This window comes from Heterodontus francisci, chromosome 10 (assembly GCF_036365525.1).
Source record: "Heterodontus francisci isolate sHetFra1 chromosome 10, sHetFra1.hap1, whole genome shotgun sequence".
Classification (NCBI taxonomy): Eukaryota; Metazoa; Chordata; class Chondrichthyes; order Heterodontiformes; family Heterodontidae; genus Heterodontus; species Heterodontus francisci.
In genome coordinates this window covers 112,503,800-112,647,978 of record NC_090380.1, presented here as the reverse complement: position 1 = coordinate 112,647,978, position 144,179 = coordinate 112,503,800, and the positions used below count along the sequence as shown (strand labels likewise).

The window sequence follows — 144,179 nt, the reverse complement described above, 5'->3', positions numbered from 1 at the left end:
AGCATGATTGTGTGTGTGAGCGTGATTATGTGTTTTTGTGGTTGAGTGTGTGTGTGTGATTGTGTGTGTGAGTGTGATTGTGTGTTTTTGTGGTTGAATGTGTGTGTGATTGTAGGTGTCTGTGTGTGTGGACTGTGTGTGAGTGAATGTTTGTGTGAGCATGATTGTGTGTGTGGTTGAGTGTATGTGTGTGTGTGGTTGAGTGTGTGTGTGATTGTGTGTTTTTGTGGTTGAGTGTATATGTGTGTGATAGTGTGTGTGTGTGATAGTGTGTGTATGAGACTGTGGGCTGAATTTTACAGACCCCCGATGTCAGGGGTCATGGCGGGGTGGGGGAGAGGGCCTGGAAAATGCCTCCGGCACAGGACCACTATGGGCCTTGATGCCGGGAAGGCCTGTCCCGATATTGATGGTGGCGGCGAGGCCACGTACCGGTCCCCCCACTGCTCAGCGACTGGAACCAAATTTAAATATTTAAATTAACGAATAAATGACCTACCCGCTCCTGCTGTCCGTCCCAGAGCAATATTGGTGCCAGTGGCCGGCACTCCCGTGCTTTCGGGAGTCCAGGGATCCGAGGTGGAACACTGGTGGGGAGGGGGGAGCAGGTAAGTTTTTCAGTGCAGGGGGCAGGTGGGGGGAGCGGCATCAGAGTCATTTCATTGATGCAGGGGATAGTGGGAAGGGGTAAAGATTAAAGTTTTAGGGGGAGGCGGTGGCTTAGTGGTAATGTCACTGGACCAGTAACCCAGAGAACCAGGGTATTGCTCTGGGGACTTGGGTTCGAATCCCACCACAGCAAAAGGTGGAATTTGAATTCAGTTAATAAATCTGGAATTAAAAAGCTAGTCTAATGATGGCCATGAAACCATTGTCGATTGTTGTAAAAACCCAACTAGTTCACTAATGTCCTTTAGGGAAGGAAATCTGCTGTCCTTACCTGGTCTGGCCTACATGTGACTCCAGACCCACAGCAATGTGGTTGACTCTTAAATACCCTCTGAAATGGCCTAGCAAGCCACTCAGTTGTATCTAACCGCTATGAAGTCAATAAAGAATGAAACCAGATGGACCACCCGGCATTGACCTGGGCATCAGCAACGGCAACGGCAAACCCAGCCCTGTCGACCCTGCAAAGTCCACCTTACTAACATCTGGGGGCTTGTGCCAAAGTTGGGAGAGCTGTCCCACAGACTAGTCAAGCAACAGCCTGACATAATCATAAATACCGAATTACACCTTACAATGTCCCAGAAACCACCATCACCATACCTGTCCCACCGACAGGACAGACCCAACAGAGGTGGCAGCACAGTGGTATACAGGCGGGAGAGAGTTGCCCTGGAAGTCCTCAACATCGACTTCAGACCCCATGAAGTCTCATGGCATCAGGTCAAACATGTGCAAGGAAACCGCCTGCTGATTATCACCTACTGCCCTCCCTCAGCTGATGAATCAGTACTCCTCCATGTTGAACACCACTTGGAGGAAGCACTGAGGGTGGCAAGGGCACAGAATGTACTCTGGGTGGGGGACTTCAATGTCCATCACCGAGAGTGGATCCGTAGCACCACTACTGACCGAGCTGGCCAAGTCCTGAAGGATATAGCTGTTAGACTGGGTCTGCGGCAGATGGTGAGGGAACCAACAAGAGGGAAAAACATACAACCTCATCTTCAGAAATCTGCCTGCCACAGATACGTCTGTCCATGAAAGTATTGATAGGAGTGACCACCGCACAGTCCTTGTGGAGACGAAGTCCCGCCTTCACATTGAGGATACCATCCATCGTGTTGTGTGGCACTATCACCATGCTAAATAGGATAGATTTCGAACAGATCTAGCAATGCAAATCTGGGCATCCGTGAGGCACTGTGGGCCATCAGCAGCAGCAGAATTGTACTCAACCACAATCTGTGACCTCATGGCACGGCATATCCCCCACTCTACCATTACCATCAAGCCAGGAGGCCAACCATGAAGAGTGCAGGAGGGCATGCCAGGATCAGCACTAGGCATACCTCAAAATGAGGTGTCAACCTGGTGAAGCTACAATCCAGGACTACTTGCATGCCAAACTGCGTAAGCAGCATGCGATAGACAGAGCTAAACGATCCCACAAGCAACGGATCAGATCTACATTCTGCAGTCCTGCCATGTCCAGCTGTGAACGGTGGTGGACAATTAAACAACTAACTGGAGGAGGTGGCCCCACAAATATCCCCATCCTCAATGATGGGGAGCTGGGGAACCCAGCAACATCACTGTAGAAGATAAGGCCGAAGCATTTGCAACAATCTTCAGCCAGAAGTGCAGAGTTGATGATCCATCTCGGCCTCCTCCTGAAGTCCCCAGCATCACAGATGCCAGACTTCAGCCAATTCGATTCACTCCATGTGATATTAAGAAACGACTAAAGGCACTGGATACTGCAAAGGCTATGGGCCCTGACAATATTCCGGCAGTTGTACTGAAAACCCGCGTTCCAGAACTTGCCGCACCCCTAGCCAAGCTGTTCCAGTATAGCTACAACACTGGCATCCAGCTGGCAATGTGGAAAATTGCCCAGGTATGTCCTGTACACAAAAAGCAGGACAAGCCTCGGTGGGCCGAAGGGCCTGTTTCAGTGCTGTATCTCTAAATAAAAAAGTCCAACCTGGCCAAATACCGCCCCATCACTCTACTCTCAATCATCAGTAAAGTGATGAAAGGTGTCATTAACAGTACTATCAAGTGGCACTTCCTTTGCAATAACCTGCTCAGTGATGCACAGTTTGTGTTCCGCTAGGGCCATCAGCTCTTGGCCTCATTACAGCCTTGGTTCAAACATGGAAAAAAGAGCTGAACTCAAGAGGTGAGGTGAAAATGACTGCCCTTGACATCAAGGCAGCATTTGACCGAGTATGGCATCAAGGAGCCCTCACAAAACTGAGGTCAATGGGAATCAGGGGGAAAACCCTCCGCTGGCTGGAGTCATACCTAGCACAAAGGAAGATGGTTGTGGTTGTTGGAGGTCAATCATCTCAGCTCCAGGACATCACTGCAGGAGTCCCTTAGGGCAGTGTCCTCGGCCCAAACATCTTCAGCTGCTTCATCAATGACCTTCCTTCAGTCATAAGTTCAGAAGTGGGGTTGTTCACTGATGATTGCACGATGTTCAGCACCATTCATGACTCCTCAGATATTGAAGCAGTCCGTGTAGAAATGCAGCAAGACCTGGACAGTATCCAGGCTTGGACTGATAAGTGGCAAGTAGCATTCGCACCACACAAGTGTCAGGCAATGACCATCTCCAACAAGAGAGAATCTAACCATCTCCCCTTTGACATTCAATGGCATTACCATCTCTGAATCCCCCACTATCAACATTCTGGGGGTTACCATTGAACAGAAACTGAACTGGACCAGCCATATAAATACTGTGGCTACAAGAGCAGATCACAGGCTAGAAATCCTGCGACAGGTAACTCACCTCCTGACTCCCCAAAGCCTGTCCACCATCTGCAAGGCACAAGTCAGGAGTGTGATGGAATACTCTCCACTTGCCTGGATGGGTGCGGCTCCAACAACACTCAAGAAGCTCGATACCGTCCAGGATAAAGCAGCCCGCTTGATTGGCACCCCATCTACAAACATTCACTCCCTCCACCACCCACTCACAGTGTCAGCAATGTGTACTATCTACAAGATGCACTGCAGCAACACACCAAGGCTCCTTAGACAGCACCTTCCAAACCCGCGACCTCTACCAACTAGAAGGACAAGGGCAGCAAATGCATGGGAACACAGCCACCTGCAAGTTCCCCTCCAAGTCACACACCATCCTGACTTGGAACTATATAGCCGTTCCTTCACTGTCACCGTGTCAAAATCCTGGAACTCCCTTCCTAACAGCACTGTGGGTGTACCTACCCCACATGGACTGCAGAGGTTCAAGAGGGCAGCTCACCACTACCTTCTCAAGGGCAATTAGGGATGGGCAATAAATGCTGGCATCATTAGCGACGCCCACATCCCATGAATGAGTAATAAAAACTTTGGGGTGGGGATGGTCAGGTGCATAAGGTAAGTATTTTGCGGGGGAGGGGGCAAGGAATTAAATCTATGGTTGTTGGGGGGAAGAGTGGAAGAGGGGCAACATCAATTTATTTAGTTTTGTAACATCCATTCTCCTTTAAAAATTTAAATGTAACGATATGGCTCGAAGCCCAAAGGCAGCTGATGCCATTGCCGGTATTGGACCACCCGCCCCCTCCATGTCATATGTTGGGGAAGGTGCGCGGTCGGCCCATTCAAATGAGCCACCATGTTTAATATTGCAGCAGCTCCGCGACATGCAGCCCGCGCGGGCGGACCACCATTGTTTGCGTGCGGCAGAAATGTAAAATGCTGCCCTGTGTATGTGTAACTGTGATTGTGTATGTGTGTGGTTGAGTGTCTATGAGTGTGATTATGTGTGTGGGTGTGTGACTGTGTGCGTAAGTTTATATGTGCAAGGTTGAGTGTGTGTGTGAGTGTGATTGTGTGTGGTTGAGCATGTGTGAGTGTGATTGTGTGACTGTGTGTGTGTGTAAGTGTGATTATGTGTGTGTGGTTCAGTGTGTGTGAGTGTGGTTATGTGTCTGTGACACAGTGTGTGTGTAAGTGTGATTATGTGTGTGAGCGTGATTATGTGTCTGTGATACTGTGTGTGTGTAAGTGTGATTATGTGTGAGTTTGATTGTGTGTGTGAGTGTGATTGTGTGTCTGTGAGACTGTGTGTGTAAGTATGATTATGTATGTGTGATTGTGTGTCTGTGAGACTGTGTGTGTAAGTGTGATTGGATGTCTGTGAGACTGTGTGTGTGTGTGTGTAAGTATGATTATGTGCGAATGTGATTGTGCGTCTATGGGACTGCGTGTGTGTAAGTGTGACTATGTTTGTGTGTAAGTGTGATTGTGTGTCTGTGAGACTAAGTGTGTAAGTGTGATTATGTGTGAGTGTGATTGTGTGTCTGAGACTGTGTGTGTGTGTAAGTGTGATTGTGTGTGTGTGGTTGAGTATGTGTGAGTGTGATTGTGTGTCTCTGAGACAGTGTGTGTAAGTGTGATTATGTGTGTGTATGATTGTGCGTCTATGGGACTGCGTGTGTGTAAGTGTGATTATGTTTGTGTGTAAGTGTGATTGTGTGTCTGTGAGACTACGTGTGTAAGTGTGATTATGTGTGAGTGTGACTGTGTGTCTGAGACTGTATGTGTGTAAGTGTGATTGTGTGTGTGTGGTTGAGTATGTGTGAGTGTGATTGTGTGTCTGTGAGACAGTGAATGTGTAAGTGTGATTATGTGTGTGTAAGTGTGTGTGTGTAAGTGTGATTATGTGTGTGCAAGTGTGATTATGTGTGAGTGTGATTGTGTGTCGATGAGACTGTGTGTGTGCAAGTGTGATTATGTATGTGTAAGTGTGATTATGCGTGAGTTTGATTGTGTGTCTATGAGACTGTGTGTGTGTAAGTGTGATTATGTGTGTGTGTAAGTGTGATTGTGTGTGAGGGTGATTGTGTGTGAAGGTGATTGTGTGTGAAGGTGATTGTGTGTTGATGAGACTGTGTGTGTGTAAGTATGATTATGTGTGTGTGGTTGAGTATGTGTGAGTGTGATTGTGTGTCTGTGAGACAGTGAATGTGTAAGTGTGATTATGTGTGTGTAAGTGTGTGTGTGTAAGTGTGATTATGTGTGTGCAAGTGTGATTATGTGTGAGTGTGATTGTGTGTCGATGAGACTGTGTGTGTGCAAGTGTGATTATGTATGTGTAAGTGTGATTATGCGTGAGTTTGATTGTGTGTCTATGAGACTGTGTGTGTGTAAGTGTGATTATGTGTGTGTGTAAGTGTGATTGTGTGTGAGGGTGATTGTGTGTGAAGGTGATTGTGTGTGAAGGTGATTGTGTGTTGATGAGACTGTGTGTGTGTAAGTATGATTATGTGTGTGTGGTTGAGTATGTGTGAGTGATTGTGAGACAGTGTGTGTGTAAGTATGATTATGTGTGAGTGTGATTGTGTGTCGATGAGACTGTGTGTGTATAAGTGTGATTATGTGTGTGTAAGTGTGATTATGCGTGAGTTTGATTGTGTGTCTATGAGACTGTGTGTGTGTGTGTAAGTGTGATTATGTGTGTGTGGTTGAGTACGTGTGAGTGTGATTGTCCAGACTGGCCAAGAGAGTGTGGGAAAATGGCGCACTGACACAGAACACAATGGTCCGAGTGTATCAAGCCTGTGTCCTCAGTACCTTGCTCTACGGCAGCGAGGCCTGGACAACATATGTCAGCCAAGAGCGACGTCTCAATTCATTCCATCTTCGCTGCCTCCGGAGAATACTTGGCATCAGGTGGCAGGACCGTATCTCCAACACAGTAGTCCTCGAGGCGGCCAACATCCCCAGCTTATACACACTACTGAGTCAGCGGCGCCTGAGATGGCTTGGCCATGTGAGCTGCATGGAAGATGGCAGGATCCCCAAAGACACATTGTACAGCGAGCTGGCCACTGGTATCAGATCCACCGGCCGTCCATGTCTCCGCTTTAAAGACGTCTGCAAACGCGACATGAAGTCCTGTGACATTGATCACAAGTCGTGGGAGTCAGTTGCCAGCGATCGCCAGAGCTGGCGGGCAGCCATAAAGGCGGGGCTAAAGTGTGGCGAGTCGAAGAGACTTAGCAGTTGGCTGGAAAAAAGACAGAAGCTCAAGGGGAGAGCCAACTGTGTAACAGCCCCGACAAACAAATTTTTCTGCAGCACCTGTGGAAGAGTCTGTCACTCTAGAATTTGCCTTTATAGCCACTCCAGGCGCTGCTCCACAAACCACTGACCACCTCCAGGCGCTTACCCATTGTCTCTCGAGACAAGGAGGCCAAAGAAGGTTGAGTACGTGTGAGTGTGATTGTGTGTCTGTGAGACAGTGTGTGTGTGTAAGTATGATTATGTGTGAGTGTGATTGTGTGTCGATGAGACTGTGTGTGTATAAGTGTGATTATGTGTGTGTAAGTGTGATTGTGTGTCTGTGAAACAGTGTGTGTGTGTAAGTATGATTATGTGTGAGTGTGATTGTGTGTCGATGAGACTGTGTGTGTATAAGTGTGATTATGTGTATGTAAGTGTGATTGTGTGTCTGTGAGACTGTGTGTGTAAGTGTGATTATGTGTGAGTGTATTGTGTGTGTATGATTGTGTGTGTGTAAGTGTGATTGTGTGTGTGTGTGTGTGTGTGTGTGTGTGTGTGGTTGTGAGTATGATTGTGTGTATCATGTGTGCATAGACATGAAGTGACAACAGAATCAGGCTCAGCTCTGATGCCATCTACAGTTTAGGTTGCTGACACTCATTACCTTGGTTCCCATGCGAGGAACGGCCACTGGAGGGCAAACAGCACTGTTGACCCCCTGTACCCAAAACGTCATAGAATATAGGCCATTCGTCCCCTCAGTTAGGACATTGCTTAACTGTACCCCAATGCTACTTACCTGCATTTGCTCCATATCCCTGATACCTTTACCTTTATATTAGAATAAACTGTAGATCTGTCTTGAAAATTTCAATTATTCTCCACCATCCACAGCCTTTTGTAGGGAGAGAGTTCTACATTTTCATTTTCATTTTTATAAAAAGGTGCTTGTTGATTACGCTGCTAAATAGCTTCGCTGTAATTTTAATATTCAATCCCCTTATTCTGGACTCGTTTTATAATTTTAAATATCTCATTTAGACCATGATGTTGTCTACATGCATTTTAGTAAAGCATTTGACAGGGTCCCAAATGGCAGACTGGTCAGTAAAGTAAAAGCCCATGGGATACAGGGGAATGTGACGAGTTGGATTCAAAATTGTCTCAGTTACAGGAAACAAAGCATAGTGGTCAACAGATGTTTTTGCGAATGGAAAGCAGTTTCCAGTGGCGTTCCATAGGGCTCAGTGTTGAGTTCCTTGCTGTTTATGGTATATATTAATGATTTGGACTTATATGTGGGAAGCATGATTGGGAAATGTGCTGATTACACAACAATTGGCTGTGTCGTTGATAGAGAAGAGGATAGCTGTAGACTCCAGAATGATGGTTTGGTTGAGTGGGCGGAAAAGTGGTAAATGGAATTCAATCCAGAGAAGTGTGAGGTAATGCATTTGGGGAGAGCAAACAAAGCAAGGGAATACACAATAAACAGGAGGATACTGAGAGGGGTACAGGAAGTGAGAGACCTTGGAGTGCATGCCCACAGGTCCCTGAAGGTGGCAGGACAGGTAGAGTAGTGAAGAAGGCATATGGAATGCTTTCCTTTATTGGCCAAGGTATAGAACACAAAAGCAGGGATGTAATGCTGGAACTGTATAAAACACTGGTTAGGCCACAGCTGGAGTATTGCATACAGTTCTGGTCACCACATTACAGGAAGGACATAATTACTCTGGAGAGAGTACAGAGGAGATTTACAAGAATGTTGCCAGGGCTTGAAAGTTGCAGCAATGAGGAAAGATTGGATAGGCTAGGGTTGTTTTCCTTAGAACAGAGGAGCCTGGGGGGATGATTTAATTGCTGTGTGCAAAATTATGAGGGGCCTAGATAGAGTAGACAGGAAGGACCTGTTTCCCCTGGTGGAGAAGTCAATTACCAGGGGGGCACAGATTTAAGGTAATTGGTAGAAGGATCAGAGGGGACATGAGGAAAAATCTTTTCATCCAGAGGGTGGTGGGTGTCTGGAATTCACTGCCAGAAACGGTGGTGGAGGCAGAAATTCTCAACCCATTTAAAAGGTACCTGGACCTGGACCTGAAGTGCTGTAACCTGCAAGGCTATGGACCAGGTGCTGGAAGCTGGGATTAGACTGGGCGGCTAGTTTTTTCAGCCGGCGCAGACATAATAGCTCGAATGGCCTCTTTCTGTGCCGTAACTTTTCTCTGGTGCTATGGTCCTATTCCCCCAATCTCTAAACACAATGCCAAATCCATGCACCCTGTCCTCCTAATCTAACCCTTTTAACCCAGATATTGTTCAGGTGAATCTGGGCTGCTCCCCATCCAAGGCTAAAATATCTTTCCTGAGATGCAGTGCCCAGAACTGAACACAGTATTTCAGATGTGATCTGACCAAGGTTTTATACAGCTGAAGCACGGCTTCCTCACTTTTGCAACCCTATTGCAATGAGGGCTGTTTCTGATGCCTTTTTGTAGCTCAGCAGATGATGAGAGGAAAAATATGAATGGGAATTTCACTTCTCTCACACCTCCAGCAGGGGCAGCTGTACTCGGAGGCAGATTGTTATTGGAGACCTGGTGCTACAATGGGCTCGATTTTACCACAGGCTTCCGGACTCTGATGTCATGACCAAATAGAGGACCCGGGCCTGCACTTGCTGCGACGGGACCGGTTCGGCAATTTTACCAAAGTTGGCCTCCTAATTGGCCGCCCCCAGACCTTCCATCCAATTAAGGATGGTGGGTGGGCTGCCAATGCTGCCCACTCAATCAAAAGGCTGGCAACTCAGGGGAGATGGTGGCATAGTGGCAATGTCACTGATATGTAATTCAGAGACTGAGGCTAATGCCCTGGGGACAGGGAGTCAAATTCCACCATGGCAGCTGGTGGAAATTAAACTCAATTAATTAATTTATAAAAATTGGAATTTAAAAAAAAAGCTAGTCTCTGTAATGGTGCCATGAACGATCATCGATTATTGTAAAAACCCATCTGGCTCACTAATGTCCTTTAGGGAAGGAACTCTGCCATCCTTACCTGGTCTGGCCTACAGGTTACTCCAGACACACAGCAATGTGGTTGACTCTTAACTACCCTCTGAAATGGCTTAGCAAGCCACTCAGTTCAAGGGCAGTTAGGGATGGGCAACAAATGCTGGCCTTGCTAGCGACACCCACATCCCGCAAAAGAATTAAAAAGAGTTCTGAAGCCTCGGCAGCCGTGCCGGGAAAGGTGGGCGCCCATCAGGCAGCTAGGAGGCCTTGGGGATGCCTCAAAATGGTGGCACTTCAGTGATGTAAGGAAAAATTCAAATTCAGGGAGCCGAGGCGGTAGGCCTCGCTAGACGGAAGGGAGGCCGTTCCTGCCTGCGGCCCCCTCTTTGGGCCCTGTAATCTCCGGCTCCGACGACGTCCTGGCTGCCACAGGGACCATGCGTTGGGGTTGGGGTTGCGGGGAGTGGGGGGGGGCGGGGGGGGGTGGTTGCCGCCCACCGTCAGCAAAATGCTGGCAGCCCGATAAAATTGCCATTAATAGGGGTGACAATCAGTCTCACAGCCTGCCGCTGGGAAACTTCTCTGGCGACGGGACTGTATCAGGGAGCTGTCCCGACTGGGCCCCGTGCTATTTTACCATCTCCCAGCCCACCACCTAGGAGCTAGTAAAATTCTGCCCAATGAGTGAGAGCCCCACCCCTGACTGGTACTTTCTTCAAACAAGGTTCCTTACTATAAGTGCAGGAAATTAACTCTGCATTGCCACAAATTTCCTCCACAATTTCGGCATTTGGGAATGGTAATAAGCACTGACTGGGGCTGTTATAAATTCAGAAATAGGTTTCTCGTGATCGACTCGTGTCAATAGATGAGAATAGAGATGGAGTCCCAAAGGGTAGAAGCTATGTTACTGTTATAGCAAGCTCCAGTCAGACTGCCTCTGCAGTATTGTCTTCAGTTCTGGGCACTGCACTTTAGGAAGGATATATTGGCCTGGGAGAGGGTAGAGTGCAGTTTCTCCAGAATGATACCAGGACTAAAAGTGTTAAATTATGAGCACAGATTGAAAAAACTAGGCTTATATGCCCTTGAGTATAGAACATTAAGGGGTGATCTAATTGAGGTGTTTGCAATGATTGAAGGATTTGATAGGGTCGATAGAGAGAAGTGATTTCCTCTGACAGGGGAGCCCAGAACAATGGACCTTAAAATTCGAGCTAGGCGGCTTGGGGTGAGGTCAGGAAGCACTTCTTCACACAAACGGTAGTGGAAATCTGGAACTCTCTCCCCCTAAAAGCTGCTGAGGCTGGGGGGGGGGGTCAGTTGAAAATTTCAAAATGGGAGATTGACAAATTTTTGTTAGGTAAGGGTTTATGGAGCCAGGGCAGGTGGATGGAGTTAATATACAGATCAGGCATGATTTCCTTGAATGACCAAACGGGCTCAAGGGGCTGAATGGCCTACTCCTGTTCCTATGTTTCTAGAAGACAGCAATTCACTGAGGTTTGGTGTTCACCCATAGTCCACAGTAAAATTCACCTCACAACGGAAAACAGAAGCTGTTGTTAACCCCTCCTGTGTAGCGCTAGCTCATGCCTGTTTTATGATTATCGCAAATGCATCGCAGATCGTCTGCAACATCTAGCCGATTCCAGATGGACAATGCCTCTTTATGTTGTTTGTGGTTAGAGAGGCAACTGGGGGTGGGAGTGGAGGGGGTTGTGGGGGGTTGCTGTTTAAAATAGCATTCAGTGAGACTGCAATTATGGCAAGGGAGCAGCCAAGCGTTCAGCCCTGCACAAAGGGACAATTCATTGCGGTCACAGAATACCCGACTTTGTATCGCTCTTCATTAGCGAGGGGCTGAGCTGCTTACTGAAGCTCCTTTTATCAATGCTGGCACCATTAAAGTTCACCAGGAAAGAAAAACTCCCCCTTGTTTCTTTTTAAAGAGTTTTTTTTTTATCAAGTTTAGGAGAATGTTAAAGCTGCCAATTGGAACAGTTTTCTGCTCGATACATCTTCAGCAACAACTCCTCCCAAATGAGGTACAAAGTAGGTCATTTGCAAGAGTAATGCTTCTTCCACTCTCTGCTTCAGCTTAACTACCCCCTCCCCGACAAAGAGTGGTCTCTACTGCGCCAGCGTCCCACATCAGCTGACCTATGACCTCTTGGCCTCAGGATGTTCAATGCCTGCGGAAATTAGGGACAATTTTGCACCAAGAACCCCATACTTGGGATTGGATCAAGACTGCCCCAAACTCATTTCATGTAGAACCCTTATGGGCAAAAGGAGACTTTTTCTGCCATTAATCTGGGCTGATTGTGAATCTAGGCAGTAGGGGTGAGAGGTCAATGTCTAATCCATGGCACTGTCCAGTCCCTATTTTTGTTTTAATCTTAAAATATATATTTTTTAAAATTCTCTTAGTATTCTAGTCCAAGGCTCGGCCTAGTGACAACACTTGGCCTCTGAGAAAGTTGTGGGATCTCATCTCAATGCCGACATTTGTCCATAAAATCCAGGCCTAACATTTCAGCTCAATATTGAGGGAGTGCTGCACTGTCAGAGGTGACATCTTTCAAAAGCAACGTTAAACCAAGGGCCTGTTTGCCCTCTCAGGTGCAGATGAAAGAAACCTTGCCACTATTTCAAAGAGATCAGGGGAGGTCTCCCCAGTGTCCTGGTCAATGCTTATCTCTCAATCAACATCACTAAAAAACCAGATTATATGGTCATTATCACACTGCTGTTTGTGTGATCTTGCTGTGCACAAATTGGGGGCTGTATTTCCTACATTACAATAGTGACTATTCTTCAAAAGTTACTTCATTGGCTGTAAAGTGCTTTGGGACATCCTGAGGTTGTGAAAGGAGCAGTAAAACAAATTGTATTTAACTAATTGATCGAGTTCTTGGATGGAATAGCAGAGAGGTCTGATGAGGGTAGTGCGGTTGATATTGCATATATTGACTTTCAAAAGTTGTTTGACAATGTAACTCATAACAGACTTATTGACAAAATTAAAGCCCTTGGGGTTAAAAGGGACAATGGCAGCATAGATATGTAATTTGCTAAGAGACAGAAAGTAAAGAATAGTGTTGAATAGTTGTTTTTTTCAGACTGGAGGGAGATATACAGTGATGTCACCCAGGCTTCAGTGTTGGGACTACTGCTCATTTTGATATATAATAATGATATGGACTTGGGTATACAGAGAATAATTTCAGAGCTTGCAGATGATACAAAATTCAGAAATGTCGCAAACAATGAGGACGGTAGTAGCAGACTTCCAACAGGGCATAGACATGCTAGTAAAGTGGGAAGACACATGGGGCTGAATGTTATGGGCCCCCTATGGATAGGAACGGAGGCTGTTGGGGGAGGGACCCATAAAATTGCATGGTAAGATTGGGGGAGTGCCCATCACCTTCCCTTTGAATTTATTGCTCATTCCTAAATGCCCTTGAGAAGGTGGTGGGGAGCTGCCTTCTTGAACTGCTGCAGTCCTTAGGGTGTAGGTACAGCAACAGTGCTGTTATGAAGGGAGTTCCAGGATTTTGACCCAATGACAGTGAAGGGACGGCGATATAGTTCCATCAGGATGGTGTGTGGCTTGGAGGGGGACTTGCAGGTGGTGGTGTTCCCATGCATCTGCTGCCCTTGTCCTTCTAAGTGGTAGAGATTGTGGGTTTGGAAGGTGCTGTTGAAGGAGCCTTGGTGCATTGCTGCAGTGCATCTTGTAGATGGTACACACTGCTGCCACTGTGCGTCTATGATGGAGGGAATGAATGTTGAAGGTGGTGATGGGGTGCCAATCAAGTGGGCTGCTTTGTCCTAGATGGTGTCGAGCTTCTTGAGTGTTGTTGGAGCTGCACCCATCCAGGCATCACCCATCATTCCTGACTTGTATCCTGTAGATGATGGACAGGCATTGGGGAGACAGGAGGTGAGTTACTCACTGCAGAATTCATAGGCTTTGACCTGCTCTTGTAGCCACAGTATTTATGTGGCTGGTCCAGTTCAGTTTCTGGTCAATGGTGACCCCCAGGATGTTGATAGTGGGGGATTCAGTCATGGTAATGCCATTGAACATCAAGGGAGTTGGTTAGATTCTCTCTTGTTTGAGATGGTCATTGCGTGGCACTTGTGTCGTGCGAATATTACTTGCTACTTATCAGCCAAAGCCTGGATGTTGTCCTGGGACTGAAATGATTGACCTCCAACAAGCACAACCATCTTCCTTTGTGCTAGGTATAACTCCAACCAGTGGAGAGTTTTCCCCCTGATTCCCATTGACTCCATTTTTGCTAGGGCTTCTTGATGCCATACTCGGTCAAATGCTGCCTTGGTGTCACGGGGAGTCACTCTCACCTCACCTCTGGAGTTCAGCTCTTTTGTTCATGTTTGGACCAAGGCTGTAATGAGGCTGCCGAGAAAGAACAGGAGAGTAGGATTAATTGGATCATTCTACAAAAGGGCTGGCACAGACATGATGGGCCAAATGGCATCCTTCTGTGTTGTATCATTCTGTGATAGTGTATGAATGCAGTTTCTTTTTTCCTGATCACTTCCTGAAGCGCTTAACACACGATGAAAAACATTGACATTCATTGACTTGGGTTGTGTAGTGTAGTGGTTATAGTTCCCAAACTAACAAGCCAGAAGACAGGAGTTCATAATCCCACCATCTTGTAAAATTAATTCGATAAATGTGGTAATTTTTGGCTGGTAAAAATCTTGAGATGCAAGAGATCAGGTGTATGTGGAATTCATCCTGAACGGGAGCGATTGGATTATTATTGATTAAATTTTCACTTACTTGTTTTACTGTATTTTGAGTGTAAATTACTTTGATTAATGTGGCAGGTCAATAGTAGATGGTCTCAACACTTGGTTAGTTGATGACTTACCTGTGAGCTCAAATGAGTTGGTTACCTAAGTGTATGATTAGCTGTTCTCTGGTTGGCTAATGTTTGCTGAGGTAGATGAGCTATTGCCTAATTTAAGATAATCTGTACTCGAGTGGGCAAAGGAGAGATTAATCTTGAGTCACGATAGTCATAGCCAAGAGAGTATAATAGGGTGTGGAATCTAGAGCTGTGTATCATGGTGTAGAAGCATGTAGAATGCAGAGGTGCATAGTTTGGTGGAGTGCAGAGGGGTATAGAGCGGCAGATGGGGGAATGTAGAGGAGTGTAGCGGGCTTTAGAACGATGTAGAGGGGTCAAGAATGTAGAGAGCTGTAAAGGGATGTAGAAGAGTGTAGGGCCTGCAGTGGAGCACAGAATGGTGTAACAGAATGTAGAATGGTGTAGAGGAGTGTAGAATGGTGTAAAGGAAGGGAGAATGGTGTAGAGGAGTGTAGAATTGTGCGGAGTTTAGCCTTAGCAGGAATTCACCCTTAAAAGGAGCTGAGTTGTAAGGTGTAGCTGACCTAAAATTACACTTGATAAACAAATAAGTTGTTGTGTTTCATTAAACATTTTAAGAGAAAGCACCTTAGTATGGGTGGGGTGAAGTTGAAACCTGTGATATGTGGCTGTGTGGGAGGTCCCGGGCACTCCAGCTGTTTGAATGATCATGGGTGTGTCCAGATATTGGTGTTGGAGCTGATGTTTTGATGCTTGAGGATCATCTCATGGCACTCTGCTGCATTCGGGAAACTCAAGGGTTCTTGGAATGTATGTTCCAGGATGTGGTTGTTCTGCAGGCAGAAGGGTGTAATTGATGGGAGGAAGTGGCTGATCGTCAATCAGGTAAGGAAGAGAAGACAGGAGCTAGTTCAGGGAACTTCTGAGAGGGGTGAATTGGCAAAACAGTGCTGAATACTTATAACCAATGTCGACTCAAAGGAGGGAAACCATGAGCAAACCTACTGTAAGTGGCATCACCATCGTTTACCATTGCATGGGGTGCTTTCCCTGCTATGCTTCAACACAGTAACCATCATAGAATCATACAGCACAGAAGGAGGCCATTTGACCCATCATACCTGTGCCAGCTCTTTGATAGAGCTATCCAATTATTTCTAGTCACCAGCTTTTTCACCATTGCCCTGCACTTTTTTCCCCTTCAGGTATTTATCTAATTTCCTTTTGAAAGTTACATTGAATCTGCTTCCACCGCCCTTTCAGGCAGTGCATTCCAGATCATAACAACTCACTACATAAAAACATTTCTCCCCATATCCCCTCTGGCTCTTTTACCAATTATCTTAAATCTGTGTCCTCTGGTTACTGACCCTCAAGTCACTGCAAACAGTTTCTCCTTATCTACTCTATCAAAATCCTTCATAAAAGCCTCTAGTCTCTATCCCCTTAATTTTCTTTGCTCTAAGGGGAACAGTCACAACCACTCGGCTCCACACCTCATTACAGCCTTGTTCCGAACACAGACAAAAGAGCTGAACTCCGGAGGTGAGGTGAGAGTGACTGCCCTTGACATCAAGGCAGCATTTGACCGAGTATGGCATCAAGGAGCCCTAGTAAAACTGGAGTCAATGGCAATCAGGGGGAAAACTCTCCACTGGTTGGGGTCATACCGAGCACAAAGGAAGATGGTTGTGGTTGTTGGAGGTCAATCATCTGAGCCCCAGGACATCACTGCAGGAGTTCCTCAGGGTACTATCCTAGGCCCAACCATCTTCAGCTGCTTCATCAATGAAAAACAAAATATTTGTTCAATATCTGCCATTTCCTCATTCCCCATGATAATTTCTCCTGTCTCTGCCTCTGAGGGACTAGCATTTACTTTAGCTACTCCCTTTTTTATAAACTTGTAAAAGCTCTTACAATCTGTTTTTATATTCCTGGCGAATTTATTCTTGTTCTACTTTTTCCCTTTTATCAACTTTTTGGTGGCCCTTTATTGGTTTCTAAAACCGTCCGAATCTTCAGGCTTACTACTATTCTTTGCAGCATTATAAGTCTCTTATTTTAATTTAATACTATCCTTAACTTTCTTAGTAAGCAATGGATGGATCTTTCTTGTTGAGTTTTTGTTTTTTAATAGAATGTATTTTTGTTGAACAATTCAAATTGGTTCTTCAAATGTTCCCACGGTTTATTTACTACCACACTTTTAGCCTATTTACTTAATCAATCTTGGCCAGCTCTTCCCTCATACCTAAGTAATTGGCTTTGTTTAGGTTTAAGCTTCATATTTGGGACTGGAGTATGTCACTTTCAAACTTAATATGGAATTCAATTGTATTATGATCACTTTTTCCCAGTGGATATTTTAGTATGAGATTACTAATTAACAGAGCATCACTGGCAAGGCCAGTATTTATTTCCCATCGCTAATTGCACTTGAGAAGGCGACAGTGAGCCAGTGTCTTGAACTGCAGCAGTCCATGTGATGTAGGTACACCCACAATGCTATCAGGGAGGGAGTTCCAGGATTTTGACGCAGCGACAGTGAAGGATATATTCCAAGTCAGGATGGCGTGTGGCTTGGAGGGGGACTTTCAGGTGGTGGTGTTCCTATGGGTCTGCTGTCCTTGTTCTTCTAGGTGGTAGGGGTCATGGGTTTGGAAGGTGTTGTCTAAGGAGCCTTGGTGAGTTGCTGCAGTGAATCTTGTAGATGGTACACACTGCTGCCCACTGTGCGTTAATGGTGGAGGGAGTGAATGTTTGTGGATGGGGTGCCAATCAAGCGGGCTGCTTTATCCTGGATGGTGTTGAGCTTCTTGAGTGTTGTTGGAGCTGCACCCATCCAGGCAAGGGGAGGGTGTTCCATCTCCATATCCTTTGAGACCCTTACCTAATAAAAATATTACCAATCTCAGTCTTGAAAGCTCCGATTGACCTTTAGCATCCACAGCCTTTTTGGGGGAGAGAGCTCCCGGTTTCCACTCCCCTTTTTGCAAAAGTGTGGGAAAATCACCATAAAAACACCCTGCAAGGATTTGTGTGAATGAAATTTAAACCTGGTGAAAGTATACCATACAATACTGTACACTGCATCCTTTAAGCAAAGTTATTTCTATTTTGAAGGATTTCAGCAGTGAGATTCTGTCTTTTGATCAACCCTATTGAATGTCATTAGCCTTAGTGAGGCTGAGGTTTATTTTAAACTGAGACACCTAACACTGAGAGTCAATGCTCAAGGAACAGGACGTACCAAGACTGAGAGAGAATATGAAGTAAATCAGTATGTAAGAAAGAATTTAAATTTATATAGCACCTTTCACAATCTCAGAACATCTCAACATCACCGTCACTCAGGTACTTTTTTTGAATTGTAGACACTGCTTTAATGCAGGAAATGCGGCAGCCATTTTGTGCATGGCAATTTCCCATAGACAGCAAACGAGTTAGCGATCAAATAATCTATCTAATGCTGCTTGTTGAGAGACAAATATTGGTCTCCTCGGAATTGGAGATTGGACGAATTCCCCTGCTTTTCTGTAAATAGCGCTGTGGGATCTTCTCGCTGAGAGTGCAGATGGCATCTTATTTTAATGTTAAGAAGTGGTAAACACTGCTAAACTTTCAAAACCTGTTGTAAGAGGAAGGAAAGAATGATGGAGGAAAGCAAGATGGTTTCCAGAAACTGACTGAGTCTCCTGTGATCAAATGTGAGTCATTTTGACTTTGTGCAATCATGTAAAATAGGTAAATCGGCAGCTCGGTCTACTTCTCTCACAATACTATTAACATTGTGTGCATAGATTTAGATGGGCTGAATGGATTTTCACAGCCCTAATTATCTTGTGACTCTTATACATGCTGTGTACGGGTTTAACAAATCAATGACCACGCCCCCCCCACCCCCAACTCCAATCCATCACAATACATCATTCACTGGAGAGCTCCTAGAATGCCAACCATGTTCACTTGAAGAGTGGAAAATACCATACTGACAAATCAGTGTTTACAGGCTAAGATTACTAGTCAAATTTATTGATAGTTTAATTGATACACAGAAGCCAAATGATAAAATAAAATACTGAATCAGAACAATATCTACAAATGACATTGTAATTAATTCATAAAGGGTTAAAACATCATTTATAGAGCTTATTACTTATACGAGTCTGATAAGCTGCAAGACTTATGAATGAAATGCACAGGTTTAATTTCTTGGTAGATCTTGACGTCATGCATGGACAAGTACATTTCAGTTCCTCCCTGGAATTTCAATCTCAAGCCAGAGATAATGATTGTGAAAGAATTTTCCAGTCTAATTCCCGCACAAAGACCTTTGAAGTTAAAGTTGCCAGTCATCTTTAATTAAAGACACAGAGGTAGGAATAATTGGAAAGAACACTAATGAGCAGGTTCTCATATGTTATCCAGTTTCCACGATCCTGTTATTGCTTTGACCATGCACAATTTAATTTGTATCTGGAATAAAGCCTTTGTATCCAGAATAATTTTTGATCTGTTCCCTGTCACTCCCACCCTGTAACACTCCCTATCTGTTCTGTCTCTTCCCAGATTCAGACAGCCCTCCAGCCACACTGTGCTCTACTGCTTAGCCCCTTTAGACATTCCTCCCCCACATTGTACACGAGCTCTTGGCTCCTTCCTGCACTCCTTCCCCCTGCTCTGTTACTACCTGACACCACCCCCCCCACCCCCCTCCAGCCCGCCACTCTTCCCCACCTCCCCGGTGATCTACCCCTGGACCCTACCCGTGGTGTTCTCGGGACTGGAGTGAGGTTTAGCCAAATTTATTAAAAGACATTAGACAGAGACAGCATTCTCTCTCACATACGTTTACTTTCCAGTTCCTCTGCTGGCGTGTGTGTGTGTGTTTGTGTGTATGTGTGTTTGTGAGTTGTACAGCAGCCTCAAGAGTACAAAATGCACAATGCAATTTTCAAAACACTACACCACCTTGTGCATCTCCCCAGATGTACTGTGCTACCTGACCCTATTCACACTGTGCTGTGCTCCCTGGCCTCCTCCCACACCGTCCACCATCCCAAGCCATGTCTGTCCCCGTCTCCCACAGTTTGTGGTTTCCTACCTGAGGATGGGACTGTCCTAACCATCACAACTACACACTCAGCTCAATAGATTCGATTACAAAAAAATGTTTAAAGGGATTCTGAAAGATACTTTCCCTCCCCTTTACTGTCTTCAGTTCCTCTCATGACACATGATAACAGTGTAAACAAAGAACAAACAACAAAGAAAATTACAGCACAGGAACAGGCCCTTCGGCCCTCCAAGCCTGCGCCGATCCAGATCCTCTATCTAAACATGTCGCCTATTTTCTAAGGGTCTGTATCTCTTTGCTTCCTGCCCATTCATGTATCTGTCTAGATACATCTTAAAAGACGCCATCGTGCCGGCATCTACCACCTCCGCTGGCAACGCGTTCCAGGCACCCACCACCCTCTGCGTAAAGAACTTTCCACGCATATCCCCCCTAAACTTTTCCCCTTTCACTTTGAACTCGTGTCCTCTAGTAATTGAATCCCCCACTCTGGGAAAAAGCCTCTTGCTATCCACCCTGTCTATACCTCTCATGATTTTGTACACCTCAATCAGGTCCCCCCTCAACCTCCGTCTTTCTAATGAAAATAATCCTAATCTACTCATCTCTCTTCATAGCTAGCGCCCTCCATACCAGGCAACATCCTGGTGAACCTCCTCTGCACCCTCTCCAAAGCATCCACATCCTTTTGGTAATGTGGCGACCAGAACTGCACGTAGTATTCCAAATGTGGCCGAACCAAAGTCCTATACAACTGTAACATGACCTGCCAACTCTTGTACTCAATACCCCGTCCGATGAAGGAAAGCATGCCGTATGCCTTCTTGACTACTCTATTGACCTGCGTTGCCACCTTCAGGGAACAGTGGACCTGAACACCCAAATCTCTCTGGACATCAATTTTCCCCAGGACTTTTCCATTTACTGTATAGTTCACTCTTGAATTGGATCTTCCAAAATGCATCACCTCACATTTTCCCTGATTGAACTCCATCTGCCATTTCTCTGCCCAAATCTCCAATCTATCTATATTCTGCTGTATTCTCTGACAGTCCCCTTCACTATCTGCTACTCCACCAATCTTAGTGTCATCTGCAAACTTGCTAATCAGTCCACCTATACTTTCCTCCAAATCATTAATGTATATCACAAACAACAGTGGTCCCAGCACGGATCCTTGTGGAACACCACTGGTCACACGTCTCCATTTTGAGAAACTCCCTTCTACTGCTACTCTCTGTCTCCTGTTGCCCAGCCAGTTCTTTATCCATCTAGCTAGTACACCTTGGACCCCATGCGCCTTCACTTTCTCCATCAGCCTGCCATGGGGAACCTTATCAAACGCCTTACTGAAGTCCATGTATATGACATCGACAGCCCTTCCCTCATCAATCAACTTTGTCACTTCCTCAAAGAAGTGTAGGTTGATGAAACACTCCAATTTGACTCAATGACAATGCTGTTGCTCATTGAAGTCAATCCTAATTCTAGGACTTGAGCATTTCCGTGTAGTACTCAAGGAGCTGGAGCTGTTGCCTCTTCCCTGCCTGTTCTGATGGAAGTTAAGGATTCCATGTTACAACCTGAAGATTAGGGAATTCTCTATGTTTTGGTCAACATTTTTCTCTCAACCAAGACCACAGAATCACAGAACTGTTACAGTGCAGAAGGAGGCCATTCGGCCCATCGTGTCCGCACTGGCTCTCTGAAAGAGCAACTCTCTCAGTTCCATTCTCCTGCCTTCTCCCCATAACCCTGCATATTCTTCCTTTTCATATAACTGTCTAATTCCCTTTTGAATGCTTCAATTGAACCTGCCTCCACCACATTCTCAGGCAGCGCATTCCAAACCTGAACCACTCGCTGTGTGAAAAGTTTTCCCTCATGTCACTTTTGCTTCTCTTATCAAATACTTTGAATCTGTGTCCTCTCATTCTCGATCCTTTCACGAGTGGGAACAGTTTCTCTCTATCTACTCTGTCCAGACCCTTCATGATTTTGAATACCTCTATCAAATCACCTCTCAGCCTTCTCTTCTCGAGGGAAAACAGTCCTAACTGAAATTCCTCATCCCTGGAACCATTCTTGTGAATCTTTTTTATACTCTCCCCAATGCCTTCACGTCTTTCCTAAAGTGTGGTGCCCAGAACTGGACGCAGTACTCCAGCTGAGGCTGAACTAGTGTCTTATACAAGTTCAACATAACTTCCTTGCTCTTGTACTCTATTCCCCTATGAATAAAGCCCAGGATACTGTATGCTTTATTAACTACTCTCTCAACCTGTCCTGCCACCTTCAATGACTTATGCACATGTACACCCCCTTTAGAATTGTGCCCTTTATTTTATATTGTCTCTCCATGTTCTTCCTACCAAAATGCATAACTTCACATTTCTCTGCATTGACCTTCATTTGCCACCTGTCTGCCCATTCCACCAACTTGTCTATGTCCTTTTGAAGTTTTGCACTATCCACCTCACAGTTCACAATACTTCCAATTTTTGTAACATCTGCAAACTTTGAAATTGTGCCCTGTACACCACGGTCTAGGACATTAATATATATACCACCAGAAAAACTCAATCATTCCCGATGCATGTGGGACATTACTAACAAAAAATGGCTGCCATGTCTACATACAACAAAGTACGCTCCAAAATAATCTGCAGCAACTCGCCAAACCTCCTTTGACAGCACCTTCCAACCCACGACCTCTACCACCTAGAAGAACAAGGACAATGAGCGCATCGGAATACCACCACCTGCAAGTTCCCCTCCAAGACACACATCATCCTGACTTGGAACTATATCGCCGTTCCTTCGTTGTCACTCGGTCAAAATCCTGGAACTCCCTTCCTAACGGCACTATGGGTGTACCTACACCACATGGACTGCAGAGTTTCAAGAAGGCGGCTCACAACCACCTTCTCAAGGGCAATTAGGGATCAGCAATAAATGCTGGCCTCACCAGCGACGCCCACATCCCATGAACGAGATTTAAAGAAAAATCAGTGACACAAGCACTAACATGATAAGATGATATATAAATGCAAGCCATTCTGTTTCTCCAATTCTTGCATCTTCATCCCTTTGGTGAATCATGTGAGTTTTGTTTAAATCATTTGTTAACTGATGCACAGTGGGATGGCTGAGATCAGAACCTCTCCCTGTGCACAGTGGTGCACTGCAGCACGTCACACTTAGAGCGCAGTGCGAAAGATTTGCACTGAGCTGGTCACATGGAGTTCACAAGGGGCAACATCACCACCCTCTGGCCAACACTTGGTACTGCTACATGGCCAAAACAATCAGGGATTCGTTAGCAACCACCTTGGTTTCCAAACAGAGAAATCGCAAACCCTGTTAATTTGCCTATTTCTTAGCTACTCTTGAAAGGGATGCTGTGATCCTCTTGATTTGTTATTTTCTCAGATTATCTATCACTACAGCAGACCTTACAACCTGATGAAAATTCCGTGCAGGAGAAGAAGATACAACCAAGACTCGGTACCATGAGGCATTTCTCAATTTTTAGGCATTCAGAGATTACTTTAGGTACAGAAGCTTTTGAGTTAACATCAACCTTTCATTAATTCTGTTGGTGAAAATTAAGTATCCGCCTTTCAGTTGAGACGTGAAATCTGTTTGCCCTCTCAGGATGGTGTAAAATACCCCATGGTGCTATTTTGAAGAAGAGCAGCGGAGATCCCCCCACCCCCACAGTGTCCTGGGTCAATATTTATCCCTCAACCAACATCACTAAAACAGATGATCTGGTCATGGTATCTTTGCTGTGTGTGGGATCTTGCTGTGTGTACATTGGCTGCCACATTTGCCACATTGCAACAATGTCTTCAAAAGTACTTCATTGGCTGTAAAGTGCTTTGGGACATCCTGAGGTTGTATACATCTCCAACAAGAGACAATCTTGTAGGCTATTGCAGAAAATACGGAAGTATGGGGTTGAAGGTGATTTAGAGCTTTGGATCAGAAATTGGCTAGCTGAAAGAAGACAGAGGGTGGTGGTTGATGGCAAATGTTCATCCTGGAGTTTAGTTACTAGTGGTGTACCGCAAGGATCTGTTTTGGGGCCACTGCTGTTTGTCATTTTTATAAATGACCTGGAAGAGGGTGTAGAAGGGTGGGTTAGTAAATTTGCAGATGACACTAAGGTCGGTGGAGTTGTGGATAGTGCCGAAGGATGTTGTAGGGTACAGAGGGACATAGATAGGCTGCAGAGCTGGGCTGAGAGATGGCAAATGGAGTTTAATGCGGAAAAGTGTGAGGTGATTCACTTTGGAAGGAGTAACAGGAATGCAGAGTACTGGGCTAATGGGAAGATTCTTGGTAGTGTAGATGAACAGAGAGATCTTGGTGTCCAGGTGCATAAATCCCTGAAGGTTGCTAACCAGGTTAATAGGGCTGTTAAGAAGGCATATGGTGTGTTAGCTTTTATTAGTAGGGGGATCGAGTTTCGGAGCCAAGAGGTCATGCTGCAGCTGTACAAAACTCTGGTGAGACCGCACCTGGAGTATTGCGTGCAGTTCTGGTCACCGCATTATAGGAAGGATGTGGAAGCTATGGAAAGGGTGCAGAGGAGATTTACTAGGATGTTGCCTGGTATGGAGGGAAGGTCTTACGAGGAAAGGCTGAGGGACTTGAGGTTGTTTTCGTTGGAGAGAAGGAGGAGGAGAGGTGACTTAATAGAGACATATAAGATAATCAGAGGGTTAGATAGGGTGGATAGTGAGAGTCTTTTTCCTCGGATGGTGATGGCAAACACGAGGGGACATAGCTTCAAGTTGAGGGGTGATAGATATAGGACAGATGTGAGAGGTAGTTTCTTTACTCAGAGAGTAGTAAGGGCGTGGAACGCCCTGCCTGCAGCAGTAGTAGATTCGCCAACTTTAAGGGCATTTAAGTGGTCATTGGATAGATATATGGATGAAAATGGAATAGTGTAGGTCAGATGGTTTCACAGGTCGGCGCAACATCGAGGGCCGAAGGGCCTGTACTGCGCTGTAATGTTCTAATTCTAATTCTAATATCTAACCATTTCCCCTTGACACAGGGTGGCGCAGTGGTTAGCACTGCAGCCTCACAGCTCCAGGGACCCGGGTTCGATTCTGGGTACTGCCTGTGTGGAGTTTGCAAGTTCTCCCTGTGTCTGCGTGGGTTTTCCCCGGGTGCTCCGGTTTCCTCCCACAGCCAAAAGACTTGCAGGTGATAGGTAAATTGGCCGTTGTAAATTGCCCCTAGTGTAGGTAGGTGATAGGGAATATGGGATTACTGTAGGGTTAGTATAAATGGGTGGTTGTTGGTCGGCACAGACTCGGGGGGCCGAAGGGCCTGTTTCAGTGCTGTATCTCTGATAAAAAATAAACTAATAAACTAATAAACATTCAATGGCATTATGTTCGCTGAATCCCCCACAACATCCTGGGGGTCACCATTGACCAGAAACTGAACTTGAGTAACCATATAAATACATGGCTACAAGAGCAGGTCAGAGGCTAGGAACCCTGCGGTGAATAACTCACCTCCTGACTTCCCAAAGCCTGTCCACCATCGACAAGGCACAAGTCAGGAGTGTAATGGATTATTCTCCACTTGCCTGGATTGGTGCAGCTCCAACAACACTCAAGAAGCTCAACACCATCCAGGACAAAGCAGCCCGCTTGATTGGCACCTCATCCACAAACATTCACTCCCTCCACTTCTGACCACAGTGGCAGCAGTGTGTACCATCTACAAGGCGCATTGCAGCAACTTACCAAGGCTCCTTTGACAGCACCTTCCAAACCTGCGACCTCTACCACCTAGAAGGACAAGGGCAGCAAATGAATGGGAACACTATCACCTGCAAATTCCCCTCCAAGCCACACACCATCCTGATTTGGAACTATATTGCCGTTCCTTCACTGTCGCTGTATCAAAACCCTGGAACTCCCTTCCTAACAGCACTGTGGGTGTACCTGCCCCACATGGAATGCAGCAGTTCACCACCACCTTCTCAAGGGCAATTAGGGATGGGCAATAAATGCTGGCCTAGCCAGCGAGGCCCATATCCCATGAATGAATAAAAAATATATAAATGCCAGTCTTTTTCATTTTTTATTCTTTCTTTCTTTCTTTCTTTCTTTCTTTCTTTCTTTCTTTCTTTCTTTCTTTCTTTCTTTCTTTCTGTCTCTCTCTCTCTCTTTCCCTCCTCTCTCTGTTTTTCTCTCTCTCTCTCTCCATCTCTCTCTCTCTCTTTCTCTTTCTTTCTCTCTTTCTCTGGAATTCTCTCCCTAAACTTGTCCACCTCTCTACCTCTCTCCTCCTTTAAGATGCTCCTTAAAGTTACCTCTTTGCCAAACTTTTGGTCACCTGTTTTCATATCTCCTTATGTGGCTCGGTGTCAAATTTCTGTTTGATATCCTCCTGCGAAACATCTTGGGGACATCTTACTATGTTAAAGGTGCTATATAAATGCAAGTTGCTGTTGTTCAGATAATTGTCCAAAATGAGTGTTACCATCACAATGAGGTTGAAGTGGCACATGTTGTAGTATGGAGGAGAGGTCATTTTTTTTCAACAGACCATGACAAGAAACACAGTCATAGCCAAGTAGGTCAGGAAATCAGCTGAATGAATTTGACATGTACCGACTTCTGAAAACTGCCAGAGATGAGTTTCTGGGGAGGGATTCTGTTGGTATTTTAGTACGCAGAGTCTTGGGGGTAATTGTAACCCCAGGATGGGTGGGCTGGGGTCAGGTGAGATGTAAAAATTTTTAAAATCTCAAAACTAACCCCAACCTGCCTATCTCCTGGTTTAACAGAGGTAGGAGAGGGGGATGGGCAAGTCGTCTATTTTAATGAGGCCACCCCGCCATTGGTCCCCTGCACATGCCATTGGAATGACAATCACAGGAGCCACCTATGTACCTTCACTGGCTTAAGGCAGTCCTTGAGAATACAAATCTGGAGACAGAATGATGTGGAGAAGGTGAAACTCTCACCACCAAATTTGGGAAGGTATGAGAGTGCGAAGGATCCTTGGAGCATGTAGAGTGAAGCAACAACTATCCCTTGCCAGCAATGCCCGACAAACAGCAATGAAATGTTGAAGCAATTTATCTGTTTTTCTTGAGAGTTGAGCAAGGGACAACTGTTGGCCAGTGTTTGAGTAATGTGAGACATGACGTGTGGTGAATGCTTGAGAGGTGAATTAGAACTTATGGTTCCGAAAGCTCTCCACCACTTAGGATTTCTTCACCTCAGTAGGGCTTGTTGTCATCTAATGGATCATCAGCAATCCTTGTATTGAGACTGATTCTTCCTTGCAGATGGCTGGGTGCAAGTGAGATGTCAGTGTTGGCTGTGGGTTCGCCACGGGCTGATCCCACAGTGAGGACTATGGTTGTTGGCCGATAGAGGTGGTAGAGGATTGTTGGATCAAGTAGCTGCTCTCTCTTTCCATCTCTCTCACCGCTGTCTGTCAGTGGCTTCTCTTGTTGCCTGGAAGGTCTTGACACTGTTTCTGATGATGGATCATCAAGTTGGTTGCAATTGGGTATCTGATTCCCATATGTTGATGTTAATAGAGAAGATCTTCATGGAGGCTTTGAGATTGTCTTTGAAATGCTTCCTTTGACTGTCATGTGAATGGGCTCCCTGGTGCAGCTCTGAGTAGAGCACCTGTTTGGGCAGTCTTGAGTTGTGCCTAATGGATAGAGATTGATTGCTATGATTAGTCAATAACTCCATTATTGTTGTATCATATGATTAGCAGGTTGGTGGTAGGTGAAATAGATGGCCTTTTTTTGGTCTAATGATTCCAATGTTCCTGTGATATAGGGAGAAAACCCGACTGTATGAATAGTGGCGTAGAATCTTTTACTTACAGCTGAACTGGCTGATAAAGACCATATTGCATTGAAGCGTGATAGAAAAAAATAGGAGCAGGAGTAGGCCATTCGGCCCTTCGAGCCTGCACCGCCCTTCATGGCTGATCATCCAAACTCAGTATCCTGTTCCCACTTCCTCCCTGTATCCCTTTGATCCCTTTAGCCCTAAGAACTTGAATATATTTAATGATTTGACCTCAACTGCTTTCTGTGCAATTCCACAGGTTCACCACTCTCTGGGTGAAGAAATCCCTCCTCATCTCAGTCCTAAATGGCTTACCCCTTATTCTTCAACTGATGATCTTCCAATGGAGGTGGGATGGGAAAGGAGATTCTCTTCTGAAAAATTGTTCAGGACCCAATTTCCTTTTCCATGTAAGAGAAGTGGATAAGCTAAGCTGGGGGCAGGGGAGGGGAAGGGTCACTAGATTTGTCTTTAAGTTGTATTTCTTCCTTTTCATTCATTACTGGGCTATTTAGAAGTGTTGAGGGAAAGGTTGTTGCAACATTACATTCGCTACATGTTTTGGGCCAGACCATCAGCTGATCTGCTACGTGATTCCTTTTGTAATTTGTATTTTAGTCCATGACACAGATAAAGATTTATTTATAAAGCACTGGATGATCAAAGCATGACATTTAGGCTGGTTTGGTGCTCAGTCCTTTTTTTTCTGCTATTTTCAGCAAGTGCAGATGAGAAAGGCCATTCAGCCCATCTACATCATCCTTCCATAGAAACCTTCGGCTCACTATCACAGCAGTTAACTGCCCTGTGAATGACTCCTGGGTTTCCGCCTACTCTTCTCTACTCAGAGCTGGGTGTAAGTTTTGGTCACCCTTTGTGAAGAAGTGCTTCCTGACATCAGCCCTGAATTTCCTTTTTACCAGTTTATACCTCGGTCTTGTTGTCCTGCAGTGATTATTTAATTTAAAATCGATAACCTTTTCCATTCCACTTAGTGTATTGTCTGCCTCCATCTATACCCATCTCATTTGCCTTCTTTCAAGCCTGAAGACTCCGGATTTTTTTTAACCATTCCAAATATCTCAGTCCTCAGCTTTGCACCCTCTTCTATCAACCCTCAATCTTCTAAACTCAAATGAATAGAAGCCAAGTTTATGCAACCTGTCCATTTAACCCTTTAAAAGAAAGGAAAACTTGCATTTATAGAGTCATATAGATATAACAGTACAGAAGGAGGCCATTTGGCTCATCGAGTTTCATTTCAGTGGTGGGGAAACTTCTCGAAACAATACTTCGGGACAAAATGTATAGTCAGTTGGGCAAATGCGGGTAATTAAGGAAAGCCAGCACGGATTTGTTAAGGGAAAATTGTGTTTAACTAATTTTCTGGAGTTTTTTGAAGAGGCAATAGAGAGGGTTGATGAGGGCAATGCTGTTAATGTGGTGTACATGGTCTTCCAAAAGGCATTTGTGAGCAAAGTTACAGCTCCATGGAATAAACAGGACTGTAACAAAATGGGTACAAAATTGGCTGAGTGATAGGAAACAGAGAGCAGTGGTTAATGGATGTTTTTCAGACTGGAAGAACACTTGTAGTGGAGTTCCCCAGGGATCAGAGTTGGGACACTTGCCTTTCCTGATGTATATTAATGACCTAGACCTCGATGTACAGGGCAAAATTTCAAAACTTGTGGATGATACAAAACTTGGTAGCATTGTGAACTGTGAGGAAGATAGTGTGGAACTTCAAAAGGACATAGACAAGTTGGTGGAATGGGCAGACAAGTGGTAGATGAAGTTCAATGTACAGAAATGTGAAGTGATTCATTTTGGTAGGAAGAACATGGAGAGACAATATAGAATAAAGGGTACAATTCTAAAGGGGTGCAGGAGCAGAGGGACCTAGGTGTATATGTGCATAAATCATTGAAGGTGGCAGGACAGGTTGAGAGCGCGGTTATTAACAGAGTACAAGAGCAAGGAGGTTATGTTAAACTTGTATAAAACACTGGTTCAGCCTCAGCTGGGGTATTGTGTCCAGTTCTAGGAGCCACACTTCAGGAAAGATGTGAAGGTGTTAGAGGGGATGAAGAAAAGGTTCATGAGAATGTTTCCTGGGATGAGGAACTTCATTAATGAAGATAGATTGGAGAAGTTAGGACTGTTTTCCTTGGCGAAGAGAAAGCTAAGAGGATATTTAATAGAGGTGTTCAAAATCAAGAGGGGTCGGGACAGAGTAGATGGGGCGAAGCTGTTCCCACACGTGAAAGGATCAAGAACGAGAGGGCACAGATTTAAGGTAGTTGGCAAAAGAAGTGATGTCGACATGAGGAAAAACTTTTTCACTCAGCAAGTGGTTTGGATCTGGAATGCGCTGCCTGGCAATGTGGTGGAAGCAGGTTCAATCGAGGCATTCAAAAAGGGAATTAGACTGTTATCTGAAAAGGAAGAATGTGCAGGGTTATGGGGAGAAGTGAATTGCGCATTTGGAGAGCTGGTGCAGACATGATGGGCCGAATGGCCTCTTTTTGTACTGTAACAATTCTGTGATTCTGAGTCTATGCCAGCTCTCTGTAGAGAAATGCAGTCAGTCCCACTCCCCCACTCTATCCCCATTGCCCTGCAAGTTTATTTCCCTCAAGTGTTTCTACAAATTTCCTTTTGAAATCATTAATTGTCTCCGCTTCCACCAGCCTTGTAGGCAGCAAGTTCCAGGTCATTACCACTCGCTGTCTTAAAAAGTTCTTCCTCACATCCCCCCTGTATCTCTTGTCCAAAACCTTAAATATTAAATTATATATCATCTTCCAGCGGACTTCACAGCCAATGAAGCACTTTTTAAAGTGTAGTCTCTGTAACGTAAGAAAATACAGCAGCCAATTTGTGCACAGCAAGCTCCCACAAATAGTAATGCGATAATGACCAGATAATCCATTTTCGTGATGTTGATTGAAGGATGAATGTTGGCCAGGACACTGGGGAGAACTTCGCTGCTCTTCTTCAAAATATTGCTGTGTAATTTTTATATCCATTTGAGAGGAAAGACAGTTCAACGTCTAATCTGAAAGATGGCAATGCCAACACTTCCTCAGTACTGTACTGGAGTGTTAGCTTGCTTTAGTTTGCTCAAGTCTCTGAAGTAGGATGTGATCCTATGATTTTCTAACTCAGAGGCAAGAGTGTAACCTACTGAGCCACAGCTGACACCTCCTGTTATTATTCCGGTGAATCCGGGTTGCACCCTTATCAAGGCTAATATATCTTTTCTGAGGTTCAGTGCCCAGAAACTAACTCCAGGACTTCAGATGGGGGTCTGAACAAGGCTCTGTACAATTGAAACATCACTTCCTCACTTATTAGTTCGAGTCTCTCAAAGTAAAGATCAATATTCCATTTGCCTTTTTGTACCTGTGCACTAGTTTTTAGTAATTTGTGTAAATAGATACCAAAATCCTTTTCCTCCATCACAGCCCCTAGTCTCTCACCTTTAAGAAAATATTCTAATTTGTCTTTAGTGGATGGCCTCACAGTTCCCCACATTGAACTCCATCTGCCATAGTTTTGCCCACTCACTTCATCTGTCCATGTCTCTTGGTAACTTACTATTCCTATTTATACAACTTACTGTGTCTCCTAACATAGCGTAATTTGCAGTCTTGGATATACAACACTCTGTTCCTTCATCCAATTCGTTACTATACGGTGCAAATCAGAGGTCCCAGTACAGGTCCCTATGGAACACCACTTGGCACAGTCCATATATCAGAGAAATAAAAGATAAAACCCAGAAAACAAGGGCATCCAGTGCTCAGTTTATATTATTAATGGAGAGGAAACAGACAATCTGTGCAAGAACTGAAGCAAGCTCAATAGAAGAAAGCAGGTGGCCAGTATATGAGGGTTTAATAGAGATGTGAGGACGGGTGAATATTCTAGTAGTTTTGCGTGATTTGTGTTGGAGATTAGGAGAGCAGAAAATTGCCTTATGGATTATATTTTTGGGTAGAGTCCATGATAGGGTTGGATATAGCCAATGGAAAGAGTGAAGCCAGCTAATTTATGGTTCTTTTTTGGGTCTCTTTTCTTTCAGTTCCACCAATTTGTGTTGGGGCACAGTTGTGTTGATGCAAATGCTCCTCCAGTACATAGAATTACCTAGAATGTATAGCACAGAAATAGGCCACTCGGCCCAACTGGACCATGCTGGTCCTCTCTCCCCTCTTCATCTCCCCCATCAATGTATTGCTGTTGCTTTCTCCATAATGTGTTCATCTAGCTTCCCTTAACTGTATCCAGCATGCTTTTAGGGGGATAAATGAAGAGGGGAATTGTAAACTTAACCAATTTTACAACATTGTTTTCATTCAGAGAACAGGATTGAGCAGAGAGGTTCAGCATAGGCTTTGTATTGTGAACATTGGCATGCTTATTGTGATAAGGTCCCTTCTGTTCCTCCCCAACATTACACCCCAACCCAATCCATCCTTCTACTTTTACATGCATAGCCCACAGTGAGCACCATGAGGTGTCAGCAAGTGACAGGGCTGAGGAGTGAGGAGACTGGCAAGCAAGGGACTGCTGAGTGAGGGGACTGAGGAACGAGGGGACTGGGGAGTGATGAGACTGAGGAGCATTGGGATGGAAGAATGAGGGGATGGAGGAACAAGGGGACTGGGAATCAAGGAGACTGGGGAACGAGGAGTAAAGGGACTGAGGAGTGAGGGGACTGGGGAGCGAAGGGTCTGAGGAGTGAGGGTTGTGAGGAGCAATGGTCTAGGGAGCAAAGGGACTGGGGAGTTAGTGGACTGGGGAGTAAAGGGTCCAGGGAGAGAGGAGGGTTTGATACTCCAGCCATGATCTCAGCAGGGAATACTTGCCGCTGTTCCGTCTTGCTCTGCAGGCAAGCGATAGATTGACAGCTGGCTCGGAGAAAGTCACTGTTTTGGCTCACTTCCCAGGTTCTGCTAGTGCTTAGGTAGTAACGTAGCCCAGGACCCCTCCCCCTTCATTTTTATTTTGGGTGGGGGGGAAGGGGGAAAGCGAGGAAGAAGACAGCCAAGATCTGACCGCACCCTGCTCTCTCATTTAAAAGAACAAAAACCCTGCTTCTCCTCTCCCAACTCTAGAACGTCCATTTTCTTTTTTTTTCATTGTGCTTTAGGAAGAGTGACTTTGACTATTCTGATCTGGAGACGTTCAGCTGTAGTTTAGTTGCTGGCAGCCCTAGTCCATTTTAATATGGTTTCCACCCACACCTCACCCCCGCCCCCCTAAAATTGGCACCTTAATACATGTTAATATATCACATGGTACAATCTGTGATCTCGGCACTTTAAAAAGAGAGAATCAAACGGTGGGGAACAGGAATGGTCGTCCATGTTTTCGATCAGGGCTATCGATAGGTTTAAAGAGTGGCCAAGTCTCTGGTATATCAGCCTTCAGACATCTAGAGTGAGGTAAGCTCACGGATATTGCATCTGCTCCCGATGAAAAGCCAATTAAATGTGCCCTGTTGGTAGCATTTCTATTTTTATCAGCAGCTCAATCTGTCATGATTTTTCCGTCAAATCACTTTTGAATTCTGCGATTATTTTTTTTAATTTGGCACACTCGTTCTCCCCAGAACACTCGGCCAATTTGAATGGTTGCTTTTAATCTGCGTTGCGGTTAGTTGAGCTGTTTCTGGTGGGGAAATTACGGGCTATGTTTTATGTGTGGAACTTTTTGCTAAGTTTTGTTAAAATTGAGGGGTGAGTGGAGGGTTAGAGTCAGCCAGAATTCCTCTCCTCCTCACCAACTCACACAGTCACACTCAGGAGCATCTCAAAGGTGGAGCAACCCATGTCTCCCCACCCCCTCCCAAACCCCATCGCAATGCTCCTCAGCGACCCCAAGCAAACAGGGTCTGTAAAAACTCAGACTCTGAGATTAGGGAAAAGGAGAATTGTTACGGAGGGCCCTAGTGCCTCACCCTTGTACTCTCCCATGCATTCAGTCTGTCAGGCCACATTTGCAGCCAGTGCTCCAGGGTACTGAGAATCAGCGATGAGGCCCCAGCAACCGAATGTGGCACTTTTCCAAAGTCAACCTCCACAGAGGCAGCATGCTGTAAAAACCTGAAACCTTTGCTTGCCTTACACTTGGGATTACTTGCTTCAATTGGCAGTGAGCCACCATGTCGGGGGGTGCGGGGGAGAGTTTTACAGAAACTTCAATGGCGAGAACCGTAAATCTTCCATTTTTTATAATGTTCTATTCAGATTTTTAAAAAGTGCAGTTTAGTTTAGGAACTTAAACTGCTCGACATTAACCCATTCAAAACCCATCCACTTGCTCTGAGTTAAAATTCAGTTCATATGCGTGTATTAACAGCATGTTAGGCAGGGCCTGTCTGATCAGTCAAAACAGTGCTTAGCTGGGATCTCCTTGTTATTCCTCTTTCTGCTCCAATTTTCACCCCCTGGCCCCCAACACCCCCTGCTCCCACCCCCCAACCCCCGTCAATCCAAGACCTTCGTGTCAGCTGTGGCTCAGTGGGTAGCACTCTTGCCACTCAGTCAGAATTTGTGGGTTCAAAAACCGACTCTCGAGACTTGAGTACATAATCTAGGCTGACACTTCCAGTGCAGTGCTGAGAAAGTGCTGCCCTGTCAGAGGTGCCAGCTTTCAGATGAGATGTTAAACCAAGGTCCCTCTCAGGTGGATGTAAAAGATCCCATGGTACTATGACAAAGAAGAGCAATGAAACTCTCCTCAAAGGTTTGGGCCAATGTTCATCCCTCAACTGGGACCTGAAAACAGATTACTGGTCACTATTACATTGCTGTTTGTGGGAGCTTGCTGTGCACAAGTTGGCGGCCACCTTTCCTACATCACGATAGTGACTAACTTTGAAAGAACTTCATTGGCTGCATTGGTGAGATGAGAGTAACTGCCCTTGACGTCAATGCAGCATTTGACCGAGTATAGCATCAAAGAGCCCTAGCAAACCTGGAGTCAATGGGAATCAGGGGGAAAACTCTCTGCTGGTTGGAGTCATACCTCGTGCAAAGGAAGATGGCTGTGGTTGTTGGAGGTCAATCATCTGAGCTCCAGGACATCACTGCAGGAGTTCCTCAGGGTAGTGTCCTAGGCCCAACCATCTTCAGCTGCTTCATCAATGACCTTCCCTTCAATCATAAGGTCAGAAGTGGGGATGTTTGCTGATGATTGCATAATGTTCAGCACCATTCGCGACTCCTCAAATACTGAAGCAGTCCATGTAGAAATGCAGCAAGATCTGGACAATATCCAGGCTTGGGCTGATAAGTGGCAAGTAACATTTGCGCCACACAAGTGCCAGGCAATGACCATCTCCAACAAGAGAGAATTTAACCATCTCCCCTTGACATTCAATGGCATTAACATTGCTGAATTCCCCACTATCAACATCCTAGGGGCTACCATTGACCAGAAACTGAACTGGAGTAGCCATATAAATACCGTGGCTACAAGAGCAGGTCAGAGGCTAGGAATCCTGCGGCGAGTCATTCACCTCCTGACTCCCTAAAACCTGTCCACCATCTACAAGGCACAAGTCAGGAGTGTGATGGAATACTCTCCACTTGCCTGGATGGGTGCAGCTCCAACAACACTCAAGAAGCTCGACACCATCCAGGACAAAGCAGCCTGCTTGATTGGCACACCACGCACGAACATTCACTCCCTCCACCACCGACACACAGTGGCAGCGGTGTGTACCATCTACAAGATGCACTACAGCAACGCACCGAGGCTCCTTAGACAGCACCTTCCAAACCCGCGACCTCTACCACCTCGAAGGACAAGAGCAGCAGATGCATGGGAAAATCACCACCTGCAAGTTCCCGTCCAAGTCACACACCATCCTGACTTGGAACTATATCGCCGTTCCTTCACTGTCGCTGGGTCAAAATCTTGGAACTCCCTTCCTAACAGCACTGTGGGTGTACCTACCCCAAATGGACTGCAGCGGTTCAAGAAGGCAGCTCACCACCACCTTCTCAAGGGCAATTAGGGATGGGCAATAAATGCTGGCATAGCCAGTAATGCCCACATCCCATGAATGAATAAAAAAAATATGCTTTGCAGAAGCCTAAAGTTGTGAAAGGTATTATAGAAATACAAGTCTTTCTTTTCTCTGTTACCTCAGCCCTGTGTCCAGTCTTCATGTATGAGGGATAGACACTGTCAGGAGAGAGGAGCTGATCCCATCCTTTCGCAGATTCTACAGACATTTCCAAGCCTGGATTACTGGATAGCCACTGGGCCAATATCCAGAAGTCCAGGCTAATTTCCTGGGGACGTGAGTTCAAATCCCACCATGGCAGCTCGTGGAATTTAAATTCAATCAATTAATTTAAAAAATCTGTAATTGAAAGCTAGTCTCAGTGATGATGTCATGAAACTATCATTGATTGTTGTAAAAACCCTTCTGGTTCACTAATGTCCTTTAGGGAAGGAAATCTGACGTCCTTACCTGGTCTGGCCGACATGTGACTCCAGACCCACAGCAATGTGGTTGATCTTAACTTCCCTCTGAAATGGCCTGGTAAGCCAGTCAGTTTCAAGGGCAATTAGGGATGGGCACAAAATGCTGGCCTTGCCAGCGATGCCCACATCCCATGAAAGAATAAAAAAAGATTAGCGTTTAGGAATACTGTCTTCATTTTTGTCCTTGGCCTAACCCAGGCTGTTAAAGCCAATTGCAAAAGCCACAACTGCTGCCTCAGCTGAAATCAGTTCACTCAACACAGACTGAGGATTGAGCCTGCACACTTTTTTATGTTTATTCGCAGGATCTGGGCATCACTGCCCATTTCTAGTTGTCCCTCGCAAAGGTAGTGGTGAGCTGCCTTCTTGAACCACTGCAGCCTATGTGCAGAATGCACTTCTACAGTGCTGTTAGGGAGGGGGTTCCAGCATTTTGACCCAGCAACAATGAAGGAATTGCCAATACATGTCCAAGTCAGGCTGGCGTGTGAGAGGACAATCCAGCAGAGACAGGGAACTATAACCAGGAATAAAAACAAGAAATGCTGGAAATACTCAGCAGGTCTGGCAGCATCTGTGGAGAGAGAAGCAGAGTTAACGTTTCAGGTCAGTGACCCTTCTTCAGAACCTGGTCTGAAACGTTCATTGACCTGAAACATTAACTCTGCTTCTCTTTCCACAGATGCTGCCAGACCTGCTGAGTATTTCCAGCATTTCTTGTTTTTATTTCAAGATTTCCAGCATCCGCAGTATTTTGCTTTTATTTAACTATAACCAGGAACTCACACCAACTTTTTAAATTCATTCACAGAATGTGGGAGCCATGGGCAAGGCTGGCATTTATTGCCCATCCCTAATTGCCCTTGAGCCACCTGAGTGGCTTGCTATACCATTTTAGAGGGCAGTTAGGAGTCAGCCATATTGCTGTGGGACTGGAATCACATATAGGCAGACCGGGTAAGGATGTTAGATTTCCTTCTCTGAAGGTAATCGTGAGCCAGATGGGTTTTTATGACAATTCAGTAGTTTCATGGTCACCATGACTGAGACTAGCTTTTTATTCATTTATTTAACTGAATTTAAATTCCCCAACTGATGCGGTGGGATTTGAACTCATGCCTCCAGTCCATTAGTCTGGGCCTCTAGGTTACTAGTCCAGTACCTTTGCTTGGAGGGAACTTGGAGGTGATGGTGTTCCCATGCACCTGCTCCCCTTGTCCTTCAAGTTGTTGGAGGCTGTGTGTTTGGAAGGTCCTGTTGAAGAAGACTTGGCAAGTTCTGAGTGTGTCCTGTAGATGGTACACACTGCACTGATTAATCTCAATGGCTCAGTAGTGTATAAGGATCCACCTATTGTGTTTCACTCTTTCTATTCAAGTTGGAGGAGCAATGATAAAACACAAGGTAATGAAATGGGTCTTCATGGCTGGTGTGGCAGTGTAGCTTGGCCTTTGAATCTGCGCTCCGTTGTTTGGTTTAGAACCAGCTGGAGAGAGAGAGAGGAAATGGCCCGGAGCAGGACGGCTCTGATTTGGTGAAGTTACTGAGCACCGGAGTCGAGGTATTCTCAGTAGAGTTAGTGAGATGATTAAGTTTGCTGGCTAAAGCTGGCATAACTGGCATGAGAGTGGTGGACTGGGGGCTGCCTTGCCCATGAGCTTAGGTTCTTCGGTATTGAGTTACATCGGCACAAACTGGGAATGTGGAGCCAAAATAGAATTACATCAAGTCTACAGTGCAGAAACAGGCCATTTAGTCCAACTGGTCCATGCTGGTGTTTCTGCTCCACATGACCCTCCTTCCACCCCTCTTCATCTAACCTGCTTAGCATATCCTTTTATTCCCATCTCCGTTATATCCTTATCTAGCTTCATCTTAAATGTGTCAATGTTATTCGCCTCAACTAATTCTTGTGGTGGCAAGTTCCACATTCTAACAACTCTGGGTAAAGAAGTTCCTCCTGAGCTCCTTATTGGATTTATTAGTGACTGTCTTATATTTTTGGCTCTAGTTTTTGACTCCCCCACAATTTTCTCTACATCTACCCTATCAAACCTTTTCATAATCTTAAAGACGTCTATCAGGTCACCTCTCAGTCTTCCCCTTTCTAAAGAGAGCCCAGCCTATTCAATGTTTCCTGATAGGTATAATTTCGAAGTTCTGGAATCATTCTTTGACATTTTTTTATGCACCTTCTCCAATGCTTATATTTCTATAATATAGTGAGCAGAACTATGCACAGTACTGTATGTGCGATATTTAATAGTAGGCAACTTATTGAGAAGCAGAACTTTAGGGTACAGTCTTTGAACATACGAATATATGATCTAGGAGCAGGAGTAGACCACTTGGCCCCTCGAGCCTGCTCTGCCATTCAATAAGATCATGGCTGATCTGTTTGTAATCTCAAATCCACATTCCTGCCTACCCACAATACCCTTTCACCCCCTTGTTTATCAAGAATCTATCTACCTCTGCCTTAAAAATAATCAAAGACTCTGCTTCCACTGCCTTTTGAGGAAGAGAGTTCCAAAGACGCATGAAGCTCTGAGAGAAAAAGTTTCTCCTTATCTCTGTCTTAAATGGGCGACCCTTTATTTATAAACAGTGACCCCTAATTCTAGATTCTCCCACAAGGGGGAACATCCACCCTGTCAAGGTCCCTCAGGATCTTACATGTTTCAATCAAGTCGCCTCTTACTCTTCTAAATTTCAGCTGATATAAGCCTAGCCTGTCCAACCTTTCCTCATAAGATAACACACCCATTCCAGGTATTGGTCTAGTAAACCTTCTCTGAACAGCTTTCAATGCATTTGCATCCTTCTTTAAATAAGGAGACAATACTGCACACAGTACTCCAGATGTAGTTTCACCAATGCCCTGTATAACTGAAGTATGACCTCCCTTCTTTTGTATTCGTCGCTTAAGCAAAGACTCTTTAAAGTTAACTGATCAGCAGTTAGTTTATAGTGGCCCCTCTAAATGATATATTGCACATCTTTTAGTCTTCAACTCTCTCCTCTTCAAACTGTCCTTGGCTTCAGTTCCATGGGTGTGGGCTCCCTCTAGCATCTGACCTTGGTGACCTTTGAAAATAAGTATTGGCCATTCAATCTTAAGGACCAGCATGACCTGATGTTCATAGGACATAGGAGCATTGGAGCAGGAGTAGGCCATTCAGCCCATCGAGCCTGCTCCACCATTCAATACAGTCATGGCTGATCATCCACTTCAATGCCTTTTCCCCACACTATCCTCATATCCCCTTATGCCATTGGTATTTAGAAATCTGTCAATCTCTGCTTTAAACATACTCAATGACTGAACTTCCACAGTCCCCGGGGGTAGAGAATTCCAAAGATTCACAACCCTCTGAGTAAAGAAATTTCTCCTCATCTCTGTCTTAATTGGCTTCCCCCTTATTTTGAAATTGTATCCCCTGGTTCTAGACTCACCAACCATGGGAAACATCTTACCTGCATCTACCCTGTCTATCCCTTTAAGTATTTTTTAGGTTTCAATGAGATCACCTCTCATTCTTCAAAACTCTAGAGAATACAGGCCCAGTTTCCCCAATCTCTCTTCATGAGACAGTCCCGCAAACCCGGGAACAAGTCTGGTGAACCTTTGTTGCACTCCCTCTATGGCAATAATATCCTTCCTAAGGTGAGGGGACCAAAATTGCACACAGTACTCCAAGTGCGGTCTAACCAAGTGCTGTACAATTGAAGTAAGACTTTACTACTCCTGTACTCAAATCCTCTTGTGATAAAGGCTAACATATCATTAGCCTTCCTAATTGCTTGTTGCAACTGCATGTTAACTTTCAGTGACTTATTGACAAGGAAACCCAAGTCCCTTGAGACATCTACACTTTCTAATCTCTTATTTTTTAAGAAATACTCTTCACATCTGTTCCTCCCAGCAAAGTGGATAACCTCACATTTTCCCACATTATATTCCATCTGCCACGTTCTTGCCCACTCACTAAGTCTGTCCTAATCCCCTTGAAGCCGTTTTACATCTTCCTCACAACATACATTCCCACCTAGTTTTGTGTCATTTGGTCCCCATGTTCAGACACAACACCTTTCAATATGGATCCGAGTGCAATGATTCAGAACAATGAACTTATTAGCGAGAGACAGCATGGTTTTGTGAAGGGGAGGTCGTGTCTTACTAATTTGATTGTGTTTTTTGAGGAAGTGAAGAAGATGATTGATGAGGGAAGGGCGGTGGATGTTGTCTATATGGACTTTAGTAAAGCCTTTGACAAGGTCCCGCATGGCAGACTGGTGCAAAAGGTGAAGTCACACGGGATCAGAGGTGAGCTGGCAAGATGGATACAGAACTGGCTTGGTCACAGAAGACAGAGGGTAACAGTGGATGGGTGTTTTTCTGAATGGAGGGATGTGACTAGTGGTGTTCCGCAGGGATCAGTGCTGGGACCTTTGCTGTTTGTAGTATATATAAATGATTTGGAGGAAAATGTAGCTGGTCTGATTAGTAAGTTTGCGGACGACACAGGTTGGTGGAGTTGCGGAGAATGATGAGGATTGTCAGAGGATACAGCAGGATATAGATCGGTTGGAGACTTGGGCGGAGAAATGGCAGATGGAGTTTAATCTGGACAAATGTGAAGTAATGCATTTTGGAAGGTCTAATGCAGGTGGGAGGTATACAGTAAATGGCAGAACCCTTAGGAGTATTGACAGGCAGAGAGATCTGGGGGTACAGGTCCACAGGTCACTGAAAGTGGCAACGCAGGTGGATAAGGTAGTCAAGAAGGCATACGGCATGCTTGCCTTCATCGGTCGGGGCATAGAGTATAAAAATTGGCAAGTCATGTTGCAGCTGTACAGAACCTTAGGCCACACTTAGAATATTGCGTGCAATTCTGGTCGCCACACTACCAGAAGGACGTGGAGGCTTTGGAGAGGGTACAGAGGAGGTTTACCAGGATGTTGCCGGGTCTGGAGGGCATTAGCTATGAGGAGAGGTTGGAAAAACTCGGAATGTTTTCACTGGAACGACGGAGGTGGAGGGGCGACACGATAAAGGTTTACAAAGTTATGAGCGGCATGGACAGAGTGGATAGTCAGAAGCTTTTTCCCAGGGTGGAAGAGTCAGTTACTAGGGGACATAGGTTTAAGGTGCGAGGGGCAAAGTTTAGAGGGGATGTGCGAGGCAGGTGTTTTACACAGAGGGTGGTGAGTGCTTGGAATTTGCTGCCAGGGGAGGTGGTGGAAGCAGATACGATAGTGATGTTAAACAGACATCTTGCCAAATATATGAATAGGAAGGGAATAGAGGGATATGGGCCCCGGAAGTGCAGAAGGTGTTAGTTTAGGCAGGCATCAAGATCGGCGCAGGCTTGGAGGGCCGAATGGCCTGTTCCTGTGCTGTACTGTTCTTTGTTCTTTGTTTGTTCACTAAGCCTGGCTGATATTCCCCCATTCCCCAGGACAGCAACACTGAAGTCAATTGTAAGAGCATTAGGAGCATGAGCACTTCATTCAGACCCTCAAACCTGTACCACAATTCAATTAGACTATGGTTGATCAGTACTTCAAACTCATCGACCTTCTTCAGCTCCATACCCTTTGATGCCCTGACCGAACAAAAATATCTCAGTCTTCAAAGCTTCAATTCTCCCCTCGCATCCACAGCACTTTGGGGGAGAGAGTTCCAGATTTCCACTACCCTTCCTGTGAAAAAATGTTCACTGATTTCACTCCAGGTTGTCCGAGCTCTAATTTTAAGATTATGCCCCTTCATTTTTGATTTCCCCCTAATTGTAGTGTCCCCACCACCCCCAGTCTGAAAAACAGTGAACCTAACACTGGCATGACATTAAACTAGAACAACAACATGCATTTATATAGTGCCTTTAACATAATAAGATGCCCCAAGTCATTTCACCGTAGAGTTATCATACAGAATGTCCCATTATTGAGTCATATATAAAGACATTATATTACTAAAATCTTTATCAAAGAGATAGGTTTTAAGGAGCTTCTTAAAGAAGGTGAGAGAGGTAGAGAGGCAGAGAGGTTTAGGGAGGGAATTCCAGAGCTTAGGGCCAAGACAGCTGAAGGCATGGCACTGATAGTGAAGTGATGAAAATCAGGGATACTCAAAAGGCCTGAATTGGAGGAGTGCAGAGATGTCGGAGGATTGTCAGGCTGGAGGAGGTTGCAGAGATAGGGGCGAGGCCATGGAGTTATTTAAGAAACATGGATGAGAATTTTGAGACTGAGGCATTGTCGGCCCAGGAGCAAATGGAGATTAGTGAGCACAGAGAGTGATGGGTGAACAGAACGTCTTGCAAGATTTTTAAAAATTAGTTCATGGGATGTGGGCGTCGTTGGCTAGGCCAGCATTTATTGCCATCCCTCGTTGCCCTTGAGAAGGTGGTGGTCATAGTGTCATAAATTCATAGAGGTAAACAGCACAGAAACAGCTCCTTCAGCCCATCGTATCTGTGCAGGCCATCAAGCAACAATCTATTCTAATCCCACTTTCCAGCACTTGGTCCGTAGCCTTGTATTCTATGGTGTTTCAAGTGCTCATCTAAATGCTTCTTAAATGTTATAAGGGTTCCTGCCTCTATCACCCCTTCAGGATGTGTGTTCCAGATTCCAAATACCCTCTGGGTGAAATTTTTTTCCCTCAAATCCCCTCTAAACCTCCTGTCCCTTACCTTAAATATCTTCCTTCTGGTTAGGGGAGGTGGTGGCGTAGTGGTATTGTCACTGGACTAGTAACCCAGAGACCCAGGGTATTGCTCTGGAGACATGGGTTCAAATCCCACCACAGCAGAAGGTGGAATTTGAATTCAATTAATAAATCTGGAATTAAAAGCTAGTCTAATGATGGCCATGAAACCATTGTTGATTGTTGTAAAAACCCATCTGGTTCACTAATGTCCTTTAGGGAAGGAAATCTGCTGTTCTTACCTGGTCTGGCCTACATGTGACCCACAGCAATGTGGTTGACTATTACATGCCCTCTGAAATGGCCTAGCAAGCCACTCAGTTGTACCTAACCGCTACAAAGTCAATAAAAAGGAATGAAACCGGACGGACCACCCGGCACCGGACCTAGGCACCGGAAACAACAACGGCAAACCCAGCCCTGTCGACCCTGCAAAGTCCTCCTTACTAACATCTGGGGGCTTGTGCCAAAGTTGGGAGAGCTGTCCCACAGACTAGTCAAGCAACAGCCTGACATAATCATACTCACAGAATCATACCTGACAATGTCCCAGACACTGCCATCACCATCCCTGGGTATGTCCTGTCCCACCGGCAGGACAGACCCACCAGAGGTGGCGCGGCACGGTGGTATACAGTAGGGAGGGAGTTGCCCTGGGAGTCCTCAACATCGACTCTGGACCCCATGAAGTCTCATGGCATCAGATCAAACATGGACAAGGAAACCTCCTGCTGATTACCACCTACTGCCCTCCCTCAGCTGATGAGTCAGTACTCCTCCATGTTCAACAGCACTTGGAGGAAGCACTGAGGGTGTTGAGGGCACAGAATGTAATCTGGGTGGGGGACTTCAATGTCCATCACCAAGAGTGGCTCGGTACACCACTACTGATCGAGCTGGCCGAGTCCTAGAGGACATATCTGCTAGACTGGGTCTGCGGCAGGTGGTGAGGGAACCAACAAGAGGGGAAAACAAACTTGACCTCGTCCTCACCAATGTGCCTGCCGCAGATGCATCTGTCCATGACTGTATTGGTAGGAGTGACCACTGCACAGTTGTTGTGGAGACAAAGACCCGCCTTCACATTGAGGATACCCTCCATCATGTTGTGTGGCACTACCACCGTGCTAAATGGGATAGATTTCGAACAGATCTAGCAATGCAAAACTGGGCATCCATGAGGCGCTGTGGGTCATCAGCAACAGCAGAATTGTACTCAACCACAAACTGTAACCTCACGGCCCGGCATATCCCCCACTCTACCATTACCGTCAAGCCAGGAGACCAACCCTGGTTCAATGAAGAGTGCAGGAGGGCATGCCAGGAGCAGCACCAGGCATACCTCAAAATGAGGTGTCAACCTGGTGAAGCTACAACACAGAATTATCTGCATGCCAAACTGCGTAAGCAGCATGCAATAGACATAGCTAAGCGATCCCTTAACCAACGGATTAGATCTAAGCTCTGCAGTCCTGCCACATCCAGCCGTGAATGGTGGTGGACAATTAAACAACTAACTGGAGGAGATGGCTCCACAAATATCCCTATCCTCAATGATGGGGGAGCCCAGCACATCAGTGCGAAAGATAAGGCTGAAGCATTTGCAGCAATCTTCAGCCAGAAGTGCCGAGTTGATGATCCATCTCGGCCTCCTCCTGAAGTCCCCAGCATCACAGATGCCAGACTTCAGCTAATTCGATTATCAAGACGTGATATCAAGACTGAACGCACTGGATACTGCAAAGGCTATGGGCCCTGACAATATTCCGGCAATAGTACTGAAGACCTGTGCTCCAGACCTTTCGGCACCCCTAGCCAAGCTGTTCCAGTACAGCTACAACACTGGAATCTACCCTGCAATGTGGAAAGTTGCCCAGGTATGTCCTGTACACAAAAAGCAGGACAAGTCCAACCCGGCCAATTACCACCCCATCAGCCTACTCTCAATCATCAGTAAAGTGATGGAAGATGTCATAAACAGTGCCATCAAGCGACACTTGCTTCGCAATAACCTGATCAGTGACGCTCAGTTTGGGGTCCGCCATGGCCACTCAGCTCCTGACCTCGTTACAGCCTTGGTTCAAACATGGACAAAAGAGCTAAATTCAAGAGGTGAGGTGAGAGTGACTGCTCTTGACATCAAGGCAGCATTTGACCGAGTATTGCATCAAGGAGCCCGAGCAAAACTATGGTCAATGAGAATCAGGGGGAAAACCCTCTGCTGGCTGGAGTCATACCTAGCGCCAGGAAAGATGGTTGTGGTTTAGTTTAGAGATACAGCACTGGAACAGGCCCTTTGGCCCACCGAGTCTGTGCCGACCATCAACCACCCATTTATACTAATCCTATATTCCTACCACATCCCCACCTGTCCCTACATTTCCCTACCACCTACCTATACTAGTGGCAATTTATAATGGCCAATTTACCTACCAACCTGCAAGTCTTTTGGCTTATGGGAGGAAACCGGAGCACCCGGAGAAAACCCACGCAGACACAGGGAGAACTTGCAAACTCCACACAGGCAGTACCCAGAATTGAACCCGGGTCGCTGGAGCTGTGAGGCTGCGGTGCTAACCACTGCGCCACTGTGCCGCCCTGTGGTTGTTGGAGGTCAATCATCTGAGCTCCAGGACATCACTGCAGGCGTTCCTCAGGGTAGTGTCATAGGCCCAACCATCTTCAGCTGCTTCATCAATGACCTTCCTTCAATCATAAGGTCAGAAGTGGGGATATTCGCTGATGATTGCACAATGTTCAGCACCATTTGTGACTCCTCAGATACTGAAGCAGTCCGTGTAGAAATGCAGCAAGACCTGGACAATATCCAGGCTTGGGCTGATAAGTTGCAAGTGACATTTGCGCCACACAAGTGCCAGGCAATGACCATCTGCAACAAGAGAGAATCTAACCATCTCCCCTTGACTTTCAATGGCATTACCATCGCTGAATCCCCCACTATCAACATCCTAAGGGCTACCATTGACCAGAAACTGAACTAGAGTAGCCATATAAATACCGTGGCTACAAGAGCAGGTCAGAGGCTAGGAATCCTGCGGTGAGTAACTCATCTCCTGACTCAACAAAGCCTGTCCACCATCTGCAAGGCACAAGTCAGGAGTGTGATGGAATACTCTCCACTTGCCTGGATGAGTGCAGCTCATAGATGTCATCAACAGTGCCATCAAGCGACACTTGCTTCGCAATAACCTGACGCATTGCCTATACCTAGGCAATAATTTACCAACTAATTATCAAGGGAAACAGATTTTATAATCATTTATCATTGTAATGTTGCCACCTCTTCCACATCCCCTGCTCAAAAACTGTCATAAACAACCATATATGGGGGCCCCTGAATGAGAAGGTCAGTTGTTGTCGTACCTTTACATCTGGCTTTTGTGCTCGGTAAGATAAGCAGCCTATTTGCGCTGAGTGACAGGAACAATTCCTTCAGCAGCTGCAGTTTGTGGTTCCCAGTACACTCTCAGTTTCCTGCAGTGTGACTCTTTCATATTCTTATCAACAAGGCCCATCGTGCAGGACAGCTCCAGAGTTAGAGTGAGTAAGAATTAGGTAAATGAGCAATGAAGGAAGAACACAGTGATACCATGCCTTTCACATCTTCAGGACAGCCCAAAGCGTTTTACAGTCAATGAAGTTCTTTTTGACTGCAGTGTAGGAAATGCAGAAACCAATTTGTGCACAGTCAGCTTCCTCAAACAGCAATGCAACGATGACCAGATAATTTGTTTTAGGTGTTAGTTGAGGAATAAATATTGGCCAAGACAGTGGGGAGAACTCCCCTGCCCTTCTTCTATATACTGACCCGGGATCTTTTGTGTCCAATCTGAGAGGGCAGACGGGGCTTCAATTTAAAGTCTCATTCAAAAGCTGGCACCTCCGACAGTGCAGGACTCCCTCAGTACTGCACTGGAGCGTCAGCCTGGATTCTATGCTCAAGTCCCTGAAGTGATGCTTGGATCAATGACCTTCTAATTCAGAGGCAAGAGTGTTACCACTGAGCCAAGATTTTATAAGGAATACGTGTTAGGTTTGCCACTTTAATTAGCATAATATCACTGGTGGAGGTTCTTTGTGCCCTACTTGCCAACAGGAAATTCCAGGTGTGCAGGATAATAACCAGGGGATCAAAAAAAAATTAGGAGAAAAGATTATCAATGCAACGCACATTGGAGAAAGATTCATCAAGATGTTATTTTGCTTTTTGGCCCGTGTGCAGAGCATTTGACAAGAAGCCCTTGTGCTTCCAGGAACTCAGCCAGCAACCTTATCCTTGCATGACCCTCGGCTGGCGCTCTAATCTTAAATTGTCTTCAGCAACAGGATTCTATGGCACACAGCCCTGCTTGTGAGGAGAGCAGTCCTTTTGTTTATATTTTGGTCTCGTTCTTGATGAGTCTTAGGGCACAGAAGGAGGCCATTCAGCCTATCGTGCTTGTGCCGGCTCTTTAAAGGAATTATCCAGTGAATCCCACTGCCCCCTACTCCTTCCCATAGCCCTGAAAATGTTTCCTTTTTAAGTAACTATCCAATTTCCTTTTGAAAGTTACTACTGAATCCCCTTCCCCCACCCTTTCAAACAGTGCATTCCAGACCATAAACAACTGGTTGCGTAAAAAAATTATCCCGATCTCCCCTCTGGTTCTTGTGCCAATTATTTTAAATCTGTGCCCCACTCCACCTACCAGTGGAAACAGTTTCTCCCTATCTACTCAATCAAAACCCTCAGAACCTTTATAAAACGCGTATGACTGTCAAATCCCTTGTTAAAGATCGTACCATCGACTAAGGCCAGAGATTTTGAGTATTGATGGAACAATGTTTCAGAGTTTCAGAATACAATTCCCAAAATACTGCGTGGTAAACATCTCTGAAATCCCATGTAATAAAACAGACTTGGACTAACTCAGTCCCAATAAGCCATTGGGCTTGATTAGACAGAATAGCAGCCAATTTTTATATATAGGCAAGACCTTCCACTACCATTGTGGAATAGAAATACTAAACCACTGGTGAAAATCCTGGAAACTGATGCAATATAAACAGTATGCAACTTAACCTGTGACCCGGCCCATCGCTAGCTTCATATCCTTTAATTTTTAGGAAGCTAGGAAAAGGAGGAGGCCATTCAGCCCCTCGAGCCTGCTCCACCATTCGGTTAGATCATGGATGATCTGCTTTGTTTCTTCTTAACTACAATAGAACTGGGGTTGGAAACCCCAGTGGACCCTTGTGCGCATTCCCACCAACACTCTGGTGAGATTGTGCCAGATAGATTGGGACTGGATGGGCCATTCATAAGGGAGCCCACATTTCTGTAAGGACTGAAGCCTCTGCCTACCCTCTTTACGAGGCTAGTGCTGTAGAGGTGGTGGGAGGGGAAATGGGCGTTAGTGGGAGGAGAAGGGATAGGGTGATAACTCTCAAAACTAGGGGGTTCCTGCCTCCTAGCCTCCAGGTAGTGGAAGCAGTACAATTGGCAATACCGGTGGTTATTGATATCCCCGAGGTCTTCAGGCTGATGATCAAACATTGGTTCACCAGAAATTTAAGTCCAGATACATTTTTTGAGTAGCTTGAATGTGCGTTCCCTACCTCCTTAGAAAGGTAAGGGTGGAGTGGGGGGTGGGGGTGCAGATAGACAGTTCTTTTGCCTTTCACCAGAGCAGAAAGGAGCAGGGTAAGGATCTCTCTGGAAGTTGGCTGCTCAAGTTGCCCCCTTAGTGGTGTGAGTGCTCACCATTGGCATCCAGAGTAACAAATCATCTCAGTGGCACATTGTGTTCCCACTCACCAACCCATTGCTGCTCGGGGCATTGTCTTTTAGAACTTTAAAGAAACTGTTTTGCTTACAGGAAGTAAAAGACTTTCTGAGAAGACGTGTAAAAGCCAGTGGGAAACAAAAGGTTCTACTGGAGGGGCCCGGACTGCAAGATAAAAGGTATGTTTTCCATCTCATCCCACGGGCGATGAAGGACTTAAGGCACTTTGCAAGAAATAAACACAAAAAGGAGAAAACTAGCTTGAGGTTGAGGCTGCCATCTGTCTGATTTTCGAGCCATGTCTCTGGAACTTTCTAGGCTGAAAACTGGGCAAAAGTTTGATTTTGTTTTTGCTGTTTTTGCTCAAATGCGGGGACATAATTCATTAAGGTTTCTCAATCAATTTTTATCACAGGCAAATTAAACTTGAGAACTCAAACTATGATCTCACTCTCGGTACTACCGTCATCCTATTCTGTGCCCCCCCCCCCACCTGCATCTGATTCGCACTTGGCAGCAAACCGTACCACACACAAAGTTCATGATCTCATTTGGAGGAGGCGGTAAGCCCAGGCAAATCTCCCGAGGAACGGACATAAAAAGGACTCTGCCTCAGCCTTCTTTTGTGCACTATTTGAGTGGTCAGGTTGGCCGGGAATGCGTACTGGGGTCTTGTAAAATGGTTTTATGTGTACCTTTGTCATCAAAGCCCGATGCGTAACACAAAAGGAATGGAGGAGCTGTGAGAATATCTTACAAAATGAGAGAGAAAAGATAAACTATGTGTTGCATCTCTACACTTTTTACTTGGTATTGGGAAACCTTGATGAAGGGCCAAGGCAAATAATTGGAAGAGGTCACCGAGAGAACACGAGGAGAGAAGATGAGGCAAGAGAGGAAGTTGTGGTGAGGTGATGTCAGACTCAAGTTCCAATTGTTTTCTGATTGTAAGATAAAGGAAAGAGGGAAGGAGGGAAGGAGTCTTGCACTTTGAAGTGTTGCTTGGAATGAATCAACGCAGGAGACGGCGTGTTCAGCCTTGATTTCAACATAGTGCAGGCGTAGGGAGGAGGATAGATGTGTATGGTAGGGTATTATCAGCTTAGAAGAAGCAAGCTTCAGAGGAACATTGACCATAGAGATCAGAAAGATTGCAGTTGAGTAACAGGTTCAAATAGAGATGATTGAACAATGTTGTCATGGCAAAATTAACAGTGGCTCCTCGGCTATCCCGAGTACAATATAGCTAAGTGTCTGTAAATTGTGCTGCATGCCAGTTTTATATTCTGGTGTAGCCTGCCCAAGTCAAGACCAAAAGCCACAAATGAAGCAGGCGGTGGATTAACTTTCATTTGGAAACAAGTTCAATCAGGTAAATAATGATTGGGTGTAGTCTAATAACCTGATAATGCACCAATTAGAATTGTTTTTCAAACTTTGCTGAAAAGGATTATTATATTCAACTTTCCTCCCAGCCTGTGTTCCAATAAGTAACTCATGAGCCTCAATTTCTAATAACTACCTCTGTAAATTTTGATTTGTAAGAGAGCTCTTATTAAAATTCAAACATCCCGATGCACAATCCACGATGGAAAGTAATACTTGAATTGGGTCTATTGTTCTGGCAATGAATGGAAATGGATTTGGTCCATTGTAATACTATACAAAGACAGTGAATGTGAAGTGATTTAATCTGTGTGAATTTTATGTGGTGGGTGTGAATGATATAGGAACTGTCCTGTTGAAATCCTATACAATGGAGTTAATGGAAAAGGGTTAGATTTACTAGGATTTTATACAATTGGGGTGACTGTGAAGTGCGTTTGGACTATTGGAGTTCTAGAAAGAGTGAGTGAATGGAACATGGGTGTTATCCATTAGAATTTTATACAGTGGAGTGAATGGGAAGGGAGTTGGTCCATTAGAATTTTATACAATTGGATTGAATAGGAAGGGGTTTGATCCATTGGAATTGTATACAATGGGAGTGAATGAGAAGGGGTTTGGTCCATTGGATTATATACAATGGGAGTGAATGGGAGGAGGTTTGGTCCATTGAATTTGTATACAATAGGAGTGAATGGGGAGAGCATTTGGCTCATTAGAACTGTAAACTATTGGAGTGAATGGGAAGGGGGATTGATCCATTAGAATTTTATACAATGGGAGACTATACATTACGGATACCTGGTTGCAAACTGACCAAGGTCGGGAACTAAATATTCCAGGATACTTAACTTTTAGAAGAGATAGGCAAAAAGGAAAAGGAGGAGGGGTATCCATGATAATGAAAGATGGGATAAAGACAGTAGAGAAAAAGTATCTTAGCTCTGAAAATTAAGCAATAGAATCAGTTTGGATGGAACTCAGAAACAGCAAGGTGCAGAAAACATTGATGGGATTTGTTTATAGGCCCCCTAACAGTAGTTTAGTGTAGGGCAGAGAATAAATTAGGAGCTTAGAGGTGCATGTAACAAGGGTAATATAGTAATCACAGGGGATTTTAATCTTCATATAGACTGGGAAAATCAAATTTGCAGCAATAGTATGGATGATGAGCTCATGAAATGTAAGTGATAATTTTCTAGATCAGCAGGCTGAGGAACCAACTAGGAAACAGGCTATCTTAGATCTAGTATTATGCAAAGAGAAAGGGTTCCTTAATAACTTTATAGTAAAGGGGTCTCAAGAAGAGTGACCATAATATGATAGAATTTTATATTGAGCTTGCAAGTGATTTAGTTAAGTTCAAAACTGGTGTCTTAAACTCGTATAAGGGACGAGTTGGCCAAGGCAGATTAGGAAACTACATTAAAAGATATTATGGCAGATAAGCAATGGCTAGCATTTAAAGAAGTAATGCATAATTTGCCCTTTAAAACATAAAAACCCACAGTAAAAGTGGTCCAACCCTGGCTAACAGGAGGAATTAAAGATATTATTAGATCAAAAGAAGAGGCTTATAATGTTGCCAAAAAGAGTAATAAGCCTGAAGATCAGGACAATTTTAGAATTCAGGAAAGGAGAACCAAGAAATTGATAAGAAAAGAGAATATGAGAGTTTACTAGCAAGAGATATAAAAAGAGATTGTAAATGCTTCTATAAATATGTAAATAGGAAGAGATTAATAAAAGAAAACTGATGAAATGAATGGGAATAAGTGGCGACAAATCCCCTAGACCTGAGTACTAGAGTTTTAAAAGAGGTGACTGCAATGACAGAGGGCTGAATTTTATGGGCCCCCCCGAGACAGGTTTGAAGGCGGGTGGGCCCATAGAATTGCAACGGGGAGGCGGCAGGATAGGACAAAGACAGCCTTCCCACTCAGAGGCCACTTGAGGCCCTTAACAGGCCTATTAATAGTGACTTAAGAGCCTCTTCCCCCTGATGCTGACACTCTTTGCCCTGATGCTGGCATTAAGCTAGTGGCGGGGGGTGGGGGGCGGTGGTGGGGGCGGTGCGGTGGTGGGGCGATGAGTGGGGCATTCACCACACAGGGAGGTCACCCAGTAAAACAAGGCAACCTCCCTGTAGGCTTCAGAGGGGGCCCACCTCTGTGGGCAATCTGTGGCCCATGGAGGGCCCTGTCATCAAACAAACCATCTCCATGGACTCCTCTCCCCTTGCATCAAACTCCCACCCTCCCCCCTCCATCACTGCGGCCTGTTGGACTGGCCCCGACGGCCCTGCCTCACTTAACCTGAGGTCCAGGTCTCCAGCGCTGGGCCTTGGTCCAAGGCCTCTGCAGTACCGGCAGTGGCCACCATTTCCAGTGACATTAACATTACGACTGAGCTGACAGCCCTGTGATTGGCTGGCAGCTCTTGGAGGTGAGATCTCCATCTTTAAAGGGGCAGGGATCCCATCACCATGCTATTAATTGGCCTGGCACTGTAGAATCATGGCAGGGGTGGAGTGGAAGCTCCAAATGCCAAAGGCGTGGTTCCTCCTGCCTTTTCAGCCTCGTGCTGGGAGCCCCGCTGTCAGCACAAAATTCAGCTCTGTAGATGCATTGGTTTTGATTTTCCAGAATTCCTTAGACTCTAGAACAATTCCCAAGGATTGAAAGGTAGCAAACTTAACCCTAATATTTAAGAAATGAAGAAGAGGGAAAATGGCGAACTAGAGACCAGTTAGTCTACCATCAGTAGCAGATAGAATGCTAGAATCTATTACTAGGGATGTGGTAACGGGCCAGTTAGAAAATCATCATATGATTAAGCAGAGTTGACACAGAATTATGAAAGGGAAATTGTGTTTGACAAATCTGTTAAGAGTTTTAAGCATGTAACTAGTGAAAAGGATAAAGGGGAACCAGTGGATGTAGTATATTTGGATTTTCAAAAAGCATTTGATAAGGTGCCACACAAGAGATTATTACACAATATTAAGATTCATGGGATTATAGGTATTATATTAGCATGAATTGAGGATTGGTTAATGGACAGAAAACAGAGAGTAGGAATAAATGGCAGGCTGTGGGATACTACAAGGATTGGTACTTGGGCCTCAGCTATTTGCAATCTCTGTTAATGACTTAGATGAGGGAACTGAGTGTAACGTATCCAATTTGCTAACGATACATAGTATACATAGTTAGGTGGGAAAGTAAGCGGTGAGGAGGATGCAAAGAAGCTGTAGGTTGGGTATGTGGACAAGAACATGGCAAATGAAATACAAGGTGATAAATTATGAAATTACCTACTTTGGTAGTAAAATTAAAATATCAGAATATTTTTTGAATGGTGAGAGACTGGGAAATGTCTGCATTCAGAGGGACCTGGGTGTCCTTGTAAATGAATCACAGAAAGTTAACATGCAGGTACAGCAAGCAATTAGGAAAGGAAATGGTATGTTAGCTGTTGATATGAAGGAATTGGAGTATAAGAGTAAAGAGGTCATATTACAATTATACAGGGCATTGGTGAGGCCATACCTGGAGTACTGTGTGCAATTTTGATCTCCTTACCTAAGGAATGACAGACTTGCCCTGGAGAGAGTACAATGAAGGTTCACTAGACTGATTCCTGGGATGAGGGAATTGTCTTATGAGAAGAGATTGAGAGGACTAGGGCGATATTTGCTGGAGTCTAGAAGGATGAGAGGTGTTCTAATTGAAACATATAAAATCCTTAAGGGGATTGACAGGGTAGATGCTGAGAAACTATTTCCCCTGGCTGGGGAATCTAGAACTTGGGGTCACAGTCTCAAAATAAGATGGTGGCAATATGGATTGAGGTGAGGAGAAATTTCTTCATAAAGGGCTATGAATCATTGGAATTCTCTATCCCAGAGAGCTGCGAATGCTCAGTCGTTGAGTATATTCAACACAGAGGTCAATAGATTTTTGGGCACTGAGGGAATTAATACATATGTAGATAGTGTGGGAAGGTCGAGTTGAGGTAGAAGAGCAGGCATGATCTTAGTGAATGGCAGAGCAGTCTCGAGGGGCTGAATGGCCTACTCCAGCTCCTATTTCTTATATGTTCTATGTTCTTATGAGTGATTGGGAATGGGGTTGATCGATTGGAATTCCATGCAATGGGAGTTTATGGGAAGGAGATTAATTGATGTTCATTGGTAAATCAAATTTAGAGATTGATGTGTTGCTAAATCCTGTTCAGTGAATTTTGTTGGGCTGTACCCTTACATCATCTCACACCAGTAATTTAATAGTAGGTTTGGTTTTGCCAGTGCCGTTTTCTGGCTCATAAGACAAAAACAATAACTTATATTTATATAATGCTTTTAACATAATAAAAAATCCCAAGGCACTTCACATGAGCATTATTTTTTTTAAATGACACCGAGCCACAAATGGAGATATTAGGTCTGATGACCAAAAGCTTGGTCAAAGCGGTAGGTTTTAAGGAGTGTCTTAAAGGAGGAGAGCGAGGTGGAGAGTTGTAGGGAGGGTATTTCAGAGCTTGGGGCCTAGGTATCTGAAGGTCTGACCACCAATGGTGGAGCAATTAAAATCATGGATGCACAAGAGGCCAGAATTAGAGGAGTACAGATATCTTAGAGGGTTGTGGGGGTGGAGGAGATTACAGAGATAGGGAGGGGCAAGGCCATGGAGAGATTTGAAAACAAGGACGAAAATTTTAACATCAAGACATGGCTTGACTGGGAGCCAATGTAGGTCAGTGAGCATAGGGGTGATAGGAGAATGGAACTTGGTGCGTGTTAAGACACGGGCAGCAGAGTTTTGGATGACCTCAAGTTTACGGAGGGTAGAATGTGAGAGTAGTCAAGTCTAGAGGTAACAGAGGCGTGAATGAAGGTTTCAGCAGCAAATGAGCTGAGATGGGGCGAAGTTGGGTAAGGTTACGGAGGTGGAAATAGGCAGTCTTATTGATGGCACAATTATGAGGTTGGAAGCTCATCTCGCGGTCAAATATGACACCAAGGTTACAAACAGACTGTCTTAATCTCAGACTGTTGCCAGGGATAGGAATGGAGTCAGTAGCTAGGGAGCGGAGTTTGGAGTAGGGACCGAAAAGAATAGCTTCAATCTGCCCGATATTTAACTGGAGGAAGATAAAATACTTTTATTAACTGGCAAGAAGGATATTAACCTCCAGATACGCATACATCAGCTCACGAACATCTGGCATTCATTCAGGATTTGGACTCATGTATGAAAGGGAAATCTCATTAACTTAAAAGTTGAGATGAAGAATTAGCGACAGTCGGGAACAAAAGCAGAAAATATCAAAAATAAACACTCAGGTAATCAATCAAGGCATCTGGCCTCCAAAAGACAGGCATGAAAATGCAGCCAGTGGTGCAGGCCTGAAAGCCGCTGTAGTAATGGCAACCACACAGGTAGCCTTCTGGCTGTTGTACAAAAATAACAGGCATGTGGTCTCTTGTAAAGGCCTGCTCAAGCCACATAAAAACTCGATCCGAACCTAACGGAACCACATCGGACCCGAGCCCGACCCGGCCCAAGTCCTTTCATTTCCCCCCACCCCGAACCCGACCCGCCCTGACCCGACCCGACCCAACCCGAGCCCGACTCGACCACTGCAATGTCCCCTTTACTTACCTTCCGACTCTCAGTCTTCAGGAAGCTGCAGCATGAGTGTGATGACGTCATAGAGACGCTCACACTCTCACTGCGCAGACTCAGAGTTTCCCTGCTTGACATCCCGGACCCGCAGCTCAGGTAAGTTTTTAACTTTTAACACTTACCTGCGATTCTTGCTGTGTGTGCCTGACCCTGACCCGGCCCGACCCGAGCCGAGCCCCCGCAGGCCGAACCCGGAAGAGTGGCCCGACCCGAGCCGAACCCGACACATGTCGTCGGGTCCCTTCAGGTTCAAGTTGGGTAGCAAGCCTTTAGTCTCTTGGCCCAAGGACAATGGCCATTACTTGTAAAGAAAAAGTACCTACATTTTTCCATCTTCTTGTGGTCCACTCCTCTTATTTGAAGGTGTGGGAGTTTGTGGGGCACAGGACTTCATAGAATCATAGAATGGATACAGCACAGAAGGAGGCCATTTGGCCCGTCATGTTCATGCCAGCTGTCTGCAAGAGCAACTCAGCTAGTCCCACTCTCCTGCCCTTTCCCTGTAGCCCTGTAATTCTTTCCCTTCAGGTGCTTATCTAATTCCCTTTTGAAAGCCATGATTGAATCTGCCTCCACCACACTCTTAGACAGTGCATTCCAGATCCTAACCACCCGCTGTGTAAAAATGTTTTTCCTCATGTCACCATTGATTCTTTTGTCAATCGCCTTAAATAGATGTCCTCTAGTTCTCAACCCTTGCACCAATGGGCATAGTTTCTCTCCATCTACTCTGTTTAGACCCCTTATGATTTTGAACACCTTTATCAAATCTCTTCTCAATCTTCTCTTCTCTAAGGAGAACAACCCCAGTTTCTCCAATCTATCCATGTAACGGAAGCCCCTCATCCCTGAAACCATTCTCGTAAATCTTTTCTGCACCCTCTCTAAAGCCTTCACATCATTCCGAAAGTGCAGTGCCCAGAGTTGGACACAATATTCCACTTGAGACTGAATAAGTGTTTTATAAAGGTTCATCATAACCTTTGCACTCTATGTCACTATTTATAAAGCCCAGGATCCCGTATGCTTTTTTAACCACTTTCTCAACCTGTCCTGCCACCTTCAACGATTTGTGCACATATACCCCCAGGTCCCTCTGCTGCTGCACCCCTTTCAGAATTATATCCTTTAGTTTATATTGTCTCTCGTCATCCTTCCTTCCAAAATGTATCCTTGACCCTTCTCTGCATTAATTTCACCTGCCACTTGTCTGCTGATTCCACAAGCCTATCTATGTCCTCTTGAAGTGTATCACTTATCCTCCCCACAGTTCATAATACTTGCAAGTTTGTGTCATCTGCACATTTTGAAATTATGCCCTGTACACCCAAGTCAAGGTCGTTAATAAATATTAAGCAAAGCAGTGATCCTAGTACTGACCCCTGGGGAACTCTACTATATACCTTCCTCCAGTCCAAAAAGTTTCATATCAATATATTAGATGACTGGATTTAATAATCAGGTGGCAGGACTATATTTCCAACACAGAAGTCCTTGAAGCGGCCAACATCCCCAGCTTATACACACTACTGAGTCAGCGGCGCTTGAGATGGCTTGGCCATGTGAGCCGCATGGAAGATGGCAGGATCCCCAAAGACACATTGTACAGCGAGCTCGCCACTGGTATCAGACCCACCGGCCGTCCATGTCTCCGTTATAAAGACGTCTGCAAACGCGACATGAAATCGTGTGACATTGATCACAAGTCGTGGGAGTCAGTTGCCAGCATTCGCCAGAGCTGGCGGGCAGCCATAAAGACAGGGCTAAATTGTGGCGAGTCGAAGAGACTTAGTAGTTGGCAGGAAAAAAGACAGAGGCGCAAGGGGAGAGCCAACTGTGCAACAGCCCCAACAAACAAATTTCTCTGCAGCACCTGTGGAAGAGCCTGTCACTCCAGAATTGGCCTTTATAGCCACTCCAGGCGCTGCTTCACAAACCACTGACCACCTCCAGGCGCGTATCCATTGTCTCTCGAGATAAGGAGGCCCAAAAGAAAAAGAATATAGCTAGTAGAGAAACCAATATAAAGTGATTCATATAAATGACTCCAGTGAGATAGAATCCATAATCTCAGTTTTGTTGCCTAGCTACCAGCATATGCTATTTTAGCATCTGTTCCTTCAAAATGGCTCCCTGTGTCTTATTCTGTTATTTCTTTTTTATTATTATTTAAAGGAACTCCCTTTTAATTGAGGTTTTAGCCTTAAATGGAATCTAAGAATGATCTTTTAAGAAGCCACAGGAGGAAACTTTTACTACAAACTAAAACTGGTTGACTTAGGGTTGCAAACCCTCCAGAACTGTCCTGGAGCCTCCAGGAATTAAACATTAACCTTCAGGATGCTGCTGCAACTCACCCAAGAGAAAACTTCCTTGGGGGAATTAAAACATTGATTTTCTTTTATTTATGGTTTATAAAAATATTGGTGATTTGGAGAAAAACAGTGGTTTGACACAGGTCAGAACCAATCCAATTCACAGAGTCTGTTTGTCTTCCAACTGATGAGAGAATGCAGGCGTTAAACCATGAAGGTGATCATTGTCAGAGGGGTGAGGGAGGGGTTGTCGGAGGCACAAGGTCACATGATGGAACCTCCAGGAATACGCCCACCAGAGTTGGCAGCCCTGGGTTGGCTGGGGGAACTGATTTACTGATATTTGCTGTAGAGGACAAATGGAATTACATTTAAAGGCATACTGTAAAAAATGAAAGCCATGTATCTAAACTTGGCAATTATAGACACCAAGGGCATCATCAAGAATGGTTCAACAAGATAATCAGGAGTGAAGCAAGAAAGATAAATGGGTTTTATAAGGCCTGCAACAACAACTTAAATTTATATAGTGTTTTTAACGTTGTAAAACACCCCAAGGTGCTTCAGAGAAACGTAATCCAAGTAAAATTGGCATTGAGTCAGAGAAGGAAACATTAAAACAGGTGGCTAAAACCCTGGTAAAAGGAGAAGAAAGAGATGGAGAGCCAAAAGGGTTTGGGGAACTAATGTAGTACCCACATAAAAGGAAGAAAGATCAGCCTAATAGAGGCAACTATAGATCCACTCGTCCATCATCAGTACTGGGTGAAATAATGGAATCGATCATCAGGGACAAAGTTCAGGAGTTTTTCTATCTTCTCACTGGAAAAGAGAGGTTGGGAGGTGATAGGATTGCTATTTTAAGGATCCTATAGGGACTAGATAATGTAGACCATGAGAAGTTATTTCGCCTTGTAGAATGAGAGGACACAGCCTATGCTTGAAGTAAGGTAAATTCAAAACTAGCCTGTGGAAATATTTTTTCAGTGAATGAGTGGTCAATCTCTAGAACAAGCTCTCTGGTGAGACAGTGGAAACAATATTGACTCTTTCAAAAAGAAATTAGATAGATTTCTTTCAGAAAATAATATTTTGGGATGGAGTATATGAGTAATATGAGACATGATGAGGTAAGTGTTGGGGAGGAACATGTGACTTTAGATACATGATCCCTAAAACTGTCCACCACTGGGGTTTTCCTCACCTCGTGTCTGGGTCTGTTGTAGATGAAATTATAGAGATTGATTGCGAAGATTAATCAATAACATCATTATCATCGCATCATACAATGAGCAGGATGGTAGAAGGAGAACTAACTGGTCCTTTTTATGTAGCAATTTCTATGTTCTTATGCGCTCTGTCCAAAACATTTCTTCAACCCCTGTATCTCATGCCACCACCAGGCACTCCTTCCCAGGGGATCGGGATAAGAACTCTGGCCCGGTCCTCATCCTTGTTTTCAAATTCCTCCATAGCCTCACCCTCCCCTATCTCTGGCACCTCCTCCACTCCTCCAATTCCCCGAGATCTCAGCTCTCCCCCAACCTTGGTCTCTTGCGCAACCAGGAATTTCATTGCTCCACCATTGAGATTGATTGCTGTGATCTGTTAACAACTCCAACATCATTGTGTTATGTGACTAGCAGGGTGGTAGAAGGCAAACCAGATGAACCTTAGTCCTTTTTCGTCTCGCAATTTCTATGCTTGTTGGGGGAGGGTGCAGAGAGTCATTGAATGCAGGCCTTATTTCCTCATTTTAAGTACAGCAAGCTGCTCTCAGGCCTACCTAACTTTATATTTCTAATTAAACCCATCCATCAGTACGGAACCCACCACTGACCTCTGTTGATAGCAGTGTTCTCAACTACCAGCCTCAGCTCCCTGGTTGGATTCAATATGTTATTGTTCACGTCAGTGCAAAAAAGCAAAAGCTCTTGTGGGGAAAGAGCTCTGAGAAGCTGTTAACGCCACATAAACCTGGGCCTGAACTTTCCTCAGAGTTGCTTGGGTTTCTGCCTCACAGATGGCAAAGTTAACATCCTTGACAATCTGAAGAAAATAAATAAATATTAAAAAATAATGATTATGTGCCAAAAACCAGGTGCCTGCTTCAAAATAAAAGCCAAACTCAACAATAGCCTTGGGTATAGTCCATAGACTTGTAGTCGCATTGAAAGTGCGATGCAACACATGCTTAAGTTATAGGGTATACCCAGTGTCCCATTACTTGTGCAGTGGAAGATTGTGACTTAGGAACAGAAGGAGGCCATTCAGCCCTTCAAGCCTGTTCTGCCATTCCGTTGATCATGGTTGATCTAATTCCATCTACCCGCCTTGATTCCATAGCCCTTAAAACCTTTGCCAAAAACAAAAATCTATCAATCTCAGTTTTGACATTTTCAATTGATCCCCAGTCTCAACAGCTTTTCTTGGGGGGGGGAGAGAGTTCCAGATTTCTTCTACATTTGGTGTGAAGATGTGTTTCCTTACATTGGCCCTTAACGGCCTAGCACTAGCTTAAAGGTTAAGCTCACTTGTTCTGGATTCCCCCCACCAGAGGAAAGAGTTTCTCTTTCTCTACATTATCAACAAGAGTGGCATGGATTCGCTCCAGTTTCTTACAGAGCAATTGCAGGCTGTTGCTAATATGTGCTGATATTCTCTGTGACTAAATCTGGGTGTTAAATGGTATTAAGATTGTTTATAAAGTTGTCACAGAGATTCACTTCTCCTCACTCCCCTCCCCTCCCCCAAGTTCACACTGGTAGTTTTACTGCTGAAGTGTCAGCTTGACTCAGTTGGTAGCACTCTTGCCTCTGAGTCATTCAGCACTTTTATCACAGTCTTAAGTTTATAGTTCAGGGCTGTATTGTGGGAGTAGCTGCCTCTCAAATAAGATGTTAAATCAACGCCCATATGCCTGTTCAAGCGGATGTTAAAAAGCCCAGGACACTATTCAAAGAAAAATTCCGAATTCTCCTGTTGCCCTAGCCAATCCCTCAACCAAAACAGATTGACTAGTTGCTGCGGCTTTCTCTGAGATCTGTGCACTCCTCCAATTCTCTTGCTCATCCCTGAATTTCATTGCTCCACCATTGTCGGTCGTGCCATCAGCTGCTTCGGCCCAATTCCTTCCCTAAACCTTTCCACCTCTCATGCCTCATTTTAAGACACTTCTTAAAATCTATCTCTTGGATCAGGCTTTTGGTCATAAATTTTAATATCTTCTTATGTGGCTCGGAGTCAATTTGTTTTGATGATCACTCCTGTGAAGCACCTTTGGATGTTTCATTATGTTAAAGGTGCTCTATAAATGAAAGTTGTCATTGATGTTGTTGGTCAGTCAGCTGTTAGCCAATTCCAACTTAGAACATAGAACATAGAACAGTACAGCACAGTACAGGCCCTTCGGCCCACGATGTTGTGCCGACCCTTTAACCTACTCTAAGATCAAACTACCGACATACCCTTCATTCTACTATCATCCATGTACCTATCCAAGAGTCGCTTAAATGTCCCTAATGTATCTGCTTCTACTACCACCGCTGGCAGTGCATTGCACGCACCCACCACTGTCCGTGTAAAGAACCTACCTCTGACATCTCCCCGAAACCTTCCTCCAATCACCTTAAAATTATGCCCCCTGGTGATAGCCCTTTCCGCCCTGGGAAAAAGTCTCTGGCTATCCACTCTATCGATGCCTCTCATCATCTTGTACACCTCTATCAAGTCACCTCTCATCCTTCTTCGCTCCAATGAGAAAAGCCCTAGCTCCCTCAACCTTTCTTCATAAGACCAGGCGACCAGAACTGAACACAATATTCCAAGTGTGGTCTAACCAGGGCTTTATAGAGCTGCAGCATAACCTCGTGGCTCTTAAACTCAATCCCCCTGTTAATGAAAGCCTACACAACATATGCCTTCTTAACAACCCTATCAACTTGGGTGGCAACTTTGACTTATTCATTACTGCTGCGGAGAAGAGGATAATAACAACAATTTGCATTTATGTAACACCTTTCACATAGCAAAAATGTTCCAAAGCTCTTCACAGGAATGCTAACGGACAAAATTGAACTCTGAGCTGCCTAAGGAGGTATTAGGGCTGGTGACAAAAAGTTTGGTCAAAGAGGTAGGTTTTGAAGGAGTGTCTTAAAGGAGGACAGAGAGGAGGAGAGGTTTAGGGAGAGAATTCCAGAGATTACAGTCTAGGCAGCTGAAGGCATGGCTGCCTGTAATGGTGCAATGAAAATTGGGGATTTGTGCAAGAGGCCAAAATTGGAGGAGTACAGACATCTTGCACCATTGTAGGGCTGGAGGAAATTACAGAGATGGAGAGGGGTGGGGCCACAGAGGGATTTGAAAACAGGCTGAGAATTTTAAAATCAAGGCAATATCGGATAGTTATTTTACCCTAAAAGTAAAGTAATCCCACTGCAGGCATATCTAAATCCTGGGACATATATTTTGGGCACAAGTTAGTGCCTCTCATGCAACAGAGACCTCTGTAAACAGAATGCAAATTCAAATTCTTAAATTGTCTTGCTGGGATTTGAACTCATGTTCTCTGGATTTCAAGTCAACTAACAGAACCACTGCAATACTGTGCCCCTTTTAATGCACTTTATTCATAGCTATTTCTGTTCGCAATGCACCTGCACATGCTTGGAGGTCCATAACCTTTTGGAATGAGGTAAGAAAAAAAGAACTTTCATTTCTGTGGCGCCTTTCATGACCGCAGAACATCCCAAAGTACCTTACAGTCAATTAAATGCCCTCTTAAATATATTGATGCTTCTCAGTCAAACACTAACCTTTCACCTCTGTGAGAGATTCTTTTGTCTGCTATCTCTCAGGTATCTGTGTGAAGTGCCTTTGGGATAATTTCAATCCTGTTTGCGATGGGCACAAATTCCACACCAGAAAACTGCCTCTAATTCGGCTCTAATTAGCACTGAATTGCAGTTACATTTACATAGCACCTTTCACAACCTCAGAACATATCACAGCGCTTTACAACCAATGAAGTCTTTTGGAAGTATAAGTACTGTTGCAACATAGGAAACATGGCATCCAATTTGCACACAGCAAGCTCCCACAACCAACATAGTGACAATGACCACATTCTCTGTTTTAGTGATGTTTGTTAAGGGCTGAGTTTTGGATAGGATCCTGGGGAGAACTCCTCTGCATTTCTTGAAATAATGCAATGAGATGTCTTACATCCACTGGAGAAGGAAGGCGGGATCTCAGTTTAACATTTGATCCAAAAGGCAGCACTCTGACAGTGCTAATTAAACCTAACCATCAAAGACACTCTAGGCAGTCATAGAAATGGGCAAATGGAAGAGAAACTTCCTGAAAAAAACATATGTTTATTGGGATGCCAAAAAGGGGGCAATTTTAATAAGTTTTAGGATTTGTGAATGAATGAGAGAAATGAATGTTTTTTCTCTGTATCTTATATTTTCTCTTGACCTTTTAATGAAATGCACCTTTTCTCAAATCGCATTTCACTCTGCCAGGTGTGGAAGTGTTATGCTAGACCCCCACCTGCCAAGAATGAGGAGCATCAATTTTGGCATGAACATTGATTTTTAACTGTTGTTGGAGTGAGGAAATGGTTTGTTAAACAGATCAGCCATGGCTGGAAAAAAACATTTACATACGAATAGACATCGAAGGTGAGGAAGCGCATTCCAGGGCCTGCTAGGGAGGATGCAATCCACAAGGGCCAAGACTGGTTAGACCAGCTGGTCACATGACTACCTGAATGTTACAGGGTTTTCTTTTGAATTGGCTACAGAGAGTTTGAGCTGAGAAAGTCTGTTTGCTCCTGGACTGAGAAGATCTCTCCTGTCTGCTCCCATCTCTTTCTCACAAGCCTCCGAATCCACTGAAGACACATGAACCCCAAGAGTGAAAAGTCTTCTACAGCGAACAAGGTTTAAAAAGAATGCTGGGCCCCAACAAAAAGCAAGATCTACCTACAATCAAGGGCTCTACAGTGAGCTCGAAGAACCGTAACAAAAACTCTTCAGATATTTTATTCAGAGATACAGCACTGAAATAGGCCCTTTGGCCCACTGAGTCTGTGCTGACCCTCAACCACTCATTTTTATACTAATCCTACATTAATCCCATATTCCCTACCACATCCCCACAGTTCTCCTACCACCTAGCTACACTAGGGGCAATTTACAATGGCCAATTTACCTATCAACCTGCAAGTCTTTGGCTGTGGGAAGAAACTGGAGCAGCCAGCAGAAACCCACACAGTCACAGGGAGAACTTGCAAACTCCGCACAGGCAGTACCCAGAACCGAACCCGGGTCGCTGGAGCTGTGAGGCTGTGGTGCTAGCCACTGTGCCACCCAAATTTTTCCACTTTATTTTTTTCTCCTGCTCTTTTCTGTCTCTATTTGCATGTGTATATTGCTTCTGGATGCTAGCGTGGGTGTGTTGTATATCTGTAAGTGTCAACCAAATTAGAGTTTAAGTTCAAGTTTAATAAATCTCAACTTTTCTTCTTTAAACCTAAGAAAGGCTGTTTGTGTTGGTTTCTTTACCTTATAGCTGGAAAGCAGTGAACAAGGATTCACCAAAGGGGAGCTAAAAACACGGTGTGTTTGAAATTAAACCCTGTTACAATAAGACCAGGTGAAGGCTGAAAGGGAACGCTAGACCTCTTTCTCACCTGGTCGTAACAATACTGAACTGTTAGTCTAGATTTTGCACTCAAGTCTCTGGAGTAGGGCTTGACCCCACAATCTTTGAAGTCAAAGGCAAGTGGACCACCAACTGAGTCATCTCATTAAAGTGTATTTATTGTTGTTATAAATTCAATTTATGCCCAGCAAGTACATCAACCGAATGAACGACCAGCTAATCTGGTTTTGATGGTGTTTGCTGAGGGTAGGGAGAATGTTGACTGTGCCTCTTCAGGAAGTGCTACGGGATGCTTCGTGTTCACGCCTGCATAAACTTGCCTGAGGAACGAAAATTCTGCCAGTGTCGTGCTCCCCTCAGTACGGCACTGAATTGTCAGCCCACGTGATGCACTCCAGCAATCGGAGCTGCACCCATGGACATTTTGACTGAGAGGTGAGAGTGCGACTGACCGAACCAAGCTAGCACTTGCAAGTGAGAGAGAGTATAGATGTTCCATCTTGGGAGTTTTAGCTCTATAGTATACTCAGTGGTTTGGTTTGGAGGTGGTACTGGGTTTCAAACCTTAGTCAGAGACTGACCAAAACAATATCTAAAACTGGGAGGGTGGTGAGGGAAGTGGAAATAGCATATGCACAGATCATCTCTGTGTCATGCTTGACTCAGTGGAAGTCTGTTTGCCTCTGAGTCAGAAGACTATGAGTTCAAGCCCCACTCCAGGGACTTGAATACCTAAACTAGCCTGAAAATCCTGTGGAGTGCTAAAGGAATGCTGCACTTTTGGAAGGATAGTTTTTTGGATAGACTGTTAAACAGGGACTCTCACATGAATGTAAAACATTTCATGGCAACATTTCTATGAAGAGCAGGGGAGTTCGTCTGGTGTCCTGGATAATACTTATCCCCCAACTTACATCATTAAAGTCATTTGGTCATTAGCACATGGCTATTTGTGAGATCTTGCTGTGCATAAATTGGCTGCATTATTTGCTACATTACACCAGTGACTCGGCTTTAAAACGTTGGTTGTTAAGCCCTTTAGGACATTCTGAGGTTGTGAAAGGTGCTCTGTCATCCTTTGAGTAGATCACTCCCCTCCCACATTCAATCCCCCCCCCCTCCCCACCCCACTTGCACAAGTGGCCCCTGATCATGCAATGTTTTACCAAAGTCCAACATTAGAAAACCAGACCCTTTTCTATGCAGGCAGTCAGTCCCCGACCCAGCCAGCTGGGCACCATACTTGGTGGTCAGTCATCCTGTTCACAAGGAAGGGGTGTGTAAAGAATAAAAAGATGTATAATTCTGCACCGACAAGCCAGATTTTACATTGACCACACATCACAACAGGGAGGCTGTTCCTCAGCTGCTATTCATAGAATCATAGAATCTTGCAGCACAGAAGGAGGCCATTCAGGCTATCATGTCTGTCCTGGCTCTTTGAAAGAGAAGTCCAATTAGTGCCATTCCCCCTCTGCTCTTTCCCCTATAGTCCTGCAAATGTTTCCTTTTCGAATATTTATCCAATTTCCTATTGCAAGTTACTATTGAATCTGCCAGTGGAAACAGTTTCTCCTTATTTACTCTTTATGATTTTACCCTTTATAATTTTGGACACCTCAATTAAATCTCACCTTTTGTAAGGATTAGCAAAGAAAAAATTTTTTACGTAAAAAATAAAAACAGACGTCAAGGATTGTCTGTACGGATCTGAGCTCCTCACTTTGGGTGGCGGGGGGCGGGGCGGGGGTGGGGGGTTGGTGGGCAGTGGGGGTGAGGGTCGTTGTTGTGGTCCGGGATTGTGAAAAGCTATCCACCAAAACCCCCTCCCCCCCTCCCCCCACACTCAAACACTCGACCCCCCTCCCCCACCTCACCCAGCCAAAGGGATGGTTCATGCATCAGATAGACTCGGCACAACCCTTCACGGTGGTAGTTGGCAGAGCCAGTCCTGCCTGGGTTCAATGGCAGTGGAATCACTCTTGCCCAAAGGCACAGGAGCTTAGCCGTATGTCAGCAATAAGAGGACTGCTGGAATTCAACCAGTTAAAACCGTCCGTCTAGTACAGAGCACTGGGCAGCGTGCCAGGCAGATGTTGCCATGGCACCAACCTCCCAAAGGTGATGCATTTTGCCTAATTCTATAAGTTGCCGTTTGGTTTCAGGCTGCAAACTAGACAATCCTGTGAGGCGAGGATTCCTTCTTTTGTTTTTTTTGTAAGATAAAAAGGCAAAGATTTATAGGAACTATCTCTCTTGCTTGCATTAAGGACAAGCAACTTTTATACTAGTGGATTGGCCACTGAGAGAGGTTGGAGACAGAGAGAATATGACAGTGACAGAGGCTGAGCCAGAGAATGTGATACAAACTGAGACACAAAGAAGCAGAGACAAGATGAGATTGTGACAGAGAGGCAATCAGTCAGACAGAAAGCAGTTAGAAAGAGAGACGCAGAGAGAAAATTCAAGGAGAGAGAAAGAGACAGGAGGGACTATGACAGATGAACAGATCGTTAGGTAGGGATAGAGAGAAGCAGAGGGATAGACAAAGGAAGACACAGAGAAACAGAGATGCTGACGAGCATAAGCCAAGTGAAGAAAGTAGTAAACAGAACCAAAAAAAACGACAGTCGGAGAGACGGGAGAAGCTACAAGAGAAGAGAAGGAAAATCAAAAAAGAGAAAAAGAAGCAGACAGAAACAGAACACAAGGCACAGAGAGAGAGAAAATGATGAATGGATAGAAGTGCAGAAACAGAGGGAGGAAGCAAGGGCAGAGAAAGGGTGAAACAAAAGAGGAATGAAAGAGATCGACCACAGAAAGTGAGAAGAGAGAGTGTGACAGACGTAGAATGGGAGGAGAAAGAAAGAGAAAGAACGAGGGAAAATGACAGCGACAGAGAGAGGGAGCGAGAGCACAAGCCACGGAGATCAGCATGCATGCAGCATACATCTGCACAACACACAAAATGGCGGACTGTTCAATGTCCATACCCAGGCTGAGGGAACTGTTCAGCTTGGAAGCACAACTTTACCATTATGCTGTTAGCTGCCTTTTTTTCTCCTTTTTTTGGCAGGACACCAGGAGGCAGTCCTCTTCATGCCTGAGAAATTCTGCTGTTTATCTCCTAATTCTCCCCCGAAAAAGCGGACAAGTTGAGGTGGGGGGGGGGGTGGAGAGTGAGGCGGGGTGGAAGAAAGTAGGAATCTGAAACTGATTGTATCGATGGTCATGAGAAATTCTTTTTGTTTTATTTTTTTTTAAAATCTGGCTTTCCCGAAGGAGGGGAGGGAGGGGAAAGTTTTTTTAAATCTTTGTGACAGGACACAACAAAGGCTTGGCAGCGTGCACGGCGAAGGAACCATAGCGAACCAGAGTTTGTCGCAGAGCAAAGGGAGGCTAGAATGTGCTGCTCTCCGCACCCTCTTCTCCCTTCACCTCCCTTGTCTTTGATATCGCTCGCCTTTTAAAGAGCTGGTGGAATCCTTCTCTGACCAGAAAAAAAAATATTAAAAAAATTGGAACAGAAATAATCCGAGCGCTTCTGTCAGTCTGAAGCACCTCCTGTTCTGCTCCCATTTGGAGAGCAGTGTGCTGGGGGTGGAGTGGGTCTTGATTAGTATAGTATTAACTGTACTGTGCCTTGTGCCTGGATTCTAAACTGGGATCGGACGTTAAGCATTCCAACATTTGCTCCAACCTGGGAATTGTGCTGGGAAAACCATCTGGAATTTTAAATCTTTTTTTCTAAAGTTTCCTTTCTCACAGATTTGGTGGGTGAGGTGAGGTGAGGTGAGGTGCAGTGCTCAGTTCTAAATTGTCCCTTTTACTGACGGCCACCCCGATGGTGGACGATGTGTTGCCTCTGGGATCCTCAAAAGTGTCGCATCATTTCTGTGGCTCTCTAGGGAAGTACTGCAGCCACCGACACCCCAACCCCCATCCCCTCACCTCTCCCCCATCCTCCCCCTCCCTCCACCTCCCCCCCCCCCCCCACCTCCCCCTCTCCCATTCCCTCGGAAAATTTAAAACGATGAATTCCAGCCATCAATTGGAAAGGACGATAGGAACTGTTGCTCTTGCATTGTCTGCACTGGGGGAGAGCAGTTGTTTATGGACCCTGCAGGTACAGAACCTCTTCGTTTTTATATCTTTTTTAAAAGAGCATTTAAATGTTTTCTAGAAAACTTAAGTATTTCTGCCAGTGGATATTTTTTTTTAAAGTTGTTTGTGAAAGGGGTTTTTTAAAATCATGGGAAGCTTGTTTCCATGATGTTAGCGACGTCAGTAATTGCGGCGAATGCAAAGTATTGGTGAAAATGTTCTCATCAAGGCCAGGGATTCTTGTGTCGGGTCATGTGTGTCTCTCATTGACGCGTAAATTTGGCACCACTGGTCCTGTTGGCAAGACCTTGTGACTCAGAGAGTTTTCTGGAACAGCTATCCAAAAAAAAAAAGAAATTACGGGAAGGCATCGCTGGTGGCCTGAGAGGCATCCAAACAATTGTCAGAAGTGGACGCTGGCGAGGATGGGGGAGTTGTGGAATACATTGCCAAGTGGGGGAGTGGGGGGGCGATATTGAGACTGGCCTTCTCCTTCATTTTCAGTGCTGTTGTATCTAGGAAGAGCAGGCAGCTTGATAGCGAGGGCTGTGCATCACATTCAAGTGGATTTGAGGCAGTGTCTGATGCGATCCGGAGCAAGAAGGAGCTCATGTTCCATTCCTACACTGCCCTGACCTCAGACCGTGCAGTACAAAATTGGCCCTCAGCAGGCTGCTGAGCTGTGCACGTGGGGATGGGGGCCCAGACATCGGTCAGGTGTTCCCGTTTCTCATGGCTGCCTGGCCAGTTCTTGGAGGATGTTGGGATTAGGAAGGGAGCAGGCTCAACAGTGACTGCCTTCTCAATCAAATGGCCTGCCTACAGTACCTGTCTAGACTTGTATCTGAGTCATGGTCACTTGGGTGAAGCACAAAAGGGAAGCTAATGGCAGTGAGTCACACTTCAGCAAGAGTCACTGCTTCCAGGAAAGGAAGTCGATTCAGTTGATCTCCCATGACACTGCACATGCTTAGTCAGAGATTATGGTCTCTCTCTTTGGTGTTTCTGTCAACTTCCTCTGCTTCCTCTCCTACCTTTCTGCTGTTGACTCTTCTTTTGGGTTTTCTCTCTCTATTTTACTTTTTTTTTTGGTAAGGGTTTGTGGGTGCGATGATGCAGTGCTGTGAGGAAATGGTAGCAGCCATCTGTAGCCATAGGCTAGATTTGGGATGGGATTTGTGGGGTAAATGTGGCCCTCACTTCCATTACCTCCATTGAACCCTCATGCTTCCCTCACACCAATCCCCCCAATCTCATCGTCTTGTGTACCCCTTCATCTTTCCACTCACCATTCCCCTTCCTACTACCTCTTAATTCCCATCACTACCCCATCTCATCCACTTTGAACTAGCCCCTTTGTTCGTCCCTCTCCCTCGCTCTGCTGTCACTTGCCTCAGCCTTAAGCTTCCATCCATTCCCTGCAATCACACACTCCATCCGAAAGCTGGTGGCAAAAGGCCCTCAAATCAGTTTCCTTCCTTCTTTCCATGTGTCTCCTACCCCACCTTCCTATCTATCTTCCTCATAGAGGCTTTGTCTGCTTTCAAAAATGACTTGAAAAGAAAGCAAATTAGAATGAGGAAAGAATGCCTGCCTTTCTGTTTGTATTTGTCTGTTTGATGTGTTCCCTCTCCCCCTCAACAAAGGGCAACGGACCTTAGTGAATGGTGGGACTAGCAAGAAATCTCCTGAACCAGTGGGATTTAAGGATTGAGAAAGCAACAGAGGAACGATTGCAAAGGAGGATGACTTACAGTCAAATCAGGTACAGAAAGAAAAATAAACAGAGGGAAATAAAGATTTGGTTAAGAGACAAAGTAAAAAGAGACAGAAGATTTGATTAAGAGACAAAGTAAAAAGAGACAGAAAAGCAAAGTAAGAAAAGATATAAAAAATTAAATATTAAACATGTTTTAAATCTATATCACCAATTAATACCTGCAGAAATAAAATTGAACACTTTAAACTGTTTCCTTTCTGGCCAGAGAGGTTAATTGGCATTGTGTTTATAATTATCACATAATTAGAAGAGTACTTATGTTCTTAATGACCAGATTTAACTTCCTGTGGCAGCTTTAATGGGCAATTAATGTGCAAATCCAGCAAATTCTGGAGATTAACAACTCATGCAGTAGCTCTTAATCCAGCGAATATGCTGGATGATTTCCGCATTGATAACAGCGTGCGTTGTTAATGCGACTATTTCAACACGATCCAGCCTGATGGATTATTCTGCTGCAAGGGTATACCCTTTAAAAGCTACAAGGCGTAGTTGGAGCTCCCCCTCTAACAGCTGTTGATGTACCTACACCACATGGACTGCAGCAGTTCAAGAAGGCAGCTCACCACCACTTTATCAAGGCAGTTAGGGATGGGCAATCGATGCTGGCCTGGCCAGTTATGTTCACATTCCATAAAGGAATAAATGTTTAAAAAAATTAACGCTGTAGGCTTGGAATGAATAGTGGGGTAATTAAAACATCAGCCTATCGCTCTTGCTCCAGTTTTTTTTAAGATCTTAAGATCATAATATCTAATTGTTAAGTGAACAGAGACTGCAGTGAATGAGAGTTTAGTTGTTGTGTCGGCTGGGTTTTTCATATTGAGAAGTGCTTGTCAGTTCAGGTGCAGTTCAGGAGTAACCCCTTGAAGCCAGTAACTTTTTATTCTCTTTTTTTTATTTAAAAAAAAAAGGATTGTTTTACATCTGTGGCAAAGTGTGGCATCTTAATGTAGAGTCCTGTTGGAGCATGGAATGCTTTGTCACAGGAATTAGTTAAGGTGCTAAGCAGTTGCATCTTTTAAGGAAGAATAGATAAACTTCTGATGCAATAGAAGATATGGACTTGAGGGGGAGAAAGCAGGGCAGTGGGATAAATTTTGACCTTATTTTTACATATAATACTAGCAGAGACCCACAAAACATTTACAGAGAAAATAGTAACTTTATTGCTATACTACTTCTTTAAACCCCATCACATGCAACTCCCTCCTTCCCTTCCATACCGCGCCCTCCCTTCCATGCTGTCCCCACCATGTCGTTCCCCCCTTCCTCAACCCCCTGTTCCTTGCTCCACTACCGCCACCTCTCTTCCATGCCATTCCCCAACCCTTCCCCCCTCCCATACTATCTTCCACCCCCCTCCCCCACCCAGGCTGTCTCTCCACCACTCCCCACTCCCATCATCATCAATAGCCCAGTAACTGAGGCCGGGGAGCAGCGAGAGGTCAGGGGGCCAGAGCCCAATAACCGAGGCTGGTTTGCAGTGAGGGCCAGGGGTCAGTAACCAAGGCTGGCAGCTCCGGGGGTTGGGGGCCAGGGACCGAGGCCAGGGAGCGACGAGAGCTAGAGCCAGTAACCGAGGCAGGGAACTGCAGGGGCTGAGGACCAGTAAGCGAGGCTGAGGAATGGGAACTCCGTAACCGGGGCTGGGATGCAGGAGCCCAGTAACCAGGGCTGGAAAGTGGCAAGAAACCGAGCTTGGAGAACTGCAGGGGCTGGGGGCCAGGGACCGAGGCCAGGGAGTGGTGGGAGCCAGGGGCCAGGGATCGAGGCCAGGGAGTGGTGGGAGCCAGGGGCCAGGGACCGAGGCCAGGGAGCGACGAGAACTGGAGCCAATAACGGAGGCTGAGGAACAGTGAGAGCTGAAGCCAGTAACCGAGGCGGGGAACTGGGGCCAGTAACCAAGGCTGGGAAGTGGGAGCCCAATAACCAGGGCCAGGAAGTGGGAACTCAGTAACCGAGGCTGGGAAGTGGGAGCCCAATAACCAGGGCCGGGAAGTGGGAACTCAGTAACCGAGGCTGAGAAGCGGGAGCCCAATAACCAGGGCCGGGAAGTGGGAACTCAGTAACTGAGGCTGGGAAGCGGGAGCCCAATAACCGGGGCCCGGAAGTGGGAACTCAGTAACCGAGGCTGGGAAGTGGGAGCCCAATAACCAGGGCCGGGAAGTGGGAACTCAGTAACCGAGGCTGGGAAGCGGGAGCCCAATAACCGGGGCCAGGAAGAGGGAACTCAGTAACCGAGGCTGGGAAGCGGGAGCCCAATAACCGGGGCCGGGAAGTGGGAACTCAGTAACCGAGGCTGGGAAGCGGGAGCCCAATAACCGGGGCCGGGAAGTGGGAACTCAGTAACCAAGGCTGGGAAGCGGCAAGACCCTAAACCAGTAACCGAGGCTGGATAACTGCGGAACCAGTAAATGCGGTGTGTGTGTCAGACTCCATCCACCAATTCAACCCACCGACCAATAAGAACAGTGTGGACAGACAGAAACTGCATATTATTATAATAGATCGTCTGACCTGGTATTTATTATTAGTTACAGTTCCATTACAGAACTGACAGCAATTTGGGAAATGGAGATGTACCATTGGTTGAAAGTGAGGAGTTTCTCTCCAACATAGGCTGAGGGGTGTAGAATACAGAATAAGGGCATTGCAGCACCACCACTGGTGGGAGGGCATAATTGCAGCATGACAAGTTTGCATAGGAAGTTTCCATTTTAAAGATTAACATAGAAATTTATAAATGTAAAATGTTTGCACAAAGTTATGACAATAGCATGGCCATTGTGTTACAACCAAGGCGGGAGGAGTGCACTGTTTTTCTCGTTCCACTTCTGCACAGGTCACAACATATATTTACATTTTTTCCCGGTTACCGATATGGTCAATCTTAGACTCTATTTTTATCCCAGAATAAAATTCACCAACCAGGTTTCTTTACTAAACAACAAAATTATCAGTTTATTATAAAACAAGTCTTAACCAGTAATGAAGCAAAGCATTAACACACAGGATGTAATATGAAAGTTCCCTTTTACCTTAGCTCCTCACACACACACACACACACACACACAGATTAACTGAAAAAAATAGATAAGAATACTTTGGCCAAATACTTGCTAACTCTTGAAGAATAAAGAGAAGATATGGAAAGATGTCAGATGTCCTTTTTTTTCCGGTTTGGCATCCCAAATATGCATAGACGGCTGTCCCTGGGATCGTCATAGAACAGTTCTTTTCAGGCGACATTGAGGATCAGTTTGAGCAGGCTTTCCAGGAGAAATGCAGCAACAGTTTCAGTTTGTTTCTTGCACTTGTTTCTCAGGGCTTCTTAAAGAGAAGTAAAAACTGGCAGGCTTTTCAAAGAGCTGAAAAAGGCTGAGTTGAGGTTTGTTATAGGCAGGTTGATTCTTTAACTCCTTTTCAGAACACTGTCCATACCCCAACTGTCTGTCCAAAGTGAAACCAAAAACATCTCAGGAGTCAAGCCACTTGACCCCTATAAATCTTGACCTGTCACTTCTCTGTAAACATCTTCCCCAAGTCAAAAAATCCCCCTGCTGGGTATTTATCTGAAAACAGGTGCCTTACAGTAACTGTTGTTTACAAGTAAATTCCAAAAGACCTCTGATGACCTCTTTTTAAAAAAACACAAAGTTCCAGCATCAATGGAATCTTTTTCCAGTTTTAAATCCTCATAATTTAACAAAAAAAGGAAACACTTGTAACAATAGGAAGCAATGTTTTTTTACACAAGAAAGACTTGCATTTATGTAGTGCCTTTCATGATCTCAAAGTGTCCCAAAGTGCTTCATAGCCACTGTTGCCACTGTTGTAATGTAGGAAATGCCACAGTTAATTTGCACACAGCAAGCTCCCATAAACAGCAATGTGATAATAACCAGATAATCTGTTTTTAGTGATGTTGATTGCAGGATAAATATTGGCCAGGATACTGCGTAGAACTCCCCTACTGTTCTTTTAATTGTACCATGGAATCTCTTACATCCACCTGAGAGGGCAGACGGAGCCTCAGTTTAACGTCTCATCCAAAAGGCAGCGCACGATGCCCTCAGTACTGCAGTGGGAGTGCCAGCCTAGATATTTGTGCTCAAGTCTCTGGAGTGGGAGTTGAACCCACAACTTTCTGACTCAGGGGCAGGAGTGCTACCCACTTTGTGTGACAGATAGTAGCTATAACAGTTACAGGTTGTAACTATGACATTTACAGGTTGTGTAGGCACTTTGAGAGATAAGTTATAGCTATAGGAAATATATGAAAGCGAGGAGGAGTGGGACTAATTTCAAAGAGCCAGCACAGGTACGATGGGCCAACTGGCCTGCTTATGTGATTCTAAAATATAGAGAGTGGGAGAGTGGGGAATGAATTAAATACCGCCATTGCTGTGTTTATCCTTAGTCCTTTGTCCATCCCTTCTCTTCACTCCAACCACTGGTGACTGAGTCTTCAGCCATCACACCCCCTCCTGCTCCAGAATTCTCTTCCCAAATGACTCTAATGTGTTCATTACATTCCCCTTCCCCTGAGGTTCATAAGCATCTTTAAAGCCTCCGCTTTTAACTATGCCTCCAATCCTCCTCGTTTTTCAGCTGGCACAGACACAATGGGCCAAGTGGCCTCTTTCTGTACCTTATACTTTCTATGATTCTCCCCAGTACTGCTCTGCCCAAGCGTTGCTCAGTGTCACACCCATCTGTGAGTTGCCTTGAGACATCTCACTACGTTGAATGCCCAATATAAAGTATAAGTGTTTGGTGCTCGGTGGTAGCATTCTTGCCTCTGGATGTAACAAATCCTACAGAACTATTTTGAAGAAGAGCAGGGAGCATTCTCCATGGTGTCCTGGTCAACTTTTATCTCCTCAGCCGACATCACTAAAAAAAAAAGCAGAGGATCTGCTCATTATCACATTGCTGATTGTGAGATCTTGCTGTGTGGTATTGACTGCCATTATTCCCTACATTGCAGCAGTGGCTACACTTTGAAAAATACTTAATCAGCTATAAAATGCTTTGGGTTGGTGAAAGATGCTATATTATAGTCATTGTATCTTGAAGTGGACAGTGTATTGCAGGGGCTCTTTTGTGTGATGAGCTCTTGAGATGGTGAATTATACGACGTTGCCGAGTGTTTGTGACCATTTTTGCCCGAGAGGCAGTGACACTCACCCTGAATTATTAGTTCATTCAATACCTATTTTGTTTAACGTAGGCTTGCTCTAATTTTTCAAAGAAGTTGTTGTACTATCACGGCCCACTTCTGCAGTGCCTGGAGGAAACTCAATGTTATCTTTTGAGTCAGGATTTCAAAGATCTTGTACCATCGGGAAGATTTGACGTCCAATCAGAAGCTTCCAGTTTCAATCCTTGAGTAACTACTCGACAGCCAGGGCAGGGGTCAGAGATTATAAGGTTGGCCTCAGTGCCCCTGGATGAAGGACGGGTCAATCTTCAAGGTTCCTACTTCTGATCACTATTGAAAGACTTATGTTAGAAAGTGTTTATGTGCGTGTGAATGTAAGCGCTTGTGTGTGTATGTGCATGCACTATTATGTGTGGGTACACTCACTTTGTGTGTACGTATGTGCTTGAGTGTCTGTGTGTGTCTGTGTATGTGTTTCTGTGTATGGTTTGTGTGTGGTATGTGTGTGTGGTGTCTGTGTGTGTGTGTGTGTGTGTGTGTGTGTGCATGGTTATATGCATGTGTATGTGTGCACGCAGATTTGTATGTGTGTGCGTGTCAACAGTGAGAGGATGGCATCGTGATTCAGGCCAATCCCGTACTCACTCCACCTTCACATAGACACATACACCACACAAACCCACCCCCCCCCCACACACACACACACACACACCACACACACAGACATATACACCACACATACACACATGCACACACCCCTCACACCCAACCCTCATGCACACACGCAAGCACCCACACGCACACACCACTCACACACAAACCTCACGCACACTCCACACACAAACACACGCACATACACACGCACACACAGACACAAGCCCCCCACACACAAGCACACACAAATACACGCACAGCATACACACATACACTGGGGGGGGGGGGGTTTGTGTGTGTGTGCATGTGAATGGTGTGTGTGTATGTGCGTGTGTTTGTCTGTGTGGTGTATGTGAGGGGTCTGTGTGTATGATGTGTGGTGTATGTGTCTGTATGTGTGGTGTGTGGGGGGGATGTGTGTGTGGTGTGTGTGTCTATGTGAAGGTGGGGTGAGTACGGGATTGGCCTGAATCCCATGACACCCTCTCACTGCTGACACGCATTCTCAAGCCTCAAATCTGAACCTAAGCCACCCGACGTGAATGCTGAGGGCTGGGGTCGGACGCCTGTTTTAACATCAATGGAGGGCAAAATCAGGCAGGGTATAAAACTGAACATCTGAACTGACTGCTCCCCACCCCCAACTCCATTCCCACCAGACAAGTTAGTTGGAAATCAAGGATCAGAAATCGCATTGAGTCAGAATTTTCAGGACAAAGGAGGAGAGGAGCCTCAGAGGCAGAAAAGCTCAGTTCCCAACTGTGTACATCATATTGTTTTCACATATAGAAAGGGGGTGGTGATGGTGAAGTATGCAGAGAGTGGTCTGTCTGAAAGCAGGAGAGAATAATGAGATTAGATTGGGGCGACACAGTCTCATAGCTCCAGCAAGCCTGGGTTCAATTCTGGGTACTGCCTGTGAGGAGTTTGCAAGTTCTCCCTGTGACTGTGTGGGTTTCTGCTGGGTGCTCTGGTTTCCTCCCAAAGACTTGCAGGTTAGTAGGTAAATTGGCCATTGTAAATTGCCCCTAGTGTAGGTAGGAGAATTGAGGGAAGGTGGGGATATGGGATTAATGTAGGTTTAGTATAAATGGGTGGTTGTTAGTTGGCACAGATTTGGTGGGCCAAAAGGCCTGTTTCAGTGCTGTATCTCTCTATGACTCTAGATTGCGACAAAGCAGACCAAGTGTTGTAAAGGATAGTGTTCAAGATAAATCTGTGCTACATAGGAGCAGGTGTAGGCCATTGAGCCTGCTCTGCCATTCAATACAATCATAGCTTATCTTCCACTTCAGTGCCTTTTTCCCACACTATCCTCATATCCCCTTATGCTATTTTGTATTTAGAAATCTGTAAATCTCTGCTTTAAACATACTCAATGACTGAGCTTCCACAGACCTCCGGGGTAGAGAATTCCAAAGATTCACAACCCTCTGAGTAAAGAAATTTCTCCTCATCTCTGTCCTAAGTGGTTTCCCCCTAAATTTGAAATTGTGTTCCCTGGTTCTAGACTCACCAACCAGGAGAAACATCTTAGCTGTATCTACCCTGTCTATCCCTTTAAGTATTTTGTAGGTTTCAATGAGATCACGTCTCATTCTTCGAAACTCAAGAGAATACAGGCCCAGTTTCCCCAATCTCTCATAAACACAGAAACATAGAAAATAGGAGCAGGAGTAGGCCATTCGGCCCTTCGAGCCTGCTCCACCATTCATTATGATAATGGCTGATCATCCAACTCAGTAACCTGTTCCGGCATTCGCCCCATACCCTTTGATCCTGTTAGACCCAAGAGCTATATCTAACTCCTTCTTGAAAAATACAATGTTTTGGCCTCAACTGCTTTCTGTGGTAGCAAATTCCTACTCACTACTCCCTGGGTGAAGAAACTTCTCCTCATCTCAGTTCTGAATGGTTTACCCCGTATCCTTAGACCATGACCCCTGGTTCTGGACTCACCCACCATCGGGAACATCCTTCCTGCATCTACCCTGTCAAATCCTGTTAGAATTTTATAGGTTTCTATGAGATCCCCCCTCACTCTTCTGAACTCCAGGGAATATAATCCTAACCGATTCAATCTCTCCTCATATGTCAGTCCCGCCATCCCAGGAATCAGTCTGGTATACCTTCGCTGCACTCCCTCTATAGCAAGAACATCCTTCCTCAGATAAGGAGACCAAAACTGCATGAAATATTCCAGGTGTGGCCTCACCAAGACCCTGTATAATTGCAGCAAGACATCCCTGCTTCTGTACTCGAATCCTCTCGCTATGAAGGCCAAACATACCATTTGCCTTTTTTACCGCCTGTTGCACCTGCATACGTACCTTCAGCGACTGGTGTACGAGAACACCCAGGTCTCACGGCATATTCTCCTCTCTCAGTTTATAGCCATTCAGATAATAATCTGCCTTCCTGTTTTTGCTACCAAAGTGGATAACCCAGTTCCGAAGAAGGGTCACTGACCCGAAACGTTAACTCTGCTTCTCTTTTCACAGATGCTGCCAGACCTGCTGAGTGGTTCCAGCATTTCTTGTTTTTATTTTGGATAACCTCACATTTATCCACATTATACTGCATCTGCCATGCATTAGCCCACCTACTCAACTTGTCCAAATCATCCTGAAGCCTCTCTGCATCCTCCTCCCAACAAACCCTCCCACCCAGTTTTGTGTCATCTGCAAATTTGGAGATATTGCATTTAGTTCCCTCATCTAAATCATTGATGTATATTGTGAATAGCTGGGGTCCTAGCACCGATCCCTGTGATACCCCACTAGTCACTGCCTTCCATTCAGAAAAAGACCCATTTCTCCCTACTCTTTGTTTCCTGTCCGCCAACTAATTTTCTATCCATCGCAATATGCTACCCCCAATCCCATGCGCTTTAATTTTACAAGCTAATCTCTTATGTGGGACTTTGTCGAAAGCCTTCTGAAAGTCCAAATAAACCACATCCACTGGCTCCCCCTCATCAACTCTACTAGTTACATCCTCAAAGAATTCCCTTTCCTAAATCCATGCTGACTCTGCCCGATTCTACCACTGTTTTCTAGTTTAGAGATACAGCACTGAAACAGGCCCTTCGGCCCACCGAGTCTGTGCCAACCATCAACCACCCATTTATACTAATCCTACACTAATTCCATATTCCTACCACATCCCCACCTGTCCCTATATTTCCCTACCACCTACCTATACTAGGGGCAATTTATAATGGCCAATTAACCTATCAACCAGCAAGTCTTTGGCATGTGGGAGGAAACCAGAGCACCCGGAGGAAACCCACGCAGACACAGGGAGAACTTGCAAACTCCACACAGACAGTACCCAGAATTGAACCCGGGTCGCTGGAGCTGTGAGGCTGCGGTGCTAACCACTGCGCCACTGTGCCGCCCACTGTGCCGTTTTCTAAATGCTCTGCAATAAAATCTTTGACAATGGACTCTAGAATTTTCCCCACTACCGACGTCAGACTGACTGGTCTATAATTCCCTGCTTTCTCTCTACCTCCCTTTTTAAATAGTGGGGTTACATTAGCTACCCTCCAATCTGTAGGAACAGTTTCCAGAGTCTATAGAATCTTGGAAAACGACCACCAATGCATCCACTATTTCTAGGGCCACTTCCTTAAGTACTCTGGGATGCAGACCATCAGGCCCTGGGGATTTATCGGCCTTCAATCCCATCAATTTCCCCAACACCATTTCTCTACTAATACTGATTTATTTCAGTTCCTCTCTCTCACTAAACCCTGTGTTCCCCAACATTTCTGGTATGATATTTGTGTCCTTCTTTGTGAAGACAGAACCAAAGTATGCATTTAGTTGGTCTGGCATTTATTTATTCCCCATAATAAATTCCCCTGTTTCTGACTGTAAGGGACCTACATTTGTCTTCACCAATCTTTTTCTCTTCACATACCTGTAGAAACTTTTACAGTCAGTTTTTATGTTCCCCGCAAGCTTGCTCTCGTACTCTATTTTCCCCTTCTTAATCAATCCCTTGGTCCTCCTTTGCTGAATTCTAAACTGCTCCCAATCCTCAGGTCTGTTGTTTTTCCTGGCAAATATATATGCCTTTTCCTTGGATCTAATGCTATCTCTAACTTCTCTTGTAAGTCATGGTTTGGCTACCTTTCCCGTTTTACGTTTGCGCCAGACAGGGATAAACAATTGTTGCAGTTCATCCATGCGCTCTTTAAATGGACAGTCCCGCAATCCCGGGAATAAGTCTAGTGAACCTTCATTACACTCCCTCTATGGCAATAATATCCTTCCTAAAGTAAGAGGACCAAAACTGCACACAGTACTCCAGGTGCAGTCTAACCAAGGTTCTATACAATTGAAGCAAGACTTCACTACTCCTGTACTCAAATCCTCTTGCGATAAAGACTAACATACCATTAGCCTTCCTAATTGCTTTCTGCACCTGCATGTCAGCTTTCAGTGACTTATTGACGAGGACACCCAGGTCCCTTTGTACATCTACACTTTCTAATCTCTTTCCATTTAAGAAATACTCTGCACATTTGTTCCCCCTGCCAAAGTGGATAACCTCACATTTTTCCACATTATATTCCATCTGCTATGTTCTTGCCCACTCACTCTTTCCAAATCCCCTTGAAGCCACTTTGCATCTTCCTCACAACACACATTCCCACCTAGTTTTGTGTCATCCGCGAACTTGGAAATACTACATTTGGTCCCCACATCCAAATCATTGATATATATTGTGAACAGTTGATCCCTGCGATACCCCACTAGTCACAGCCTGCCGAAGCGACAATGACCCGTTTATTCCTACTCTCTGTTTTCTGCCTGTTAACCAATCTTTAATCCATGCCAGTATATTACCTCCTATCCCAGATGCTTTAAATTTGCGAACCAACCTCCTGTGGGAGACTTTATCAAAGGCCTTTTGAAAATCCAAGTATACCACATCCACCTCCTCCCCTTTATCAATTCTGTTCGTAACGTCCTCAAAAAACTCCAACAGGTTCGTCAAACATGATTTCCCATTCATAAATCCATGTTGACTATGCCCAATCAGATCATTATTATCCAAGTGTCCATTTATCACATCCTTTTACAAAGGGGGAGATGTTTCTACCTAGATTAATATTTATATGGGAGTGAGTTACAGGTTGGGATGTGCACAAGGGGATTGGGATGTTTATATATAGAATAACAGATACCCAGGAGTGAGTTACAGGCTGGAATCTAATTGATATATGTTCTAACACTGAGTTCACTGTGTAAGTAGCTTGATGATTTGTCGGTATTTAGGCAATAGAAACTTGTCTTGGTGGGTCCTTGTTCTCTGCACCTCTTTACTGGGTCGTATTAAGGCCCTAATTTCAGCGTTTCAGGGGAAATTGTCATATTACTATCCAGGTCCTAACAAAGGGAGACTGAACATTTCCTTTCCTTTCTATTCAATACAGATAAAGCCAGTCTATAGAAGCCATGGCTTGATCACCCTTGCTGCAATTGGACAATGGAGTAAAGGTAGTAAATGTTTTATTGTTTGTTTTTCATAAGCAGTGAGTATATGGTCTCTGACCCTGATGGTGGTTTGCTCAGTCAATCTAAGGAGTAGATGAGCCAGACAGATCAAGAAGACCCCAGAATTGATATTTGCTGAACCCACTGAACTCATGTGGTACCAGAGTTATGGAAGCAAAGTTACTCTGTACATTATATACAACATTTATTCTCTGGAGGGAGTGAGGGAGGTCCGTGCTGGGTTCCGTCACTCAGAAAATGTAGATTTCTTTTCACACTAGCTCACTTTCCAGTATTTTGGAGTGACTTTTTATACAAGTTCTTATGTGCCTATTACTTCACATGAGAGAATGAAGGACAAGGGGGCATAACCTCAAAATCAGAGCAAGGCCATTCAGGAGAGAAAGTTAGGAAGCACTTCTTCACACAAAGGATGGTAAAAGTGTAGAGCTTTCTCCCAAAAAAAAGCATTAGCACTAGCTCAATTAATAATTTCACATCTGAGATCAACAGGTTTATTTTGCAAGCTAAGGGTATTAAAGGATTATAGAGCCAAGGCAGGTCAATGGCGTTAAGATACAGATTAGCCATGATCTCAATGAATGGCAGAACTACCTCAAGGGGCTGAATGGCCTTCTCCTGCTCCTATGTTCCTAAATAACTGACCCCGCTGATCCTTGGGTGCTATACCAATCCTTGGTGGCCCTAGAAAAAGATGCATTGCTGGTCATTTTTCAAAATTCTCTAGACTCTGGAACAGTTCCAATGGATTGGAGGGTAGCTAATGTAACCCCACTATTTAAAAAAGGAGATAGAGAGAAAACAGGGAATTATAGACCAGTTAGCCTGACATCAGTAGTGGGGAAAATGCTAGAGTCCATTATAAAAGATGTAATAGCAGAGCACTTGGAAAACAATGACATGATTGGACAAAGTCAACATAGATTTATGAAAGGGAAATCATGCTTGGCAAATCTACTGACATTTTTTGAGGATGTAACTAATAGAATAGTTAAGGGAGAACAGTGGATGTGATGTATTTGGACTTTCAGAAGGCTTTCAATAAGGTCCCACATAAGAGATTAGCGTGCCAAATTAAAACACATGGGATTGGGGGATAGAGAACTGGTTGGCAGGCAGGAAACAAAGAGTAGGAATAAACTTAGGGTAGGTTCTTTTTCCGAGTGGCAGGCAGTAACTAGTGGGGTACCGCAGGGATCAGTGCTAGGACCCCAGCTATTCGCAATATATATTAATGATATAGATGAGGGAATTAAATACTTTACTTACTTACTGATATATCCAACTTTGCAGATGACACAAAGTTGGGTGGGAGTTTGAGCTGTGAGGAGGATGCAGAGAAGCTCCAGTCTGACTTGGACAGGTTGAGAGAGTGGGCAAATACATGGCAGATGCAGTATAATGTGGATAAATGTGAGGTTATCTATTTTGGTGGCAAAAACAGAAAGGCAGCTTATTATCTGAACGGCGATAGATTGGGAAAGGGGGAGGTGCAGTGAGACCTGGGTGTCCCTGTGCACCTGTCGCCGAAAGTCTGCATGCAGGTACAGCAGGCAGTTAAGAAGGCAAATGGTATGTCGGCCTTCATAGCGAGAGGATTTGAGGAGCAAGGATGTCTTGCTGCAATTATACAAGGCCTTAGTGAGACCACATCTGGAGTATTGTGTGCAGTTTTGGTCTCCTTATCTGAGGAAGGATGTTCTTACTATGAAGGGAGTGCGGCGAAGGTTCACCAGACTGATTCCTGGGATGGCAGGACTGACGTATGAAGAGAGATTGGGTCGATTAGGCTTGTATATGCTAGAGTTTAGAAGAATGAGTGGGGATCTCATAGAAACCTACAAAATTCTAACAGGACTGGACAGACTAGATGCAGGAAGGATATTCCCAATGGCGGGGGAGTCCAGGACCAGGGGTCACAATCTAAGGATAAGGGGTAAGTCATTTAGGACTGAGATGAGGAGGGATTTCTACATCCAGAGAGTGGTGAACCTGTGGAATTCTCTATCACAGAAAGCAGTTGAGGCCAAATCATTAAATATATTCAAGAAAGAGTTAGATATAGTTCTTGGGGCTAACGGGATCAAGGGATACAGAGAGAAAGTGGGAACAGGGTACTGCGTTTGGATGATCAGCCATGATCGTATTGAATGACGGTGGAGGCTCGAAGGGCCGAATGGCCTACTCCTGCTCCTATTTTCTATATTTCTATGTTTCCAAAAAGGCAAGCTCATGGTGAGCTTGCAAGCAGGCTGCAGTCAGGTGCGTTGTGAGGTAAAGGTAAGGGGAGTCACGATCGCAGTGGGTGGAGGTCCTGGGAAAGCAGTGACCCAGATTACTAAGGGGCTGCCTGACATAAAAAAAAAATAGACATCTGACTGGCCAGGGCCTTTTCAGTTCCGTCGCCTGTAGAACTGATTAGAGTGAGCACAATTCAGGTTCCAACATAGAATGACGACCAGGGTCCAATTCGCGTCACAGGGTCCCAGTTTCTATATTAAAAGAAGGCCCTAAAAGAGGTGGGTGTTTTGCACACCTATCAGTGTGCCCCATTTTGAGACCATTACGGCCCTGTTAAGGCCGGGCAAGGTCAGTGAAAATCAACCCTGCTGACTCCTATTGGGCGCATGACTCCTTGGTACCTCGCCTAAATGTCTAGACGGTGAGTATGAGCCAGTCATTTGAGCTTATCACTTTTGAGCTTAATCCTCGCTTAACCCAACATGTACCCAAGCCACATTTCCAGCAGTAATCATCGAGCAGCAATCAGCAGGGATTGGACACGGAGCCTTCTAAGTCTGTATGACTCAGTCCCACCTGGGATTTCTCAGTTATAAAGTCTAGGAGGAGCAGAGTACTGTTCAAAGCTGGTTTTGCTTTTTATGGCTGACAGCAGTTGTCATGGCAGCAGTTGTCATGGCAGATTGTCCCAGACATAGCGGACTGTGCCAGACATGGCAGACTGTGATAGACAGCAGGCTTCCCACTGTCAAAACACATGTCATTAACTGAAGTTCGGTTGCTCAGCCAGATTTGCCTGTCATTTTATTTCCCCTTCAAGTATTTATCCAATTCCCTTTTGAAAGTTATTATTGAATCTGCTTCTATCACCATTTCAGGCAGCGCGTTCCAGATTGTAACGTCTCGCTGGGTAAAAACTGAACCTGAGATGGCAAGATAATTTTCCACGCACTGAGTGGCCTTACTATTCACTGGTTGGCCTGTAAGGAAAGGTTGAGCAGGTTGGGCCTATACTCATTGGAGTTTAAAGAGTGAGAGGTGATCTTATTGTAACATGTAAGATTCTGGGGGGGCTTGACAGGGTGGATGCTGAGAGGATGTTTCCCCTCATGGGGGAATCTAGAACTAAGTGGCACAGTTTCAAAATAAGAGGTCTTTCATTTATGAGAGTTATGAGGAGGAATTTCTTCTCTCAGAGGGTTGTTAATCTTAGGAATTCTCTCCCCCAGAGAGCAGTGAAGGCTGGGTCATTAAATATATTCAAGGCTGAGTTAGACAGATTTTTGATCCACAAGGGAGTGAAGGGTTATCAGGGGAGGCAGGAAAGTGGATCTAAGGCCACAATCAGATCAGCCTAAATCTTATTAAAATGGCAGACCAGGCTCGAGGGGCTGAATGGCCTACTCTTGCTCCTAATTCTTAAGTTCTTATCGTCTTATGATCTTATGAGATGCTGGCTCATGGTGCCTTCTCAGGGTTTCAGGTCTGCTGATTGGGCTGCAGTTGAGGTGGTCTGGGTGTGTCTGAGGGATGTCTGGTAACAGACTGCCCAGGATTAACTTCTACAGCTAAGTGAAAGAGGGCAAACGTTCCCAAGACATAGAAACATAGAAAATAGGAGCAGGAGTAGGCCATTCAGCCCTTTCAGCCTGCTCCGCCATTCATTATAATCACGGCTGATCATCCAACTCAGTGACCTATTCCCGCTTTCTCCCCATACCCTTTGATCCCTTTAGACCCAAGAGCTATATCTAATTCCTTTTTGAAAACATACAATGTTTTGGCCTCAGCTGCTTTCTGTGGTAGTGAATTCCACAGGCTCACCACTCTCTGGGTGAAGAAAGTTCTCCTCATCTCAGTCCTGAAAGGTTTACCCCATATCCTTAGACTATGACCCCTGGTTCTGGACTCCCCCACCATCGGGAACATCCTTCCTGCATCCACCCTGTCAAGTCCTGTTAGAATTTTATAGGTTTCTATGAGATCCCTCCTCACTCTTCTGAACTCCAGCGAGTATAATCCTAACCGACTCAATCTCTCCTCATACGTCAGTCCCGCCATCCCAGGAATCAGTCTGGTAAACCTTCGCTGCACTCCCTCTATAGCAATAACATCCTTCCTCAGATAAGGAGACCAAAACTGCATGAAATATTCCAGGTGTGGCCTCACCAAAGCCCTGTATAATTGCAGCAAGACATCCCTGCTCCTGTACTCGAATCCCCGTGCTACGAAGGCCAACATACCATTTGCCTTTTTTACCGCCTGTTGGACCTGCATGCTTACCTTCAGCGACTGGTGTACGAGAACACCTAGGTCTCGCTGCACATTCCCCTCTCTCAGTTTATAGTCGTTCAGGTAATAATCTGCCTTCCTGTTTTTGCTACCAAAGTGGACAACCTCACATTTATCCACATTATGCTGCATCTGCCATGCATTAGCCCACTCACTCACCTTGTCCAAATCGCCCTGAGGCCTCTCTGCATCCTCCTCACAACTCACCCTCCCACCCAGTTTTGTGTCATCTGCAAATTTGGAGCTCCCCCTCATCAACTCTACTAGTTACATCCTCGAAGAATTCTAGTAGATTTGTCAAGCATGATTTCCCTTTCGTAAATCCATGCTGACTCTGCCTGATTCTGCCACTGTTCTCCAAGTGCTCTGCTATAAAAGCTTTGATAATGGACTCTAGAATTTTCCCCATTACCGACATCAGGCTGACTAGTGTATAATTTCCTGCTTTCTCTCTACCTCCCTTTTTAAATAGTGGGGTTACATTAGCTACCTTCCAATCTGTAGGAATTGTTCCAGAGTCTATAGAATCTTGGAAGATGACCATCAATGCATCCACTATTTCTAGGGCTACTTCCTTAAGTACTCTGGGATGCAGACCATCAGGCCCTGGGGATTTATCAGCCTTCAATCCCATCAATTTCTCCAACACCATTTCTCTACTAATGCTGATTTCCTTCAGTTCTTCTCTCTCACTAACCCCTGTGTTCCCCAACATTTCTGGTATGACATGCATGGGATTTTGATAGAATAGATAGGGAGAAATAGTTCCCACTGGCGGAAAAGTCGGTAACCATGGGACTGCAAGATTTAAGCTAACTGACAAAAGCACTGGGGCAGGGAAGATGAGAATGTTTTTTTTTGACGCAGCGAGTTGTAATGATGTGGAATGCACTGCCTCCTCCCAATAGCCCCCTCTCCTCCTCTCAGCACTTACCCGTGGGCCCTGATGGTGACACAGTGGCCTGAAATCAGATGCATTTTTGCCAGCAAGCTTTCTGAGGAGGCCTAATTTAAGTATTGGGTGTGGCTCAGGCCGACTCATTCAGGCACTGGGATTGTTCCCTGCGTTTGCAGTTCGCTAGATCTACCCAATGTCTATGTCTCAGGGTCTAATGAATAAAAAAGCTTCACAGCGATTCACTACTTTTTGAAATGCAGTGATGTTTGTTACACAGCCAAATACAAAAGCCAATTTAAGCGTAGTCAGATCCCACAAACAGCAAGGGAATGACCAGATCATGACCAAGGAAGGTATGCTACACCTTTATAACTCACTGGCTTGGCCCCAGCTGGAGTATTCTGGGCACCACACTTTTGGAAGAATGGCAAGGCCTTAGAGAGGTGGAGGAGATTTTCTTGAATGGTACCAGGGATGAGAAACTTCAATTATGTGGAGAGAGTGGGGAAGGTGAGTTGGGTCTCCATACAGTAAGGGGAGATTTAATAAAGGTGTTCAAAATTATGAGGGGCTTTGACAGAATAGGTAGAGGGAAACTCTTTTTATTGGGAACAGAGTGACTAACCAAAGGACACAGATTTAAGATGCTACAACAACAACAACGTATAATGTAATAAACTGCCCCAAGGCACGTCATACAAGTATTACAAAGCAAAATATGACTCCGAGCCACATAAGGAGATATTAGGTCGGACAACTAACAGCTTGGTCAAGGGGGTAGGTTTTAATCAGTGTCTTAAAGGAGGAGAGTGAGGTGGAGAGGCAGAGAGGAAATTGGCAAAAAGGCCTGGGGGTAGATGAGGAGAATTGTTTTACACGGCCAGTTGTTGTGATCTGGAATGCGTTGCCAGAAAGGGCAGTGGAAGCAGATTCAATAGTAACTTTCAAAGGGGAATTGAAAAGGAAAAATGTGCAGGACTATAGAGAAAGAGCGGCGAATGGGTAGTGAGCTTTTTCAAAGAGCTGACAGAAGCACGATGGGTTGAATGGCCTCCTTCTATGCTGTATGATTCTATAATAATGTTTTAGATTGAGGGATAAATCTTCATCAGGATATTGTGAGCACGGTGCTCTTCAAAAGATTCTATGGGATGCTTTATATCCACCTGAACAGACAGGCATAAGTCCTCAGCTTAACTTGTCATCAGAGATGCCGCCCTCCTTCAACACTGCACTGAAAAGTCAGGCTAGGCTAGTGCATAGGCCTGGGGAGGAAGCTTGAAGGCAACAACCTTCTGATTTGGAGACTCCTAGCTGACACCTACAAATAGAGTGTGCCCTCTCAATCAGGCATCGGGGGAGCTCTGCCCCCTATGGATTTTTCAGCAGGTTGCTTGGAGATTTTTAACTTTGGTTGGTATGAGTCAGGCACCCAAAAAGGCCAAAACAAAATGTCTGCATACAGTGAGACAACATTCCTGGCCAGGTTAGAGATAATTGGGTAGTTCCTCCATCATTCCCTTGGAGACTGCTCCACTATAAGGGACTGGGATTGATTTTATGATTTGTATAATGGAACTATCCTCCACTCACCGCATTCTGCTAGGGAAATATTCCTGCTTTTATCGGGAGTTTCGGTCATGAGGTCGTTTGATGTAGTGCATACAGACTCTTTTTAAATAGACTCTGTTTGTTGTTTGCTGGGTAGATAGACTCAGTTTGCTATGAGACCTGACACACCTCTAACTCAGTGGCTGCCGCAGTGGTGCCAGTATACATTCTGAAAAAGAGTGCTTACTACTAACTGAGCCCAATTTGGGGCAATCATGAAGAGGGAGCAGTTGGAGAAGATACTGGAGTTTCAGATGAGTTTAAGAAGATTAAAGGAATCTATAGAGTAGATAGATAGCGATAAACTATTTCCTCTGGTGGGGGTAATCCAGAAGAGGGGGGCATAACCTTAAATTAGAGCTAGGATGTTCAGGGGTAATGTCAGGAAGCACTTCTTCACACAAAGGGTAGTGGAAATCTGGAACCCTCTCCCACAAAAAGCTGTTGAGTCTGAGGTTCAATTGGAAATTTCAAAACTGAGATTGATAGATTTTTATTAGGTAAGGGTATTAAGGGATAAGGTGGATAGATGGAATTAAGATACAAATCAACCATGATTTAACTGAATGGCAGAACAGGCTCGAGGGGCTGAATGGTCTCCCCTTGTTCCTATGGAAAGAACCAAGTGCCCATACACAGGCATGAATCAACAGAGAAGAGAAGAGTAGGGAACTAGCTTTAAAAATAAGACTAAAACTGAGGGACAGATACTTTTGGTGAATATATATGCGTTGAATGAAACTTAATTGAACTAATCTGCATCCTGCTGTCATCTGGAACCAGAGTTTGCCAGCGGGTTGACTGTTGAATATTTAAATAAAGTTTTGTCTTTTTTCACCTCTCTTTCCTCCCTCTCTCACTATCCATTTTGCTGCCGGAATCACATCGACTGAATTTCCCAGCTACCTCATCCTGCCATCGTCAGATACTACCAGTCGCCATAAACCCGTAGATCCGATCTTGTGGTGAAGTCTAGTGCGCAAGCTCGCTTCTATGGGTCTGTGTCAATGTGGTCCTGTAGCCGCCGTGGTCCTGGTAGGCCTTTCCTGGTCACAACACGCACAGCGAGGAACTCAAACCCTTTGTTTTCCTGTTTTGTTTATGGTCAAGATTTCTGACTGGTCTCCAGCTCCCTCATCCAGTATCTCTGCGATTCATTCTACCGATTGCTCTTCCATTCCAAAATACATTTCTTTTCTTGTCTACAAGTCCCCTTGTCTTTCTCTGTCCTAAAGTACCTCATTCACATGGACACCACTCTCCTATGGGCAACTGGGAACTCTTGCCCACCCGACAACCCAAAAGGCGGAATAGTGGAACAGACTCAAGGGGATGAATGGCTTCCTCCTGTTACTGTGTTGCCCATGCTCATGTGTCTAGCCGTCTAGCTTTGAACCAGACAGGCTAGCTATTGAGATCTTATTGAGGTGTTGAAGATGATAACAGGATTTGATAGGGGAGAGAGAGATAAACTATTTCCTCTGTTGGGAGAATCCAGAACAGGGGAAATATAACTTCAAAGTTACATCCAGGCCATTCAGGGGTGATGTCAGGTGGTACTTCTTCACACAGAGGGTAGTGAAAATGTGGAACTCTCCTTCCAAAAAGTTGTTGAGGGTGGGGGTTAATTGGAAATTTCAAAACTGAGATTGATAATTTTTTGTTAGGTAAGAGAATTAAGGGTTATGGAACCAAAGCAGGTAGATGGAGTTAAGATATAGATCAGCCATGATCTCATTGAATGGCGGAACAGGCTAGATGGCCTCCCCTCTTCCTCTGTCCCTAAGAGGAATTACATCCTGTAATCCACCTCCAATAACCTCTCTGTTTACAGAGTTTCTATAATCCCTGTCTGACCGCCTTTGTGGATTGTTAAGTCAAGAAAGGAGGAGCCCCTTCCCAAAGGGCATGAGAAAAAACAATTGGAGAAAGACTGCCTCTGAACGTCTGGCTAAACAGAAAGAAATGGGAGAATATCAACCATTAATTGCACCAATAAAGGAAATGCACAGTGCTATCACATCCTGCTCCGCAAGCCAGTGAAAGTGTGGGGGGCGGGGGAAACAGGTCTGACCAGAAATGGCAGAGAAGTAGAAAAGTTAGAAAGTGCTAGAAAACACTCAGAAGATCAGACAGCATCTGTGGAGTGAGATTAGACAGAGGGAAAATTATAGGGAAAGAACAGGGGAGTGGGATTAATTGGATAGCTTTACCAACAAACGGGCACTGGCATGATGGGCCGAATGGCCTCCTTCTGTGCTGTGCCATTCTATGATTCTATAGTTTTGCTGTTACAATTTACACCTCCTCTGGTCCAATCTTTTGTTTCTTTATTTGCCCCATTACCACCCACTTTTCCATGCACCATCATCCCTTTCATCTTTAATCGCTCCTGCCTTCCACCTTTTCACAGACCTTCTGCTTCCTACATCCGTCCCCTCCTCCCTTTCCCTGCCTCTGTACTTGCTTAAAACCTGTTATATCTCTAGCATTTTCCAGTTCTGATGAAATGTTAACTCTGTTTCTCTCTCCACAGACCTGCTGAGTATTTCTCAGCAATTTCTAGTTTTCATTCGAGATTCCCACCATCTGCAGTAATTAGCTTTTGTTGGAGTAGGAAAGTTATGCGGGTTATGTAGATTTACACAGAATGTACAGCACAGAAACTGACCATTTGACCCAACTGCTTCATGCTGGTGTTTATGCTCCACATGAGCCTCCTCCGACCCCTTTTCATTTAACGTTATCAGTATATCTTTCTATTCCTTCCTCACTCACATGTTTATCTAATGTACTCTTTAGATTGGCCTGTGCTGTTGTCCAAGGGATAATGAAACTCTGAGATATGGCTCTGATGTGTTTCTACACACTCACACCCCATTACTCCCGCCACGTCATGGGCTATTTTACCAGCCCCCTGGTGGGGGGGAGGCCCGGAAAATACTTCTGGGAGAGGCCCACCACGGGCCTCGATGGCGGGAAGGCCTCGCCCCATTTTACTGGCGGCGGCAAGGCCTCAGGGCGACCCACCCGCCACCTGGCAGCAGAGCCTTAATTTAAATATTTAAATAAATTATAATTAATGCATAAATACTTACCTTTTCCTGACAGCCAGCCCATGCCGATATTCCGGAGGGTGGGGGACAATAGCGACAAAAACTAACATGATTGGTTGAGGGGATGGTGGGAAGGGGTTGAAGGTTAAAGGAAAGAAAGTTCGGGGGAGAAAGGTCGTCATCGAAAATTTACCTTTTACGGGGGAAGAGGACAAATAATAAACGGATTATTCATTGTGGGGGTGGGAGAGGGGATTGGAAGTGTGAATAAAATTTTATTATAATTTGTTGCAAAACATGTCACTTTAAATCTTTATATGTAACTAAAGGGCTTGAAACCATTTAAAGTGGCACCGGCGCCTGCGCGGTGGCACCGGACGCCGTTGCTGGGGATGGAGCGGCCACCCTCTCTACGTCATTGGGATCGGGCGTTTCGCCCCCTCCGTGTAAATGAGCCACCGCGCAAAATATCGCGACGTCTCTGCGGTGCACATCTCGCGCGTGCACAGTGCCTCTTCTGAAGCTTTAAAACTTCAGGTCTGCCTTGGGTGGAGGAGGGGCACCGGGGGGGAAAGGGAGAGGGGATTTAGAAATTGAAGCAACGAGGAAGCAATGTGTGGTGTTGAGTTGGAAGCATTCGCTTGCGTCCGGGCTGAGGTAGTAGGTTGTATAGTTTAGAATTACACCACGGGAGTTAACTGTACAATCTCCTAGCTTTCCCCGGAGCACGCACAATCCATCGAGAGACGCAACGCTGCAACTATCCGAGACAGACATTTTGTTTTTGGAAAAGAAAACAGATCCTTTGGCACGCGAAAAAAAAAATTACAGTCCGTTTCAGTGCTTCATTGTGCGGGGAATTTTTTTTTAACTTATTCCCTTCCAAAATCGACGGCCCATCCGCGGTGAACTCTTGCCCAAAATACAGCTGCCAACCTTGATGTCTTCAAAGGCCAGTTCAGGCGGCAGTAGGGTTGCCAACTCCGGTTTGGACATATTTCTGGAGGTTTTATCACATGATCTCTAACCATCCCGCCAGCACTCTCCCTTCTTCACTCATGTCAAGACAAACATCCTTCCAATGCACCACCTTCCCATAAGTGTAAAGTGAACTGAATTTTTCCTACCCACCCTAAACCACGCACAGCCATTTGGAGCATTGGGAGTGATGGGCTGGGCGTGTATGTGTGGATTGGGTGATTCTTGACTTTCAGTTAAGCAGCCAATTTCCCCAACTCCAATATTTTTTCGCTCAAAGAAAATGAAAACTACATTTCGTTTTTTTTAATGCTCCCTACGATTATTCTCTCGGTTTTGCTCACAGCTGTGTCCTGGAGGTTAATCTTTAATTCCTGGAGACTCCAGGGCAATCTAAGTGTGTTGGCAACCCTGACTGGCAGCAACAAAAAAGAAAAATAGAGGTAAGTGGGCACAAAATCCAAGCTAGGTTTAGGCAAATCTTCTTCTTCATCATCCCAATTTCCTCCTGCCTTCTCCTGAAAGTGCTGGCTTTAGACCAGAGGTATTATGCTGCATATGCTGGCTAACTGCTCTGTAATGGCCTCACCAGGCCAGCCATCAGGTATGAGCCTACGGTGAGTGCTGGCAAGTTAGTAGACGGTCACGCCCAATCCTGCCTATACATTTGCATGGCATTGTCAGCTGTAGCTCAGTGAATAGTGCCTTTGTGTCTGAGTGAGAAGGTCAGTCCCAATCCATGGAGTTTGAGCATAAAGTCTGGACTGATACTTCCAGTGTTGCACTGAGGGTGTGCTGCACTGTTGAAGGTGATGTCTTTTGGATTAGTTGTTAAACTGAGGCTCTGTCTGCCCTGTCAGTTGGACGTGAAGACCCCCCAGTGCACTATTTCAAAGAAGAGCAGGGGAGCACTCCCTGCTGTTCTGGTCCAATATTTATCCTTCAACTTTCATCACTAAAACAGATGATCTGGTCACATTACTGTTTGTGGGAGCTTGCTGCATATAAATTACTACCTGTTGCGTTTCCCTACATTACAGCATTAACTATACTTCACAAGTAGTCTTTTTCAAACTGCAGGCACTTGGACATCCTGAGCTGTAAGATGCTTTGAGACTTCCTGAGGTCGTGAAAAGTGTTATAGAAATGCAAGCTTGTTCCAAAAAGAGTTACTCGGTGTGATCTCCTGGCCTGGTTTCAGTTGCCTGAGGTGAGGGGCGGGCGGAATCAGAGAGGAATTGCCAGAGTATTTTTCCTTTGTTGGCACTGGGTTATTTTCTCTTTTTTTTGTTTGCCTCTTCCAGAAGATTTCATGGCTGTGGGGTAGAGGTGGGGATGTGGGAAGTTCCTAGTCATGATGCTCCGGCCATCGTGAGATGTGAGATAGGCTAAATGGACCAGCTGGTCTTTTCCTCCTTTTGGGATGATGGTATGTTGACACTGGGCCAGGAGCTGGACATCAGGCTGATAACTCCCCCTGCATCCTTACACTGACCAATTGTATAAATTACACCCTCCAATCCCACCCCCGCCAGCTGATTGTGAAGAAACTATATGGGCCATGATTCCTTTAAAATAGTTGGAAGAAGAAGGTTGTATGAACACATTAAAGGCCCAGGGAGTGGAGGTGGGGGAGGGAAGCCCACAGTGTGGGTAGTAGGCACGGGAGAGATTTCCATTGATGTTGTCACAGGTAAGAATGACCATGTGGCGGCGGGCAGGAGCGGGACCTCAGGGTGGCTATGGGCCGCCATTGGGCACCCGAGGAAATGGTCAGCAGCAGTGAGGTAAGTGTTATGGGTTGGAGTGGGTGGGGTTCGTGGTCAGGAGATTGGAAGAGGGAGGCCCAAGATTTTGTTGCTTGGCCCTGCTCACCTCCTGACTCACAGGGAAGCCATAAAAAAAATTGAGCTGACCGCCTCTCCCAGTTCAACTCATAATCTCACCAGCAAGTCCTAACACTGCTGAGAGACTTGCAGCATCCATGGTTAAAATGGCGTCAGGGTCTAAATCACATGTTAGGACTCCGCCTTTTACAGATTAAATGCCTGCCTCTGGCTGGCACCCTTCCCATTAATCAAAAAGTTGCGCGGTTAAAATGGCAGTGGTTGGGAGCATGTGCAGAATGCAGTGGGAAAGCAGGAAGGTTCCCATAAGGCTTGCAGGGTTGAAACCAGACCCAAGGTTGACAATATTGGCTCATGGACTTCACTGAATGTCTAATCTTTGGAGAGGATGTTGCCAGCACTTTTGTTGACTGAAATGACAAAGGTTGAAGAGAAGCAAGGAAGCGGAGTTTATGCGCCCTGTAAGGGCAGAGTTAGCTGAGGCTATCAATGCGAGAGTTACACAAACGCTGAGATGGGAAGAGGAGAAGTCTTCCTGCATTACTGCTCCTGATCACAACCAGAGCCCTGCTGGCAGTGAGTGAGTGCGTGCGTGTGTGTGTGTGTGAGAGAGAGACACCATGCCAAAGAAGGTGACATCAGGACTAAAGGCGTTGTCAGAGAGGTAGGTTTTAAGTTAGATCTTAAAGGAGGAGAGAGAAATGGAGCAGTTTGGGGAGGGAATTGCAGAGTTTAAGGCTTAGATGGCTGAAGGCCCATCTACCAATGGTTAAATGAAGGAAGTGGGAGTTGCGCAATGTACCAGAATTTAAGGAGCGCAGAGCTCTCAGAAGGTTAGGGAGGAGCAAGGGCATGGGGGGATTTGAAAACAAGGATGAGAATTTTAAAATCACAGTGTTGGCGGATGGGAGCTATTGTAGGTCAGTGAGCAAGTGCGTAATGGATGAATGGGTGTGAGATACAAGCAGCAGTTTCTTGTATGGGTGAAGTTTACCGACGATCAAAGATGGGAGGCCAGTCAGGAAAATACTAAAATAGTCAAGTCTGGGGGTGAAAAAAGCATGGATGAGGGTTTAAGCAGCAGATGAGCTGAGGCAGTGGTAGAGACGGGTGATATTACAGAGGTGGAAGTAGGCGGCCCTGATGATGGAGAGGATATGTGGTCAGAAGCTCAGGTCAGAATCAATACCAGGAAATAATTGGGAGAAACCAGCTATGTGAATGACGACCATCTTTAATGATGAACAATGACAAATGGGCACAATGTCAAGCATTAGTTTACAGCCAGTGTTTTCTTGTTGTCCACATGAAGTGTTTGGAGTGTAGGTCGATTGCTGACATGATGATACTGATGCCAAAGATTAATCCTTTTCAGCCAAATCTGGCACCTGCTACCTTGCAATACTTCCCATCTACATTGTAGAATCGCCACTTATCCCTAATTATTGCAAACACAGGAAACTTCACCAAGTAAAGGCAGGAGCTGCGATCCATGTGCTGCTTTTTGTAAGTCTGGTTCTGCATCTAAACGCCACCGCCTCCGTACATCAGCTGGAAAGCGGCACAGTCCCAGGGTGGGCGGAGTGAGGGATTGGGTCTATCATGGGCACCTCATCTCTCACCACTCTTCTGTTTCCTTCTAACAACTCACTGCGGTGTGTTTGCGAACACAGGAATTGACAGACAGGAAAAGTGCTGCTGGGGTCTCTTATGTTTGTCACTCACTCACGATAGCTGGACAATCGTGACTAAACATCTCTTCACCACCCACCATACCCCTAACCCCAACGCAGCCATGTAATCTCTTGGGAGAGGCTAAAAAGAACAGAAAAAAATGCAAGAAAATTCCTCTCAGACTATAGGAACCAGTCGGGGGAGATCACACGGACCAGGTGTTATCTATAAAGACATTTACTTTCTATATGATGGGATCTGATGTGATTGGTTGTTGAATGGCAGTACTGTCAGAAGGGTGGTTCTGGTTGGTAGTTATTACATAGAATTTATAGCACAGAAACAGGCCATTCAGCCCAACTGTCCGGTGCCAGGTTTATACTCTACACGAGCCTCCTCCCATTCTAATTGCCTGTTCCTACTCTGATCCTAGCATTCCTTTATTCTCGTCTCCCTCCTGTATACCTCAATCCTTCCCTTAAATGTATCCAAGCTTTCATCTCTGGGAAGTCTCTTCTCACTGCTGGCTTGAAGGTGTCTGTGTGAATTGATTTTGGGACAGTTTCCATCCTGTTTGCACTGGACATGGATCCCACACCACAAAGCTGCTTCTAATCCGGCTCTAATTAGCACTGAATAGGCAGTCTTACTTACGTGTGAATGGCGTCGGAAATAAAGAAAAGACTTGCATTTATACAGCGGCTTTCACAACCTTAGTTCTTTCCAAAGTGCTTTTGCAGCCAATGAGGTACTTTTGAAGTGTAGTCACTGTTGTAATGTAGGAAACATGGCAGCCAATTTGCACACAGCAAGCTCCCACAAACAGCAATGTAATAACGATAATCTGTTTTAGTGACGTTGGTTGAGGGGTAAATATTGGCCAGGATACTGAGAAGAACTTTCCTGCTCTTCTTCAAAATGGTGGCTTGGAATGTTTTACTTCCACATGTGAGGACAGAGGGAGCCTCAGTTTAACACCTCACTCGAAGGCCGACCCTTCCAACAGTGCAGCTGCCTCGATATTGTACTGGGGTGTCAGCTTGGATTTTGTGCTCAAATCTTTGGACTGAGCCATGAACACACAACCCTCTGTCTGAGGTTGAGAGTATTACACCCCGAGCCACAACCGACATCTTGGAAAATGTGTCACACTGCTGCAATAGGGAGCATTTTTTCAGAGGCGAACTTTTTGGGCAATGTAGACAGATCTTCACTCAACTCCTCAGGAGTTGTTGTTGCTAACATGAGAGGTTTTGAAAGGCTCAGCTCCCAGCGTGGAGCATAGGCAGATGGTTGCACAGTTCAGAGATAAAAAGCTCCAAGGATGATTTTGAGATCCTTGCTCCCCTTCAGGTCAGGCTCCATGTTGGCAGCAGACCACGTGGGCCTGAAATGGAAAGGGTTCCATCCCCCACTGCTAACACCTCGCCTCTTGATAAACACAAATAAAGTTATTTGATGTATTTCTTCAGATTTGCAAGACCGATCCTGATAAATGAAGTTGTCTTGCAGTTGATAGTTTATTCAAACAAAAAATATGCCGCTTAAAATTCTTAATTGACTCCTGACCTGTTTATCCAGGTCCAAGAGGCACCCCAGTCAATATTCACACTGGATCAACTCTCCTCTGTATGTCAGGCCCAATGTAATGTTCTTCCAACTGTGGAGTGTCACTCACTGGGAGCGCCACCTGAGTATCCATATCCAATTTCAGTTGCACCAAATTTCCCAGTCATTGAGATAAATCATTAGTAAATCGGGAGCATTCTGATTCAGAAGTGCTGGCGTCTGTTGAAATGATTGTTAATTTCTATACTTCAAAATATTGAAAACTGTGAGTCCAGTGTGGCTGTCACCTATATCACAGAGCCAGAGCTCAGTGACGTTATATGAAACCTTTATAAAACACTGGTTACGCCTCAGCTGGAGTTCTGTGCCCAATTCTGGGTGCAGCACTTTAGGAATAATGTCAAGGCCTTGGAGAGGGTACAGAGGAGATTTACCAGAATGGTACCAGGGATGAGAGACTGGGGAAGCTGGGGTTGTTCTCCTTACAGCAGAGAAGGCGAAGGGGAGTTTTAATAGGTGTTCAAAATTACGAAAGGTTTTGATAGAGTGAATAAGGGGAACTTGTTTCCGATTGCAGAAGGATCGGTAACCAGAGGACACAGATTTAAGATAATTGGCAAAAGAACTGGAAGTGAGATAAGAAGACTTTTTTTTAACTCAGCAAGTTGCTGTGATCTGGAATGTGATGCCTCAACAGTAATTTTCCAAAGATAATTAGATAAATACTTGAAAGGGAAACATTTGCAGGGCTATGGTGAAAAAGGAGGGGAGTGGGGCTAATTGGATAGCTCTTTCAAAGAGCTAGCATGGGCGTGATGAGCCGAATGGTCTCCTTTTGTGCTGCTGATGCACATGTTCCTGGGAACATGCTTAGTTTTCAAATAAATGCTTCAGGGAAAAGGAAAGTATGCGAGGTGTACTTTAAAAAATAATGGGCTTAAAAGAATCTGATTTAATGTTATTTTCCTGAGCTCTGCGGCTGGGACTTGCTCAGTGTTGTGCTGCTTTGTGATCGGGAGCAGTCGTTTTCTGCCAAAGTGTTTCCAATTTCAAAACAGGTCTAAGAGCCAATTTGGAGCTATGGGATCCTGGAAACCAGCTCAGGGTCCCTAGTCTTGCCAACTCTTGCTGGATATATTCTTGGAGGTTTTATCACATGATGTCTTGCCTGTAACCACCCCAGACAGCCAAATAACCTTTTGGCCAATCTCCAATCTTTAAATAATTGATGAACAAAAGAAAAACGTTTTTTAAAAACAGTTTTATGATTTTTTTTTTCTCCCTGGAGTTGCGTGCAGCAGTAACCAGGAGATTGATCTGTCATTCCGAAAGTCTCCAGGACATTCCTGGAGTGTTGCCAATTCCAGCAGAATTGTCCAATGGTATTGAGATTAAACAGTTGGGCCAAGAATTGCTTATATCAGAGATGGTTCGGCAGCTCTTCCTCGATTTGGATTAATATGCATAATTTATCACGGTGATGTCATTGCGCTACAGCTATTTGTTTTGATTCGTTCAGGGGATGTGGGCATTGCTGGCTAGGCCTGCAATTATTGCCCATCCCTCATAGCCCTTTGAAGGTGGTGGTGAGCTGCCTTCTTTAACGGCTGCGGTCCTTAGGTGTAGTACAGCCACGATGCTGTTAGGGAGTTCCAGGATTTTGACCCAGCGACAGTGAAGGAACGGCGATATAGTTCCAAGTCAGGATGGTGTGTGGCTTGGAGGGGAACTTGCAGGTGGTGGTGTTCCATGTATCTGCTGCCCTTGTCCTTCTAGGTGGTAGAGGTCGCGGGTTTGGAAGATGCTGTCGAAGGAGCCTTGGTGAGTTGCTGCAGTGTATCTTGCACATGGTACACACTGCTGCTCAGTGGTGGAGGGAGTGAATATTGAAGATGGTGGATGGGGTGCCAATCAAGCAGGCTGCTTTGACCTGGATGGTGTCGAGCTTCTTGAGTGTTGGAGCTGCGCCCATCCAGGCAAGTGGGAAGTATTCCATCACACTCCTGACTTGTGCCTTGTAGATAGTTGACAGGTTTTGGGGAGACAGGACGTGAGTTACTCACTGCAGAATTCCCAGCCTCTGACCTGCTCTTGTAACCAGGGCATTTATGTGGCTGGTCCAGTTCAGTTTCTGGTCAATGGTGACCCCCAGGATGTTGATAGTGGGGGATTCAGCGATGGTAATGCCATTGAACGTCAGAGATGGTTAAATTCACTCTTGTTTGAGATGGTCATTGCCTGGCATGAATGTTACTTGCCACTTATCAGCCCAGCCTGGATGTTGTCCAGGTCTTGCTGCATGTGGACATGGGCTACTTCAGTATCTGAGGAGTTACAAATGGTGCTGAACATTGTGCAATCATCAATGAATGTCCGACTTCTGACCTTATGATGGAGGGAAGGTCATTGATGAAGCAGCTGAAGATGGTTGGCCCTAGGACACTACCCTGAGGAATTCCTGCAGTGATGTCCTGGGACTGAGATGATTGACCTCTAACAACCACAACCATCTTCCTTTGTGCTAGGTATGACTCCAACCAGTGAAGAGCTTTCCCCCTGATTTCCATTGACTCCAGTTTTGCCAGGGTTCCTTGATGCCATACTCAGTCAAATGCTGCCTCGATGTCGAGGGCAGTCACTCTCACCTCACCTTTGAAGTTCAGCTCTTTTGTCCATCTTTGGACCAAGGCTGTAATGAGGTCAGGGGCTGAGTAACCCTGGCAGAACCCAAACTGAGCATCACTGAGCAGGTTATTGCTAAGCAAGTGCCGCTTGATAGCACTGTCAATGACAGCTTCCATTACTTACTGATGATTGAGAGTAGACTGATGGGGCGGTAATTGGCCGGGTTGGATTTTTTTGCTTTTTGTGTACAGGACATACCTGGGCAATGTTTTACATTGCCGGGTAGATGCCAGTGTTGTAGCTGTACTGGAACAGTTTGGCTCGGGACGCAGCTAGTTCTGGAGCACAAGTCTTCAGTACTATTGCCAAAATATTGTCAGGGCCCATAGCCTTTGCAGTATCCAGTGCCTTCAGTCATTTCTTGATATCAAGCGAAGTGAATCGAATTGGCTGAAGACTGGCATCTGTGATGCTGTGGACCTCAGGAGGAGGCTGAGATGAATCATCGACTCGGCATTTCTGGCTGAAGATGGATGCAAATGCTTCAGCCTTGTCTTTTGCACTGATATGCTGGGCTCCCCCATCATTGCGAAAGGGGATGTATGTGGAACCCCCTCCTCCTGTCAGTTGTTTAATTATCCACCACCATTCACGACCGGATGTGGCAGGACGGCAGAGCTTTGATCAGATCCGTTGGTTGTGGGATCGCTCAGCTTTGTCTATTGCATGCTGCTTCTGCCATTTAGCTTGCATAAAATCATGTGTTGCAGCTTCATCAGGTTGGCATTTAATTTTGAGGTATGCCTGGTGCTGCTCCAGGTATGCTCACCTACACTCCTCATTGAACTAGAGTTGATCCCCTGGCTTGATGGTAATGGTAGAGTGAGGGATCTGCCGGGCCATGAGGTTACAGATTGTGGATGAATACAGTTCTGCTGCTGATGGCCCACAGTACCTCATGGATGCCCAGTTTTGCGCTACCAGATCTTGTCTGAATCTAGCCCATTTAGCATGGTGGTGGCGCCACATAACACAATGGAGGGTGTCCTCAGTGTGAAGACGGCATATTGAAGTCCTCCACTCAGATTACATTCTGTGTCCTTGCTAACCATAGAGCATTCAGTTCAGCTGGTCTCTGCCAGGGTTTATGGCTCCACCTGAGCCTTTTCCCCTGTACTTCATCTCATCCTGTCCGCATAATCTTTTATCCTTTTTGCTCTCATGTGTTTGTCCAGCTTCCCCTTCAATGCATCGATGCTATTCACCTCAACAGCTCCCTGTGGTAGCACGTTCCACATTCTCACCACTCTCTGGGTAAAAAGATTTCTCCGGAACGCTCCATTGGATTTATTAATGACTATCTTATTTTTGACCCCTTGTTTTTGTGGAAATAGCTTCTTTACATCTTTCTTATTGAACTCCTTCATAATTTTGAAGACCTCTATTAGGTCTGAAAAAAAGAGATCCAGCCTCTTCGGTCTTCCCTGATAAATATGGCCTCTCATTTCTGGTATCGCCCTTGAAAATGCCTTTTGAACTTTCTCTGGCTTTTGTACATTCTTTTTCTAATCTGGAGACTGGCACTGTACACAGTTCTCTATGGGCTGAATTCTTACCCACAAACATGGGATGGTTGGGGCCGGGTGAGATATTAAAACTTTCAAAATCTCAAACCTGGCCCCAACCCACCTCCAACCCACCTGCTATCGGTTTTAATGGTCAGCCAACCCGCTTCCAGGTAGTGGGTTTGCCATTTGAATATTATAGTCAGTCTGGCAGCTTCAGATTGAACCTGTTTTGAAGGTTGAACCCTGGTTGCCGGGGTTTCCCAGGTTGTAGGAAACCCCGCAGCCGAAGAGAGGTGAGGACAGCTTCGGGAAGAAGGTAAGTGTCAGGAGGCATACAAGGAGTCTCTCTCCAGCACTCCAAGCTCTCCCACTAATCAGACCAGACCCCCCCCCCCACCCCTCCAACCCCATACCAAGGTCCCCCCAGCGTTAGGGATTGGACCCCACCACATAATCCCACTAGCAGATGCAGGCTCCCTACCTGCCCTGTAGCCTACACCAGGCTGCTCCCCGCCTGACTGGCAGCCACACCTGTCAATTAGGTGACATCCGGGTGGGGAACCGACTGAGAAAAACACTACACACGCTGTACAGTCAAACTCCACAACATGCGGGAAAACCTGGACTTCCGGTTTTCCTGACATAAACTTCATGTCCCTGCCTGCACAATGCCCTGTTGGGTTCGGGACCTAGGTTTGGATGAACCAATACAGGTTTAACATAACTTCTCTGCTTTGCAATGCTATCACTGCAGAAGTGAACCCCAGTGCTTTCTTTGCATTTTTATGGCCTTGTTAACCCGCATTGCTACTTTTAATGATTTGTAAATCTGTACCCCTAGGTCTCATTGCTCCCCTACTCCATTTAGATTCTTATTTTTCAAGGAATATATGGCCTCCTTTTGCTCCTGCCAAATGCCTTCGTCTAGAAGATAGAAGTGTGCTGATAAATGACCAATTAAAGAGGAACCAGGTAAGAGGAGCTGATCCCTACCCTTGTGATCAGAGACAATCAACATTTGCTAAACTGGTTCTTCCACATTGGTGGAAGATAATTTGGCAAAATAATCAAATTGAGGCAATAATAGAAAGAAAAGAAAGGACTATTATTTCTACAGCGCCTCTCACAACCTCAGGATTTCCCAAAGCCCTTTACACCAATGAAGTACTTTTGAAGTGTAGTCACGATTGTAATGTCGGAAATGCAGCAGCCAATTTGCATACAGCAAGGTCCAACAAACAATAATGTGATAATGAGCAGATAATTTTTATTAGTGACATTGGTTGAGGGATAAATATTGGTCATTGTAAAAGAAAGAAGAAAGAAAGAATAATTTATTTATGGAATGATGCTTTGAATATAAAAGGTCATAGAGTTATACAGCACAGAAACAGGCCCTTCAGTCCATCGTGTCCATGCCGGCCATCAAGCACCTAACTATTCTAATCCCATTTTTCAGCACTTGGCCGGTAGCCTTGCCAATACGGTCTCTCTATCTCTCCTAAGTACAAAACTTCCTGAAAGCTTATTCATCCTTAAACTGCTCGGTGTCTATCCCTGCCCATAACATACTCTAAGACATTTACTTAAATGAGGGGCCTGTATAAATATAAAATCTGGGGAAAGACCTGAGAAGCTAGGAATGTTCTCCTTAAAGCAGTGAAGGTTAAGGAGAGGTGTTCAAACTTATTGAATAGGGGTGTTCAAAATAATGAGGGGTTAGGTAGAGTAGGTAGGGAGAAACCATTCCCATTGGCAGGAGGGTCAGTAACCAGAAGACACAGATTTTAAGATAATTAGCAAAAGAAGCAGAGAGGGAGGTGAGGAGTTCTACAAGCCTGGGAAGAAATGAGTTAGAGCAGAAGATGAATCTTTAAGGATTAGTACATTATCCATTCACTTCATGAGCTGAGGTTCAAATTTAAGTCAATTTGATGGGATGGAAGATTTTCTCAGTAAGAATCATACAATAAAATGATCTGGTTAATAATAACCCAGTTCCTAATGGGCATGCATCCAGAGAACAAAACTGCACAAAGTTAATCAGAGAAGTACCAGGGAAATATGGAGGAGTGTCACACTGATGCATCAGAGGGTTCTTGTCAAAAGTCAAAAGCTGTTTCAGCACACTTTTAGAACAGAAGGCACCAAAGAGGGCCGAGTTATGAGGAAAGATTTGGAAAATGTGCACTTTTCAGGCTCGACCTATTTGACCCTGAGCTGAGCTTTGACCCCATATCTACTCCATCACCAAGGATGTCCACTTGCACCTCTGTAATATAGTGTCTCCATCCCTGCTTCAGCTCATCTGCCACTGAAACCCTCATCCATGCCTTTGCTATCTCCAGTACTATCCAGTACTTTCCGAGCCGGCCTCCAACTTTGCACCTATCATAAACTTGAAATTATCCATATCCAAAGTCACACCAAATCTTGTTCATCCATCAGCCCCCTTCTTACTGACCCACACTGACCAGTCCGGCAACAGCTTGACATTAAATTCTCATCCTTGTTTTCAAATCCCTCCATGGTGTCAGCCCCTCCCTATCTCTGTAATCTCCTCCAGCCCTACAACCCTCTAGGATCTCTGCTCTCCTCCAATTCTGGCCTCATGAGCATCCCTGATTTTTATCGCTCCACCATTGGCATCTGTGCCTTCAGCTGCCGAGGCCCTAAGCTCTGGAATTGCCTCCCTAAACATCCCCTCCTCTCTACCTTTCTGCCCTTCTTTGACACAACTTAAAATCTACCTCTTTGATCAAGCTTTTGGTCACCTGTCCTCATATCTCCTTATGGAGCTCAGTGACAAACATTGTTCGATAACCCTCCTGTGAAGTGCCTTGAAAAGTTTTGTTATGTTAAAGGTTATTGTTGCAAGCCAGTAATATTAGCCCTGCTCTAGCCACATCGCAAGTCTGTAGCATCCCAAGAAAACCATCCAGAGTGCCAGTGCCAAATCTTCACCCTTTGGTTGGCAACACTTACTGGGCCTGCCTTGTTGAAATATACTTTACACTAAAGGCCTGCTACCCGACCCGAACCCGACGGGACCCGACAACATTTCGGGTTCGGGTCGGGCCCCTCTTCCGGGTCCAGCTTTCGGGTCGGGTCGGGCCGAGTCCAGGGGGGACATGCTCTGGTCGGGTCGGGCCGGACACACAGAGTAGGTGCTCTGCTGGTAAGTATTAAAAATGAAAAATTTAGCTGAGCTGATACTCTGGTTCGAAAAAGAGTCATCGCAGTGAGCGATGATGTCACTATGATGTCATCACACATGCGCTGCAGCTTCGTGGAGCTTCCTAGTCGGATGGGTGTAAACGGATGGTCGGGTCAGGCCGAGTGAGGTTGGGCTCGGCTCGGGTCGGACTTGGGTCGAAATTGGAGGGACTTGGGCTGGGTTGGGCTCGGGTCCACTGTGAATCGGTCAGGTTCAGGTCAGGTTCTTTTTTCCCGACCTGAGCAGGCCTTTACTTTACACCATGGGAAGTCTATGTCAAAGGTCCCCAAAGTACAATGTCTCCAGTTATCTGTTGACAGAAGGTCATCTGAAGGCTTTCTTACACTGTTGTTGCGTAGTTAAATACTGGGACATTCCATCCCACAGATTGTAGAAAGTCTAGTCAGACTGAGATGTGTCCAAATAGTTTCGTAGGGGGGAGATTTTCAGGAACTCTTGACACTGAAATCACGATGGGTCCCTCGTGTGGGCAATAACTTACACTCGAAGTGTAGCATGCTGGACATGACGTTTCCTTTGCCAATATCCTGAATCAGCATCACAGTGGGAGTGGGACTAATTGGATTTTCAGTGAGCCAGCACAGGCACGATGGGCTGAATGGCCTCCTTCTTTGCTGTACAATGGCTGGAGTATTGTGTTCAGTTCTGAGCCTAAGAGAGGGTGCAGAAGAGGTTTACTAGAATGGTACCAGTGATGAGGACTTCAGTTTTGTGGAGAGACTGGAGAAGCTCCTTAGAGCAGAGGAGGTCAAGAAGAGTTTTGATAGAGGTTTTGAAAATCATGAATGATTTTGATAGAGTAAATAAGGAGATACTGTTTCCAGTGGTAAAACAGCCAATAACCAGAGGACTCAGATTTACAGTGATTGGAAAAAGAACCAGTGGCAATGTGAGGAAGCATTTCCTACACAGCGAGTTGTTGTGATCTGGAATGCACTGCCGGAAAGGTGGAAGCAGATTCAATAGTAACTTTCAAAAGAGAATTGGAATCCGAAGGGAAAACAATTTCAGAGCCATGGGGCAAAGGCTGGGAATGTGGTTAACTGAATGGCTCTACTGAAAAGCTGGCACAGGCAGAATGGGCCGAAGATCCTCCTTTGTTTTATCATTCTGTAATTCTACAAAACTAAGCCATCTCTGAGAATTAGGAAGCATCAGAATCAGAATTGCAGTGAATTTTCAGCTCCTTGTGCAAAGACTGCAGGATAAACCTACGGAGGTTGGGTCCCTGGCATATAATCTCACTCCAAAGGAAGTGCAGATGGCAGGATTAGGCACAATGCTCAGTATCCCTGATTTGGGACTCTCAACAATTTTCCATAATTAAAATTAATGGCTGGAAAATTGAGAGTGCCGCAGATTAGGCAAACTGAAGTAGTGTAACCAATTTTGCAAACCACATTCCTGCCAAATGAGTTCATGCCAGGAATTGACTCTGCAAAACTTTGCCCTTAATGCCTCCATGATTCTCAGCCAGTATAGCCTTCAATAGGCTTCTTCCTGCTGGACTTCAGAGGTGAAAGTATGTCCAGGTGTCCCACTCCCTTATCACTCTCCAGTCCTGTTGGGTGTTGTGGGTATTTTAGCATCAAGGTGAGGCAGGATCAGGCCTGGTTTCAAGGCCGCCCATGCTGTAATAGGTTGACATACTCACAGAGGCAGTACGTCATGGCACTTGAGCCAAGTAAGTACCAAGGACTTAAAGTATCAAAGTACAAATCGCTTCAGGGAGAAAGAGAGAAGACTTTGTAGAGGAGGCAGGGAATAAGGAAGAGAATTCCATTGTTTATTGATGGAGCCCTCCCCATTTTTCAGAGGATGCACCCTGAGCTGTCAAAGACATCAGCCTCAGCCAACCCTTCTCAGCTTCGTGAGATAGAAAAGAGATTCCATGCTTCAGAATGGCAGAGAATTCCCTCATACACACTCATGAAAGACAGCCATCATAAACCCCCACCCACCTCGCTAAAACCCAACACCATCTTCTCCTTAGGCAGCTCCTGGCTCCCCTGGCGCAGGTTAGTCAGAGGGGAGAGGCCCCCTCCATGTCCAAACAGGCGTTCATTCACCTTTGAACCCGCAAGTACCTTCTTCAGATGTACACAAATCGAACTATGCAAAAAATCATGCTGCCACAGCCAAAGTAGATCCAGCTGGCAAAGAGCTAGTTTTTATGAAAGTCATTGATTACAACTGATGTAACAGTTGAAAAATAAATTGTGAGATTAGGGAACTACACTAAGTGGCTTTTTATCGAGCAGGGACTGGAGGTGTTCAGCAGAGGCTGAAAACGCTACGTGGAACCTGTTTTGATACCAATTTGCATGATTCGTTTTCCTGTAAACTCCTGAAGGATCAGGCTTTTAGTGTCACACTTTCGGATGAGATGTTAAAACTGAGGATGGGAAAGATCTGATGGCACCGTCTGAAGAAGTGCAAGGGAGTTCTGTCCAATATTTATCCCTCAACCAACATCACTAAAACTGATGTTCTAGTCATTATCCCATTGCTGTTTGTGGGAGTTTGCTGTGTGCAAATTATCTGTTGTGTTCCCTACATTACAACAGCAACTACACTTCAAAAGTACTTCATTGGGTTTAAAGTGCTTTGGGATGTCCTGAGGTTGTGAAAGGTGCTATAAAAATGAAAGCCTTTCTCTCCTTCCTCTGCCTTCCAGAGAATGCTGACTTACTCTGACTCCACAGCCTAAGGCTTCCTTCTGCTACCTCATCCAAATGGCCAACCATAACCTGTGTGTCGTCGCCCACTACCCCTCTGCCCTGCTCTACGTGTTGGTTCATTGTTACCTGAGAGTTACTGATCAAGTGCTTCCAGTCGGGTTTAGTCAATTTGATTTCCTTTTATTGCTGCCATTCTTTTGGTGTCACCAATCAGGTGGCTGTGCTTTGAGATCAGCAACATGGCTTTGGGGAAACCGCCTCCCTTTCACTCCCAGGAGCTTCCACTGCCCCATATTCAACCTTGCAGGACTTGCCTATGGATCTGTGCAATTCCTTGTTAAATGTTGAACTAGGGTGTGTTGGCTATCCCCAGTTCCTAGCTATCTACCAAGTCTCTAGATTGACCCCATCCCTCTCCCTGCTTCCCCCCACCACCCGCTCCCCCCCCCCCCCCACCCCCACCACCACCTCCCACAGTTGGCCAAACTGATCTCCACCATTGGTGCGGGGCATCACAACAGAGGAACAGGAGGAGGCCATTCAGTCCTTCATCTTCAATGAGATCATGACTGATCTGATCTTTGTTCCCATCACTCAAAAAACCCTTAATACCCTTGACTTGCAAAAATATCCATTGATCTGAGCTGCTTTTTGTGGAGGAGAATTCCGCACATCTAAGACCTTTTGTGTGAAGAAGTGTTTCCTAACTCTGAGTTTTTTATTCATTTGTGGGATGTGGGCATTGATGGCAAGGTCAGCATTTGTTTCCCATCCCTAATTGCCCTTGAACTGAGTGGCTTGCTAGGCCATTTCAGAGGGCAATTAAGAGTCAACCACATTGCTGTGGGTCTGGAGTCACATGTAGGCCAGACCTCCTTCCTTAAAGGACAGTAGTGAACCAGATAGGTTTTTACAACAATCGACAGTGGTTTCATGGCCACCATTAGACTAGCTTTTAATTCCAGATTTATTAATTGAATTCAAATTTCGCCATCTATTGTTGTGGGATTCGAACCAATGTCCCCAGACCATTAGCCTGGGCTCTGGAGTACTAGTCCACATACATGCACTTTCCATTAGGGTAGGTATCTGCATAGCAAGAAGGAACCAATTCCCACACCACCCAACCCTTCTACCCTCCCTGAACAAGCAGCACTGAATGCAATGATAGCACCCATGTATTGGCCTGGCTCAGATCAACTCTACCCGTGATGTCCCGGGTCTGATTGCCAGTCTGTGTCAAGTGAGCTCATCTCTGCCAGGACAAGTCAGTACAGTTGGTCTCAGTTGCCCCGGCCTAGACAGCCATCACTCCTTTTGATTACTGTCCAGTGACTTTCGCTGGGAAGATGCACTCACAGTTGAATAGCTACCGACCCTCAACGTCTGGGTTTCTCAGGTGCAAAATGGCCTCTTGGGCAGAACAGTGTCTGTGAACATGTATCCCAGGGGTACCCAGCACCATCAGAAGAGACAAATGAGAGGAAAATTGTCAAAGGCGAGGAAGGAAATTGGCGTTTTATTCCTGTAGTAATTGCGAGATGAACATTTTTTTTTGCTACCACAGCAGATGTAGTCATCAATTCACAGGAGCTCCAGTCTCTGCAGATAGGGAGCTAATCGATCTGTCTGGCACTGGCAGCTTCCCTTACGCTGTGTCACAAGCTTTCTTCACTGCTTGATGAAGGCTCACCCTCTGGACCCCGCACGAGATCAATGCCATTGATTTTTTTTAAAAGAGGGGGAGGGGTGGGAACAAGGGAGGGATGCGGGGTGTGGGAGGGGGGGTGAGGGTGCGGGGAAGAAAACAGATTGACAGAAGAATCCTGGATCTTCAACTGAACAGCCAATTCAAGAACCGAGTTTTGTGTGTCTGTATAATATATATATATATATATGTGTTTGTGTATGTGTGTGTGTATATGTATATGGTTTTTATGTATATATGTGCATGTGGCTGTCTGTATAAAGGATATGTGTGTGTATCTATGTGTGTGGGTATAATATGCACAAATGAGTGTTTGTATAAAGGTATATTTTATGTAAGCTGAATGCTGTTAGCTTGTTGGAGGGGATTACAATGATTTGATTCTTCCAAGTGTTAAGTCTGTGGGTCTTTGTTTGAAACGAAAGATGCACTGCAAGAGACGAGACCCTCTCCTTGGGCTTTCTTGACAGTAGTAATAGAGCAGATTGATTACAGCGTCTGCAATTCTGTCTTATATTGATTCTATCTGGTCTGCATTCCCGACGGGACTCACAGGCTCTTCCAAAAAGGAGGCAGCATACTTGAACCTGACCACCATTACAGGTCGACACTCTTTATCGCTCTCTCTCTCTCTCTCTCTCCCCCCTTCTCGTGTGTTATTTTGACACCTGATCTTGACTTCAATTCGTTTAGTTTGCCTTCTATTTCTTTTTTTAAACTGGTGTGCTGCTGCAGTCAGGTGTTGGTGCCATGTTAAGCTGGTCAGATTTCTTTCCTTTTAAAGAGAAGCAGGCTCGTCCATTTGCCTCCCCTTGACTCTGATTTGAAGGGCTGTATGTTGCTGCTGCTGAGAGAGGCAGCCTTGTGTGCAAGAGAGGGGCAGCTAGGTTGACTGTAAGCTCTAAGTGAACGATTATTATCCGAGTGTGCTTTTTTAACTTACTTATTTATTTATCGTGATAGCCAGTCTGAGGTCGCGACCCCAATTTTTCTGGGGCATTGTGGGTAGAGCGAGGGAGGCAGAAAAAAAAAATCTAGAGGGATAAAGGCCAAGGATGTCGGAACAGTTTAACTGAGTGGGTCTGAGTTCAGGCGAGACCGAGCTGATAGGGGTCTGTGCAAGACATGGGTAGCAGCAGGCGACAAAACCCACTCGTCCCCACACAATGCACCCAATGATGGGACCAGGGCTTTGCTTATCCTTTCATTTTCCTTAAATAGTTTTTTTTTTAATTGTCAGAAGAATCAGATGGTTAAAAACAATAACTCGCAGCATCTGTCATCTTCACTGTGCGGAGCTCCCAATTAATCCAGCAGGGTAAGGGTTAATGATTTGTTTCCGTTGTGCATTTCTTGTTGTATGTTGCTCGTGCAATGTCTTTTATTTTAGTTTTGCCGGCATCTCTTTTTTTTTCCTGGCTCTCTTCCTCTATTTTTTTCTCTCTGTCTATTTTTGTCTCACTGGTTCTTTCTGGCTCTCTCTCTCTCTCTCTCTCTCTCACTCTCCAGAACATCTAATTCCATTTCTCTTTAAGGGCTTTTCTCTCGCTCTCTCTCTCGCTGCTGGTTTTCCGTGCCTCTGTCTTGTGTTCCTTGTCTCTGGTTGTCTGTTTCTCCCTGTTTCTTTAGTCTCTGCCTTTATTTTTCTGTATCTTTTTCTTTCTGTCTGTCTCCTTTTTTGTAGCTTGGCCTCTGTCTGGTTATCTCGTCTCTCTGTTTCACTTCCCTATTGATGCTTCTATTTCTCTTGCTCTCCACCTCAGCTGAGTCTGTCTTGCTCTCCGTCTTTGTCTTTCTCACACTCTCTGCCTCTCCCTTGTTTCCTCTGTCCTGTTTTCCTTATATATCTCTTGTCTTTTTCTTTCCCTCTCTTGCCCTCTTTCTCTCTCTGTCTCTTTCTCGCTCTCTATTTCTGCTCTCTGTCATTCTTGCTCTCTCTCTCTCTATTTCTCTCTATCTCTTTTGCTCTCTTTCTTGGTCTCTTTCTGCCTCTCTCTATTTCTCTGTGGGTCTTTCTTGCTCTCTTTCTGTCTCTCTTGCTTTCTCTGTCTCTCTTTTGCTCTCTTTCTGTTTCCCTTTATCTCTGTCTGTGTTTCTCTTGCTCTGTCTGTCTCTGTCTGTCTGACTGACCCTCCTTTTTTAAATTTGGTGACTGGGTTATTTCTATGGTGATTGATCTGTACCATCGCAGTTAGAGCACTGCTAGTTTAGTTTGAGAGTGGGGACAGATTGGGGCTGGAGGGGGAATCATATCTTCTTCAGAAAAGATAATCTTCATTGTGTACAAATTCCCACCGTCAACATGGCCAAAGATCTGCAATTTTATATCAGGGCAGCTAACTGCAGTGCAGCAGTGCATGCTGGGATGTGACTCTGTGTCTTGCCATGAATGATATTAGGGAGTTCACTTTCTGAATCTGCAAAGAAAGCCCCACTCCGCTTGAGGGAGTGCAATTGGACTTTAAAACTATACCAACCCTTAACGATATAAACAGTAAACTGAGCATGATAGGATAGGACAGAAAGCTAATGATGGTTCTTGGAATCATGGAGCTTAAAATTCCAATGTTCAAAAAAAGTCCATTGTCAAGTGTGAAAATCAAGAAAGGATTATAAGGAGATCAAGAGAAGAGAAAAATTTCATTAGGAAGAGACAGAGAGACACAGGAAAGAATGGAAGGAGGGAATGGAGAGAGACAGGCAGGAAGAGAGAGAGTGATGCCAATGAATGGACTGAGGGGAAACAGGAAGAATTAGCGCGACACAGAGAGGAAAAGGTAGAATGTGTAGCGAGATAGAAATAGGGAGAGATAAAGATAAAGAGGAGAGAAAAAGAAAGATGGTGAGACAGAGAGAAAACAAAATAGATATAAATAGACAAAAGAGATCGAAAGCTACAGAGTGGAGAGGAACACTGGGAAGAGACAGAGGGGAGAAGGCAAGCTCAAGACAGAAAGAGGAGAGAAAAGGGATGATGGCGAGAGAGGAAATAAACAGAGAGGTAGGGAGAGATAGTGATAGCGAGAAGGATAGAAGGAAAGAGATAGGATATAAAAGGTGAGAGATAAATGTACAGAGGAAGAGAGAGACAGGGACAGACAGGGAGAGACAGGGCATAAAATTGGACAGAGATAGAGGAGAGACATATAGTGAGCTGGAAAGAGGGAGAAGTACAGGAAAGAAGGGAAGGAGTGGGGAGAATGATACAGGAAGAAAGAGAGACAGGGAAAGAGAGGTCGAGATAGAATTTTGGAGACAAGCCAAGAGAAGATAATCATTCAACCCCTGGAATAAGTATAGAAAGAGAGAAAGATAAATAGAGATAGATAGACAGACAGACAGATAGAAAGATAGATTATATAGAGGGAACCAGATATATCGATAAATAGATAGAGAGACAGAGACATACAGAGATTCTGGCCAGTTTGTATTAATAGAGAATATGTTAAATTGCTTTTGAATTACAAAGTCTGAGCATCTGTGGGCATCCTTCTGTTTCTGCATCATGTGATATTGCTGAGACACAGAGAGAAGGATGAATGTATTTTTGCATTTCTCTGGGGCTGGCTTCACAGACTGTGTGTGTGGAATACATAATATTAATTAGAAGGGTCGGTGGTGCCGTTGGGATATTAGTGTGTGGTGGAGGATGGGGGAGAGGGGGTATGGGGGACTGTGGAGTGGGATGTGGGGGTGTGGGAGTGAGGCTGAAGGTGAGAGGGGGAAATAGGGAGTGTGGGAGGGGGAAGGAAGGAATTGGGGGCAAAGGGGTGTGGTGGGTGGGGGTTGGGGGGAATCTATCTGTTGTCTTGGTGCAGCGGAATCCCTCTCTCGCAGAAAGGGATGAGAGTGAGATACACATCCGATCTGAGAAATCACCGAGCGATGAAAGATTGACAGGAAAAGAAAAGAAATTTGGGAATGAAACAGAAAAAAAGGCACTTGTTTTTTTTCTCTTGTGCATTTGTGTGCTTGTGTGTATGTTTCTGTGCATGTGTGTGTGGGTGTTTGTGCATGTTTCAATGCATTCGTTTTTGTATGTGTACGCGTGTTTCTGTGCATGCATGCTTGTGTGGGTGTGTGTGTTCATGTGTGCTTGTGTCTGTGTGTTTGTGTACACATGTGTATGGGCTTGTGTGCATGTGTGTGATTGTGTATGCTTGTATGTGTGTGCGTGTTTGTGTGTGTTCGTGTATGTGTTTGTGCGTGTGCGTGTTTGCGTGTGTGTATTTGTGTGTGTGTATTTGTGTGACCTAGGGCAGGGTTATCCAACTCCATTCTGAAACCATACAGTCCCAGTGGCTTTGAGCGGGTGGGTTGATGCTAAGTCTGTGAGTTAATGATGAGACAGTCAAAATACCAGCCGATTATACACCCCCGCCCCCCCCCCCCCTCCACACCCCACACGCACACAGCCAGTGTGAGTCAGCATCCTCCCTGATCCCCTGCATTCTCGGAGATAGGCAAGTCAGTCAGCAACAAGGTATGTTGGAAATGATATGCAACTGATTTTAATCTTTGGAGCTTGAGATCTATTCCCACCGGAGTGGGGGGAGGGGGAGTGAGCAAGAGAGGAAGCATTTGATTAAGATCACATTTACATCGCAACAGAGAAAAAGCAGTCCTTTAAAATGTATTTTATTTTACAGCTCATTGCTTCTTGCTGCACGGGGGCTGTAGGAAGCGTTCAGGAAAAAAAAGAAACAATAATTAAATGCTTTGCTAAACATCTTTTGAATTATTCTCGCGACGCCTGTTTTTTTCTCTCTCGGAAACACAGAGCGCTGTTCTCTTAAACAAACGATGCTGTACGGTCTCAATGTAACAGCACAGAATCGTCGAAACAGAGCAAGAGTGAGGGTAGGAATCGGGCTGAGCTGATTTGCAATGCAGTCTTTTAGGAAGCATGTGTACTTTGTTGGAAATCTGAGTGAGATGGCGCAGTGACAGACAAGCTTTCATTTTTCTGTTCCACGGCAAAAAACGAGACACGGTGAGGAAGAGGAGAAAGAGAAAAAGGGACAAAGAGAAAACTATTGCCATCTTATTTTCTTCCTTTTTAAAGGCTTTCATTTGTACTGCCGCTGATGAGTATGCGCGTTTTTCTTTTATTGTTTTTGGCATCTCGATGTAGAGGAGAAAACAACGGCGAATATTGATCTGTAATGCATTGGCAGACAGACTAATGATCTAAGCAAAAGCTGGGCGAGATTCCCAGGGGCAGCCTCTCAGCCACGATACTGCAGTTCTGTCTGTCTCTCTTTTTCTCTGTCTGTCTGTCTCTATTTCTGTCTCTTTCTCTCCTCTCTCTCTCTTTCTCTCTCGCCCTGAGTAAGGGCACAAGCTTTCAGCTCTCTCTTCTACTTTTTTGTCGTCGCGTTTGCCTTGCACAGACCTTGGTGAATCCCATCGAATATGCTGACCGCATTTTGAGATAAGATGTACCTGTAAGCACCTTGCAAGTTTCTTCAAAGGCTAGCTAGCTGTCGATGAGGGGTGTGTGTGTGTCTGTGTGTGTGTGTGTGTGTCTGTGTCCGTCTGTCCGTCTGTTCGTCCGTCCCGGGGGATGAGTGGGGTTGTCTGCTGTCCAATTATGGTCTCTGTCACTGAGGTTGTGGAGGGGAGGTTCCGTTAGGGGAGACGGGAGACGACAATGTCATCTCTGTACCGGCAAAGTGTTTTTAAGCAAAAAACCTTCTTAGAGATCCTGTCCAGCCAGCCGTGGGGTCGGGAATTCAGGAATCGGGGGAAATCCATGGCTTTTTGACTGCAACACCTTACTCAGGCTATCGTACCTGAAAATCAAATCAACCAGAAGCATGATGTAGGAAGGCAAAGAGAATTACTCAGGATGGAGGGGGAGAGGTTTGGTCAGGGTGAAGTGAGGAGCTGTGAATTGGGAATCATGCTGTCTGTTGTAAGCCGAGAGTGCTGTTCCTCCTTTCAACTCCTTTGTAACTGATTAAATATTAAATAAAACATTATGCATTTCCCTGCTGGTGGCAGTTGTACTCGTGAAATCGGGCGGCGGGGGGCGCAAGGGAAGGGGTTGTTGGAGGGGGTAGATCATTTTCCCCCCTTGATTTTGAGTTGTTTTCCAGGGGTGAGGGAGTGGTTAAAAAGGTTCGTAGCAACGAAAGCAGAGAATGTGATGAGATGGCGTGTGAGAGTGCGCGTGCCTTTGACTCGCTGAACAGCACAGTCCGGACAAGCCGAGGAGAAGGCTGAAGATGATTGCGGAACTTCTCCCAGTCCCTGAGACCCTAACTTGTGAGTCCGTCCTCTTTTAAATATCACAAGTTAGGTTCTTGGGATCTGGGCGGAGGGCACTGACAACTTTATTCTGGGGGTGAAGACCCCCCCCCCCCCCACTCCTGCCAACCGCCCCCCTGCCCCTCACCCCCAGCCCACTCCACTCCCGCTGAGCTCTTGACATGAAATGAATATCGTGGTGAGCAAAATCAGGCCCCCACGTCAGCTTGTAATTGTGAAAAGTTAGCTGCCACCAATTCATTAAATCATTTTTTTCCCCCTTTGGGGTGTTTCTTTTCCCTGTGTGAAAGGTTCTATATAAATATGAGGTGTTGGTGTTTAAGTGGGGGGGGGGGGCAGGCGCAGGAGAGGAGTGGGGCCCGTTTAAAGCTAACAGCAGCAGTCCAGGTACTGGTTGCTGCTGAGGCATTTTTTTGGGGGGGGGGGGGGCGGTGGGAGGGGTGGTCAAAGGTCGTGATTTTTTCGCACTGGCCGTTGTCCCCACTATTCTGTCAGGTTGTTATGGAGCAAGTGGTGAAGGTGGGGACGGAGTCTACATAGAGCTTCTGTTGTGTCTGGCTGTTCACAGAGGAGGTGATGGTGGGCCGAGGGACAGGGGGGCTGGTGCAGATGGTGGGGGAGGGGGGTGTTGGGTCGATGGGGGAGATCCAACATCGATAGCTAAGAAGAACTTGGCATTATCAAGGAGCTGGAAGAGAAAGAGGAAAGGAAACAACATCATCCTCACTAATAGTTTCAAACTGTGTCCAAATCCTCATGAAGCCAGTGTTATGAATGGAAAATTCAGCCACTTGAAATTCACTGGGAAAACTTGGCTCGTTGCCTATAAGGCCCAATCAGTCTATACGTTTCCCCTCAGTGCTCCCTTATACTCTGCTCAAAAATCACTTCACTGAGACACTCTGAATCAAACAGATGACTTTGTCACAAAGGAAGATTGTTAACCCTTTTCTCTAGTCCATCCACGAATTGCAGGTTTAAAATTCCTCCATGGGTTTTTTTTAGCACCTTACAGGGCTATTTTCCTTCAGAACAGAGACTCTGTTTCCTGTCAATTCACCTAAAAATTATTTTGTTTTCCAATCAATTTTGTTCCTTTTCTGTTTTTAACTTGGTAACTTCTTCCCCCTCAATCTGCATCATTCTCCGTACACACACTGTCTCTCAATCTGCATCATTCTCCGTACACACGCTGTCTCCTCCTCCCTCTTCTCCGCTACTGCTCCCGGCTCTGCTGTGTGTCAGGTGCCTATGTACCAAGATGAGGAAGGTCCCACCAAGTTATCTTCACAAAATCCTGACCACTCAACTCCCAAAACAAACCCCCCCCCCCCCCCCCCACCCCCGGCATCAAATGGTCTGGTTTCAATAAAATGGAGGTTCAGCCAGTCCTCTCGGATAGGTTAACCCTCACCCCCCTCCTGTCCACCCACCCCGGGTCTCAACACACTAACACACAAGTTCTCCCCTCATCTTAAGGCACAGACCTTTGCTTGGGATTACCTCTGCAATGACTGTCCATCCAGTGTCTCTCCATAGTGGCCAGTGTGACCTAGGCAGTGAGCATTGGTAGGCTATTCAACTATTGGAGGCAGATCACTGCTTTTTCTTATTCTTTCATGGAATGTGGGTGTCACTGGCAAGGCCAGCATTTGTTGCCCATCCCTAATTGCCCTTGACAACGAGGCCATTTCAGAGGGCAGTTAAGAGTTAACCATGTGGCTGTGGCTCTGGAGTCACAAGTAGGCCAGACCAGGTAAGGACAGCAGATTCCCTTCCCTAAAGGACATGAGTGAACCAGATGGGTTTTTACTTCAATCGATGATAGTTTCATGGCACCTTTACTGAGACTAGCTTTCAATTCCAGATTTTAGTTAATTAATTGAATTTAAATTCCACCAACTACCATGGTGGGATTTGAACCCATGTCCCCACAGCACTAACCTGTGCCTCTGGATTACTAGCTCAGTAACATTACCACTATGCCATCATGTCCGCTGAGCTCAATCTTTGCCATACTGCCACCCACCCTCTCAAGCATGCACATTGGCATGCGCACACACTAGCCAGTCGGTGATGCTGGCTAATGGTTAAGACAAGAAATCCTGGTTGATTTTCCCTGCCTGGGGTCAGTCATGTCAGCTGTGGCTCCCTGGGCAGCACCCTTGCCTCTGAATCCAGAAGGTCATGGGTTAAAGCCGCACACTCAAGACTGAGCATATAAATCCAGACTGGCACTCCCAGTGCAGTGCTGAGGGAATGCTGCATTGCTGATGAGACATTAAACCAAGACCCATGCTGCCCTCTCAGGAAGATCTCATGGCACTATTTTGAAGAAGAGCCGGGGAGTTCACTCCGGTGTCCTGGCCAATATTTATACCTCAACCTACATCGCTAAAACCGAATATCTGGTTATTTATCACATTGCTGTTTGGAATCTTCCAGAGCACAAATTGAAATTGGCTGCCACGTTTTCAACATTCCAACAGTGACCTCATCTCAAAAGTACTTCATTGGCTGTAACGTTCTTTGGGACATGCTGAGGTTGTGAAAGGCTCTATAGAACTGCAAGAGTTTCCTTATTTTTCATGACATTTTGTTTATTAGTTTAGATTATGATTTGTGTGAGGGAAAGGGTTTGGTTGTGCCCGGTAAACCATTCCATTTGCTTTTCAAATCAGCAGGAGAACCATCAGGTCGTGGGGAACAGCCGTGAACAAAGTCTCCCGCCAGCTCTACGCGCTCTTCCAACCTTCACCTCTCCTCCGCATGCCAGTCATTCTCAGGCATGACCCCACCCCCTGCCCCCACCATCCAACTTGCCTAGACACAGGGGCAAATAGATCCCTGCACGCCAATCCCAATAGCATCTCTGGCGGGAGGCTTTCATAGTGGCGAATAAGAAGCAGAGGTGGTTGGGAGAACTGAGGCCAATTGGAGCCCAGGCTGAGATCAGTAGGCTTGGAGTGGACCAGAGACCAGACCCGGAGCCTGTGGCCCGCGAGGGGCTCAGTACCACAGGAAGGAGTGCATGTGCCAATCAGACGCTCTTGAGGGACAAGAACACAGATGGACTAGTTTATGGGAGGAAGGTATTTTTAGTCAAACTCCTTTCCTCACCCCACAGAAATATTCCTTTGGAATCACTGTCTAGACCAATCACCAAAAATGCCACCTTTTGTTTTATTCATTGAATTATTTTTCTTGTTTGCATTTTGTCTGCCACATAAACAATAATGATGGCTTGGTACACCATGCACAGACTTCACAGAGGGTATCTGAAGTAATTATATCTTCGGCTGATAACATTTTAGCATACTAACCAGTATCAAACAGATTGCCTCTTCCCCCAATCTAGCTCTCTCTCACCCATCTCTCTCACTGTCTGTCTCTTCATCATTATAATAGATCAAAGGAATTCTTTCCCATTAATGGCCACAAGTACTGACAGGAGTCAGTGATCATACACCGTGCTCAGCTTCTCAAAACAGGATTAGAATGAGCAGCTCTTGGGGAACAGACGTGAACAAAGTCTCCCGTCACGCCTGCGTGCACTTCCTACTTTCACATCGCCCTTCGCATACCAATTAGTCTCAGGCTTGACCTGCGCACCACCCCCCAACCCACCGCCCCAGACATGGGGGTCAACAGACCCTCTCTTCGCCAATCATAATAGTGCTCTACAACCGATTGCTGCTGGGGGAGGCAGGAGAGGGTGAAAGGAAGGGCTGGCGTGGGCCCCCTAATACCCCAGCCTTTAAAAATTCATTCTCAGGATGTGAGCATCACTGGAAAGGCCCTAGAGACCCTTAGAGAAGCTGGTGGTGAGCTGTCTTCTTGAACCATTGTAGACATGGTACACAGTGCTGTTGGGGAGGGAGTTCCAGGGTTTTGACTCGGGGATGGTGAAGGAATGGCCGATATATGTCCAAGTCAGGATGACGTGTGTGACCTGGAGAGTCAGCAGCCCAGCTAGGATAGGGACCTATAACCAGGACTCACACCAACTTTGAATCAGTTATAAAAACACTAAATTATTTTAAAATCTGTTTCCTTAATTATTAGTGAAAATAGAAAGCAATGGTTGTGGACCTAAGCACAACTGCTCTTTCAAAGAGCCAGTACAGACACAACAGGCCAAATGGCCTACTTCTATGCTGTAAGTCCCCATTATTCTGTGATTCTAAGGTTTGAAAGTTAGTGAGAGGCTAATATTGTGGAACTTTTCCAAATTGTTCTTGGTTTGAAGCACAGTCTAGTTCAGGAATCTGACATCTGACCATCCAGAATATTTATTTTTTTCAGTCAATTGATTGGTTCTCTCTTTTTTTTATATGTAATGTCTTCAAAGTGAGGGACTTTGGGTGAGGGAATGGAACAATTTGCATCATTAAACGTTCCCAGAGCTGGTTCAATACAGAGTAAAGCTCCCTCTACACTGTCCCCATCAAACACTCCTGGGACAGGTACAGCAAAAAAAAACAGGTTAGATACAGAATAAAGCTCAGGTAAGGGAGGGGCAAACACCAGGCTAACCGCACACCATTTTCTGTTGCAGTAATATTGGATGCTCAAATCGAATTTATCAACTATCATGCCACGTGACTGCAACCAAAGCTGTGCCAAATAACAATAACAATATCTATAGCAACCTTTAACATAGTAAAGTGTCCCACTGCAATTCACAGGAGCATTACCAAACAAAAGATGACACCAAGCCACATAAGGGGATATTAGGACAGGTGACCAAACGTTTGCTCAAAGAGGTATGTTTTAAGGAGGGCCTTAATGGACATGAGACAGGTAGAGGAGGAAATTGGGGATGCCCAAGAGGCTAGAAATGGAGGAGTACAGAGATGTCCGACGGTTGCAGGGCTGGAGAAGGTGACAGAGATAGGGAAGGGCGAGGCCATGAGGGAATCTGAAAACAACAATGAGAATTTTAAAAACGAGGCCTTGCCAGACCAGGTATCAATGTAGGTTAGGGAGCACAGCGGGTGATAGGTGGCTTTATTTTTCAATCAGGGTGATTCCCCTCTAAATCAATCCGTAACTTATATCTCATCTCATTCTTGTACGAGCATTCGTGGTAATTTAATCGCCCAGTCGCACCGAGCAGACCAGGGGAAGAGGAAAAAAGAAGCATTAGATGCCAGACAAATGAATTAAAGGAGGAAAATGGCTAATAGACTTTCCAATCGGAATGCCCACCACGATCCCACCCTATGGCTAATAGACTTTCCAATCGGAATGCCCACCACGATCCCACCCTATTGGTGCTCATTGGAATGCGGAGCCACCCTGCACCAAGCACCTCAAAGCTCCATAAAGGATCAGACGTATTCTGGGCAAGCATGCACCAGGGAGAAAGAAACCTTTGAAAGAACAAAAGACTCAGGTAGATTAATGGGTTGAGGATACAGTCACATGCTCCATTTTTTTTAATTCACGTATCTCGTACGTTTTGTAAAATAAAATTCATCTTTTTGCCTTAAGAGGAATTTCTAACTTGATTTACCCCTGGGTATAAGAAATTCCAATTTCTGTCTCCCACCCTCCATCAGTCCTTCATTCGCATCCAAAGAAACGAATCGTACAAATGAAATTATTTCAAAGCTGAACTTTTATTTACCATTCTTTGCAATTCGAGAAGGATATCCACATTTAAATCGTCGAACGAGAAACAGAGCCCTTTCGACGCGAGGAAAGGGGGAGCGAGAAAGAAAAGGAGAAGGAAAGGGAAGAGCAGGCGATGAATACAAAGCGGGAGAGATATTAGCAATTTTATCAAGTCATCGCTGGTAGGCAGACCAGACTGAACCAGACGAATTCATTAACTGCTGTCTGAAGCTATCAACCAAGTCCTCACTGCAGTGATAGTGAGGTATCACAGGGGCAGTAACACGCACTGCTTTATATATTCGATGGAATAAAAAAAATCACAGCTCTGCTTTTTTTAATCATTATGTCACCCTGAGCCATTGTCAATGAGATATTGTCTCTTTTTAATTTTTAAATACAGGTATTCCTCCCTTTGATTTTTCTCTCGCTGCTTGGGTTGTGTAGGGGTTTTTTTTATATTGGATTTGGAGTTAACCCATCCACTGCCTGTACGAACTCCAGTTTTCAAGAAATGCCACATTCAACACCCTTTAGGGGGGAGGGTGACCATTGTTATCACTATGATGTCAGGGATGGGCATTTGATGTTTTGCTGCAACCCTGTTATGCAAATTGGGTCAGAGGGTTTGGGTGGACAAACAAAAAAAGGTTTCACCAAAGATCTTTCCTTCGAGGATGTTACCTTTTTAAACCTGGAGTTGATCCTCTGTTCCACTTTTCGACATCCTCCCTCCTCTCCTGAGAATGTTCATTCATTCTGACCTACAGCCATGGCACAGTGGGAAACACGCTTGTCTCCTGAGTCAAGGTGTTGTGGGTTTAAGCCCCACTCCAGAGACTCAGGCAAAAAATCTAAACTGACACTCCCAGCGTAGTAGCGACAGAGCACTGGACTTTTGGAGGTGCCTTCTATGGGGTGAGATGTTAAATCAAGACCCCGACCACTCTCTCAAGTTGGCGTAAAAGATCCCATAGCATTATTTCAAAGACTAGCAAGAAAGTACGAACATACGAATTAGGAATAGGAGTAGACCATTCCGCCCCTCGAGCCTGCTCCGCCATTTGATAAGATCATGGCTGATCTGAATGTGACCTCAACTCCACTTTCCTGTCTCCCCCCATAACCCTTGACTTTCTTGTCTATCAAGAATCTGTCTAACTCAGCCTTGAACATATTCAATGACCCTGCCTCCACTGCTGTGTGGGGAAGAGAATTCCACAGACTAACGACCCTCTGAGAGAAAAATTTCCCCTCATCTCCATCTTAAATGGGAGACCCCTTATTTTTAAACTGTCTCCCCTAGATCTAGTCTCTCCCACTTGGAGAAACATCCTTTCCGCATTCAACCTGTCTAGTCCCCTCAGGATCTTACATATTTCAATTAGATCACCTCTCATTCTTCTAAACTCCAATGGATACAGACCCAACCAGTCCAACCTTACTTCATAAGATAACCCCTTCATCCCAGGAATCAGTCGAGTGAACCTTCTCTGAACTGCTTCTAATGCAGTTATATCCTTTCTCAGGTAAGGAGACCAAAACTGTAAACGGTACTCCAGATGTGGTCTCACCAGTGTCCTGTATAACTGTAGCAAAATTTCCTTACATTTATATTTTATTCCCCTTGCAATAAATGACAACATTCCATTTGTCTTCCTAATCACTTGCTGTAGCTTCATACCAACTTTTTGTGATTCATGTACCAGGACACCCAGGTCCTTCTATACTGCAGAGTTCTTCAGTCTCTCTCCATTTAAATAACATTCTGCCCTTCTATTCTTCCTGCCAGATTGGACAAGTTCACATTTTTCCACATGTTACTCCATCTGCCAAATACTTGCCCACTCACTTAACCTATTAATATCCCTTTGTAGACTCTTTATGTCCTCTTGATAACTTTCCTTCCTATCTATCTTTGTGTCATCTGCAAATTTAGCTACCATACATTCGGTCCCTTCATCCAAGTCATTGATATAGATTGTAAATAGTTGGGCCCCAGCAATGGTTGCTGTGGCACTCCACTAGTCACATCCTGCCAACCTGAAAATGACCCATTTATCCCTACTCCGTGCTTCCTGTTAGCTAACCAATCTTCTATCCATGCTAATATGTTACCCCCTACACCATGAGCTCTTATTTTGTGTAGTAACCTTTGATGTGGCACCTTATCGAATGCGTTTTGGAAATCCAAGTATACCACAGCTACAGGTTCCCCTTTATCCATGTTGCTTGTTACTTCCTCAAAGAACTCTAACAAATTAGTCAAATACGATTTCCCTTTCACAAAACCATGTTGACACTAAAGGCTTGCTCAGATCTGCAAATGAGACCCGACCCGAGCCCGACAGAACCCCATCCAACCCCAAGCCCAACCCATCCACCGTCCTTCCAATTTTTCCCACGCCCGACCTGACCAACTTACCTTCCATTTTTCACTTTGTTCCTTACCTGCACAAGCTGAAAACAACTGTAACAAAACCATCTTTAAAGTTCAAAAAGTAAATTAACATTAGAGTCACTTACCTGAGGTGGTGATAGAGCGTGTCCGATCCGGTACGACCTGACCCGAGTCCGAATGCCTGACCCAGAGTGCGACCTGACCCAACCCGAACCCAACACATGTCGTCGGGTCCCATCGGGTTCGGCTCGGGTAGCAGGCCTTTAGTTGACTCTGCCTGATCGCATTATGATTTTCTCAATGTCCTGTTATAACCCCCTTAATAATGGATTCTAGCATTTTCCCTATGAAGATGTTAGACTAACTGTCCTATAGTTTTCTGCTTTCTGTCCTGGTTTTCCTGGTGTCCTGTACAATATTTATCCCTCAGTCAGCATCATTTAAACAGATTATTTGGCCATTGCTGTTTGTGGGATCTTGCTGTACACAAATTGACTGTTGCGTTTCCCTACATTACAACAGTGGCTACACATTGAAAGTTCTTCATTGGTTGTAAAGCACTTTGGGATGCCCTGAGGTCATGAAAGGTGCTACAGAAATGCAAGTACTTCCTACTTTCTTTGCAATTCCAGAGTAAGATGTACATATTTTTGTATATATTTTTAATTCATTCATGGGACGTAGGCAAGGCTGGGATAGTAAGACTAAACAGATAGCCAGTACATGTACAGTGGGCTGAATGGCTTCCTTCTGCCTGATTGTATGTCTAATCTTGTCCTCCACTTGGCCCCTTCCAACTACCACACAACAGATATTGGATCCTCGCACGATGGGGCATCGTGATCACCAACAGAACCTGCACCTTTGTGTCTCCAAATGTGCAGCATTGAAGCCTCAGCATACCTTGCCAATGTGCCGCTGTCCAGCGCCTTGTCCCTCTCTATCTCTGTAACCTCCTCCAACCCTACAACCCTCCGCAATCTCTGCGCTCCTCCAGTTCTGGCCTCTTGCACATCCTCGAATTTCACTGCTCAACCATTGGCAGCCATGCTTCCAGCTGCCTAGGCCCTAAGCTCTGGAGTTCCCTTCCTAAACCTCTCCACCTGTCTACCTTTCTCTCCTGTGTGAAGAGGCTCCTTAAAATTTGCCTCTTTGACCATCATCTGTCCTAATGTCTTCTTCTTTGGTTCACTGTCAATTATTGCCTGATTACCCCCCTGTGAAGCACCTTGGGATGTTTTACGAAACCATGAGTGGGAGGAAGTATGGAGAGCACAAGTGGTCAGAATGGAGAAGGGTGCAGTCCTGGGGAGGTTATGGGATTTTTTATTCATTCGTGGGATGTGGGTGTCGCTGGCAAGGCCAGCATTTATTGCCCATCCCTAATTGTCTTTGAGAAGATGGTGGTGAGCTGCCTTCTTGAACCACTAGCCTCTGACCTGCTCTTGCAGCCACAGCATTTATGTGGCTGGTCCAGTTAACTTTCTGATCAATGGTAACCCCCAGGATATTGATAGTGGGGGATTCAGCGATGGTAATGCCATTGAACGTCAAGGGGAGATGGTTGGATTCTGTCTTTTTTGAGATGGTCATTGTCTGGCACTTGTGTGACGCAAATGTTACTTGACATTCATCAGCCCAAGTCTGGATGTTGTCCAGGTCTTGCTGCATTTGAACACGGACTACTTCAGTATTTGAGGAGTCACGAATGGTGCTGAACATTGTGCAATCATCAGCGAACATCCCCATTTCTGACCTTATGGTGGACGGAAGGTCATTGATGAAGCAGCTTGAGGTGGTTCGGCCGAGCACATTATAGGGAGGGTCAAGGCCATGGAAGGAATGAAACAGGAGCAGGTGCTTATAGAGTTCAACAGGGACATGGGTGACTAGTTAAGTGGGACGCAGTGCAAGATTGGATACAGGCCACAGAGTTTGAGATGAGCTCAAGGTTACAGAGAGTGAACTTGCTAGGGAGGCTGAGCAGGAGTGCATCGGAAAAGTCTGCAGACAAGTGATCTAAGAGGAGAAACCCCTGCTCTGTTAGCTCCACATCACTGAGCAGTACACTTATTAATTGATGCATCCAATATTTAATATCTGTATTGACTCCCTTGTTATATTCTCTGCTCTTTAAACAATGGGGTTAGACCACCCACGGTAAAATATTTCTATAGATTCAATAATCAGAAGCTTGTTCTTACCACAGACAGGTGAAGGTGTTGAATTAACTTCACCAGATGCAAGAAGCTTTGTCAAAACTAGGGGCTGGAGCTAACTGGAACAATTCCATTGGTGGCGATGGTATTTTGGGTTCTGCTACTCCAGATCATCTCAGAAGGAAGGAACCTGTAGCAACATGTGGGAGGAGGTGGTTACAGTGACCCTATTTACTCCCCAACCCGTCACTGTGCATCCGCTCTGGAAAGATTCCATTGTAAATTAGACCAGCTTGAGCTGATATCAATACAAACTTCTCCGAGGATCTATGGCATGATAAGCAAGCCATTTTGAGCGTTAACTCCGCCTGAGAAATCGCAGGTGACAAGGACTAGCTGCCTCTCCCTCACTGTTCAGCATCAACTTCCACTTCAAAACAGCCACTGGGTTGTGCCCAAGACTGCGGCTTTAGTGTCCCCTCTGGCTCACATTAGACAGATTCAAGACCAGCTATCAGGCCACAGCCAGTGCAGCCGTTGGCCAGTGGGAGGTTCACAGAGAGAAGCATGGAAAAGAGTGACCAAGCAAGCGACAGAGACATGAAAAGGGAGAAGGAAGCAGAGAAAGAGAGCCACAGATAAAGATTGATAGAGGGAGAGACTAAGAAAGGAGAGAGAAAGAAGGGGACTGAAAAAGAAAGAAAGTAATAGAAAGCAATAGAAATTGACTAAGAAAAAGACAAAAGGATAGGGGACAGACATTAAAAGGGAGAGAGAGAGAGGGAACAGTGATACAGTGGAGGGGAGAGAGAGAAAGAAAGGAGGTTGCGAATGAGTGGGAGAGGGAAATGGAATGCAAAGGAGAGAGAGAAAGTGATAAAAGACAAGGACAAGACCATGGGAGAGAGGGACAGCAGAATGGAGAAGAAGCATGAAGTTCAGCATTGCTCAGTCAGCACTGCTGACATGTTTCAGGAATTTGGAGCTTCTTAGTAACCTCAGTGTCACCAGAATCAGTGGGAATGTTTTTGTGTGTTGGGGTGATAAGGGCAGTCACCAGGCTGCTTCGGAATGTTAACAGAGGCTGTTTTGTTTGAAATTGTGTTCGCTTGCACTTTTGAAGCATTTTTTAATTGGGTGAGAGGTTGCTCAGCTTCCTCACTGTTGGTTCAAAGTTCTGTTATAATTTGTGTTGTGATATTTCAACAAGCTTATTTAGAATGAGCAAAGTGCCCTGTCCTCTTTTTCTGTCCTTTTATTTCACTCCTCATTCAGCACATATTCCACAGAAGCCATTTGCTCCAATAGTGAGAGCCAACAGGCTGTTTGACCATAAGGGCATCACAGCCATGTTTTTACTTAAGTGCCGTGTCAGCCATGGCTCAGTGAGTAGCCCTCTTAGCTTTGAGCCTGAAGGTTGCGGGTTGTAGTCCCACTCCAGAGACTGCAGCCCATTACCTGTGTTAATGCTCCCAGTGCAGCATTGAGGAAGCCCCGCACTGTGGGAAACATTACGGATGAGATATTAAACCAAAGCCTTGTCAAAGATCCCATGGTTCTATTTTGAGTGTTAGATGGGACAGTGTAGAGGGAGCTTTAGTCTGTATGTAACCCGTGCTGTACCTGTCCTGGGAGTGTTTGATGGGACAGTGTAGAGGGAGCTTTAGTCTGTATCTAACCCGTGCTGTACCTGTCCTGGGAGTGTTTGATGGGACAGTGTAGAGGGAGCTTTACTCTGTATCTAACCTATGCTGTACCTGCCCTCGGAGTGATTTTACAGGCCTGTATAAATGGAGTCTTCACTCTGCACCTCCCCTGGGAGTTGGAAAGCAGCACTTTAAGAGCACGATTTACACGTCGACTGTCTTAAATTATCAGGACAATATTGAAGGTTAAATTTAATTGTCTGATGAAGGAACATTTCACCACCTGATGAACAGTGGTAGTGATTGTCAAGCAGCTGCAGACACGACAGTCAAATATCCAGACAGTCACCTGAGGATTATCAGTGTCTGTCAAATGAATCACAGGATCGACACCTTGGCATCTGCATGAACAGCCTCGCTGAATGAAAATCAATTTCATTTGCCGTATCCCACAAAGCTCAGTTTGCAGAACACTTTCCATCTCTCCTTACCCACCTCCTCGCAAAAAACAGGTATTGGCGACTGTAATGAACCACCAATTAAAAAGAGCCTTGAGACCTCGCCTTTTTTTAAAATGTAATTTTCTTTCCATTTTGCAACACTGCCGTGCTGGCTTTGCAGCGTTGCCATGGTTACTGGCCTCCAGTAATGGTTCCCAGCTGCTCACTCTCCCGAATGGTCCAGATGGAAATTAGCTTGTCAGTCAGCGAGTGGTTTAACATGGGGTGTCGCAGTTCCATGTGACGACCTGGAGTTTATTCCTAAGTCCTTTATTGTTACTGGCTCATTGGCAGACTCTCCATCTCCCCCTCACCAACCACCCCCCCACCCCCCCCACTCCGCAGCCCCATCCAAAAGAATGCAAACCCACCTCATTTGTAGATAATTAAAGTATTAATACTATCACTAATATTTTCGAATAGAAAGACCTTGCATTTACATAGCATCCTTGGGACATCGCAGAGTGCTTTACAGCCAATGCAGTACTTTTTGAAGTATAGTCACCACAGTAATATAGAAAATGCAGCAGCCAATTTGCTCACAGCAAGGTCTCACATACAGCAATGACCAGATAATCAGTTTTTAGTCATGTTGCTTGACAAATAAATATTGGCCAGGAGACTGGGGGTAAGTCCCCAGCACTTCTTCAAAACTGGTGTCATGGGATCTTTTACTTCCACCTGAGAAGGCAGACTGATTCTCAGTCGAACGTCCCATCTGGAAAATGGCACCACCGACAGTGCAGCACTCCCTCTGTGCTGCACTGCGTGTGTCAGCCTAGTTTTGGTCAAGTCTCCGGAATGGGATTTGAACCCACAACCTTCTGACTCAGAGGTGAGAGTGTTACCAACTGAGCCAAAGTGATTGAAGCTAATTCGGCATCAGGACACGATTAAAGATCCCATGGCACTATTTCGAAAAAGAGCAGAAGAGGTCTCCCCAGTGTCTTGGTCAATATTTATCGCTCAACCAACATCACTAAAAACAGATTTGTGTTTGTGGGATCTTGCTGTTTGTGAATTGGCTGCCCCATTTCCTACATTACAACAGTGACTACTCTTCAAAAGGACTTCATTGGCTGTAAAGTACTTTGAGGCATCCAGAGGTCATGAAAGGCACTATATAAATGCAAGTCTTTCTTTTCTTTAGTGAACATCCCCCTGGATGACTTGCTCAAATGCAGTACTGAGCAATACAGGAAGTCCCAGGTCCAGTGGCGCAGTGGTTAGCACCGCAGCCTCACAGCTCCAGCGACCTGGGTTCAATTCTGGGTTCTGCCTGTGTGGAGTTTGCAAGTTCTCCCTGTGTCTGCGTGGGTTTCCTCCGGGTGCTCCTGTTTCCTCCCACATGCCAAAGACTTGCAGGTTGATAGGTAAATTGGCCATTTAGCAATTGCCCCTAGTATAGGTAGGTGGTAGGGGAAATATAGGGACAGGTGGGGATGTGGTACGAATATGGAATTAGTGTAGGATTAGTATAAATGGGTGGTTGATGGTCAGCACAGACTCGGTGGGCCGAAGGGCCTGTTTCAGTGCTGTATCTCTAAACTAAACTAATCCATGACCTGCAGTTTTTTAGCTAATCTCAGCTGGAACAGCATTTGGCACACGTCAATTGGCATCCGTACCTGTAGCACAGACAAAGTTGCAACTCAGGGTATGATAGTGAGTGAACAGTAGGCCGAGGGGGTCAAGGGGAGGGGGCAGGATAGGGAAGAGAGGCAGTTTGTGAGCAAAAGCACGATCAAAAAGGAAAGTTCTGATAGGAGGTTTCAGAAGGTAGGGTGGGAGCTGCCAGTTATCTTAAATTAATGTCCTCTGGTTACCAACCCTCCTTCCCCTGGAAACAGTTTTTCCTGATTTAATGTAGGATTAGTATAAATGGGTGGTCAATGGTTGGCACAGACTCGGTGGGCCGAAGGGCCTGTTTCAGTGCTGTATCATTCTGTGACTCAAGAGGGCAGGATTAGAGCAGCACAGAGATCTCAGAGGGTTGTGGGGCTGGAGGAAATTACCAAGATCGGGAGAAGTGAGACCATGGAGGATTTGAAAACAAAGATGAGAAGTTTAAAATCAAAACATTGCTTTACTGGGAGCCAATGTAGATTAATAAGAACAGGGGCAATAGGGGAACAGGACTTGGTGTGAGTTAAGACACAGGCAGTGGAGTTTTAGATAACCTCAAGTTTACAGAGACTAGAATGTGGGAGACTAGCCAGGAGTGTATTGGAATAATCAAGTCTAGAGGTAACAAAGGCATGAATGAGGGTTTCAGCAGCAGATGAGCTGAGACAGGGGCCAAGCTGGGCAATGTTACGGAGGTGGGAATAGGTGGTCTTAGTGATGGTGTGTACATGTGGTTGAAAACTCATCTTTGGGTCAAATATGACACCAAGGTTGCAAACAGACGAGCTTAATCTCAGACTGTTGCCAGGGAGAGGGATGGAGTCGGGAGCTAGGGAATGGAGTTTGGAGCAGGGACCGAATACGATGGCTTCAGTCTTCCCAATATTTAATTGGAGGAGATTTCTGCTCATCCAGTACTGGATGTCGGATAAATAGTCTGATAATTTAGAGACAGTGGAGGAGTCGAGAGAGGTGGTGGTGAGGTAGAGCTGGGTATCGTTAGTGTACATGTGAAAACTAACACCGCACAAACAAATATCCTGCTGACAATCACAGTCTGGAGAGTGAAGACTGTCCCGTCCACAATATGCCATATTGGTTCCGGTACCTGGACGGCAGCAAGAGTCAGTGCCTTAGTGGGAGGAGGGGGGAATATTGGGCTGTGGGGGCAATGACGCGGGTGATGGGGCAGGAATGGAAATCGACGGGAGTGAATATCTCATATATTCCAATAACTATTCTTCTCTTCTGATGCTTATCTTCAGTTATTGTAATTTATTATATGATTAAAAGGAATATAAAATCTGATCACATGTTGCTGATAAACAGTGTGATAGGTTTGTTAATCCATTGTTTGCACTCTTCACTGCAGTATCTATGTCCTGTCTGTTTGATCCAACTTATCAGTCGCTATTAGTTTAGCTTTGTCTATGTTGTTAGAATTAACAGGTTCTAATTTTTCTTCTCACTTAGAAACAACACTTTTTTTTGAAGTGCCTCTGTGTCTCCAGTAATTGGAATTTCTGACTACTAGCACCTCTGGAGATCTGCACTGTGAGAGAAAGAGAGGGAGAAAGAGAGAGACCTTGCCTGGATGAGGCTGTTGCCCTTGTTAAATTTTAATGTTACATCAGAGGATGAGCAACAATCCGTCCAGTATCTGAGAGGCAGAGGTGGAGCAAGGGTAAAGGGTTCAAACCTCCCACCCCCACCCGTCTTCCCCACCCAACACCACCATCTCCCATCCCCATCCCTTTGTACTGTGTCACCCCCATCTCCACCCACCCACCTCCCTCCTCCTACTCCCAAATTTTCAGGAGACAGAAAGAAGGGATACTGTTGAACCTAAAACCAGACGAGCCATCAGGTAAGTCGGAAAACAAAACGTATTAAGCAGCTTGCAATATTACGGGTAAGATTCTGGATTTTTCTCCCGGTTACATGAATGTCGAGTATATCCGTACAAGGTAATTCCTTTTCCCTTTATTCCTCCCCCTGAAGGTAGGGGCAGTTTCTAGTTGAGGCAATCCCATGATAACTCATCCAACTGACCGGCCATTCATGTGCAAGATCAGAGGGCCTTCGACAGGGGTTTGGTTTTTCATCTTTTTCTATGCTCTTTTCTGTTGCTTGTGTTATTTTTATTTTATTCTGTTTTGCCAATTGCCTCCCCTCCTCTCTAGAACACGCTGACTTGGAATCATAGAATAATACAGCACAGAAGTGTGCCATTCGGTCCATCGTAGCTGAACCAGCCCTTTTAAAGAGCTATCCGATTAGTCCCACTCCTCTGCTCTTTCCCCATAGCCTGATAAATTTTTCCTTATCAAGTACTTATCCAATTCCCTTTTGAAAGTTGCTATTGAGTCCAGTTCCTTCACCCTTTCAGGCAGTGCTTTCCGGATGAATCATTTCATCTGTACATTCATATTTCACCACCCTTTTTTTAAGTCAAATACAATTTCTTTAACATGTTTAGTCATTTTGTTATTTCTACAAACATCTGTCATTTCGTCCCCCAGTTTGAAATTGAAATTTATTTGAACTGCTTTCCTCACCTGAGGTGGAGGGTGAATAAGAGGGTATGTATGAATTTCTCCTATTGGTTCAGCCAATGTTACTTTTGATTCTTTAGGACAGCATGCACCCCCAGGGGAAGGGATGACCTGCTTCTTGGTTTTGCCTTGGGGGAGGGCGAAGGCGAGGGTGGAGGGGGGGGGAGAATGACAGCCCTTTGGTCTTGACCCTACCTCTGCCTTAGCAGCAGGATGGCTGTGTTCTGGAGCCGTCCTTGTTTCCATTGTCCATGAAGAGGGAGAGTCACCCAACACAAGGCCTTATCACTCCGTGAATCAATGGGCTGGATTTTATAAACTCTACGCTTCAAAAGGGCCGCACACCAAAGAGCCATCGTGATCTCAGGCGTAGCGGCTCATTCAAATAGCCAAGTCAGGCTGTACCCTCCACCTGCCCCGATGATGTGGAGCTGGAGGGCTGTCTATCCCCGGCAATGGCGTCAATCTCCTGTGCGCAGGTGCTGACGCCATTTTTGAAGGGCAGTCAGCCCTACCAGCTTACTTAAATATTTAAAGAAATATTCAATAAAATTACCTAAATACATTTCTTTTGCTCCTCTCCTACCCCTCCAACAACAATTAAATTAACTATTTGCCCTTCCCCCCCACGAAACACTTACCTTTAACATCTGACCTTCCCTCCCCAAACTGCACAAAGTTTAAAGTACAACTCTTTTCACCAACCCCTACACCCATGATGTTTATTTGACCCCTTCCCCCACCCCCTCACCACACTGATAAACTTACCCCCTCCCCCCTTCCCACCAGTGCTGCGCCTCATTTCCCCGGACAGGGATCTGAAGGCACGGGAGTGCCGGCTGCTGGGCCAAAGATCACAGCCGGACATCAAGATGAAGGATAAGTACATGTAAATGTAATAATTTTATTCATTTGCATTTGCTGTTTGTGGTCCCGTCACCGCCCTGGGAGGCTGGGACTGCCACTGTGCCTCACTGCCGCCGGGAGGATCGGGCTGGGCCCTGCCAGGCCCTGGCGGGCCTCATCAGGGGCCATCTTCAGGCCCCCCCACACACCCCCTCCCCCCGCCACGGATCCCAACATCGAGGGGCTCCTTAAAATCCAGTTCAATGTGTCGGAGCACCGACGTATGGTGTCAGCATGCTGCCCAGTTTCCTGCCTGCCAACACCACGTTCAAGTGGGCACTCTACACATGTGAGCTTTGACAGTATATGTTGGCGAACTATTTGACTGTAGGGGAATCACAGCTGCGGCTGCCTCTATCCTAATCCAAATGTGCACTTTCCAATCAGTTCCATCAGATATTCTGATAGATTCTTCCCCTCCCTCACCCAAAGCTGCATGTGTTAAGTGTAACACTCGTACCATCACCACAATTGAGATTGGCTAATGCAGCACAGAAGGGGATCTTACTGGTGACACTCCTGGTCTGCATTGTTCAGCGAGTCACATTTAGACATGGGTGGTGTGTCTGTACAATGGCAGATAATGAGGAGTAGTTGGGCCCATTGGATGTTTTTTTTTACTATGATCACTTTGAATTGATTACATTTCCCAATGTTTCCTCCTTCATTGCATTTGTTGACCGTTCGTCCTCGTCTTGACGCTGATGCTGTGCTGTTGTAAATATATATTTCAAGTGAATGTAAAAGAAATTTATTCCAAATAAAGTTTTTCTCAATGTCAATATCTTCCCTGTCTTTTGAATGCTAGGACCTGATGAGTAGCTATCAGTTATTTCTCTATGTTTGTGTCACCTTATAGGCAAGGCGCAGCATGTAACAAGTAAGAGAGGGATGTGGATATTATAAAGCAGCTGTTTTGCATTCACTCCATCACCAGAAGTTTGGATTGATATGGCGCCTTTACCATTGTAAGATCCCAAAGCAGTTCACAGGAGCATTATCAGACACAGATTGGCAAATAACTACATAATTTATTCGGACTGGTGGCAAAAGCTTGGTCGAAGAGTTAGGTTTTGAATGAACGTCTTAAATGAGGCGACGGGGTAGACAAGCGGAGAGGCTTCGGGAGGGAATTTCAGAGCTTAGGGACTAGGGAGCTGTTAACGTAATATCCATAATGTGGGAGATGGGCATCTTACTCTCTTAAAGACAGTGGAATGCAATTTTGGATCAGCTGGCAACCCTCCAATGCCAAGTCCAAGTAGCGCCAATCTTTTCTGAGCCTTCACTGTGAATGAGCGCAGGCTATTTGACCTTGGGGACCATTACCATCCAACCCAATACAGTGCCCATCCCGACACCCATAAATGAGTGTTTTCTATCAGGAGCTCTGGGCAAGTGAATGCTACTGAGCCAAGAAGAATACCAGGTTCAATTCCTTGGCCTACACTGAGCCCAGCTCGTTTGTTGACACAAGTCGATTATGACAGTCAGTGTTCTTGATAAGCAAGGGGGTGGAAGGTTATCAGGGTAGGTGGAAATATGGAGTAATCAGTTCAACCATGAACTTATTGAACAGCAGAGCAGGCTCGAAGGGCCGAGTGGCCATCTCCTACTCCTAATTCGTTTGCACATATGTTCATATGTTCAAATGAAGAGGAGAGCAGGGGGGCATTGCATGGTGCGAGGGAGTGGTGTTGCAAGGGAAGGAGTTTGACTAAAGGAATATGCTGATGCTAAGGGTTGCCTCTCAATGATTCCAGTCGAGTGGGGTGGTGTGGACGGTCTGAACGATGGGCGGGGGATGGGTGAACTGGTCTATGTCAATAGTATGAAACAGCTGACAGCGAATCAGCAGCCCCTTTAACACCATGGCTGGGATTTTATCTTGGCAACGGGGGTCTCGACCACCGGCAAAAGCACTGGAGAGAGCCCTGTAACGCCTCCTCTGGGAAAGGCCCACTGGATTAGGCACTGAAGTGGACAGTAGCGGGGCTTCCCCAGGATCAAGGACCCTGGCAACTCAAGTCCCACCCACGGAGGGCTGTCAGCCAATCAGAGGCCAGCCACCTTTAAACTGAGCAGCGCCTCCATAGTCGCAGTGGCTGCTGACGGTACTGGACTCACTGGCAGCACTGGAACCAGGTGTAGGGGAGTCGGCAGCAAGGGCAGCGGGATAGCTCGCAGTGGGCACCCCCCCCCCCCCTCCCCGTTCCCGGGCCCCTCATTCAGGCACTGTGCATTTTAACGAAGGATCCTCTCGGAGCCGGCAAGTAACCGGCACGGGTTTGTTTGGTGTGCTCCCCGTGTGGTGACAGGCCAGCCCACTGCTGGGCTAATTCTGCCGGCGGTGGGATGATACCCTAAATTGGGCACTAATTGCCCACTTAAGGACCTCAATTGGCAGCAGGACTGGAAGGTTGTTTGAACGCCTTCCCACCCCGTACTTAATTTGAGTGCAGGCGTGAAATGGTGGGGTCCCGATTATATACACAACCCGCCTCCAAACCCAACGTGGGGAAGACCAGAAAATTCACCTCAACCCAAGGAAAACAAAATCAGGTGGGTGTAAATCAGGTGCGTGTAAATCAGTCGGGTGTAAATTGTGCAGGTGAAAATCTGGCAGGAGTAAATCGGGCGTGTGTAAATCAGGCGGGTGTAAACCTAGCAGGTGCAAATCGGACGGGTGTAAATCAGGCGAGTATAAATCGAACAGGAGTAAATTGGGCAGGAGTAAATCGGACGGGTGTAAATCAGGCGACAGTGAATCAGGCGGGTGTAAACCTAGCAGGTGTAAATCAGGCGGGTGTAAACCTAGCAGGTGTAAATCAGGCGGGTGTAAATCAGGCGAGTATAAATCGAACAGGAGTAAATTGGGCAGGAGTAAATCGGACGGGTGTAAATCAGGCGACAGTGAATCAGGCGGGTGTAAATCTAGCAGGTGTAAATCAGGCGGGTGTAAATCAGGCGAGTGTAAATCAGGCAAGTGTAAATCGAACAGATGTAAATCGGGCAGGTGTAAATCGGGCAGGTGTAAATCGGGCGGGTGTAATTCGGGCAGATGTAAATCTGGCAGTTGTAAATCGGGCAGGTGTAAATCGGGCAGGTGTAAATCGGGCGGGTGTAATTCGGGCAGATGTAAATCTGGCAGTTGTAAATCGGGCGGGTGTAAATCGGGCGGGTGTAAATCGGGCGGGTGTAAATCGAACAGGAGTAAATCGGACGGGTGTAAATCGGGCAGGTGTAAATTGGGCTGGTGTAAATCGGGCAGGTGTAAATCGGGCAGGTGTAAATCGGGCGGGTGTAAATCAGGCAGATGTAAATCAGGCGGGTGTAATTCGGGCAGATGTAAATCTGGCAGTTGTAAATCGGGCGGGTGTAAATCGGGTGGGTGTAAATCGGGCAGGTGTAAATCGGGCGGGTGTAAATCAGGCAGATGTAAATCAGGCGGGTATAATTCGGGCAGATGTAAATCTGGCAGTTGTAAAACTGGCGGGTGTAAATCGGGCAGGTGTAAATCGGGCAGATGTAAATCTGGCAGGTGTAAATCGGGCAGATGTAAATCGGGCAGTTGTAAATCGGGCAGATGTAAATCTGGCAGGTGTAAATCGGGCAGATGTAAATCGGGCAGGTGTAAATCGGGCAGATGTAAATCTGGCAGTTGTAAATCGGGCAGGTGTAAATCGGGCAGGTGTAAATCGGGCAGATGTAAATCTGGCAGTTGTAAATCGGGCAGGTGTAAATCGGGCAGATGTAAATCTGGCAGGTGTAAATCGGGCAGATGTAAATCGGGCAGGTGTAAATCGGGCAGATGTAAATCTGGCAGTTGTAAATCGGGCAGGTGTAAATCGGGCAGATGTAAATCTGGCAGTTGTAAATCGGGCAGGTATAAATCGGGCAGATGTAAATCTGGCAGTTGTAAATCGGGCAGGTGTAAATCGAGCAGATGTAAATCTGGCAGTTGTAAATCGGGCAGGTGTAAATCGGGCAGTTGTAAATCGGGCAGGTGTAAATCGGACGGGTGTAAATCAGGCGAGAGTGAATCAGGCGGGTGTAAACCTAGCAGGTGTAAATCAGGCGGGTGTAAATCAGGCGAGTGTAAATCGAACAGGTGTAAATCGGGCAGGTGTAAATCAGGCGAGTGTAAATCGAACAGGTGTAAATCGGGCAGGTGTAAATCAGGCGGGTGTAAATCGGGCAGATGTAAATCGGGCAGGTGTAAATCGGGCAGATGTAAATCTGGCAGTTGTAAATCGGGCAGGTGTAAATCGGGCAGTTGTAAATCGGGCAGGTGTAAATCGGACGGGTGTAAATCAGGCGAGAGTGAATCAGGCGGGTGTAAACCTAGCAGGTGTAAATCAGGCGGGTGTAAATCAGGCGAGTGTAAATCGAACAGGTGTAAATCGGGCAGGTGTAAATCAGGCGGGTGTAAATCGGGCAGATGTAAATCGGGCGGGTGTAATTCGGGCAGATGTAAATCTGGCAGTTGTAAATCGGGCGGGTGTAAATCGGGCGGGTATAAATCGGGCAGGTGTAAATCGGGCAGATGTAAATCTGGCAGTTGTAAATCGGGCATGTGTAAATCGGGCGGGTGTAAATCGGGCAGGTGTAAATCAGGCGGGTGTAAATCGGGCAGATGTAAATCGGGCGGGTGTAATTCGGGCAGATGTAAATCTGGCAGTTGTAAATCGGGCGGGTGTAAATTGGGCGGGTATAAATCGGGCAGGTGTAAATCGGGCAGATGTAAATCTGGCAGTTGTAAATCGGGCATGTGTAAATCGGGCGGGTGTAAATCGGGCGGGTGTAAATCGGGCAGGTGTAAATCGGGTGGATGTAAATCAGGCGGGTTTAAATAATGCAGTTGTACTACAGGCAAGCGTAAATAGGGCAGGTTTAAATCAGGCGGGTGTAAATCATGCACATGTAAAACTAGCAGGTGCAAATCAAGCGGGTGTAAATTAGGCGAGTGTAAATCGGAAGGGTGTAGATCAGGTGGATGTAAATCGAACAGGAGTAAATTGGACGAGTGTAAATCTGGCAGGTGTAAATGAGGAGGGAGTATATTAGACAGGTGTAAAACAGGCAGGAGTACAATAGGTGAGTGTAAACCAGGCAGGTGTGCAACAGGCGGGTGTAAAACAGACAGGTGTATATTGGGCTGGTGTAAATTGGGCAGGAGTAATTCGGGCAGGTGTATATCAGGCAAGTGTAAATCAGGCAGGTGTAAACCGGCAAGTGTAAACCGGGCAAGTGTAAATCGGGCAGGTGTAAATCAGGCAAGTGGTAAATCGGGCGGGTGTAAATCTGGTGGGTGTAAATAAGGCGGGAGTAAATCAGGCAGGTGTAAATCAGTCAGCTGTAAATAGGGTGGGTGTATATTAGGCAGGTGAAAACCAGTCACATTTAAATCGGGCGTGTGTAAATCAGGCAGGTGTAAATCTGGCAAGTGTAAATCGGGCACGTGTAAAGCGGGCGGGTATAAACGAGGCAGGTATAATCGGGCAGTTGTAAATCGGGCAAGTGTAAATCAGGCAGTTGTAAATCGGGCAGTTGCAAATCTGGCTGGTGTCAATCTGGCAGGTGTAAATCAGGCAGTTGTAAATCGGGCAGTTGCAAATCTGGCTGGTGTAAATCGGGCGGGTGTAACTCAGGCAGGTGTAAATCTGGCAGGTGTAAAACAGGCAGGAGTACAACAGGCGGGTGTCAACGAGGCAGGTATGTATTGGGCAGGTTTAAATCGGGCAGGTGTAAATCTGGCAAGTGTAAAGCGGGCAAGTGTAAATCAGGTAGTTGTAAATCAGGCAGTTGTAAATTGGTCAGTTGTAAATCGGGTGGGTGTATATTCATTAGGTGTAAATCGGGTGGGTGTAAATCGGTAGGGTGTAAATCGGTCTAGTGTAAATCAGGTGGGTGTATATTCAGCAGGTGTAAATCGGGCGGTTGTAAATCAGGCGGGTGTATATCAGACTGGTGTAAATCGGGCGGGTATAAATCAGGTGGGTGTAGTTAAGGTAGGTGTAAGTCAGGCAGATGTAAAACCGTCAGGTGTAAATTGGGCAGGTGTAGATCGGTCAGTTGTAATCTGGCAAGTGTAAATTGGGCAGGTGTACATCAGGCCGGTCTAAATCGGGCAGGTTTAAATCAGGTACGTGTAAATCGGGCACGTGTAAATCGGGCATGTGTAATCGGGCAGGTATAAATCTGGCAAGTGTAAATCGGGCAGGTGTAATTCGGGCATGTGAAAAGCGGGCGGATGTAAATCGGGAAGTGTAAATCGGGCAGTTGTAAATTAGGCTGGTGTAATGCAGGTTGGTGTAAATCGGGCAGGTTTAATCTACGGAGGAGTAATTCGGGCGGGTGTAATTTAGGCAGATGTAAATTGGGCGGGTGTATATCGGGCAGGTGTAAATCAGGCAAATGTAAATTGGGCAGGTGTAAATCGGACACGTGTAATCGGGCAGGTGTAAATAGGGCAATTGCAAATCGGGCAGGTGTAAATTGGGCACATGTAAATCGGGCAGGTGTAAATAGGGCAATTGAAAATCGGGCAAGTGTAAATCAGGCAAATGTAAATTGGGCAGGTGTAAATAGGGCAATTGAAAATCGGGCAAGTGTAAATCAGGCAAATGTAAATCGGGCAGGTGTAAATCGGGCAGTTGTAAATTGGGCAGGTGTAAATCGGACACGTGTAATCGGGCAGGTGTAAATAGGGCAATTGCAAATCGGGCAGGTGTAAATTGGGCACATGTAAATCGGGCAGGTGTAAATAGGGCAATTGAAAATCGGGCAGGTGTAAATCAGGCAAATGTAAATTGGGCAGGTGTAAATCGGGCAGTTGTAATCGGGCAGGTGTAAATCAGGCAAATGTAAATTGGGCAGGTGTAAATCGGGCAGTTGTAATCGGGCAGGTGTAAATCAGGCAAATGTAAATTGGGCAAGTGTAAATCGGACACGTGTAATCGGGCAGGTGTAAATAGGGCAATTGCAAATGGGCGGGTGTAAATTGGGCACATGTAAATCGGGCAGGTGTAAATAGGGCAATTGCAAATCGGGCAAGTGTAAATCGGGCAAATGTAAATTGGGCAGGTGTAAATCGGGCAGTTGTAATCGGGCAGGTGTAAATCAGGCAAATGTAAATCGGGCGGGTTTAAATCAGGCGAGTGGAAATCAGGTGGGTGTAAATCAGGTGGGTGTAAATCTGGCAGGTGCAAATTCGGCGGGAGTACATTAGGCGGGTGTAAACCAGGCAGGTGTAAAATATGGAGGAGCAATTGGGCGTGTGTAATTCAAGCAGGTGTAAATTGGGCAGGTGTAAATCGGGCTGGTGTAAATCAGGCGAATGGAAATCGGGCACGTGTAAACTGAGCGGGTGTAAATCTGGCAGGTGCAAATTCAGCGGGAGTACATTAGGCGGGTGTAAACCAGGCAGGTGTATATTGGGCAGGTGTAAAATATGGAGGAGTAATTGGACGCATGTAAATCAGGCAGGTGTAAATCTGGGAGTGTAAATCGGACAGTTATAACTTAGGCGGGTGTAAACCAGGTAGGTGTAAATCGGGCAGGTGTAAACTACGGAGGAGTAATTCGGGCGGGTGTAATTCAGGCAGGTGTATATCGGGCGGGTGTAAATCAGACGGGTCTAATTCAGGCAAGTGTAAATCAGGCGAGTGGAAATCGATCACGTGTAAACCCAGCAGGTGTAAATCAGACGGGTGGAATTAAGGCAGGTGTAAGTCAGGTGGGTGTAAGTCAAGCAAGTATAAATCGGGCAAGTGTAACTGAGGCAGGTGTAAATCAGGCAAGTGTAAATCAGGCAGAAGTAAATCGAACGGGTGTAAATCGGGTGGGTGTATATTCAGCAGGTGTAAATCGGGTGGGTGTAAATCGGGTTGGTGTAAATCAGGCAGGTGTAAATCAGGCAAGTGTAAATCAGGCAGAAGTAAATCGAACGGGTGTAAATCGGGTGGGTGTATATTCAGCAGGTGTAAATCAGGTGGGTGTATATTCAGCAGGTGTAAATCGGGTGAGTGTATATTCAGCAGGTGTAAATCGGGTTGGTGCAAATCAGGCGGGTGTAAATCAGGCAGGTGTAAATCAGGCAGGTGTAAATTGGGCAGGTATAACTCAGGTGGGTGTAAATTGGGCAACTGACCGTCAGGTGGGTGTAAATCAGGCGAGCGTAAATTGGGCAGGCGTGAATTGGGCAGGTATAACTCAGGTGGGTGTAAATCGGGCAACTGACCGTCAGGTGGGTGTAAGTCAGGCTGGTGTAAATTGGGCAGGTATAACTCAGGTGGGTGTAAATCGGGCAACTGACTGTCAGGTGGGTGTAAATCAGGCTGGTGTAAATTGGGCAGGTATAACTCAGGTGGGTGTAAATCGGGCAACTGACCGTCAGGTGGGTGTAAATCAGGCTGGTGTAAATCCGGTAAGTGTAAATTGGGCGGCTGTAAATCAGGCAGGTGTAAATCAGACAGATGTAAATCTGGCAAGTGTAAATTAGGCAGGTGTAAATCTGGCAGGTGTAAATCATGTAGGTGTGAATCAGGCAGGTGTAAATCAGGTAGGTGTGAATCAGGCGGGTGTAAATCAGGTAGGTGTGAATCAGGCGGGTGTAAATCTGGCAGGTGTAAATCGGGCGGGTTTAAATTGGGCGGGTGTGAATCAGGCAGCTGTAAATTGGGTGGATGTAAATCAGACGAGTGTAAATCAGGCAAGTGTTATTTCTAGCAGGTATAAATCGGGCATGTGTAAATCAGGTGGGATTAAATCGTGCTGGTGTAAATTGGCGGGTTTAAATCAGGCAGGTGCAAACCGGGAAGATTTCAAAATCAGGTGTGTGTCAATCGGGCGGGTGTAAATCTTACGGGTGTAAATCAGGCAGGTGTAAATCGGATGGGTGTAAATCCGGTGACTTGGAATCGGGCGGGTGTAAATCAGGCAGGTATGAGTCAGGCGGATGGAAATCGGGTGGTTGTAGGTCAGGTGACTGTAAATCAGATGGGTGTAAATCAAGGTACTGTAAATCAGCTGGGTGTACAGCAGGCAGGTATAAATCAGGTGGGTGTAAACCTGGCGGGCGTAAATCTGATGGTTGTAAATCCAGTGACTTTGAATTGGTTGGCTGTAAATCAGGCAGGTTAAATCAGACGGGTGTATATCCAGTGAATTTGAATCGGGCTGGTATACATCGGATGGGTGAAAATCAGGCAGGTGTAAATGAGGCGGGTGTAAATCAGGCAGATGTAAATCGGGTGGGTGTAAAACTTGCAGGTGTGAATCGGGCGGGTGTAAATCAGGCGGGTGTATATCAGGCAGGTGTAAATAAGACGGGTGTAAATCAGGCAGGTGAAAATCCGACGGGTGTAAATCAGGCAGGTGAAAATCAGGCAGGTGTAAATCAGACAGGAGAAAATCAGGCAGGTGTAAATCAGACGGGTGTAAATCAGGCAGGTGTAAATCAGGCAGGTGTAAATCAGGCAGGAGAAAATCAGGCAGGTGTAAATCAGACGGGTGTGAATCAGGCAGGTGAAAATCAGGCAGGTGTAAATCAGGCAGGTGAAAATCAGGCAGGTGTAAATCAGACAGGTGTAAATCAGGCAGGTGTAAATCAGGCAGGTGAAAATCAGGCAGGTGTAAATCAGGCAGGAGAAAATCAGGCAGGTGTAAATCAGACGGGTGTGAATCAGGCAGGTGAAAATCAGGCAGGTGTAAATCAGACAGGAGAAAATCAGGCAGGTGTAAATCAGACGGGTGTAAATCAGGCAGGTGTGAATCAGGCAGGTGAAAATCAGGCAGGTGTAAATCAGGCAGGTGAAAATCAGACAGGAGAAAATCAGGCAGGTGTAAATCAGACGGGTGTAAATCAGGCAGGTGTAAATCAGGCAGGTGAAAATCAGACAGGAGAAAATCAGGCAGGTGTAAATCAGACGGGTGTAAATCAGGCAGGTGTAAATCAGGCAGGTGAAAATCAGGCAGGTGTAAATCAGGCAGGAGAAAATCAGGTGGGTGTAAATCAGGCAGGTGTAAATCAGTCGGGTGTGAATCATCAGGGTGTAAATCGGGCAGTTGTACATCAGGAGGGTATTAATCATGCGGGTGTAAATTGGCAGGCTGTAAATCAGGAAGGTCTAAATCAGGCAGGTCTAAATCAGGCGGGTGTGAATCAGGTAGGTGTAAATCGGGCAGTTGTAAATCAGGCGGGTGTAAATCAGGCAGGTTTAAGTCAGGCAAGTGTAAATTGGGCAGGTGTAAATCGGGCAGGTGTAAATCAGGCAGGTGTAAATCAGGCAGGTCTAAATCAGGCGGGTGTGAATCAGGTAGGTGTAAATCGAGCAGTTGTACATCAAGAGGGTATTAATCATGCGGGTGTAAATTGGGAGGGTGTAAATCAGGCATGTGTATGTCAGGCAGGTATAAATCTGGCAAGTGTTAATTGGGCAGGTGTAAATCGGGTGGGGCTAAATAAGGCAGGTGTAAATCGGGCAGGTGTAAGTCAGGCAGGTGTAAATCAGGCAGGTTTAAGTCAGGCAAGTGTAAATTGAGCAGGTGTAAATCGGGCAGGTGTAAATCAGGCAGGTGTAAATCAGGCAGGTTTAAGTCAGGCAAGTGTAAATTGGGCAGGTGTAAATCAGGCAGGTTTAAGTCAGGCAAGTGTAAATTGGGCAG

At 45.4% G+C, this 144,179-nt stretch overlaps 1 long non-coding RNA gene across 1 annotated transcript; it reads left to right on the top strand.

Annotated features, from left to right (window-relative positions):
* The first annotated feature begins 32,722 nt into the window (after positions 1 to 32,722).
* Positions 32,723 to 132,678, top strand: LOC137374271 (uncharacterized). Its single transcript, XR_010975776.1, has 4 exons — positions 32,723 to 32,985; positions 48,638 to 48,723; positions 81,759 to 81,822; positions 131,524 to 132,678. It is a non-coding gene; the product is annotated as an uncharacterized lncRNA (long non-coding RNA).
* The last annotated feature ends 11,501 nt before the right edge of the window (positions 132,679 to 144,179 follow it).